The sequence below is a fragment of the Dendrobates tinctorius genome, unplaced genomic scaffold (assembly GCF_039654945.1).
Source record: "Dendrobates tinctorius isolate UK_male_01 unplaced genomic scaffold, ASM3965494v1 ptg000232l, whole genome shotgun sequence".
Lineage (NCBI taxonomy): Eukaryota > Metazoa > Chordata > Amphibia > Anura > Dendrobatidae > Dendrobates > Dendrobates tinctorius.
Window position 1 is genome coordinate 5,542,849 of NW_027361899.1, and position 121,896 is coordinate 5,664,744.

Sequence of the window (121,896 nt, forward strand, 5' to 3'; positions counted from 1 at the left end):
GATGCCATATACTGCTGGATATAAGGCATGGAATGAGGTATGACATGTATGATGGTGTATGAAACCCGTTAGATGCCATATACTGCTGGATATAAGGCATGGGATGAGGTATGACATGTATGATGGTGTATGAATCCCGTATGATGCCATATACTGCCTGATATAAGGCATGGGATGAGGTATGACATGTTGTATGAATCCCGTATGATGCCATATACTGCTTGATACAAGGCATGGGATGAGGTATGACATGTATGATGGTGTATGAATCCCGTTAGATGCCATATACTGCCTGACACAAGGCATGGGATGAGGTATGACATGTATGTTGTATGAATCCCGTATGATGCCATATACTGCCTGATACAAGGCATGGAATGAGGTATGACATGTATGATGGTGTATGAATCTCGTTAGATGCCATATACTGCCTGATACAAGGCATGGGATGAGGTATGACATGCATGATGGTGTATGAATCCCGTTAGATGCCATATACTGCTGGATATAAGGCATGGGATGAGGTATGACATGTATGATGGTGTATGAATCCCATAACACGCCATATACAAGGAATGGGATGAGGTATGAATCCCGTATGATGCCATATACTGCCTGATACAAGGCATGGGATGAGGTATGAATGCCATTAGACGCTCTATACTGCCTAGTAGGACAGGACTCTGTGGGGAACGTTCTGGAGGGCACAGCTCACTCCTGGGTGATAATTGATGGCCGGGCTGAGGAGCGGTGACCGGGGCCAGGCTTGTTGTCAGGACAATTGATTGCAGCAGGGAAGTGAATGGCAGCTCTCACTCATCATCCCGATGCAGCAATCACACAGGGCACAGGAGGCGGTGGAACCTCAGCTGTCAATCACACACCCAGCACCTCCTGTGCAGCCGCCGCAGCGGTGACTACCAAGATGAATTGTCTCTTCTTACCGCTGGTACCGGGGGCCAGAGCGCTGGAGCCGGTCTGGACCTGACGGTACGAGGCTGTACCTGCAGACAATGGGGGGCACTTGCCATGAGGATTAGACGGAGGTAAGAAGCGCCCCAGAGAAAGGACCTGGGTGGGGGACACTTGCACTTCATTCCCTCGAGAGGGCAGAGGGGCTCCCCTTGATCTTTATGAGGCCATTCACCCCGACTTCAAAGACAGCGGCTGTGGAAAAGGCTGGCGGGCACCGTAACGAGGTCATGGGAGCGATCGCTTCCTTAGGATTCATATAAATCAGAGGGTGATTAGAATCTCCACTGTGGATAATCTGAAGCTACGCACCACCGGGGGAGGTGTTCATCCTGAGCCCCCTGGTTCATGAATAGAATGACAGAACTATAATCACACTGGATAAGGGCAGAAAGAGGAGAGAAGAGGACAAGAAAATGGAGAGAAAGAGGAAAGTCGTGAGGAAGAAGCAGAGGAAGGGAAAAGAGGGAAAAAGACAAAAAAAGAGGATGAAATGGAGCACCGAAAAAGAGGAAAGACATGGGAAGAAGAAGCGGAGGAATGGAAAGATCAAGAGAAGGACAAAGGCCGAAGCTGAGGACTGAAAGAGGAACGAAGAGGAGGGAAGAAAGGGAAAGACATGGTAAGAAGAAGCGGAGAAATGAAAGAGGGAAAAAGGGGAAAGATCAAGTGAGGAAGAGAAAGGAAGCAAACCATGTAAAAGAGTAATGGCGGCCATTAGTGGCCATTCCCACTGCTGAGAACACGGACTCCTCGTGGGCGGACGGCTCCGGGCCGAGTTCTCCAGGATTTTAGGGCAGCCGTCCCTCATGCCGTCCCTCGCACCACGTCCTCGAGAACCAGGAGACGTGACGTATAAAGTCTTCTTTATAATGTAACACCAGATACACAATATAACTTACATCATATACAACCGCAATATAACACAAAGGAAAACTTCTGCTATACAAGGCCAATTATATACAAAGGAGACCCAACCCGGGCCCCTAACAGACACCCAGGGCCCTTGTGGGTGAACCGTTTCCATTAGAACAGCTGCTTGTACTTATCCTATGCTCATCCTGAGCCTCCAGGTTCATGGCTAGATTGCCAGGCTCATTCTGTCGTTCCCCACTTATAGTTTCACTGTCCCACTCTCCTGTAAGTGTTTTCATCCTGAGATTCATGTGCACAGTGATGCCCTCATTCTTTTGCAGTGCTGCGCGCCTCTATTCTGGAGGATCATGGCACATTGCTCATCCTGATCTCCTGGGTTCATGAAGAGTATTCCATGCCTGCCATATTCAGCTGCAAATCTGCTCATCCTGAGCCTTCTGGTTCATAAACATCATGTCCCTGCTGGTTGTCAGGGGAACGGGTGTCAGGGTGTTTCTGCCCCCACTCAAATCAATGGACATCCCATAGGATTAGAGACAGGTGATGACGCTCAGGTGTTTGGGAAAGCAGGATGATCACTTATGTAAGGGCCCCCAGCTGTTCCAAAAACAGACGTCTGTGAAAGGGCTGAAGTTGTAACCGTTTACCAAGTGACTACATCTGTTAGCTTTTTTTTACATTGTAGTGTACTGGATCAATGAGATGTGCCGCCCATCGCCCCCGGACCGATCTGTGTCCTGGGACGGCCTGCGCCTCAGCAGTTTGTATCCAGGATGGCGGTAATGGTGGCAGGCGGCGTACACAGCAGCAGAGCGCCAGTCCCGGCCCTGTGCCGCCCATCGCCCCCGGACCGATCTGTGTCCTGGGACGGCCTGCGCCTCAGCAGTTTGTATCCAGGATGGCGGTGATGGTGGCAGGCGGCGTACACAGCAGCAGAGCGCCAGTCCCGGCCCTGTGCCGCCCATCGCCCCCTGACCGATCTGTGTCCTGGGACGGCCTGCGCCTCAGCAGTTTGTATCCAGGATGGCGGTGATGGTGGCAGGCGGCGTACACAGCAGCAGAGCGCCAGTCCCGGACCTGTGCCGCCCATCGCCCCCGGACCGATCTGTGTCCTGGGACGACCTGCGCCTCAGCAGTTTGTATCCAGGATGGCGGCAGGCGGTGCACACAGAAGCAGAGCGCCAGTCCCGGACCTGTGCCTTCTAATCTGTGTCCTGAAACGGCAGTGTGTATCCAGGACGGCGGTCATGGTGGCAGGCAGTGCACACAGCAGCAGAGCCCCAGTCCCAGACGTGTGCCGCCCATCGCCCTCTGATCTGTGGCCTGGGACGGCCTGCGCCTCAGCAGTGTGTATCCAGGAGGCCGGTCACGGTAGCAGGTGGTGCACACTGCAGCAGAGCGCCAGTCCCAGACGTGTGCCACCCATCGGCCACCGATCTGCATCCCGATATGGCGGCAGGCGGTGCACACAGCAGCAGAGCGCCAGTCCCGGACCTGTGCTGGCCATCGCCCAGTGATCTACATCCTGGGATGGCAGTCACGGTGGCAGTCGGTGCACGCAGCAGCAGAGCGCCAGTCACAGACCTGTGCCGCCCATTGCTCGTCCACCGATCTGCATCCCGGAACGGCGGTCATGGTGGCAGGCAGTGCACACAGTCGCAGAGCGCCAGTCCTGGACTTGTGCATCCTCGTCTGCAGCATCTTTATCTCCTCTCCGCCATTTGCATTAAGTGCTCGGACACAGGTTTCTACTCCGGCGTTGAGCTGCTATTTTTATCTCTGTCCTCGCGGTGGGTGGTTTGTGTTCGGCGGCTTCCGTACGCAGCGGTGCTGATGGCTGGTAAAACAATCTGTGCGATAACTGGAGGGTGAGGGGGCGAGAGGAGCCACTCCGAAGAGTCTGACAACTTATGTGACACCGGGGGAAAAAAAAATAAAAAAATCAATAGAGAGGCAATCTGACTTCATGAGGCCAGAAGCTAATACAGCTCTCAATTAGCGGCGGTCCGCGGTGGCGGCAGCACTGAAATCTGCTCAATTACGGACTGACGTTCCTATGGACACAGTGCGAGGGGGGGACGGGCGCTAATAAGGGTCTTGATGAAGATTGAACAGCAATTTTGTCTCCCGGGAACCATTCAGATGCATCGGAGGTCCGCGGTGTCCTCGGGAATACAGATTGAGGGTTACGACGAGGTTACAAACGTGACGCCGCCATATGTCCGGTCGCTGAAGGTTCAGGGGGCTTGGCTGCGGCCACTCAGATTGACCCCCGCATGCAGAGAGTTGGCGCTGGATGCCCGCAGCGTTATCGACACCGTCTGCTCGCTCGATGCGCCCTCCTCACCCGGCTCCTCCTTGTGGCTGATGGTCGGCGCCGGACACTCGAAATGAACGCAGTGAAAAACCTAGAAACAGAAGCAAAAATGGGTTAAAAGGCCGAAGGAGACTGATCCCATTAAAGCCGAGTGACAACCAACATAACCAGTATTAGGAAGACCCCAGAGGTTGTCACCATCCAAGACTGCGTCGTGGAGGCATTGGGCCACCATCACTCCTGCCTCCCTTTTCCCCCAAACTATGGCCATCCTGATCGTGCCACTACGTGGTCACATCCACCGTGTTGTGCAACTCTGTCATCACCAACTACTGCGGACCCGTCCTGAAAACAGGTCACGAGTGTACGAGATCATACATCTCTACAATACAGGACTGCCCCTTTACTAGACAAGGGATGACAGGTGTAACCCTACCCCCTCGATGTCAGCGCGTCTGTGTGCTGCTGTAATGAAGGGACACTGTCAGGGGCCCACGGACACGTTCATACCGCTCCATGAAATGTTACAAGTGCGAAACGGTGCGATGGATCCCGCAGCAGAGGAGCCCCGCAGCAGAGGCTCGGCCATGGATCTCATGGGTAATAACGGTCTGAAAATGTGTTTAGTCTGGTGCTTAATAAAAGCAGAAATGTAAGGAAAAATCATCAAAACGAGCCATTAATGAGTGTCCGATGCATTCACGCTCCCGTCCCTATAAATGTGGGACCGTCGTCTGGAGTGGGGACTGGTAATTACTCGGCGTCACACATCTGGATATTATCATACAGATTGTCTGCCATAATGACTGCAATCTCCCGACCGCTTGGAGAATAATCACATGAATGGTCGTGTAAGTGACTCGCCATCCTCCGACACCAGGGCGCAGTGAGCGCCGCGCCGGCTGCATCTCAGGAATGTGACCTGTGGTGCCAGCGGCGCAGCGTCCGTACAGAGCTGACACTCACCATGGCTGCCACAGATCAGAGCCACGGTGCATCCTGCACACTGCCGGGCATCTCCCCTAATACAATGCAGGAGTACAGGAGCTTCGTTACTGCAATGCAAGAAATGTTGTGCATTCAGCTCTGGATGTGGCTAGAGCACCAGACAAGATATGCGTGCAGCTCTGGAGGGGGCTGCAGCAGCAGACAGGCTATGAGTGCAACTCTGGAGGTGGCTGGAGCATCAGAAAAGCTATGAGTGCAGCTCTGGAGGTGGCTGGAGCAGCAGACAAGCTATAAGTACAGCTCTGAGTCTAACTATACACAATGGACTTATTCTGCCCATTAGGGGCTACGATGGGATCTGAAAGTCTCACCTCGTTTGCTGTGTTGTGGGTCCCTACGATCCGGATGAAACATGTCGGCTGTCGGTCAAATGTGATGGTCTGCCATGACCTGAAACACCAAGCGGAAGGCGAGAGGTTAATGCTGCTCTACAGCTTATATGGAGCAGCTACATCCAATGTAGAGATCAAACATTATTACACAAGAAATTAAATCTCTGGAGCAGCGCTCACAATTCTGCTTCCTCCCTCAATGCTGCCCTCTGCTGGATCAGTGCTTGACCACACGACTGCATCAGTTTGAAGAATTACTCCCCCCACAGTGCAACGAATCACAGGCCGGACTGATAAGTGATCGCAGGTCATTAGAGACATCCGCTGCTTTAGAAGTGACTGGAGGATGAAACAAAGCACCCAGATATACACAGAGCTGATCTAACACTGTGTGACTGTAACCAAACCCTGAGAGGCCACGAGAGTGACAAAGGTCCCATTCACTGACAGCAACAGAGATCTTCAAAACACTCAACAAAATGTCAAAGTTGTGAATGAGGCTCAAGGATTATTTTAATCTCAAAGACGGGAGCGGCAGCAAGCGACGTCAAGCTCCCCCCGATAATATAATACTGCCACACTGTGACCGGCAGCAAGCGACGTCCAGCTACCCCCGATAATATAATACTGCCACACTGTGACCGGCAGCAAGCGACGTCCAGCTCCCCCCGATTATATAATACTGCCACACTGTGACCGGCAGCAAGCGACGTCCAGCTCCCCCCGATTATATAATATTGCCACACTGTGACTGGCAGCAAGTGACGTCCAGCTCCCCCCGATAATATAATACTGCCACACTGTGACCGGCAGCAAGCGACGTCCAGCTCCCCCCGATTATATAATACTGCCACACTGTGACCGGCAGCAAGCGACGTCCAGCTCCCCCGATAATATAATATTGCCACACTGTGACTGGCAGCAAGTGACGTCCAGCTCCCCCCGATTATATAATACTGCCACACTGTGACCGGCAGCAAGCGACGTCCAGCTCCCCCCGATTATATAATACTGCCACACTGTGACCGGCAGCAAGCGACGTCCAGCTCCCCCGATAATATAATATTGCCACACTGTGACTGGCAGCAAGTGACGTCCAGCTCCCCCCGATTATATAATACTGCCACACTGTGACCGGCAGCAAGCGACGTCCAGCTCCCCCCGATTATATAATACTGCCACACTGTGACCGGCAGCAAGCGACGTCCAGCTCCCCCGATAATATAATATTGCCACACTGTGACTGGCAGCAAGTGACGTCCAGCTCCCCCGATAATATAATACTGCCACACTGTGACCAGCAGAGAGCGACGTCAAGCTCCCCCCGATTATATAATACTGCCACACTGTGACCAGCAGCAAGCGACGTCCAGCTCCCCCGATAATATAACACTGCCACACTGTGACCGGCAGCAAGCGACGTCCAGCTATCCCCGATAATATAATACTGCCACACTGTGACCGGCAGCAAGCGACGTCCAGCTCCCCCGATAATATAATATTGCCACACTGTGACTGGCAGCAAGTGACGTCCAGCTCCCCCGATAATATAATACTGCCACACTGTGACCAGCAGAGAGCGACGTCAAGCTCCCCCCGATTATATAATACTGCCACACTGTGACCAGCAGAGAGAGACGTCCAGCTCCCCCGATAATATAACACTGCCACACTGTGACCGGCAGCAAGCGACGTCCAGCTATCCCCGATAATATAATACTGCCACACTGTCCAGCTCCCCTGATAATATAATACTGCCACACTGTGACCGGCAGCAAGCGACGTCCAGCTCCCCCCGATTATATAATACTGCCACACTGTGACCGGCAGTAAGCGACGTAAAGTTCCCCCCGATAATATAATACTGCCACACTGTCCAGCTCCCCCGATAATATAATACTGCCACACTGTCCAGCTCCCCCGATAATAAAATACTGCCACACTGTGACCGGCAGCAAGCGACGTCCAGCTCCCCCCGATTATATAATACTGCCACACTGTGACCGGCAGCAAGCGACGTCCAGCTCCCCCGATAATATAATACTGCCACACTGTGACTGGCAGCAAGTGACGTCCAGCTCCCCCGATAATATAATACTGCCACACTGTGACCAGCAGAGAGCGACGTCAAGCTCCCCCCGATTATATAATACTGCCACACTGTGACCAGCAGCAAGCGACGTCCAGCTCCCCCGATAATATAATACTGCCACACTGTGACCAGCAGAGAGAGACGTCCAGCTCCCCCCGATAATATAACACTGCCACACTGTGACCGGCAGCAAGCGACGTCCAGCTATCCCCGATAATATAATACTGCCACACTGTCCAGCTCCCCTGATAATATAATACTGCCACACTGTGACCGGCAGCAAGCGACGTCCAGCTCCCCCCGATTATATAATACTGCCACACTGTGACCGGCAGTAAGCGACGTAAAGTTCCCCCCGATAATATAATACTGCCACACTGTCCAGCTCCCCCGATAATATAATACTGCCACACTGTCCAGCTCCCCCGATAATAAAATACTGCCACACTGTGACCGGCAGCAAGCGACGTCCAGCTCCCCCCGATTATATAATACTGCCACACTGTGACCGGCAGCAAGCGACGTCCAGCTCCCCCGATAATATAATATTGCCACACTGTGACTGGCAGCAAGTGACGTCCAGCTCCCCCGATAATATAATACTGCCACATTGTGACCAGCAGAGAGCGACGTCAAGCTCCCCCTGATTATATAATACTGCCACACTGTGACCAGCAGCAAGCGACGTCCAGCTCCCCCGATAATATAATACTGCCACACTGTGACCAGCAGAGAGAGACGTCCAGCTCCCCCCGATAATATAATACTGCCATACTGTGACCGGCAGCAAACGACGTCAAGCTCCCCCAATAATATAATACTGCCACACTGTGACCGGCAGCAAGCGACGTCCAGCTCCCCCAATAATATAATACTGCCACACTGTGACAGCAGAGAGCGACGTCCAGCTCCCCCCGATAATATAATACTGCCACACTGTCCAGCTCCCCCCGAATAATATAATACTGCCACACTGTGACCGGCAGCAAGCGACGTCCAGCTCCCCCGATAATATAATACTGCCACACTGTGACCGGCAGCAAGTGACGTCCAGCTCCCCCGATAATATAATACTGTCACACTGTGACCAGCAGAGAGCGACGTCCAGCTCCCCCGATAATATAATACTGTCACACTGTGACCAGCAGAGAGCGACATCCAGCTCCCCCGATAATATTATGCTGCCACACTGTGACCAGCAGCAAGCGACATCCAGCTCCCCCGAAATTATAATGCTGCCAGACTGTGAACAGCAGAGAACAACATCCAGCTCCACATATAATATAATACTGCCACACTGTGACTGGCAGCGCACAACGTCCAGCTCCCCGATAATATAATACTGCCACACTGTGACCGGCAGCGAGCGACATCCGGCACCCCAGAAAACACAGTACTGCCACACTATGACTGGCAAGGAATATGGAGGAGAGGTGCCTCTGATGGCAAAGCTGAATGCACAAATAATTGAAGAATCTCTTTACTGACTGTAGTCAAAGTATCATGAAACGTCACAGATGAATCATAAATAAGAAAAGTGACATCATCCTGTACCCCAAGTGTCAGTATGATAGTAGTTATATTCTTGTACATAGGAAGCAGTATTATAGTAGTTATATTCTTGTACATAAGGACAGTAACATAATAGTTATATTCTTGTACATAGGGGGCAGTATTATAGTAGTTATATTCTTGTACATAGGAGCAGTATTATAGTAGTTATATTCTTGTACATAGGAGGCAGTATTATAGTAGTTATATTCTTGTACATAGAAGCAGTATTATAGTAGTTATATTCTTGTACATAGGAGCAGTATTATAGTAGCTATATTCTTGTACATAGGGAGCAGTATTATAGTAGTTATATTCTTGTACATAGGGAGCAGTATTATAGTAGTTATATTCTTGTACATAGGAGCAGTATTATAGTAGTTATATTCTTGTACATAGGGGCAGTTGTTATGAATGAGTCACCGTAGGAGGCAAAAGCAGAAATACAAGCTAAGTCCAGAAAACCAGAGAAGTTGGCAACTATCAGATTGCAGACCCCTGAACCTATCAATACAACTAGCAGTAGCCGTGGGGGGTTCCTACGATGCCCTAGACCCCTCGATCACAGCCGGAGAATTACATAGGCCTAAAGAAAGAAAGGGGAAATCTAAACTGCCCCAGAGCAGACCCCAAAGCAATAGGCAGCCCCCAACATATAATGACGGTGAAGCAAGATGAAAATACTAACACAGACAGAAAGATAGACTGAGCAAAGACGGGGCCCAAAACTACCTAGATAGGAAAGGACAGGAAGGCTGCTGTCTGCAATCTGCCAAAACCCTATCAAAGACATAAGCCAACAAGCTGATATGAAAAAGGCCCTGAAGCAGCTAGGCTTCAAAAACTAAATCAGCACTCAGGTATTTTCAGAAGACAGAGCTAAATGAATTCAGCACACCCCAGCAGGGAATGGCAGAAATCCAGAAAAACAAAGCAAAACAAAGTCAAAGCACCAAAGCAAAAGGCCGAGCAGCAAACTTAGCTTTAGAGGAGCAGGAATTCAGACTGGTCTCCAAGGATCCCACAGAGAAATCACCCGCAGGGCAGAAGGACGTCGGCAGCCTTATATCCAGTCAGTAACTCCACTCAGCCAGTCATCATCATCAGCCTCAGGTGTTTGATAATCAGGCTCACTACCTTTCTTTACCAGAAGAGGGAGTTCCTCGGGCCTCAGTAGTGAAGGGGAAAATGAACTCACAACAGTACCTCCCCCTTGAGGAGTGGTCACCGAACCCTCAACCACGCCACCAGGGCGATCAGGGTGAGCCCGATGAAAGGCACGCACCAATCTTTTGGCATGAATATCAGAGGCAGAGACCCAGGAATTATCCTCCTGACCATAACCCTTCCACTTAACCAAATACTGGAGTCTCCGTCTAGCCAGACGGGAATCCAGTACTTTCTTTACCTCATATTCCATGTTACCTTCAACCAATACAGGGTCTGGAGGTGCCACCCCCGGAACAACAGGTTCAACAAACCTCTTCAACAAAGATTTATGGAACACATTATGGATTTTAAATGTGACAGGAAGAGCCAAACGAAAAGAGACCAGATTAATAATCTCCACAATCTTGAAAGGTCCAATAAATCTAGGCTTAAACTTAGGAGAAGCCACCTTCATAGCAATATTTTTTGATGATAACCACACCATATCACCAACCTTAAACTGGGGACCAATGGTCCTATGTCGGTTGGAAAACCGCTGGGCCTTTTCCTGGGAGAGAGATAACTTATCCACCACTTGGTCCCAGATCTGGTGCATTCTCTCCACCACAGTGTCAACACCTGGGCAGGCAGAGGGCTCCACCTGCCCTGAAGAAAATCGAGGATGAAACCCAAAGTTACAAAAAAAAGGTGACATCAAAGTGGCAGAACTAGCTCTATTATTTAAAGCAAATTCGGCCAAGGGCAAAAATGAAACCCAATCATCCTGATCAGCAGAAATAAAACATCTAAAATATGACTCCAAGGTCTGGTTTGTTCTCTCTGTCTGCCCATTGGTCTGAGGGTGAAAAGCAGAGGAGAAGGACAACTGAATTCCCAGCCTGGAACAGAAAGTTCTCCAAAATCTAGACACAAACTGGACTCCTCTGTCAGATACAATGTTCTCAGGAATCCCGTGCAAACGAACCACCTGTTGTAAAAACAGGGGCACCAACTCAGAGGAAGACAGCAACTTAGGGAGTGGTACAAGATGAACCATCTTAGAGAACCTATCACAAATCACCCAAATAACAGTCATCCTCTGAGAGACAGGCATATCAGAGATGAAATCCATTGAAATATGGGTCCATGGCCTCTTGGGGACAGGCAAAGGCATCAACAACCCACTAGAGCGAGAACATGATTTAGACCGGGAGCACGTCCCACAGGACTGCACAAAATTCCTGACATCACGAGACAAGGAGGGCCACCAAAAAAACCGACTCACCAGATCTCAAGTACCAAAAATACCTGGATGACCAGCCAAAGCAGAGCAATGAACTTCAGACATCACTCTCTTCTTCCACTGGTCAGGAACATACAACTTTCCACTGGGACAACGCTCAGGTTTGTCCTCCTGGAACTCTTCCAGAGCACGTCTCAAATCGGGCGAGATGGCAGAAAGAACTACCCCTTCGCCTAAGATGGTAGCAGGCTTGGTCACCACAGGAGAATCAGCAAAGAAGCTCCTAGAGAGGGCGTCTGCCTTGACATTCTTTGTTCCAGGAAGAAAAGAAACCACAAAATCAAAACGTGTAAAAAACAAGGCCCACCTAGCCTGTCTAGGGTTCAAGCGCTTAGCCGACTCTAGTTAAATCAAATTCTTGTGGTCAGTGAGGACCACGACTTGATGCTTAGCTCCCTCCAACCAATGTCTCCACTCCTCAAATGCCCATTTCATGGCCAACAGTTCCCTATTCCCCACATCATAGTTACGTTCAGATGGAGAGAACTTTCGGGAAAAGAAAGCACAGGGATTCATTTTAGATGTTACAGGATCCTTTTGGGACAAAACAGCTCCTGCACCAATCTCAGAAGCATCCACCTCTACCTGGAATGGAAGTGAGACATCAGGTTGCCGCAAAACCGGGGCGGAGGTGAATCTTCGCTTCAGCTCCTGAAAGGAAGAAACAGCCTCCGGAGACCAATTTAACACATCAGCACCCTTTTTAGTCAAATCAGTCAATGGCTTGGCAATACTAGAAAATTTTGCTATAAATTTCCGATAAAAATTAGCAAAACCCAAAAACTTCTGGAGGGCCTTCAAAGAAGTGGGCTGAACCCAATCGTGAATGGCCTGTACCTTGGCCGGGTCCATTTCAATAGTTGACGGGGACAAAATAAATCCCAAAAAAGAAATCCTCTGTACTCCAAAAAGGCATTTAGATCCTTTGACATACAGGGAATTCTCCCTCAAGATCCGGAACACAGTCTGAATATGTTCCACATGAGTATCCCAATCCTTGGAGAAGATCAAAATACCATCCAGATAGATAATCAAAAATTTATCGACAAAATCTCGGAAAATATCGTTCATGAAGCACTGGAAGACAGAAGGGGCATTAGTGAGCCCAAAAGGCATCACCAGGTACTCAAAATGTCCCTCCGGAGTATTAAACGCCGTCTTCCATTCATCCCCATGCTTAATGCGAATAAGATTATACGCCCCCCTGAGGTCAAGCTTGGTAAACCAGCAAGCACCTCTAACTCTAGAGAATAGATCCGAAATCAGGGGTAACGGATACTGATATTTAACAGTAATTTTGTTGAGGGCACGATAATCAATACAAGGTCTTAATGATCCATCCTTTTTGGCTACAAAAACCCGGCACCTAAGGGTGACGAGGATGGTCTAATATGACCCTTCTCCAACGCCTCCTTAATATAGGATCGCATAGCCTCGTGCTCGGGTACAGATAAATTGAAGAGCCGACCCTTGGGAAATTTACACCCCGGGCTCAGTTCAATTGCACAGTCATAACTCCTATGAGGAGGCAGAGACGCAGACTCATTCTCACTAAATACATCATAAAAGTCCGCCAAATAATCAGGAACATCATGCGACTGAGGAGAGGTGGAAAACACCGGAGCCTCACTAAAGGCACACCGACAACCCCAACTCACCACAGACACAGATTTCCAATCCAAAACTGGATTATGAATCTGTAACCAGGGAAACTCCAGAACAATAGTATTCATGCAGATTATGCAACACCAAAAATCTGCAATTTTCTTGATGGTCTGGGGCGACCCGCATTACCACCTGGGTCCAAAACTGGGGTTTATTTTTAGCCAAAGGAGTAGCATCAATCCCCCTCAAAGGGATAGGCGTCTGCAGAGGTGTCATCGGAAATCCACAACGTTTAGCAAAATCCAAGTCCATTAGGTTTAGGGCTGCTCCCGAATCCACAAAAGCCTTGGCGGAAAATGTGGACAGGGAGCAGATCAGAGTAATAGCCAGAAGAAACTTAGGTTGAACATCACCCACAGAAAACGTGTGTGCAAAACGTTTCTCTCGTTTAGGACAGACAGAAATAATATGCGAGGCATCTCCACAGAAAAAACACAACTTATTACGACTTCTGAACTCCTGACGCTGCTCTCTGGAAAAAACTCTATCACATTGCATAGGTTCAGACATTTGTTCAACAGGTGGCAACACCTCTCGTGCAGCTTTGCGTTCGCGCAAACGCCGATCAACCTGAATGGCTAATGACATAGAATTGTCAAGACCAGAGGGAACAGGAAATCCCACCATAGTATCTTTTACGGCTTCTGACAAACCCTTCCGAAAGAGAGCAGCCAAGGCATTATCATTCCAGGTAGTAAGTACCGCCCACTTTCGGAATTTTTGACAGTACAATTCTGCAGAATCACGACCCTGGCTCAATGCCAGCAGGGTCTTTTCAGCCTGATCAATGGCATTAGGTTCGTCATACAACAACCCCAAAGCCTGAAAGAATGCGTTCACATTAGTCAGAATAGGATCATCTGGTTTCAAGGAAAACGCCCAATCCTGGGGATCGCCACGCAGCAAAGAGATGACAATTTTAACCTGCTGCGCGGAGCTCCCTGACGAGTTAGGCTTCAAGGCAAAAAATAATTTACAATTATTTTTGAAATTCAAAAATTTAGACCGATCCCCAAAAAATACGTCAGGTGTAGGAATCTTTGGTTCAGCAGCATGTGAATGAGCAAGGTAGGCGGAAATTCCCCGCACTTCCGCACCGAGCTGCTCCACACGATCAGACAATTGCTTTATCTCCATTGAGAGAAAAAAAAATAAAAAATTCCCCCTATGGCCTCAGAGATATAGAGGAAAAAATATACACACTTTTTTTTTTTTTTTTACAATTCTTTCCTGCTATTGAGTACCCTAGGATCTGCGGTATAGCGGGTGATTCTGTTATGAGCGAGTCACCGTAGGAGGCAAAAGCAGAAATACAAGCTAAGTCCAGAAAACCAGAGAAGTTGGCAACTATCAGATTGCAGACCCCTGAACCTATCAACACAACTAGCAGTAGCCGTGGGGGGTTCCTACGATGCTCTAGACCCCTCGATCACAGCCGGAGAATTACATAGGCCTAAAGAAAGAAAGGGGAAATCTAAACTGCCCCAGAGCAGACCTCAAAGCAATAGGCAGCCCCCAACATATAATGACGGTGAAGCAAGATGAAAATACTAACACAGACAGACAGATAGGCTGAGCAAAGACGGGGCCCAAAACTACCTAGATAGGAAAGGACAGGAAGGCTGCTGTCTGCAATCTGCCAAAACCCTATCAAAGACATAAGCCAACAAGCTGATATGAAAAAGGCCCTGAAGCAGCTAGGCTTCAAAAACTAAATCAGCACTCAGGTATTTTCAGAAGACAGAGCTAAATGAATTCAGCACACCCCAGCAGGGAATGGCAGAAATCCAGAAAAACAAAGCAAAACAAAGTCAAAGCACCAAAGTAAAAGGCCGAGCAGCAAACTTAGCTTTAGAGGAGCAGGAATTCAGACTGGTCTCCAAGGATCCCACAGAGAAATCACCCGCAGGGCAGAAGGGCGTCGGCAGCCTTATATCCAGTCAGTAACTCCACTCAGCCAGTCATCATCATCAGCCTCAGGTGTTTGATAATCAGGCTCACTACCTTTCTTTACCAGAAGAGGGAGTTCCTCGGGCCTCAGTAATGAAGGGGAAAATGAACTCACAACAGGCAGTATTATAGTAGATATATTCTTGTACATAGGGGCAGTATTATAGTAGATATATTCTTGTACATAGGGGGCAGTATTATAGTAAATATATTCTTGTACATAGGGGGCAGTATTATAGTAGTTATATTCTTGTACATAGGGGCAGTATTATAGCAGATATATTCTTGTACATAGGGAGCAGTATTATAGTAGTTATAATCTTGTACATAGGGGCAGTATTATAGTAGTTATATTCATGTACATAGGGGCAGTATTAGAGTAGTTATATTCTTGTATATAGGGGCAGTATTACAGTAGTTATATTCTTGTACATAGGGGCAGTATTATAGTAGTTATAATCTTGTACATAAGGGCAGTATTATAGTAGTTATATTTTGTACATAGGGGGAAGTATTATAGTAATTATATTCCTGTACATAGGGGAAGTATTATAGTAGTTATATTCTTGTACATAGGAGCAGTATTATAGTAGTTATATTCTTGTACATACGGGGCAGAATTATAGTAGCTAAATTCTTGTACATAGGGGCAGTATTATAGTAGTTATATTCTTGTACATAGGGGGCAGTATTATAGTAGTTATATTCATGTACATAGGGGCAGTATTAGAGTAGTTATATTCTTGTATATAGGGGCAGTATTACAGTAGTTATATTCTTGTACATAGGGGCAGTATTATAGTAGTTATATTCTTGTACATAGGAGCAGTATTATAGTAGTTATATTCTTGTACATAAGGACAGTAATATAGTAGTTATAATCTTGTACATAAGGGCAGTATTATAGTAGTTATATTCTTGTACATAGGAGCAGTATTATAGTAGTTATATTCTTGTACATAAGGACAGTAATATAGTAGTTATAATCTTGTACATAAGGGCAGTATTATAGTAGTTATATTCTTGTACATAGGAGCAGTATTATAGTAAATTCTTGTACATAGGGGCAGTATTATAGTAGTTATATTCTTGTACATAGGGGGCAGTATTATAGTAGTTATATTCTTATACATAGGAGCAGTATTATAGTAGTTATATTCTTGTACATAGGAGCAGTATTATAGTAGTTATATTCTTGTACATAGGGGGCAGTATTATTGTAGTAATATTCCTGTACATAGGAGCAGTATTATAGTAGTTATATTCTTGTATATAGGGGCAGTATTATAGTAGTTATATTCCTGTACATAGGAGCAGTATTATAGTAGTTATATTCATGTATATAGGGGCAGTATTATAGTAGTTATATTCTTGTACATAGGGGGCAGTATTATTGTAGTAATATTCCTGTACATAGGGGCAGTATTATAGTAGTTATATTCTTGTACATAAGAGCAGTATTATAGTAGTTATATTCTTGTACATAGGGGCAGTATTATAGTAGTTATATTCTTGTACATAGGAGCAGTATTATAGTAGTTATATTCTTGTACATGGGAGCAGTATTATAGTAGTTATATTCTTGTACATTGGAGGCAGTATTATAGTAGTTATATTCTTGTACATAGGGGCAGTATTATAGTAGTTATATTCTTGTACATAGGGGGCAGTATTATTGTAGCAATATTCCTGTACATAGGGGCAGTATTATAGTAGTTATATTCTTGTACATAGGAGCAGTATTATAGTAGTTATATTCTTGTACATAGGGGCAGTATTATAGTAGTTATATTCCTGTACATAGCGGCAGTATTATAGTAGTTATATTCTTGTACATAGGGGGCAGTATTATAGTAGTTATATTCTTGTATATAGGGGCAGTATTAGAGTAGTTATATTCTTGTACATAGGAGCAGTATTATAGTAGTTATATTCTTGTACATAGGGGGCAGTATTATAGTAGTTATATTCTTGTACATAGGGGCAGTATTATAGTAGTTATATTCCTGTACATAGCGGCAGTATTATAGTAGTTATATTCTTGTACATAGGGGCAGTATTATAGTAGTTATATTCTTGTACATAGGAGCAGTATTATAGTAGTAATATTCTTGTACATAGGGGGCAGTATTATAGTAGTTATATTCTTGTACATAGGGGCAGTATTATAGTAGTTATATTCTTGTACATAGGGGCAGTATTATAGTAGTTATATTCTTGTACATAGGAGCAGTATTATAGTAGTTATATTCTTGTACATAGGGGCAGTATTATAGTAGTTATATTCCTGTACATAGCGGCAGTATTATAGTAGTTATATTCTTGTACATAGGAGCAGTATTATAGTAGTTATATTCTTGTACATAGGGGCAGTATTATAGTAGTTATATTCCTGTACATAGCGGCAGTATTATAGTAGTTATATTCTTGTACATAGGAGCAGTATTATAGTAGTTATATTCTTGTACATAGGGGCAGTATTATAGTAGTTATATTCTTGTACATAGGGGCAGTATTATAGTAGTTATATTCCTGTACATAGCGGCAGTATTATAGTAGTTATATTCTTGTACATAGGAGCAGTATTATAGTAGTTATATTCTTGTACATAGGGGCAGTATTATAGTAGTTATATTCTTGTACATAGGGGCAGTATTATAGTAGTTATATTCTTGTACATAGGGGCAGTATTATAGTAGTTATATTCTTGTATATAGGGGCAGTATTAGAGTATGTCAGAATATGCTGGTAGCGTAATAGATTATGTAAGTGACAATCTTCAGAATATGAGCGTTTATAATTCAAGGTTTCGCTGTAAGACGCAGATACAAGTTTCAGGTAAACCAATTCCCTGGAGGAAAAATATTCCATTAAATGTAATAATTCTTCTCCAATACAACAGAAACCGACTGCCAAGTGCCGACTGTGTAACAGCGACCAAAGAAAGTGCGTCCTCATTACCGCATAATACCGGGGAGCGGAGAGGATTCTAAGACTCTGTCAGAAAATTTCAGCGGCTCTCGAGGATATTTGTGATAGGAGAGAGAACAATAGTAATAGAGATTGACTATGAGTAGCCGGCGGCGGTGGGTGAGAGCGGCGCGCTGTGCAGTAGACGCTCGCTGCTCTTCTGTACCATCCAGAAAAGAGATTCACACACAATGAGCCGCGAACAGACACCAAAATGCAAACAATCTCAGATCCAATATACAGCGGAGAACACAGGCTCAATATCCGGCGCGCCATTGTACTGTCACCCATGACACATCCACAGTTCGTAGCTGACACTCACAAAGACAAAACAACACAAAGCACTGTCATGACAGAGAAGCAATGCACAATGGGCCCCGCTCCTCCAACAATAAAGGGACACACTGTGCCACCATGAAAGCCACAATATCCACTGCATTATGTACCGGCTTATTACTAAATGTACTGAGCAGAGGAGTAATCCAGAGAAGAGCCAGAGAGAGGGGAAAAAGAATAGAGAACGACTAAAAGAGGATATCTATCCATTCATAAATAAAGCAAAATCGGCAGCTCAAAAATATACTGCCCCCTACTGTAATACCGTTCCTATGTAAAATAATATAACTACTATAATACTGCTCCTATGTACAAGAACATAACTACTATAATACTGCTCCCTATGTACAAGAATATAACTACTATAATACTGCCCCTATGTACAAGAATATAACTACTATAATACTGCCCCTATGTACAAGAATATAACTACTATAATACTGCCCCTATGTACAAGAATATAACTACTATAATACTGCTCCTATGTACAAGAATATAACTACTATAATACTGCTCCTATGTACAAGAATATAACTACTATAATACTGCTCCTATGTACAAGAACATAACTACTATAATACTGCTCCCTATGTACAAGAATATAACTACTATAATACTGCCCCTATGTACAAGAATATAACTACTATAATACTGCCCCTATGTACAAGAATATAACTACTATAATACTGCCCCTATGTACAAGAATATAACTACTATAATACTGCTCCTATGTACAAGAATATAACTACTATAATACTGCCCCTATGTACAAGAATATAACTACTATAATACTGCCCCTATGTACAAGAATATAACTACTATAATACTGCTCCTATGTACAAGAATATAACTACTATAATACTGCCCCTATGCACAAGAATATAACTACTATAATACTGCTCCTATGTACAAGAATATAACTACTATAATACTGCTCCTATGTACAAGAATATAACTACTATAATACTGCTCCTATGTACAAGAATATAACTACTATAATACTGCCCCTATGCACAAGAATATAACTACTATAATACTGCTCCTATGTACAAGAATATAACTACTATAATATTGCCCCTATGTACAAGAATATAACTACTATAATACTGCCCCTATGTACAAGAATATAACTACTATAATACTGCCCCTATATACAAGAATATAACTACTATAATACTGCTCCTATGTACAAGAATATAACTACTATAATACTGCTCCTATGTACAAGAATATAACTACTATAATACTGCCCCTATGTACAAGAATATAACTACTATAATACTGCTCCTATGTACAAGAATATAACTACTATAATACTGCCCCTATGTACAAGAATATAACTACTATAATACTGCCCCTATATACAAGAATATAACTACTATAATACTGCCCCTATGTACAAGAATATAACTACTATAATACTGCTCCTATGTACAAGAATATAACTACTATAATACTGCCCCTTATGTACAAGAATATAACTGCTATAATACTGCTCCTATGTACAAGAATATAACTGCTATAATACTGCCCCCATGTACAAGAATATAACTACTATAATACTGCTCCTATGTACAAGAATATAACTACTATAATACTGCCCCCATGTACAAGAATATAACTGCTATAATACTGCCCCCATGTACAAGAATATAACTACTATAATACTGCTCCTATGTACAAGAATATAACTACTATAATACTGCTCCTATGTACAAGAATATAACTACTGTAATACTGCCCCTATGTACAAGAATATAACTACTATAATACTGCCACTATGTACAAGAATATAACTACTATAATACTGCTCCTATGTACAAGAATATAACTACTATAATACTGACCCCTATGTACAAGAATATAACTACTATAATACTGCTCCTATGTACAAGAATATAACTACTATAATACTGCTCCTATGTACAAGAATATAACTACTATAATACTGCTCCTATGTACAAGAATATAACTACTATAATACTGCTCCTATGTACAAGAATATAACTACTATAATACTGCCACTATGTACAAGAATATAACTACTATAATACTGCTCCTATGTACAAGAATATAACTACTATAATACTGCTCCCTATGTACAAGAATATAACTACTATAATACTGCTCCCTATGTACAAGAATATAACTACTATAATACTGCTCCTATGTACAAGAATATAACTACTATAATACTGCCCCTATGTACAAGAATATAACTACTATAATACTGCTCCTATGTACAAGAATATAACTACTATAATACTGCCACTATGTACAAGAATATAACTACTATAATACTGCTCCTATGTACAAGAATATAACTACTATAATACTGACCCCTATGTACAAGAATATAACTACTATAATACTGCTCCTATGTACAAGAATATAACTACTATAATACTGCTCCTATGTACAAGAATATAACTACTATAATACTGCTCCTATGTACAAGAATATAACTACTATAATACTGCCCCTATGTACAAGAATATAACTACTATAATACTGCTCCTATGTACAAGAATATAACTACTATAATACTGCCCCTATGTACAAGAATATAACTACTATAATACTGCCCCTATGTACAAGAATATAACTACTATAATACTGCCCCTATGTACAAGAATATAACTACTATAATACTGCTCCTATGTACAAGAATATAACTACTATAATACTGCTCCTATGTACAAGAATATAACTACTATAATACTGCCCCTATGTACAAGAATATAACTACTATAATACTGCTCCCTATGTACAAGAATATAACTACCATAATACTGCTCCTATGTACAAGAATATAACTACTATAATACTGCCCCTATGTACAAGAATATAACTACTATAATACTGCTCCTATGTACAAGAATATAACTACTATAATACTGCTCCTATGTACAAGAATATAACTACTATAATACTGCTCCTATGTACAAGAATATAACTACTATAATACTGCTCCTATGTACAAGAATATAACTACTATAATACTGCCTCTATGTACAAGAATATAACTACTATAATACTGCCCCTATGTACAAGAATATAACTACTATAATACTGCCTCTATGTACAAGAATATAACTACTATAATACTGCCCCTATGTACAAGAATATAACTACTATAATACTGCTCCTATGTACAAGAATATAACTACTATAATACTGCCCCTATGTACAAGAATATAACTACTATAATACTGCTCCCTATGTACAAGAATATAACTACTATAATACTGCTCCCTATGTACAAGAATATAACTACCATAATACTGCTCCTATGTACAAGAATATAACTACTATAATACTGCTCCCTATGTACAAGAATATAACTACTATAATACTGCTCCTATGTACAAGAATATAACTACTATAATACTGCTCCTATGTACAAGAATATAACTACTATAATACTGCCCCTATGTACAAGAATATAACTACTATAATACTGCTCCCTATGTACAAGAATATAACTACCATAATACTGCTCCTATGTACAAGAATATAACTACTATAATACTGCTCCCTATGTACAAGAATATAACTACTATAATACTGCTCCTATGTACAAGAATATAACTACTATAATACTGCTCCTATGTACAAGAATATAACTACTATAATACTGCTCCTATGTACAAGAATATAACTACTATAATACTGCCCCTATGTACAAGAATATAACTACTATAATACTGCCCCCACGTAGAGTAATATATTATAGTAGATTATTGGATAAATATGACATATGACTCCCTTTACCCCGGACATTTCAGATACATTTATTGTATCTGCAGTGAGATAATGAAGTAATTAGACTTTATAATGAGGAATTCTTTATTTAGCAGCTGGATCGTGACGTTGTCTTTGGCTCAGTCTCCATCTCTCGCCATCTCGGGATGTGCAGTCGCTGACAATCACTTATCGTATGTGATCATTAATCACAGCATTTCCATATGTCACAAGGATCGGCCACGTCTCCCCTCAGTCCGGGCTCAGGGGGTTTTCCCCTCTGCTTCCCTTCCAGTACTCGCTGTTAGTAGACTAGAATAACCATCTTTACAGCCAGATCTGACAACGTGTGGCAGATGTCACAACAGTGGCGGCATTTTGTCCTGTAAGCGGCAGTACCTGCAGATTTGTGACTCCGCAGCTCTCCGGGACGGTGCCTTACAATGGAGGCTGTTACTTGCTACAAGGGACAGGTTACCAGACGAAATGGCCGGGTGTAATCACCGCATGCCGCAGCAGCCGGGTGTAATCACCGCAAGCCGGAGCGGCCGGGTGTAATCACCGCACGCCGGAGCAGCTGGGTGTAATCACCGCACGCCGGAGCAGCCGAGTGTAATCACCGCAAGCCGGAGCGGCCGAGTGTAATCACCGCAAGCCGGAGCGGCCGGGTGTAATCATCGCACGCCGGAGCTGCGGGGTGTAATCACTGCACGCCGGAGCAGCCGGGTGTAATCACTGCACGCCGGAGCAGCCGGGTGTAATCACTGCACGCCGGAGCAGTCGGGTGTAATCACTGCACGCCGGAGCAGCCGGGTGTAATCACCGCACGCCAGAGCAGCTGGGTGTAATCACCGCAAGCCGGAGCAGCCGGGTGTAATCACCGCAAGCCGGAGCAGCGGGGTGTAATCATCGCACGCCGGAGCAGCCGGGTGTAATCACCGCATGCCGGAGCGGCCAGAGTAATCACCGCATGCCGGAGCGGCCGGGTGTAATCACCGCAAGCCGGAGCAGCGGGGTGTAATCATCGCACGCCGGAGCAGCCGGGTGTAATCACCGCATGCCGGAGCGGCCAGAGTAATCACCGCATGCCGGAGCGGCCGGGTGTAACCACCGCATGCCGGAGCAGCGGGGTGTAATCACCGCATGCCGGAGCAGCAGGGTGTAATCACCGCATGCCGGAGCAGCGGGGTGTAATCACTGCCCGCCGGGTGTAATCACCGCACGCCGGGGCGGCCAGGTGTAATTACCGCACGCCGGAGCGGCCGGGTGTAATCACCGCACGCCGGGTGTAATCACCACACGCCGGGGCGGCCAGGTGTAATTACCGCACGCCGGAGCAGCCAGGTGTAATCACTGCACGCCGGGTGTAATCACCGCACGCCGGGGCGGCCAGGTGTAATTACCGCACGCCGGAGCGGCCGGGTGTAATCACCGCACGCCGGGTGTAATCACCGCACGCCGGGGCGGCCAGGTGTAATTACCGCACGCCGGAGCAGCCAGGTGTAATCACTGCACGCCGGGTGTAATCACCGCACGCCGGGGCGGCCAGGTGTAATTACCGCACGCCGGAGCGGCCGGGTGTAATCACCGCACGCCGGGTGTAATCACCACACGCCGGGGCGGCCAGGTGTAATTACCGCACGCCGGAGCAGCCAGGTGTAATCACTGCACGCCGGGTGTAATCACCGCACGCCGGGGCGGCCAGGTGTAATTACCGCACGCCGGAGCGGCCGGGTGTAATCACCGCACGCCGGGTGTAATCACCGCACGCCGGGGCGGCCAGGTGTAATTACCGCACGCCGGAGCAGCCAGGTGTAATCACTGCACGCCGGGTGTAATCACCGCACGCCGGGGCGGCCAGGTGTAATTACCGCACGCCGGAGCAGCCGGGTGTAATCACTGCACGCCGGGTGTAATCACCGCACGCCGGGGCGGCCAGGTGTAATCACCGCACGCCGGAGCGGCCAGAGTAATCACCGCACACCTCTGAATATTTACAGTTCAGACAGTTTGTTTTTATAACAGACATTAGCGGCGAAGGAGAAAAAAAATCTGCGTTTGCCCTTTAAGAAGAAGAAAAGGAAAAGACGTCTTAACTGTCATCACAGGTGAAGGCGAAGAATACATCTCTGCTCGACATTTAAAGGGATGACAGCGACATTGGCGCGGGTCACTAATTGGCTTCTATTAAGGAGTTAGAGAGCCGGTAATGAACGGCGTGACGGCTTCCGCGGCTGACGCAGGACAGGACGGGCTGTCCGGGAGAGAAGTGTTCACACCGGTGCTGGTTACAGTAGAGAGCCAAATAACATGTTTCCACGTCCGCCCGCGGCTTGACGAGCGGCCTAACTCTGTCATGGCAGCGTCAGCCGGAATCCATCACATCCGGTGTAACCTTTATCAGCTGGGGCTGGAATTAGACGCTGTCTAATAGGCGCTAAGTGCAGCCGGGGCACCGGGGCCAAGAGCGCTGAGAGGTACATGACACCTGTGAGAGCCGAACTGGGCGAAAAGGCCGAACGTGTCACCTGACAGCGCCACGGCCAACAGGACATGCTCCGAAAATCTAAAATCATCAGCAAATCGGACAGAGGCGATGAGGGGATGTTACTGCGCTGCTGGCGGCTGCTCGGAATCGAGACATGAGGATCACCGGACCCCAGGACTCTCAAAGGGTCGGATCCCCAACATGGAGCCCTACATACTGGGCATGAGCTGGGTGCGCCCCTTTAATTCAATGCGGTATATAAAAGCACAAACGTTTCCTGAACATAATAATGAAATGAAGAGTAATAATAACACAAAGATTAACCCCTTCTCATCTATATCTCTAAGTCAAGGAGCAGATGAGTATGTACGGAGTGGTTGCCAATGTATGGAGCGGGTGCGCATGTATGGAGCGGGTATGCATGTATTGCGCGGGTGCTATGTATGGCGCGGGTGCTATGTATGGAGCGGGTGCGCATGCATGGAGCGGGTATGCAAGTATGGAGCGGGTATGCAAGTATGGAGCGGGTATGCACGTATGGAGCGGGTATGCACGTATGGAGCGGGCTGAGGAGCCGTGTTAGCCCAACCTCAGATGGCCGTACTCCATGGTCTGTACACGAACAGCAATGCTGCCAGGACTGACCCATCCTGCACCTCCAGCCGTACCGGGACATATAAGGCTGGAAGTTCAGGTCCAGAGCCCTGGGGTCAGTTTTTATACAGACCACAGACACCTGCACAGCAGCTATCATGGCCATGATCCTAGGTTCAAGTTCAAAGGAACTAATAAATAAGAAAAAACTGCGCAGTAACCGAGCAATGCTGCCGTCCGTTCTGGGGGGAGACAACCGACAGCGGTAATGCGCAGTTTTGGAGGATTACCTGCAGGGAACCTTCTTGCGGTCGGCCACCATCGTCCACTGCTGCTGGTTTGTCGACACCTCGATGTAGTAGCTGTAACTTCGGTCGTCACAATCCCACAGTAACAATCTATGGAATAACGGTGGAGGCTGGTTAGTCAGTGTGTGGCCATATTACATAGTGTTCTTACGTGACACCATCACATTATATCAGATTCTCTCCTGTCCGCGGACGGCTGATCGGAGCCGTCTGAGTATTAGCTCTTGTGTTCACGGCGCCATCGCTGTAGGATCAGGATCAGCGTAGCAGCAGATGTGGACGGCGATGATTTCTGCAGCGCTCGGGAGCAGTGGACCCGATAATGCAAAGAGTTATCGGAAAGCGAGAAGAAATCAGTGATTCTGCTTGTAAACATTGGGGGATTTTCTGACAACCTATTCCCCTGGTTAAAGTGTATGGTGACAGATACTGTGGACTCCAGTACCTGCCCATATAACCGTCCCTGTCCCTACTCCGAGCACATCAGCATCTATGGAGGAGGATGGCCAGACATCAGGACTAAGAACCCCGGCTGTACCAGGTCAGGAGGGTGTGAGCTGCGCAGAAGTCCATGTAAAGCGCTGCCAGGACCTCAACACACATTACAGGACATGTACAACCCTGCCAGGACCTCAGCACATGTTATAGAACATGTACAGCCCTGCCAGGACCTCAGCACATGTTATAGGACATGTACAGCCCTGCCAGGACCTCAACACACATTACAGGACATGTACAACCCTGCCAGGACCTCAGCACACGTTATAGAACATGTACAGCCCTGCCAGGACCTCAGCACATGTTATAGGACATGTACAGCCCTGCCAGGACCTCAGCACACGTTATAGGACATGTACAGTCCTGCCAGGACCTCAGCACACGTCATAGGACATGTACAGCCCTGCCAGGACCTTAGCACACGTCATAAGACATGTAGAGCCCTGCCTGGACCTCAGCACACGTTATAGGACATGTACAGTCCTGCCAGGACCTCAGCACACGTCATAGGACATGTACAGCCCTGCCAGGACCTCGGCACACATCATAGGACATGTACAGCCCTGCCAGGACCTCAGCACACGTTATAGGACATGTACAGCCCTGCCAGGACCTCAGCACACGTCATAGGACATGTACAGCCCTGCCAGGACCTTAGCACACGTCATAAGACATGTAGAGCCCTGCCTGGACCTCAGCACACGTTATAGGACATGTACAGTCCTGCCAGGACCTCAGCACACGTCATAGGACATGTACAGCCCTGCCAGGACCTCAGCACACGTTATAGGACATGTACAGTCCTGCCAGGACCTCAGCACACGTCATAGGACATGTACAGCCCTGCCAGGACCTTAGCACACGTCATAAGACATGTAGAGCCCTGCCTGGACCTCAGCACACGTTATAGGACATGTACAGTCCTGCCAGGACCTCAGCACACGTCATAGGACATGTACAGCCCTGCCAGGACCTTGGCACACGTCATAGGACATGTACAGCCCTGCCAGGACCTTAGCACACGTTATAGGACATGGACAGCCCTGCCAGGACCTCAGCACACGTCATAAGACATGTACAGCCCTGCCAGGACCTTAGCACACGTCATAAGACATGTAGAGCCCTGCCAGGACCTCAGCACACGTCATAGGACATGTACAGCCCTGCCAGGACCTCAGCACACGTTATAGGACATGTACAGCCCTGCCAGGACCTCAGCACACGTTATAGGACATGTACAGTCCTGCCAGGACCTCAGCACACGTCATAGGACATGTACAGCCCTGCCAGGACCTCAGCACACTGCTGATACCTCCGACAAACACCTCCTGTAGCGCTGTCGCCTTTTATAGCCGTCCTACAAGTGGCAGCTCCTGCTACACCGGCGTCGTCTATTACACCATAATCTCCAACAAAACCGCTGCAGCCTAAAACACCACCACCTAATACCGTGTATACAGGTAGTCTCTACAATATTAATACATTAGTGCACGTCGTTATTCCCTTGTCCACCACTGCCCTCTCCAGTAATACTGGGACTCAACTCCGGACCACCTCATTTCCTTTCCCCCCGGATGTATGTAATGAGGCGGAGAGGTACCATCTGTGTACCCTTCCTCTGATCTCAGTGATGTGACCTCTCCCACCTGCAGTCTTCATGTCCCCGGTGATGATCCCCCTCCTCTGATGTCAGTCATGTGACCTCTCCCACCTGCGGTCCTCATGTCCCCGCCGTCCTGATAATGATCCTCCTCCTCTGATCTCAGTGATATGACCTCTCCCACCTGCGGTCCTGATGTCCCCGCCGCCCCGGTAATGATATGATAGGCTATGTGGATGTCATTTTGTGTATATTTCTATTTCACTTGTTTTCATAGTGTTTTTCTTGATGCCCTGTGGGTCTACAGCCTGACTGTCTCTTGATGACCCCCTGTAGTTCTTTAATCCCCAAGGCTCCTTTGTTCTCCTCTGGGAGGCCTGGAAACCGCCCCAACCTGTTTGACTACCCCTGGACACAAGGAAGGGGGTGGGGAGAACAGGAGCTGGTCAAGTCAGTTCCTGTTTGGAGAGGATCGTGTAAAGACTGCACTTCAGAGAGAAGGACCCATTTTTATCCTCTGGTGCTAGAGTTTTGGAATCTCGTCTCCCTGGACATTTTATCCTGTTACTGGACTACATTCTTGTTCTGGACTATTGTATCCTCAGTGTGGTGGATTGTTTATGGACCTTCTAATTCTGCCTGTAATAAAGGTCTTGGGATTGTTCACCCTTCCCTCGCTCTGTTGATTGTGTGGTATCGGAGAAGGACCCCGTGACACCGGTGATCATCCCCCTCCTCTGCCGTCAATGATGATACCTCTCCCACCTGCAGTCCTCATGTCCCCGCCGTCCCAGTGATGATCCCCTCCTCTGATCTCAGTGATGTGACCTCTCCCACCTGCGGTCCCCACGTCCCTGCCGTCCTGGTAATGATCCCCCTCCTCTGATATCAGTGATGTGACCTCTCCCACCTGTGGTGCTCATGTCTCGCCGTCCTGGTAATGATCCCTCTCCTCTGAAATCAGTGATGTGACCTCTCCCACCTGCTGTCCTCATGTCCCACCGCATCGGTGATCATCCCCCTCCTCTGCCGTCAATGATGAGACCTCTCCCACCTGCAGTCCTCATGTCCCCGCCGTCCCAGTGATGATCCCCCTCCTCTGATCTCAGTGATGTGACCTCTCCCACCTGCGGTCCCCATGTCCCTGCAGTCCTGGTAATGATCCCCCTCTTCTGATATCAGTGATGTGACCTCTCCCACCAGTGGTGCTCATGTCCCGCTGTCCTGGTAATGATCCCCCTCCTCTGAAATCAGTGATGTGACCTCTCCCACCTGCGGTCCTCATGTCCCGCCGCATCGGTGATGATCCCCCTCCTCTGCCGTCAATGATGTGACCTCTCCCACCTGCAGTCCTCATGTCCCCGCCGTCCCAGTGATGATCCCCCTCCTCTGATCTCAGTGATGTGACCTCTCCCACCTGCGGTCCCCATGTCCCTGCCGTCCTGGTAATGAACCCCCTCTTCTGATATCAGTGATGTGACCTCTCCCACCTGCGGTCCCCATGTCCCTGCCGTCCTGATAATGATCCTCTTCCTCTGATCTCAGCGATGTGACCTCTCCCACCTGCGGTCCTTATGTCCCCGTCATTCCCATTCACCAGTTGTTTCCAGCTCCTTCCATATTGTGATAAGGCATAAAGACGAGGACGGGAGAATATGTAAACTACATTCCAGCTAAATACTCTTGTCGATGAGATTCCTTTGATCATTGGATCGGCTGTACGGCATCAGATTCGGGTCTTTAAAGGAAATAATGGAGGAAGTGAAGCAGCAGATGCACAAAGCGCGGTCGGTTTCAAAAGTGGCGAGGACGCAGTTTCACATTGTATGATTAGAAGGAATCCGCTCGTCGCTGCCAAGTAGCATTAAAGCCACTTTGTAGAACGTTCCGTCCGGGCTCTGATCTCACATTAAAGCCAGCAGCTTGTCTCACCAGCACGGGGCCGCACCAGTAGCGGAGCCTCCCGCAGAACTCCAGAAACGCAGACCAGAAGCGAACACACTCCATATGTATCTACAATATTAATCTGTAAACTCGGGGCTACAGGAAGAAAGGCACAAATGCAACAAAACATATACGGTCGTAAAATGCTTACTTACATGAGAAAAGCGCAAAAATGAGTGACTTCTCTGCAAGTGCTAGGTTCAAAATGTGCAGTGAAGCTGTGTATCCAGCTCTGGGGTGAAATAAAACACTTACTACAGCAGCAGGGAATGGATTATTGAGCAGTACTGAGCAGTGTGGCTGTGAATCTAAGGTGAGATGAAACACTTACTATAAAGAAACAGCAGCATGACCAAAATTACACAGCAGTACCGCTGAGTATAATAAAGCATATTACAAAAAGTCTTTTACATCAAAATACACCCAATCCTGAAGCCTGATAAATGTGCGCCATACCAGACCGTTTTCTCTTCTTTCTGCCACCTCATAGCTGGTAAAAACGGTGCATATCCTTACTAATTTTGCATATTCCATAAATTAATGTATTAAACCAATGTGCCTCAATATTTTAGCCTGTAATCTGTTGGGGATACTAAAAAGATATCAATGGATTCATCATAGCTGCAGCAGCACTTAAGAATTTTTGAACAGGTCAAGGGGACCTCAGTCTCACAATGGACGCCTCCTTAAGGCTAGTTTCACATTAGCGTTTGGAGGCGCAGCGGACGCTCGCCATGAAGCTCCGCCCCCTGCCGCGCCTCCTCCGGTCAGCTCCGCCTATGGGCGCAAGCTGCTGCATGCGGCCTGCGTACCCTATCTTTAGCATTGGGTACGCAGGCCATGTGCAGGTATGCTTTTGCCGCCGCATACGTCCCATAGGCTGAGCTGACTGAAGGAGGCGCGGCAGGGGGCGGAGCTTCACGGCGAGCATCCGCTGCACCTCCAAACGCTAATGTGAAACCTGCTAAGACTATAGTGTCACCCTACGAGGAGTCCAAGATGAGTCTGTGGCACAGAGGAATACAGAATTAGCAGCTTTGGTGCCACCTGCACAGTCGCCTCCGATCCGAACCTCCGGGGTTGTGCATTTTAATGCAGTTAGAGCTGATCATTGTAGAAATGGCTGATGTGTTGCCTGCACCTCAAAATAATTTCCACAGACTTCAGAGGGCGGCATGGTCCTACTCCTTACGCCGTGCAAAAGTCACAACAGACGCCAGAGACTTTCACCATCTACTCCAATTCACAGATGCAGAGGGAGGTCCACCATTGTGCAAGATTGTATCTCTCCAAACATGACAGCACAATGGACCCCGGGGCCGACCAGTACATGACCAAATGTAGCAAAGAAGCACAAGTTACAAGAGTCATAGGTCTGGACAGTCAGTGACGTTTCCGGGTTCATGGCATCTTCTTACACTGTCTTGCAATTGTGAAAACATATCGAGCCCGGAGCACAACGCAACACCGCTCGATGCTCGCCGGGTGCAGGATGTTGTCCTCTCACATAACTTTAGTGTAGAACTTTGTGTTTTTTGCCGTTTTACTCTGTCTAAAGTGAGATGTGAAGGTCTGCGGGGAGCGACATGTTTCACCGTCGAACGAATTTATTCTGCGCAGGCTTCACCCCGGCCAAGATTCTGCCAGTTATCTCCATGAATATTCAGAAACTCACATTAGGCAGAAGGGCCAAGTGCTGCGGTGCGATCTCTAATCCTTCACAATATATTCAGAACAAGCGCAAATCTGGGGGGAATTGATGAGCGGATGGATGCAACTTCACTTACAAATAAACCCCCCCTTGGAAGATGCATATACTGGGGTGTGGGGGACCCAGAGCCCAGAACGTGTGTCTGCCTCCATATTTACTACATATATAGTAATATAAGAGGTTGTCACCCATTTTACTAAAGTTACTTTGTAAAGCTGGAAGAGTTGTTAAAGTTCTGTCCATGCAATTACTGGAAATCAGTAATATGAAGGGTATGCAACTCCACCAATGGAACCAAAACTATGCCCATGTTGTTATGGTCAATTAGGGATACAAGAAGTTCTCACTTTTTCACCCACATCACTAAAGTTACTGGGCAGAGATAATGAGTAGCACTAAAAAATGAGTAATATGAGAGGCTGTCACAGCCCCACCCATATTATTAAAGTTACTTAGCAAAGGTTAAAGAGTTATCAAACCCTGTATCATGCAATGAAATTTAATACTGAGTAATATAAAAGGTTTTCAGAGCCCCAACTATGTCAATAACTAATGGATCTTCAGCTCCGCCCATTTTGCTAGCATCAGTAATTAGGGATTCGAGATGCTGTCACTCTTCTGGCTAGAGGTATTAGTCACAGCCCTAACCATGTAATCAATAAACAGTAGTAGGTGCATCTGTCACAGCCCTACCCATATTATTTAAGATACTTAGTAGAGGTTAAAGCGTTATCAAACCTTGGCAAGTAATTAAATTGAATACATAGTAATGTGAAAGGTTTCCACAGACCCACCTATGTTACTAAAGTTACTTAGTAAAGATGGAAGAGCTATCCTAGGTAATAACGATAATTAGCAGTGATGTGACAGGTTAGGTCTCACTAATGTTTGTAAAATAACTTTGTAAAACTGGAAGAGTTGTGAGATCCCTGTGCTTTTAACTAGGGTTAATAAAAAATAATGAGAGATATTGTCTTACCTGTATTACTAAAGGTACTGAGAATAGCTAATGTTTAGTGAAAGCCCTGCCCATCTTATTAAAATTGATGAATGGAGAAAGAGCTGTCAATCCCAACTTATGACGTCCGTTTAGTAGTTATATAACAAGATATTTAGCCCCACAAAAAAAAAAAAAAGAAAAAAAAAAAAGTTTGTAATAACTTCGCCCATTTTATTAAAGTTACTTAGTATGGGTTAACGTGTTATCAAAGCCTTGCACATGTAATTAGACTTAAGTTTTAATACTAAATAATATTAAAGGTTTTCACAACTCCAATGTTACTAAAGTCCCACCCTTGCTATTAGTGTCAATAAGTAATGGTAAGAGGTCACACCCATTTTGTTAAAGTTACTTAGTAGAGTTTTAAGAGTTGTCTAAGCTCTGAGTTTTCATTAGGTGAAAAAAAAAAAAACTAGTACCAAGACAGGTAGTTACATTTACGCGCATGTTATTAAAGTCACTGAGTAGAGAGTGAAGGTTTTTAAAGCACTGTCCATGTAATGCCAGTCAATACTGAGAAACATCAGATGATGTCACACCCACTACACTCAAGTTACTTAGTACTGAGTTAAAAACTTAGCTAATAACAGTGATAGGTGTAGTTATTACAGCCCTGTTATTGTTACTAGGAGCAAAAGGAATTCATGTGAGGTTGTTATATCCCCCCAACGTTGTTAGTATTAGTGGGTGGTCTGTAGAGGTGAATGGGGGAGGAAGGGGCTAGTCACAACAACACCCATATTAGAAAAAAAATGTGAAACATCACTATGTCTGACAATCTGGCACTACTTCAGCATGGATCTATTATTGATAGCAGATAGGATGGGTAGACTGTCATTTACTGCATAAACATAATGAGAAACAAATAAATAAAAATACTAGAGAAAATAACAAACAATAAAATAAAATGAGATAATTGATTTTTGCATCTTGATCTTGTCGGACTGCGGTCTCCAGAGGCGTCACTTTATACAATCGGCTCCATGTCTCCGGGGCGGGCAGGGGACGTCTATACAATTATGTAACAAGCCAGGAGGTGCTGAAGCAGAACCTTTCCATATGCATCAGGATGGAGCAGAGCCGAGCGCCCCCGCACACCCTCATTTTACACCGTGGCACCATCTCTGGCCTGCCTAATGAGACCGCCAATTAATGCCAATTACAATGACCGTAGCCACAGAGCACAGGAGCCTACAGGGGGATGAGAGGAGGAGAGCGCCATAGACCCGGGGTAACGACATGACAACCCCCTGACACTCAGGGCACAAAGAGCCAGCAAGTTACTGATCCCCAGACACATACACCGTGACTCCAGCCACACATTACTAGACACTACTGAGCTCTAAACCTGTAGTAGATGTAACCAGCAGTCCCATGTAACAACAGTGACACCAGAGTACAAAGAATGTAGTAATATCTGTGGTATTACACAGGACTGCAGGGAACATCTACTAAATTATCTGTACTCAGTCACCTGCAGTCCTATGTAAGACTACTGAGTACAGATAATGTAGTGGATGTCACCTGCAGTCCTATGTAACACCACAAATAACACAGTGATAACTCTGAGTAAAGATAATGGAGATGTCACCTGCAGTCCTATGTAACACCACGGATAACAGTGATAATGGAGTACAGATAATGTAGCAGATGTTGCCTGCAGTCCTATGTAACACCACATAACAGTGACAACTGAGTACAGATAATGTAGCAGATGTTGCCTGCAGTCCTATGTAACACCACATAACACAGTGACAACTGAGTACAGATAATGTAGCAGATGTTGCCTGCAGTCCTATGTAACACCACAGATAACACAGTGATAACTGAGTACAGATAATGTAGTAGATGTCACCTGCAGTCCCATGTAATGCCACAGATAACACAGCGATAACTGAGTACAGATAATGTAGATGTCACCTGCAGTCCCATGTAACGCCACATAACAGTGATAGCTCTGAGTACAAATAATGTAGCAGATGTTGCCCGAAGTCCTATGTAACACCACAGATCACACAGTGATAACTCTCTGAGTACAGATAATGTAGTAATGTCACCTGCAGTCCCATGTAACACCATAGATAACACAGCGATAGCTCTGAGTTCAGATAATGGAGTAGATGTCACCTGCAGTCCCATGTAACACCAGAGATAACACAGCGATAGCTCTGAGTACAGATAATGTAGTAATGTCACCTGCAGTCCCATGTAACACCATAGATAACACAGCAATAGCTCTGAGTTCAGATAATGGAGTAGATGTCACCTGCAGTCCCATGTAACACCACAGATAACACAGCGATAGCTCTGAGTACAGATAATGTAGTAATGTCACCTGCAGTCCCATGTAACACCAGAGATAACACAGCGATAGCTCTGAGTACAGATAATGGAGTAGATGTCACCTGCAGTCCTATGTAACGCCACAGGTAACACCCTGATAGCTGAGTACAGGTAGGTAGTGAACACTCCGCTCTGCCACATCCGGTGCCGCCGCCCTGGATTCCTTGCGGTGCGGTCTCCGGGGTTGGTGTCGCTCTCCGCCATTATCTGCAGGAAGCCGGAACGTTCCACACCGCTGAGCTATAAAGCACCAGTGTGATATAAATCCCGCTATTTACATTCATTACTATCGCACTTTTATCACCGGGATTCACGGAGACGGAGCAGCGTTTTATGCGGCCACTTATCCCGCGGAGAAGCTTTCTCTAAGTGTTTGATGTCCGCCGGCCGCTCAGCTGCGGATAATGGACACGTCCGCCACTAAATCTCAGGAAAAGGGGATTTTAGAAATGCCGTGACCGTCCCGGGTGCAGCGGCGGCAGATGTGAGCGGCGGCAGATGTGAGCGGCGGCAGATGTGAGCGGCGGCCTGCAGTCACGTGACCAGCGGCCATCACTATCACAGGCCGGGGATTATAACACTATTGCGGTATACGGGGTGCAGTCACTAGGTTATAATTACTGGTTATTACTGTCGGGTAGTGATTATAGAAAAGCTCTATATTATATCACCACCATACGGTGCATTAACCCCTTCCTGCTGGAGACAATTTGCATTTTTGCGCCTTTGGTAATTTTCTCGTTTCCAGGAGCCATAACGTAACGTAGACGTCCGAGGCCTCGCGCTCTCCGGGACGAGCTGGCGTTACAGATGACACCGCTCACTTTAATGTACTGACAAATGGAAAAAAAATTTAGCAAGCGGTGAAAAAAAAAACAAAAAACGTTCATTCCGCCATTGTTTTTTTATTTTGCTTTTTTTTTGGTGGTAAAAATGCCTTGGAACGCGATACTCCAGGTCGGGAGGATGACGGTGATACTTGTGACTCTCGCATCGTTTATTTTCCCACTTCTTGCTTGGAGCGGGGGGCCGATGATTCTTTCCTGCCGCTTTGGGGTACATATGACTGTTTATAGCATTTCTTGCGGAGTTGCAGCGATTCCTGTGTTTCACTTTTAGTTTTGTTTTTAACTAAAGTCATTTACTGCTTAATATTTTTATCTTATGGTTATTTTTATGTGAATTATTAATGGGGTAAAAAAGAGGCTTCAGTCTATAGATACTGTATAGATACTCTTAAATATATGTTTTTTTAGCCTTTTCTTATACTTTTTTTTTAATACATTTTTAAACCTGTTGAATCTGTGATCGTCAAGTCCATGAGACCAACACTGCAGCCCATCGGCAGCCTGCGATCGGGTCACGGAGCCACAAGGAATGGCGTGCACCCGAGACCGCGCATCTTAAATGCCGCTAGCAGTGATTTAAACCAGCATTTATTGGGTTAAGCATCAGCGGTTGAAGCGATGTACACAGGTCCATGCACCTGCGACCGACATGATGGACAAGTACCCCAAATGTCAGGAAGTGGTTACCGAACCCCCATCACATATATCACACCACACAGCAGGCTTTATATTATTAGTCTATAGTTGTAGAGATGCTCTGCAGTCCTGTGACTATAGCAGCAGACGGCGGTGAGATGCTCTGCAGTCCTGTGACTATAGCAGCAGATGGCGGTGAGATGCTCTGCAGTCCTGTGACTATAGCAGCAGATGGCGGTGAAATGCTCTGCAGCCCTGTTACTATAGCAGCAGACGGCGGTGAGATGCTCTGCAGTCCTGTGACTATAGCAGCAGATGGCGGAGAGATGCTCTGCAGACCTGTGACTATAGCAGCAGACGGCGGTGAAATGCTCTGCGGTCCTGTGACTATAGCAGCAGACGGCGGTGAGATGCTCTGCAGCCCTGTTACTATAGCAGCAGACGGCGGCGGTGAGATGCTCTGCAGCCCTGTGACTACAGCAGCAGACAGAGCGATGTTCTGCAGTCCTGTGACTATAGCAGCAGATGGCGGTGAGATGCTCTGCAGTCCTGTGACTATAGCAGCAGACGGCGGTGAGATGCTCTGCAGTCCTGTGACTATAGCAGCAGACGGCGGTGAGATTCTCTGCTGTCCTGTTACTATAGCAGCAGATGGCGGTGAGATGCTCTGCAGCCCTGTGACTATAGCAGCAGAGGGCGGAGAGATGCTCTGCAGCCCTGTTACTATAGCAACAGACGGCGGTGAGATGCTCTGCACTCCTGTGACTATAGCAGCAGATGGCAGAGAGATGCTCTGCAGACCTGTGACTATAGCAGCAGACGGCGGTGAAATGCTCTGCGGTCCTGTGACTATAGCAGCAGACGGCGGTGAGATGCTCTGCAGCCCTGTTACTATAGCAGCAGACGGCGGTGAGATGCTCTGCAGCCCTGTGACTACAGCAGCAGACAGAGCGATGTTCTGCAGTCCTGTGACTATAGCAGCAGACAGAGCGATGCTCTGCAGACATTACCTGATGGAGCCGATCATGTACGGCTGCGCCAGCTGCACGATGATGGCTCCGCTCCCCAGCTGGTGGCAGGTGTACCCCGAGTCCCAGTCGTAGTTCTTTGTGTCGCCGTTCAGCAGAGCGTTGCGGCTGCGGCTCACGCCCTCGATGACGCTGGCACATTCAGAGATGGTGGCGACGTTCTCACTGGGCACTAGAAGACACAGAAGCCGAAACGCATTATGTAGGGAAGGCCCACATCACCATGAGAGCGCCCCCTGTGGCCACTGCTGGAATGCTACACTGTAGCAGCTGCTGCTCATCTCCATGACAACCATTGTCCACATTCCATCCATTGTCCAGAGCTCTGCTGACTCCAGCTTTGCTGCACTGTCTATTGGAGTCTGATGTAGTCAGAAATTCGCCCCCTGCTTCATCACACGCTGCTGCTCCTCTTTGCTCCAATGCTTTAGTCTAAGGGGCATCCAACCCTTGGCTTTATATACAATGCAGACCCTACGTGCATATAGGAGACCCCAATTATTTCTTACCCATCAGACCTCGCTCCAGAATGAAGCTCTTGTGGGTGAACATGCACTCGAAGGCCACCAGATGGAAGACTTTATTGACGGTGTTGTGGGTGCCCACGATCCGGACGTATCTGAAAGACATGGGGGGGAGACGACATTAGAGAGGGGCCGACAATGGCGCTCGTATTACCCCGATACCACATTGTGTCCTCTATATCTGCCAAAATCAGTGAGACGGCACGGGAAGGGTTAAACGTCACATTTCTGAATGCAGCTTTGGATGCGACTGGAGAGCAGTGAAAACGATAGTAATACATATTTATAATGAGGTGAAATGAGCAGATCCAGGAGCTGCAGAGCAGAAATCTCCCAGCGCCCCCTGCTTGCTCAGTGTCTGTGCATCGTCTGTGCTGGTGATTTACATTCTGGGAAGTGTCATGTTCATACCTGTTTCCACTTGGGTGAAACTAAGTGCCCCCCGTATTACAGGAGCTAAGTGCCCCCCCGTATTACAGGAGCTAAGTGCCCCCCGTATTACAGGAGCTAAGTGCCCCCCGTATTACAGGAGCTAAGTGCCCCCCGTATTACAGGAGCTAAGTGCCCCCCGTATTACAGGAGCTAAGTGCCCCCCGTATTACAGGAGCTAAGTGCCCCCCGTATTACAGGAGCTAAGTGCCCCCCGTATTACAGGAGCTAAGTGCCCCCCGTATTACAGGAGCTAAGTGCCCCCCGTATTACAGGAGCGATCAGGGGGATCCTGCAGCACGAGATGAGTAAGGGGTCACCTTGGCCGCCCTATGAAGAGAGGCAGCGCATCACTCCGCTGTCCCAGCTCTGCTCCACCTGCGCACGTCTCCTCTAATAAACCCAAGACGACGCTTTAAATTAATCCGAAGGAGAGCAATTGACCAGACTGCGCCTCAATATGTGGCACCGGAGAGGAAGGTGACCCCCGGGGACGGAGATCTCAAAGAGGTGGAGATGGAAAGTGACAGGACAAGGCGTCGCTCCCTCCTCTCCCTTCACCGTCCCTCCATTCTGTCCACCCCTTCTCTCCCCCAGACCCCCCGATCCTATGCTATCCCCCCAGTGGGGCGGAGGGGGTCCTGACACCGAGTCCGAGCTCACTCGAGTCCCATGGGGCATTTGGCAGCATCTTCCGTGGCGTTATCGTGACTCTGCTACAGAACTTCTTGGATTCTGACTTTAATAGAAATAGTAAAATAGTAGAGGTGGTTTTTCCCATTGCTGGAGGCTCCGAGTATTGTGGGGGATTTTTCCCCCTATTTTACCAATCATCACCAACAGGGACAACAAAAGAAACAGACCCCAAACCACACAGAGCGATGAATGGTCTCAATTAAAAACCATAAAAAATGGCTGAAATTCAAAATGTCCAAAAAGAAAATAAACCGGAATCCTGGGAGCAGCCGGAGCTCGATGAGCTGTGCGATAACTCACAGATGGCAGCGATTCCTGAGGCCGCGGACGTATCTCATCCAGCGCGGCCCTTCACCTCCGCTATATACCGCGGTGCCGGAGACCTTGAGCGAGTGACCCGACAACGCGGGAGGAACATAAACAGCGGAGGAAACGGCTTCATCATCACCGACCTGTACGGTAGGGGTCGCGCCAAACATGTCACCGGCCCGGAGTATCAAATGTGACCCCCAGAAATAACGCTCCTCCTGCCAAAGCCTGTGAGGCCAATTCTTCATCGCATCTGTTCCTGGGAAAGCTGGGTGATGAGCTGCACGTCTGCTGCGGCCACAAGGGGTGTGTATGGGCCGCCCCCGCGTCTGCTGGGGGTCATCACCCCGCGCTCACACTCAGTGATACATTGTTACCACTGATGCAGAAATAAGTCAGTTTACCATTCAGAAGTCTGGAAAAGCTGAGCTGCGAAAATGAGCCAGGACTTCACTGACAGGGCTTTGTCGCAGAAGTGTTATTATGGGGCGGTAATAACGGTTATAACAGCCGGCAGGCACTGCGCTTTCCCAGACTCCCGATTGTCCCGTGTTTTCTACTTTCCATCACTAGGCAGACCAATCGTTCAGGAGCCCAGGAAAGCGGTGTACTATCCCTCTTACTTCTGTCACCCAGCTTTCCCAGGAGCAGATTCCCAGCAGACGAGGACGACTCAAGGACTTGCACGAGTCTTGAGAAATCCTCAGAAGCTACAAGTAGCTGCAGCCGGCACAGGTGACGGAGAATTACAGGTGAAAATGAGAACTAATGCGGCGGAGCGTATGTCGGCGTCACCATTAGAATAAATTCATCTTCCGCCGCTCCCTGTACAATAATATGCTCAGAATTCACTAAGGATAAAGACAAAACATCGGAGAATGATCCCACCCGGTGCGCCGGAGCGACAGCGCCTCCAAGTGGTGGCAGCGGGGCATAACGAGTGTCGGCTCTGCCATCAATAATGGAATGCAGGCCGCGTCCTCGGATGGGACGTGTTTTAGCACTTCACCAGGCAGCGGTGTAACATTTATTATTGAACAGTACGGAATGTTCCAGTAAAATCCCCCCCCCCCCCCGCGTGACGCTGATTACTACCCTGCTCCGGCCCCCCACGGTGACAGTAACATGCGATTCATCCGACTGTCACTCACAACCATGACTACCAGGTGATAATTACAGCGCAGGCGCGGCCCCCCGATCATTCCAGCCCGATACACTAAATACATACAGACTCCCAGGGAAGCATGTCCCCAGAGGAGCAAACACCAACTACAGACCCCCAGGGGAGCACCCCCCCCCCCCAACTACAGACCCCGGGGGAGCACCCCCCAACTACAGACCTCCAGGGGAGCACCCCCCAACTACAGACCCCAGTGGGGAGCACCCCCCAACTACAGACCCCCAGGGGAGCAAACCCCAACTACAGACCCCCAGGGGAGCAAACTCCAACTACAGACCCCCAGGGGGAGCACCCCCCAACTACAGACCTCCGGGGGAGCACCCGCCAACTACAGACCTCCGGGGGAGCACCCCCCAACTACAGACCCCCGGGGGAGCACCCCCCAACTACAGACCCCCGGGGGAGCACCCCCCAACTACAGACCCCCGGGGGAGCACCCCCCAACTACAGACCCCCGGGGGAGCACCCCCCAACTACAGACCTCCGGGGGAGCACCCCCCAACTACAGACCTCCGGGGGAGCACCCCCCAACTACAGACCTCCGGGGGAGCACCCCCCAACTACAGACCCCCAGGGAAGCATCCACAACTACAGGATCCCCAGGGGAGCACACCCCAACCACAGACCCCAGGGGAGCACCCACCAAATAAAGACCCCAAGAGAGCACCCACCAACTACAGACCCCAGGGGAGCACCCACAATTACAAACCCCCAGGGGAGTACACCACTACTACAGCCCCCCAGGGGAGTACACCCCAACTACAGCCCCCCAGTGGAGCAGCCCCCAATACAGACCAAAAGCCAGAAACTCAAAATATAAACCAAAGAGAAGCTCTAAATACAGACCCCAGACGCCCTGAACACACATTCCTGACAAGCAAACCTATAAACAGACCACAGGCGAGACCCTTATATACACACCTCAGGTGTGCACCCCTATATGCAGACCCCAGACCAGCACCCCTATATACAAACCACAGAATCCCTAAACTCAGATCCCAGACAAGCACCCCTATATACAGAACCCATAACAGCACCATAAATATAAACCACAGAGGAGAAGCCTAAATACAGACCCCAGAATACACACCCCAGGCAAGCACCTTTATGTACAGACCCCCCACCAGACCTGAACCCTTAACATACATCCAGAACCATTCCCTCTAAATACAAAGTAATATAATCCCACAGTCCAGAGATCATCCTACAGTTATATATAGTTTGTTCCAGTGCTGGACTCACATTTCACAGTTATATTGCTCAGAACTGCTTTATAAAACTCTCCTAGGCTTTATTTCACCCTGGATCTGGATTCACAGCTACAATGCTCAGTACTGTTGAAACATGTCCAACAGTCATTTTTTTGCTTTCTAGTTAGTATTATCACACTCCTGGTCGACAGCTACACTGCTCAGTGCTGCTGTATAATGATGTCAGGAAATATGACAAGTGTTCTGGGCTTTTAGGGGGGGGGGTACACTGGCAGTAACGGACAGAATGTTAAAAGTGTATTTCTAGCCTGAGACTGGGAATAGTCATATCGCCCTCACTGCAGCATACCTAGTAGCCAGTACAGAGCAGGTCGGCCGTTCTGGCGACTACATATTCTAGGCATAGTTCCCTGACTGACCTGAGGGTCAGGGGGTGCCAGAGACCTGCAAGTTCCAAACCAGAACTGGAAAGTGGGATATAATAAATCCCCTGATGAACTGGGGGCAACCAAACACCCCCAGTTCCTGTCAAATGTTCTCCATACTGCTACTTCTAATTAGTGGTTAATTTCACATCAGAGCTGAACTCACAGCTACACTCCTTCTGTGACTACTCTAATAACAGGACTTGTGAGACTAATGTGCAAGTGGGAGAGGTCTGATGAGACTCTTAGAGTAACAGGGGGCTTCTGTCAGGACTGCTGCAGAGACTAATGGGGAAGGAAAAGCAAAAGATGAGCAATCAACAAACATCTCTTGATGATAATAATCAGGGTGCACACCCTCCAATACGGCATACAGTCCCACCCGGCCACCCTGGGGTGCAACCCCCCCATCCACCCCTGGGAGCAGTCTGCTCGGCCACCCCTGGGAGCAGCACCGCCCAGCTACCCTTGGGTGCAGTCTGCCCAGCTACCCCTGGGTGTAGTCTGCCCGGCCACCTCTGGGTGCAGTCTGCCCGGCCACCCCTGGGTGCAGGGTGATATGGCTAAATAAAACTATAGGAAAAGTCAGTTCAAATTTTGTAAGAATCAGTATTAGAAAAGTTCCCAGATAAGTTTCCATTGGAAACCACATCCTTATTCTGATGATTTTTGGTGCCCCCCGGATTCACGTCGATAGAGAAGATGGCTCGGCCACGTTCTAATACTATTACAATCTGCCAGATTCTGGGATAATATCTCCCTACTTCATCACAGTGACTGCTGGACGTGCGTCGGGGTCCCTGTTCCTGCCCCTCCCCCGGCCTCCAGCAGAATAATCACATTGTCCCGGGATACAGATTAGTTGTGAGACTAATAATATCAGTTGTGATGAGACCGTAACCGGCGCAGTGTGCGTCCGAGCCAATTACACTTCATACTACACGTTGCATCCTTCCAACGATGGCAGAAACTACAGGACACGAGATGACAGAATGGTCGGCCAACGGCTCCAGCCGGATAATGACAGCTTCAAGGGCCGGTGCAGACCAATGGCGAGATCGCCAACGTGCTGCCACGTAATGGAAACAGATGTGTCCTTCACTGAAGACGCGACCAGCTGCGAATCCCCAAACCCTGCGCTCGGCGGGAGCCGCACACCTCAAAGGCAAAGGAATCCGCTCAGTATTCCCGACACTGACCGCTCCAAACACAGCACAAGCTGCAGCACACACACCACATTTGGTATGGCAGCACCGCCGCGCAGGAATAACAGCGCAGCACATGCAGTACAGCGTACAGGAGACACTAGACGCTGCGCCCCAGTGTGCTCTCCATGAGCTCCCGAGGGACCCGACTGTGCTCCAAAAACTGCGCGACAAAACGGAGGCAACGTATATTCTACAGAAAGCAAATGAGATCGAGAAGTATAAACTCCGTGCAGTGCAGAGACCAAGACACAGCACTATGTGCATACACTGACCCTGATTTACATGCTGTATTATACGCCAGAGCTGCACTCACTATTCTGCTGGTGCAGTCACTGTGTACATACATTACATTACTGAACCTGAGTTACATCCTGTATTATACTCCAGAGTTGCACTCACTATTCTGCTGGTGCAGTCACTGTGTACATACATTACATTACTGATCCTGAGTTACATCCTGTATTACACTCCAGAGCTGCACTCACTATTCTGCTGGTGCAGTCACTATGTACATATATTACAGATCCTGGGTTACATACTGTATTATACTCCAGAGCTGCACTCACTATTCTGCTGGTGCAGTCACTATGTACATACATTACATTACTGATCCTGAGTTACATCCTGTATTATACTCCAGAGCTGCACTCACTATTCTGCTGGTGCAGTCACTGTGTACATACATTACATTACTGATCCTGAGTTACATCCTGTATTACACTCCAGAGCTGCACTCACTATTCTGCTGGTGCAGTCACTGTGTACATACATTACATTACTGATCCTGAGTTACATCCTGTATTATACCCCAGAGCTGCACTCACTATTCTGCTGGTGCAGTCACTGTGTACATACAGTGGGGCAAAAAAGTATTTAGTCAGTCAGCAATAGTGCAAGTTCCACCACTTAAAAAGATGAGAGGCGTCTGTAATTTACATCATAGGTAGACCTCAACTATGGGAGACAAACTGAGAAAAAAAATCCAGAAAATCACATTGTCTGTTTTTTTTTCATTTTATTTGCATATTATGGTGGAAAATAAGTATTTGGTCAGAAACAAGCAATCAAGATTTCTGGCTCTCACAGACCTGTAACTTCTTCTTTAAGAGTCTCCTCTTTCCTCCACTCATTACCTGTAGTAATGGCACCTGTTTAAACTTGTTATCAGTATAAAAAGACACCTGTGCACACCCTCAAACAGTCTGACTCCAAACTCCACTATGGTGAAGACCAAAGAGCTGTCAAAGGACACCAGAAACAAAATTGTAGCCCTGCACCAGGCTGGGAAGACTGAATCTGCAATAGCCAACCAGCTTGGAGTGAAGAAATCAACTGTGGGAGCAATAATTAGAAAATGGAAGACATACAAGACCACTGATAATCTCCCTCGATCTGGTGCTCCACGCAAAATCCCACCCTGTGGGGTCAGAATGATCACAAGAACGGTGAGCAAAAATCCCAGAACCACGCGGGGGGACCTAGTGAATGAACTGCAGAGAGCTGGGACCAATGTAACAAGGCCTACCATAAGTGACACACTACGCCACCATGGACTCAGATCCTGCAGTGCCAGACGTGTCCCACTGCTTAAGCCTGTACATGTCCGGGCCCGTCTGAAGTTTGCTAGAGAGCATTTGGATGATCCAGAGGAGTTTTGGGAGAATGTCCTATGGTCTGATGAAACCAAACTGGAACTGTTTGGTAGAAACACAACTTGTCGTGTTTGGAGGAAAAAGAATACTGAGTTGCATCCATCAAACACCATACCTACTGTAAAGCATGGTGGTGGAAACATCATGCTTTGGGGCTGTTGCTCTGCAAAGGGGCCAGGACGACTGATCCGGGTACATGAAAGAATGAATGGGGCCATGTATCGTGAGATTTTGAGTGCAAACCTCCTTCCATCAGCAAGGGCATTGAAGGTGAAACGTGGCTGGGTCTTTCAACATGACAATGATCCAAAGCACACCGCCAGGGCAACGAAGGAGTGGCTTCGTAAGAAGCATTTCAAGGTCCTGGAGTGGCCTAGCCAGTCTCCAGATCTCAACCCTATAGAAAACCTTTGGAGGGAGTTGAAAGTCCGTGTTGCCAAGCGAAAAGCCAAAAACATCACTGCTCTAGAGGAGATCTGCATGGAGGAATGGGCCAACATACCAACAACAGTGTGTGGCAACCTTGTGAAGACTTACAGAAAACGTTTGACCTCTGTCATTGCCAACAAAGGATATATCACAAAGTATTGAGATGAAATTTTGTTTCTGACCAAATACTTATTTTCCACCATAATATGCAAATAAAATGAAAAAAAAAACAGAATGTGATTTTCTGGATTTTTTTTTCTCAGTTTGTCTCCCATAGTTGAGGTCTACCTAAGATGTAAATTACAGACGCCTCTCATCTTTTTAAGTGGTGGAACTTGTACTATTGCTGACTGACTAAATACTTTTTTGCCCCACTGTACATTACATTACTGATCCTGAGTTACCTCCTGTATTATACCCCAGAGCTGCACTCACTATTCTGCTGGTGCAGTCACTGTGTACATACATTACATTACTGATCCTGAGTTACCTCCTGTATTATACCCCAGAGCTGCACTCACGATTCTGCTGGTGCAGTCGCTGTGTACATACATTACATTACTGATCCTGAGTTACCTCCTGTATTATACCCCAGAGCTGCACTCACTATTCTGCTGGTGCAGTCGCTGTGCACATACATTACATTACTGATCCTGAGTTACATCCTGTATTATACTCCATAGTTGCACTCACTATTCTGCTGGTGCAGTCACTGTGTACATACATTACATTACTGATCCTGAGTTACATCCTGTATTATACTCCAGAGCTGCACTCACTATTCTGCTGGTGCAGTCACTGTGTACATACATTACTGATCCTGAGTTACCTCCTGTATTATACCCCAGAGCTGCACTCACTATTCTGCTGGTGCAGTCACCGTGTACATACATTACATTACTGATCCTGAGTTACATCCTGTATTATGCTCCAGAGCTGCACTCACTATTCTGCTGGTGCAGTCACTGTGTACAGACATTACATTACTGATCCTGAGTTACATCCTGTATTATACCCCAGAGCTGCGCTCACTATTCTGCTGGTGCAGTCTCTGTGTACACGGTGTATATATCAGAGTTCTGCGGACCCCCCTGGTGATTTCTCGGGGGTGATGCGCCTTCTTTCGTCCTGCAGTGAGGATGCAGCTGTTTGTTCATCATCAAATCTTAACAAAATCACTTTTCTCCTACAAATAAATGGGATGTAATTCATCGGATCCGGGGCCCGGGGTGCAGCGACATGTGGGCGTGCGGCCGGTGCCCGTCGATCTCCGGGAGTTTATGGCCGCTCAGTAAATGTTATCTGAGCTGGAGATATTCTGTCACCGTCCCGATATCCATCCAGATGAGCCGGTGATGGCGGGAGCGCCGGCCGTCTCACTGATGATGGATATTGGTGGAGCGCAGACCTTGGATAAGGATGAAATAGAGACCGCCGCCCGGTGTTTTATGTCCGTCACCTGTGAACAAGGAGCCGCCGCAGCGCATAGATTATCATAACGGCCGCGTCGCTGAGGAAGCCTGACACCAAAATGGATGAGGGTCTATTAAGAGACAGGAGAGGACTCGTGCCGTGGAAGATGGAGAGAGACGCCTCCGCTGCAGCGCTCTCCGCGCCAGTCAGGTCACAGACAAACCTTAACGGGGAACTTCAGCCAAAATCAGAAGCGGTCTGGTATGAACGCCAACATAGCACTGACTGCTACATTGTAACAGATTGTGACAGTCTGACAACCGTCTTCCCACATCAGCCCTAAGGTGTCAGACTCCAGCCTTTTGCGTTATTTCCCGGACTGTGGCAGGCACACGGATCTGTGACCATTACACTCCGCCCTCATCAAACCCACTCGCCCACCCTGTACCTGAGCCAAGATGGAAGACCATGAAGCCGCGCGGCCCTTAGAGTATTGTGAGGGACCAAGTAAATGTCTCTCCCCTCCTGAAATGTGCCCCACACCCTTGGGATTCCACAGGATCATTGTTTGATTTTAATCAAAACGCCAACACAAGGGTGTGAACTCTTCTGCCGCTACAGCAAAACTGAATCCTTTTGTCTTACTCAAGCACATGGAGACCTCGTGGCACAACAAGTCACAGCAAGGCTCTGAGGCATTGAATCTGGAAAATGACCAATATCATCTCTGAGACTAGCCAAGGAAATAATCCGAATTGGCATTCCTTCTCCAACACGCCCATGCCCAGCAGCCACGTGTAGCACGCTGTGTTATTGAGTTATAAAGCATAGCTAATAGGAATTACATACAGTAGGCATATTTAGTCCCTATGCGCAGATAAAATCCAGCGGAACCCAGTGGCGTCACCACTCACGCATTCAGAGCTTCAGGCGGAAAGTTATGGGTCATCCATGATTGTGGACCCAAAATCATATTCTCAGACATGGGAGGGAGGGAGGCAGCCCAGCCCAGGGGTGGCAGCTGAATGTGGGAGGGATCAGCCTAGGAGATATAAGGCAGCCCCTCATTTTGGACTGCGCCATTCGGCTTGGAGTTCTGAGTACAGTACATAGCTGCGCCATCCGGCCTGGAGCCCTGCGTACAGTACAGAGCTGCGCCATCCGGCCTGGAGCCCTGCGTACAGTACAGAGCTGCGCCATCCGGCCTGGAGCCCTGCGTACAGTACAGAGCTGCGCCATCCGGCCTGGAGCCCTGCGTACAGTACAGAGCTGCGCCATCCGGCCTGGAGCCCTGCGTACAGTACAGAGCTGTGCTGTCTGGCTCAGAGCGCTGCGTACACCAGGCAGGAGCCCGAGTAGAGGCCCCATTTGCTCTTATACTGATGACCTACCCAGAGGCCATCAATAGACCTGCACATCCCCTATGAGACAGAGGACACAACAGACACTATCCCCATCACTTTCAGAGTTGTCCCAGACTGCCATCCACACCACTGTCAGAGCCTCCACAGACGGCATAGAAAGCATTCCCATCACTTCGACAGTCAGTGCAGAGCGCATCCACACATGGCGCAGAGCGCGCCCTCGTCACCTCCACATACACCACAAAGTCTCCACAACACCTCCCATAAATCGGCTCAGAGCGCCTCCACGACACGGTCACAAACATGGCAGAAAGCCTCCCGGTCCCCTCCACAGATTATCCCCATCGCCTCCATAGATGGCACGTCGCCTCCACACACGGCACAGAGCGTCCCCGTCGCCTCCACACACGGCACACAGCGTCCCCGTCAACCTCACACACGGCACAGAGCGTCCCCGTCAACCTCACACACGGCACAGAGCGTCCCCGTCGCCTCCATAATCGCAGCAGGAAGCCTCCATATCGCCCCCACAACTAGTGCAGAGCGTCCTCGCAGCCTCAGCAGTCGGCGCCGTCTACAATCCAGCGTTATTTACTTCTGCGTCCGATATTAAAAGTCATTTTTATAACCCGGTGGTAATTATAAACTTTCCGTTTGTTTCTTCGCTGACTCGGCGCCGTTTCTTCGAAGACATTTCCCAATACAAACTGTTCTGTCTCCTACAGGAATAATTGGGACTTAATTGCTGCGGCAAACGGCTTTGATGGAGAGCGCAGATCAGTCTCACTCTGTTCTGCGGCTCTGGAGCACCGGAGGGAAGGAAAACCAGGGCTGAAATCTGGAGAAGCGATTAGACGAGGAGGGAACGTGGTTACAGTGCGATCAGCGGGTCTCGTGTGTGATCCCTGACCGGCGAGCGGGGGAGGAGCGAATATCAGACACTACGCTCAGCTCAAAGTGGGGGGTAAACGTTTGAAAGTGTGAGTGTTATCTGTCAAGACTGAAGAGGCGAGCACCGGCGTCCCTGGTGGCCTGAGGTACTGAAAGGGTGAATGATGAGCCGTCTGCAGTCTGAGGAAGGAAATGAGCTAAAATATGCTGTATGGGCGGGTTCAGGTCTGCATCCCTGGTGGACTAGGGTATCAAAGGAATTATGGCAGCAAGTTTTTGCTTTGTAATCTGAGAGCAGCATGACTTAAGGGCAGAGATCCTGATTCCAGTAATGTGTCATTTACGGAGCTTTTTGCATTATTTTCAATAAAATCAGAGATGATCACTACAGGACGAGGGGTCTCCTGCCATAAAGTTCTCCTCCTGTGTAACCCCATATCCTCATCTGATTGGCAACTTCCTGTGTACACTGGCAGAAAGCTGCCAAGCAGTGCTGTGGGCGGGGTTATTGTAATGTAAAATGTCTGTAAGGTATGACTTCTAGAAATCTCCCATTTCACTCTGATGAGAAAATCCGCCTGTCATAGTTGCAGCATCCCCCCTCCTTAACAGCTCTGTGTCCACATTGGTAATAGGACACTTCCTCTATAAGCATTTGGCCTATCTCCACAGAAAGGAATGTTAATTAGTTAAGGGAAAGGATTCCTTTGTCCTGGCCACGAGGCTGGATGCAAGTATATGAGAAACATTAAAAAAAGCCTAGCGTGCACTTTGCTCGAGCCAGAGATATAATAATCACATTTCTGTAATCTGAGTGGACCCAGCTTTGCTACGGTAGCTCTTGCGAAGTTCTCGGACTTCCAGAAACTGAGATATGGATTGCTCCCAAATGGAGAGTCTTAATTATGGCATGTGTGGTGTTGTTTTATTGGGTTTGATAAACTACAACCAACTAGACCCTCCGTGAGTTTATACGAGCTTTTCTCGTCTAGATATAGTTAGTATAAGTTTTTAGTTGAATTGCAAGCCATAGAGTAGGGGGGTTGAACCTCACCAGACCGCCCCTTTCGTGATGTAACAGACCCAAAGGGATAAGGTATTCCCTCCCAAAATTCATTCAGTTTGAGCTGCAGATGCCATGCTAGAAAGATCTGCCGATGTCTTGGGATGTCTGACTGCGGCCCATCCCCCGAGCCACATGGGATGCCTAATACCAACTAAGCAACTGTAAGTGTAATTTCTGTCTTTTCATCCATGTTATTTTCATATTTGCATTGTACATATTTAATGTCTCAATTTATAACAATTTTTATTGGTATAATCACTGCCCACATTTTGGGAATAAATGATAAAATCTATTAGTTTGTCTCCATGCTCTAAGAAACGAATTATGCGCCTTTTTTAGATAATCGCTACTAATTTGGGGGCTTGCCACGGACCCTCTTAATTAATTGTTTGATTAAGTGAATCGTGGCTGGTGGCAGCGTGGTGTGTTCGGTTGGTTGGGCTAGCTGGCAGTACGGAAGGGTCTTACATGCTGAATGAGAGGCTGCGGCCACAGCATTGATAATTCCCTTACTGCCGGAGTCTAATTGCCCGGGCACAACAAGCAGCCCATCCGGCGACTAATTATCCTAGGTGCAGTTCCCTGACTGACTTGAGGGTAAGGGGGGCGCCGGAGAGCTGCGAGTTCCAAAGTGGAAGTGAGAAAGTGGGATATACATAAATCCCCGCAGTTCTTGGAAGGTTGTTAGCAGTGGTGGGGCATCCAAAATACCCCCCCTGCGGTAAATTGTTAGAGCAAGATTAGCTTGCTGTATATTTTTGTCACATAGTGCCGGTGGTGGGATAACTAAGATAAGCCCCCACTGTGCCTGTGATAGCTGTGTGCCGGCAGTGCATCGTGTCCCTCCGTCCGCTGACATACCGGAGTCAGTGGTGGGATCGTGACATATTGGTGGCAGGGTGCTGTGCTGTCGTTCATCACAATTTGGTGGCAGCGGCGTGCCTTCGTCATCACAGTTATACACAAAGCTGCCAGTGTTGTGGGTGGGGCTATTCACAGAAAGATGTCAGTGGGTGGGTGGGGTTATACACAAAGATGTCAGTGTGTGGGTGGGGTTATACACAAAGCTGCCAATCAGTGCTGTGGGCAGGGCTATACACAGAAAGATGTCAGTGTGTGGGCAGGGTTATACAGATCTGCAGAAGAGAAAACTTTAATTGAATCAAAATGACAGAAAGCAGCCCAATAAGTGACATATCACTGGAATCAGAGTCTCTGCACCTATATTATGCTGTTCTCAAGTTATATACTGAAAAGTAAATTTCAAAAACTGACCATCACATCCAAGCATAAACATTGTGTGAACAGGTGCTTAACCTAGAGTCACCAACTCATATACATTCAAGCAAAAAAAGAAGCACACTGTAGCGCCATAACATGCAAATATGAAAAATGAATTGCATTACTGCATTAGAAATATGAAAAAATTGAGAAAATTTAGCGTATAAAATGGCCAAGTTATGTGTACCTGGAAGCCACGTTAAGGCATTTCTCGTTTTCCAGGTCCCTGTCTATGCCAATCCTCACTAAGACTGTAGTCTCCATCTGAATGGGAACCTATGAAAAATCCTCTGTTTAGACTGAAGTCTATATCTCTGTGGAGTCTAAACAGAGGATTTTTCATAGGTTCCCTATTCAGTAGAAAGCACGTGTATGCTCACCCTCTATATTCAGTATAAAGCTCGTGTATGCTCACCCTCTATATTCAGTATAAAGCATGTGTATGCTCACCCTCTATATTCAGTATAAAGCTTGTGTATGCTCACCCTCTATATTCAGTATAAAGCATGTGTATGCTCACCCTCTATATTCAGTATAAAGCTCGTGTATGCTCACCCTCTATATTCAGTATAAAGCATGTGTATGCTCACCCTCTATATTCAGTATAAAGCTTGTGTATGCTCACCCTCTATATTCAGTATAAAGCACGTGTATGCTCACCCTCTATATTCAGTATAAAGCACGTGTATGCTCACCCTCTATATTCAGTATAAAGCTCGTGTATGCTCACCCTCTATATTCAGTATAAAGCACGTGTATGCTCACCCTCTATATTCAGTATAAAGCTCGTGTATGCTCACCCTCTATATTCAGTATAAAGCTCGTGTATGCTCACCCTCTATATTCAGTATAAAGCTTGTGTATGCTCACCCTCTATATTCAGTATAAAGCACGTGTATGCTCACCCTCTATATTCAGTATAAAGCACGTGTATGCTCACCCTCTATATTCAGTATAAAGCTCGTGTATGCTCACCCTCTATATTCAGTATAAAGCACGTGTATGCTCACCCTCTATATTCAGTATAAAGCTCGTGTATGCTCACCCTCTATATTCAGTATAAAGCACGTGTATGCTCACCCTCTATATTCAGTATAAAGCACGTGTATGCTCACCCTCTATATTCAGTATAAAGCACGTGCACATGCTCACCCTATACTCAGTATAAAGCATGTATGTATGCTCACCCTCTATATTCAGTATAAAGCACGTGTGTATGCTCATCCTATATTCAGCATAAAGCACTTGCGCATGCTCACCCTCTATATTCAGTATAATGCATGTGTGTATTCTTACATTCTGTAATCAGTAGACAGCACGTGTGTATGCTCACCCTCCATATTCAGTATAAACACTGCGTATGCTCACCCTATATTCAGTATAAACACTGCGTATGCTCACCCTATATTCAGTATAAAGCATGTGTGTATGCTCAACTGTCTAATTGTGATTCACCCACATAGAAAGAGCGCAACGAATCAGCGCATCCTGTAGAAGAGACGCTGCAGGACAGAACCCAGCGGCAGCTATTTTCCTTCTGAATGAAACCCATTTGAGGATTCATGAAAACGACCAATTATCGTTCCTAATTTGGGACATAAAAGATCATCATGGGAATAATCCTGTAGCATCTGCATTTGACTACAGTGTTGTGGATTATTTGTTCCCTGGTGGTCTAGGGGAATGAAGGGTACGGCTGTGCTGATTATCACAGCTTTCATTTATGACCTTCCTGGTCGTGCACTTTGCTCGTAACAAAACGTTTGCGCCGTCATTCATGTGCAGTCATCTCCTACAGTGCCGATCCCTACAATCGGAGGCGATCGCTCTGCCAGACAAAAGCAAACAATGGTCTGAGAAAGCCAGGTGGGAGAGAATGCCAATAAATCCTGCACACTAGTTTGCTACATTTCAGATTGCATCTCCATTAAAGTAGTTGCTTCATCAGACTTGTGCGCCATAGGGGTGTGTTCACACGGTGCGGTTTTTGCTGCGGTTTTTCCACAGAGAAACCACAGCTCTTGGCAGAAACCGCAGTGTGAAATATTCCTGCGGATTCCTATTCTTTGTTCAGCGGATTTGATGGAGAGAGAGAGAGATTTTTGTATGTCCCGGAACGGAATGCAGCTGCGGTTCCGCAAAAAAGTAGTGACATGCTGCCGAAAATAAACCACAGCGAATCTGCGCAGAATTTTCCGCAGCATGTGCACAGCGGATTTGGTTTTCCATAGGTTTACATGGTACTGTAAACCGCATGGAAACTGCTGCGGATCCGCAGGACTAAATCCGCTGCGGATCTGCAGCAAAAACCGCAACGTGTGCACACACCCTAAATGTCTGATAGATGCAGCTCCAAGATCCCCGTTCAAGTTGCGCAGCATTTGTGGCCGTGTACGTGGCAGCACCTACACCCGACGCTCGCTCCATTAACTTATACGGGGTTCCCAAAATAAAGCCAAGCTCACACGCGCTCAGTTACGTCCCTTCTCTGCAAAGCCTGGGAACTTCTATACATTTTCATAATTAAGCAGGGGCGGATGTAGCACAGGCGGAAACCCCGCCCAGGAGTAAGTCACTAACTGATCATGCAGCATGAATGGTGCCAGAGTTGTCCATTAAAAACAACTAATTGCAGGTGCTCAGAACACAAGATCTACGTTGTGGGAAATACGACCGATCGGGCTCATCCTAATCAGCGAGCGCTGTCTGACGCTTCCACAGTCGGTGTGTCAGGCATTGCAATGTCTCCCCTCCTCCCTCCATCACCGGCTGCGACGTCTGGAAGCTTTATCTTCATATCCAGATAGGAGGTGATAAAACCCCGACTCCTCGCCTGTGCCGCCCGCTGATTTTAAGAGTCTTTTGAGCTCCACGGACGGAGAGTTTAATCGAAAACTGCAAAGCTAACGAAAACAAGCGTGCAATATTTCTCTGCCGAGACGTCGCCGGTGAATCTGTCCCTCGCGTGCAGTGCCAGATTACTTATCCAGAAGGAGCAGGAAGGCAAAAGCAAAAAAAATCCAAAAACAAACAAAAAACCCAAACACAAAATACAAATACAGGCCTCAAACTGCAACTTTAACCCCAGAGAACTGGATGAATATTGCCCGACGCCGTGCTAGGATTTGGTATACAGCCCCAGCATACGCTGAAATAAAAAAAAGAATAAAGTATCGACTATTAAAAATAAAAATTCTCAAAAATTACATTCTAAATCATGGCCACGTTGTTAAGATTCACTTACATGTAAGTGCTGTGCGACCGAATCGGAGAACGTAAGCGCTGTGCGACCGAATCGGAGAACGTAAGCGCTGTGCGACCGAATCAGAGAACATAAGCGCTGTGCGACCGAATCGGAGAACGTAAGTGCTGTGCGACCGAATCGGAGAACATAAGCGCTGTGCGACCGAATCAGAGAACATAAGCGCTGTGCGACCGAATCGGAGAACGTAAGTGTTGTGCGACCGAATCAGAGAACGTAGCGCTGTGCGACGGAATCAGAGAACGTAAGCGCTGTGCGACGGAATCAGAGAACGTAAGTGCTGTGTGACGGAATCAGATAACGTAAGTGCTGTGCGACCGAATCAGAGAACGTAGCGCTGTGCGACGGAATCAAAGAACGTAAGCGCTGTGCGACTGAATCGGAGAACGTAAGTGCTGTGTGACGGAATCAGAGAACGTAAGTGCTGTGCGACCGAATCAGAGAACATAAGTGCTGTGCGACGGAATCGGAGAACGTAAGTGCTGTGCGACCGAATCGGAGAACGCAAGTGCTGTGCGACCAAATAGGAGAACGTAAGTGCTTTGCGACCGAATCGGAGAACGTAAGTGCTGTGCGACCGAATCGGAGAACGTAAGCGCTGTGCGACCGAATCAGAGAACATAAGCGCTGTGCGACCGAATCGGAGAACGTAAGCGCTGTGCGACCAAATAGGAGAACGTAAGCGCTGTGCGACCGAATCAGAGAACATAAGCGCTGTGCGACCGAATCAGAGAACATAAGCGCTGTGCGACCGAATCGGAGAACGTAAGTGTTGTGCGACCGAATCAGAGAACGTAGCGCTGTGCGACGGAATCAGAGAACGTAAGCGCTGTGCGACGGAATCAGAGAACGTAAGTGCTGTGTGACGGAATCAGATAACGTAAGTGCTGTGCGACCGAATCAGAGAACGTAGCGCTGTGCGACGGAATCAGAGAACGTAAGCGCTGTGCGACTGAATCGGAGAACGTAAGTGCTGTGTGACGGAATCAGAGAACGTAAGTGCTGTGCGACCGAATCAGAGAACATAAGTGCTGTGCGACGGAATCGGAGAACGTAAGTGCTGTGCGACCGAATCGGAGAACGCAAGTGCTGTGCGACCAAATAGGAGAACGTAAGCGCTGTGCGACCGAATCAGAGAACATAAGCGCTGTGCGACCGAATCGGAGAACGTAAGCGCTGTGCGACCAAATAGGAGAACGTAAGTGCTGTGCCACCGAATCGGAGAACGTAAGCGCTGTGCGACGGAATCGGAGAACGGAAGCGCGGTGGAACGGAATCAGAGAACGTTAAGTGTTGTGCGACCAAATAGGAGAACATAAGTGCTGTGTTTCTGCCACGTCACATTACAAAGTTATTGTATTTCAAAGGTCATGTGATAAGATTATAGAGGGGGGCGCTGTTGTATAGGTGTCTATGGAAAGTAGGTTTCTACACTGTGTGCAGAATTATTAGGCAAATGAGTATTTTGATCACATCATCCTTTTTACACATGTTGTCCTACTCCAAGCTGTATAGGCTTTAAAGCCAACTGCCAATTATGTAAATGAGGTGATTTGCATCTCTGTAGTGAGGAGGGGTGTGGTCTAATGACATCAACACCCTATATAAGGTGTGCTTAATTATTAGGCAACTTCCTTTCCTTTGGCAAAATGGGTCAGAAGAAAGATTTGACGGACTCTGAAAAGTCAAAAATTGTGAGATGTCTTGCAGAGCGATGCAGACGTCTAGAAATTGCCAAAGTTTTGAAGCGTGATCACCGAACAATCAAGCGTTTCATGGCAAATATTCAAAAGGGTCACAAGAAGCGTGCTGATAAAAAAAGGCGCAAAATAACTGCCCATGAATTGAGGAAAATCAAGCGTGAAGCTGCCAAGATGCCATTTGCCACCAATTTTGCCGTATTTCAGAGCTGCAACGTTACTGGAGTATCAAAAAGCACAAGGCGTGCCATACTCAGGGACATGGCCAAGGTAAGGAAGGCTGGAAAACGACCACCTCTGAACAAGAAACATAAGAAAACGTCAAGACTGGGCCAAGAAATATCTTCAGACTGATTTTTCTAAGGTTTCATGGACTGATGAAATGAGAGCGACTCTTGATGGGCCAGATGGATGGGCCCGAGCCTGGATCAGTAAAGGGCAGAGAGCTCCACTCCGACTCAGACGCCAGCAAGGTGGAGGTGGGGCACTGGTATGGGCTGGTATCATCAAAGATGAACTTGTGGGACCTTTTCGGGTTGAGGATGGAGTGAAGCTCAACTCCCAGACCTACTGCCAGTCTCTGGAAGACACCTCCTTCAAGCAGTGGAACAGGAAGAAGTCGGTATCGTTCAAGAAAAACATGATTTTCATGCAGGACAATGCTCCATCACATGAATCCAAATACTCCACAGTGTGGCTGGCCAGTAAAGGTCTAAAAGAAGAAAAAATAATGACATGGCCCCCTTGTTCCCCTGATCTGAACCCCATAGAGAACCTGTGGTCCCTCCTAAAATGTGAGATCAACAGGGAGGGAATACAGTACACCTCTGGGGACAGATCTACAGGGAGGGAATACAGTACACCTCTGGGGACAGTGTCTGGGAGGCTGTGGTGGCTGCGGCACATCGCAATGTGGATCGTAAACAGATCAAGGAACTGACAGAATCTATGGACGGAAGGAAGGTGAGTGTCATCGGAAAGAAAGGTGAAAGCTATATTGGGCACTGATTTTTGTTTTTTTGAATGTCAGAAATGTTTATTTCTAAATTTTGTGTTGTTCTATTGGTTTACCTGGTGAAAATAAACACGTGAGATGGGTATATATTTGGTTTTTATTAAGTTGCCTAATAATTCTGCACTGTAATAATAACCTGAAAAAACAGATATCCTCCTAAGATAGCCAAATCTAAAAAAAAAACCACTCCAACTTCCAAAAATATTAAGCTTTGATATCTATGAGTCTTTCGGGTTGATTGAGAACATAGCTGTTGTTCAATAATAACAAGAATCCTCTCAAATACAACTTGCCTAATAATTCTGCACGGAGTGTAAAGCGGTGGTAAGAAGTGGTACTGCAGGTGAGGGATGTAACTCAACATTAAAATAGGACTTAACCTCCGATAAGGTCTGTGACCTCATTAATATCGGTCAGATGTATTTTATAGCATTGTATATTGATATTACAGAGATTTTCATAAGATGGGGCATAACTCCTTTAAATCATTTAATTTTCCTGAAAAATGTTTTTATTGGATGCATAAGGACTGTGACGTGACAGAATGAGATAGAAACTACATTACAGTCAGGGGGCGTTGTGGCGCTGGTGTGTTTGGGAAATAACTGCCCCAAGTGGTGAAAATTGGTACTGCAATTAAATTTAAATGGCAATAAGATAGGAATCCTAATAATATCAGTTCACCCGGGGTGACCTATCCTCCCTAAATATTACAAAAGTACCAATAAATAAAATTATCTGATTGAAAAAAAAAAAGTGCCTACAAATATCACTACATATAGATTTATCTCTCTAATGAAAATCTTAGCAGTCCCAGGATTATTTTTTACCTATATAAAATTAAGGGGGGCGCTGTTGCACTGTGGTTTCTGTAGAAAATCGCCTCAAGCAGTGGTGAAAAGTGGTACTGCAAGTCAGAGAAAAAAGTTATAATAAAATCGCTTCAAAAGTGAAATTCACAGAAATGCAAGACCCTCGATTAAACCAGTTAGAGGAGGTCCGCATCATCACAGAATTTAATCTAGAAACTTTCCAAAAAGTCGTCAGTCTCTCAAAATATCGCATCATTGGGCGATTAGATATTCGCTTCCTGGATGAAAGGGAAGATCAAGTTTTAATAAGTTCAGTTCCATGAAGCTGCGAGCGGCGGTAACTGTCGGAGACTTATCTCTGCTGCTGATCGCGGTTATTTCCTCGCCGGCCTGCGCCGCTCCGCGCTGATATGTCCATCACTCAGCGTTCTGACTCCGCGATTAATTGTAGAAAACATGGCAGCAAATGATTCTATTAGAAGCTGCAGAAATAACTGCGATCGTTCAAGAGCAAATTTAATGGACTTGTCTATCTACCCGGGGAGAAGACGCGGTAATTAGTTTGCAATCAGAGCGGTGTAGTAATTATGCGAAGTCCGGGACGTTCCGAGCTCAACGTCATCATTATGGGCTGGGAAAGTGATAGCAACAGGTTTTAAAACAAAATAAAAAATAAATAAAAAAAGTTAAATATAATATTAAATTCAATTAATTCTGAGTTTTGTTTTCTTTTAAATCTGCCAAAAACATTGTCACTTCTTGAGTATTTGAGGAAATGTTTGCATTCACTGACAGCAAGCAGAGATCAGGAGAAAGGCGAGGAAATTATCAAAAAGTCCTACTAAAGTTCATAACGAGACGTGGATGGGGCAGCAGGTATGCAGCCATGGGGTAGTCAGATACGAGGATCATCCCTCATTGATTCTTCCTCCTCCGGGACTATTGTCCCATATCATTTTCTATAGAATATTCCAGTCCGCACTTCTGGTGTCACGATAGGCTGAGCGGAGCGACTACGTGTCGAGTGTTGCAGTCTCTCGCTGTTCTTTCCCTCGCAGGGATGGATTGAAGTAGTAATCTATATTCAATTCTCAAATATCACCAAGGGTGTAAATGCAAGAAATTGCACAAGAGGTGACCGGGGGCAAAATATACACAGACGTGAATTAGGTTGGAGAATGCAGATCCCTAAGCCAAGAATGAGAGGTTTGCCATCAGTAGGAAGAGCACAGAAGTGGTCAGCCTTAATCGGATAGTCTCACGTTTACAAATCATCAATCTATGGAATAGGTAATCGAATGATCAGGTGGACCTACCTGTCAGAACACCACAGACCAGCAAATTCTCACCTAACCTATGGCCCGGTAATTACAACTAAACATCGGCATAACGCTTTAAATTAGGTGGAAACTTTGTGAAATGAACATTTTCTTGATTGTTCATGTTCTTTCTAAAAACCCAAAATATGCAGCACTCATAAGAGTCTTCATAAATGCCCTCCATTTTGCTACTATAAAGACTAATTCCTGCACATAGCTGTCTGCATTACTGCTGTAGAATCTGTGTAACCTCCTGTACACGACTGGCTGTGCTGTAGAATCTGTATAACTCCTGTACATAGCTGGCTGTGCTGCTGTAGAATCTGTATAACTCCTGTGCATAGCTGGCTGTGCTGCTGTAGAATCTGCATAACTCGTGTACACGACTGGCTGTGCTGTAGAATCTGTATAACTCCTGTGCATAGCTGGCTGTGCTGCTGTAGAATCAGTATAACTCCTGTACATAGCTGGCTGTGCTGCTGTAGAATCTGTATAACTCCTGTACATAGCTGGCTGTGCTGTAGAATCTGCATAACTCGTGTACACGACTGGCTGTGCTGTAGAATCTGTATAACTCCTGTACATAGCTTGCTGTGCTGTTGTAGAATCTGTATAACTCCCGTACATAGCTGGCTGTGCTGCTGTAGAATCTGTATAACTCCTGTACATAGCTGGCTGTGCTGCTGTAGAATCTGTATAACTCCTGTGCATAGCTGGCTGTGCTGCTGTAGAATCAGTATAACTCCTGTACATAGCTGGCTGTGCTGCTGTAGAATCTGTATAACTCCTGTACATAGCTGGCTGTGCTGTAGAATCTGCATAACTCGTGTACACGACTGGCTGTGCTGTAGAATCTGTATAACTCCTGTACATAGCTTGCTGTGCTGCTGTAGAATCTGTATAACTCCTGTACATAGCTGGCTGTGCTGTAGAATCTGCATAACTCGTGTACACGACTGGCTGTGCTGTAGAATCTGTATAACTCCTGTACATAGCTTGCTGTGCTGTTGTAGAATCTGTATAACTCCTGTACATAGCTGGCTGTGCTGCTGTAGAATCTGTATAACTCCTGTACATAGCTGGCTATGCTACTGTAGAATCTGTATAAATCCTGTGCATAGCTGGCTGTGCTGCTGTAGAATCAGTATAACTCCTGTACATAGCTGGCTGTGCTGCTGTAGAATCTGTATAACTCCTGTACATAGCTGGCTGTGCTGTAGAATCTGCATAACTCGTGTACACGACTGGCTGTGCTGTAGAATCTGTATAACTCCTGTACATAGCTTGCTGTGCTGTTGTAGAATCTGTATAACTCCCGTACATAGCTGGCTGTGCTGCTGTAGAATCTGTATAACTCCTGTACATAGCTGGCTATGCTACTGTAGAATCTGTATAAATCCTGTACATAGCTGGCTGTGCTGTTGTAGAATCTGTATAACTCCTGTACATAGCTGGCTATGCTGCTGTAGAATCTGTATAACTCCTGTACATAGCTGGCTATACTGCTGTAGAATCTGTATAACTCCCGTACATAGCTGGCTGTGCTGTTGTAGAATCTGTATAACTCCTGTACATAGCTGGCTATGCTGCTGTAGAATCTGTATAACTCCTGTACATAGATGGCTGTGCTGCTGTAGAATCTGCATAACTCCTGTACATGACTGGCTGTGCTGTAGAATCTGTATAACTCCTGTACATAGCTGTCTATGCTGCTATAGAATCTGTATAACTCCTGTACATAGCTGGCTGTGCTGCTGTAGAATCTGCATAACTTGTGTACACGACTGGCTGTGCTGTAGAATCTGTATAACTCCTGTACATAGCTGGCTGTGCTGCTGTAGAATCTGTATAACTCCTGTACATAACTGGCTATACTGCTGTAGAATCTGTATAACTCCTGTACATAGCTGGCTGTGCTGCTGTAGAATCTGCATAACTCGTGTACATAGCTGGCTGTGCTGCTGTAGAATCTGTATAACTCCTGTACATAGCTGGCTATACTGCTGTAGAATCTGTATAACCCCTGTACATAGCTGGCTGTGCTGCTGTAGAATCTGTATAACTCCTGTACATAGCTGGCTATACTGCTGTAGAATCTGTATAACCCCTGTACATAGCTGGCTGTGCTGCTGTAGAATCTGTATAACTCCTGTACATAGCTGGCTGTGCTGCTGTAGAATCTGTATAACTCCTGTACATAGCTGGCTGTGCTGCTGTAGAATCTGCATAACTCGTGTACATGACTGGCTGTGCTGTAGAATCTGTATAACTCCTGTACATAGCTGGCTGTGCTGCTGTAGAATCTGTATAACTCCTGTACATAGCTGGCTATGCTGCTGTAGAATCTGTATAACTCCCGTACATAACTGGCTGTGCTGCTGTAGAATCTGTATAACTCCTGTACATAGCTGGCTACGCTGCTGTAGAATTTATATAACTCCTGTATATAGCTGGCTATACTGCTGTAGAATCTGTATAACTCCTGTACATAGCTGGCTGTGCTGCTGTAGAATCTGCATAACTCGTGTACACGACTGGCTGTGCTGTAGAATCTGTATAACTCCTGTACATAGCTGGCTATGCTGCTGTAGAATCAGTATAACTCCTGTACATAGCTGGCTGTGCTGCTGTAGAATCAGTATAACTCCTGTACATAGCTGGCTTTGCTGCTGTAGAATCTGCATAACTTGTGTACATAGCTGGCTGTGCTGCCGCAGAATCTGTATAACATCTGTACATAGCTGGTTGTGCTTCTGTACAATCTGTACAATTCCTGTACATAGCTGGCTGTGCTGCAGAGTCTGTGTAATTCAAGCAGATAGCTGATGTAGAATCTGTACATGTGCTGATGTTGGGTCTGGGTAATTCATGCACATAGCCGATTGTGCTTACCCCTACTAGTCATGTAATGCTTCATACGCAGTTGGGATCTGCTTCTCCAATATTAGCTGATCCCAGGAGTCTCAATGAACTCTGATATCAGTCTCCACTTTTAATAAATATGCAATTCCCCTTTAAATGAATCTTCAACAAACATTTGCCATAAAGCAATAGTACAATAAGGTGCACATAAACGCAGAGTTGGGTTTTGCGGCAATTTTCTGAAATTTTGGTAAATCAATGCAAAAAAAAAAAATGCACGAGGCTTAGCGGAGCAGCTGATCATGACGTAATGCATCCGTCACTAAATTATACACAGAATCAGGCCACCAGGAGCTCAGGAGTTAATAGCCAGGTCACACAACACACTGCCCTCCACCTGCGCCAATATGGCCGCTAATGAGAGCAACCTCGCTGCCGAGCTGCACTGCTCCCCGCGGGCTCCGGAGCTGCAGAGCTTCCCGCTAATTAATGATGAAAACTTGCAAAGCTGGAAACTTTCAAGGTGGACGAGGTAGTAAAATACGTCTCCGGTTATTCCGCAGCCATGTTTGGGAGGCCATTAATAAAGCTGCGGCGGCGGCCGGCACCTGACTCATCTCAGTGGTTTCAGCTGGCGCAGCGATTTCCCAGGGACGAAGGGCAGTATCTCTGGCTGAGGCGACAGCGGCGGAAACCTGCAGACGCGACTCCCGCATGTGTGACCACTAGTGAGGAGAGAGCATGCTCGTTACTCGGGTCTTCCTGAGCATGCTCGGGTGTTCTCCGAGTATTTTGGCGTAGTCGGAGATTTAGTTTCTGTCGCAGTAGCTGCATGATTTGTGGCTGCTAGACAGGCTGAATACAGGTGAGGAATCCCCACATGTATTCAGGCTGTCTAGCAGTCGCAAATCATGCAGCCGCTGTGACAGACACTAAATCTCCGACTACGCCAAAATACTCGGAGTACATCCGAGCATACTCACTGCTCACTAGTGACCACTGCTCATGTGTGACATGTCCCAGAGCAGCTGTGAGTGCGAAGCCTGCAGCATCAGTATATGAGCAAATGTCTTACATTATATGTCTTACTCCAGTCACCTCGAGAGCTGCAGCAATAATTCTGATGGCTTCCAGTTTGGTACCCAGAGTTGCAGAACATTGGACCTCACTGCTGCCCCCTGCTGGTAGAAAGCAGCACAACACCCACCAGTCACATGGCAGGTCTGCTGGCGCCTTGTACCAGCTCTGCTATATTCCCTTTGCTGATCTTCTATTATCTCTCAGGTTGTGGCTCTTGCACTCCTTGCTGCCTCTGTTACAACCGGTATAAAGCACAGTTCACATTCAGAACCCAGGACACTTTCTGCTTCTTCGCTGTTATCTCTCAGGTTGTGGCTCTTGCACTCCCTGGCCTCTCAGGTTGTGGCTCTTGCACTCCCGGCTGCCTCTCAGGTTGTGGCTCTTGCACTCCCGGCTGCCTCTCAGGTTGTGACTCTTGCACTCCCTGCTGCCTCTCAGGTTGTGGCTCTTGCACTCCCTGCTGCCTCTCAGGTTGTGGCTCTTGCACTCCCGGCTGCCTCTCAGGTTGCGGCTCTTGCACTCCCGGCTGCCTCTCAGGTTGCGGCTCTTGCACTCCCTGCTGCCTCTCAGGTTGCGGCTCTTGCACTCTCTGCTGCCTCTCAGGTTGTGGCTCTTGCACTCCCTGCTGCCTCTCAGGTTGCGGCTCTTGCACTCCCGGCTGCCTCTCAGGTTGTGGCTCTTGCACTCCCTGCTGCCTCTCAGGTTGTGGCTCTTGCACTCCCTGCTGCCTCTCAGGTTGTGACTCTTGCACTCCCGGCTGCCTCTCAGGTTGCGGCTCTTGCACTCCCTGCTGCCTCTCAGGTTGTGGCTCTTGCACTCCCTGCTGCCTCTCAGGTTGCGGCTCTTGCACTCCCTGCTGCCTCTCAGGTTGCGGCTCTTGCACTCCCGGCTGCCTCTCAGGTTGTGGCTCTTGCACTCCCGGCTGCCTCTCAGGTTGTGGCTCTTGCACTCCCTGCTGCCTCTCAGGTTGTGACTCTTGCACTCCCGGCTGCCTCTCAGGTTGCGGCTCTTGCACTCCCTGCTGCCTCTCAGGTTGTGGCTCTTGCACTCCCTGCTGCCTCTCAGGTTGCGGCTCTTGCACTCCCTGCTGCCTCTCAGGTTGTGACTCTTGCACTCCCTGCTGCCTCTCAGGTTGTGACTCTTGCACTCCCGGCTGCCTCTCAGGTTGCGGCTCTTGCACTCCCTGCTGCCTCTCAGGTTGTGGCTCTTGCACTCCCTGCTGCCTCTCAGGTTGCGGCTCTTGCACTCCCGGCTGCCTCTCAGGTTGCGGCTCTTGCACTCCCTGCTGCCTCTCAGGTTGTGGCTCTTGCACTCCCTGCTGCCTCTCAGGTTGTGGCTCTTGCACTCCCGGCTGCCTCTCAGGTTGCGGCTCTTGCACTCCCTGCTGCCTCTCAGGTTGCGGCTCTTGCACTCCCTGCTGCCTCTCAGGTTGCGGCTCTTGCACTCCCTGCTGCCTCTCAGGTTGCGGCTCTTGCACTCCCTGCTGCCTCTCAGGTTGTGGCTCTTGCACTCCCTGCTGCCTCTCAGGCTGTGACTCTTGCACTCCCGGCTGCCTCTCAGGTTGCGGCTCTTGCACTCCCTGCTGCCTCTCAGGTTGTGGCTCTTGCACTCCCTGCTGCCTCTCAGGTTGTGGCTCTTGCACTCCCTGCTGCCTCTCAGGTTGCGGCTCTGGCACTCCCTGCTGCCTCTGAGGTTGTGGCTCTGGCACTCCCTGCTGCCTCTCAGGTTGTGGCTCTTGCACTCCCTGCTGCCTCTCAGGTTGTGTCTCTTGCACTCCCTGCTGCCTCTGTTACATCCGGTATAAAGCGCAGTTCACATTCAGAACCCAGGACACTTCTGCGTCTTTGCTGTCAGCTCTCAGGCTCCTCTTAGGCTTTCTGAGGGTTTCCTGCACAGCGCCCCCTATTGGTCAGCCTTGGTACAGAATTAGTTTAGAACTTGTTCTTGGTCATAGATCCCAGTCCTCGCACAAGTCGCATCCAAAGCTGCAGACACAATTCTGCATTTTTTCTTACAGCTCTCAGGACCGCACAGGAGCTGTCTATCCTGAGATTTTACTATTACGCCCCCATAATATTTACTGGAATTCAAACTGCGGCCCCTCATCACTCCGCAGCGGTGCAGCATTACACAGAACGGGGCTCGTCTTGCAGCATTGGGGTCCTGGCTTTATACAGCGGGTATGGAAAGTATTCAGACCCCTTTACATTTTTCACTCTTTGTTTCATTGCAGCCATTTGGTAAATTCAGAAAAGTTCATTTTTTCTCATTAATGTGCACTCTGCACCCCATCTTGACTGAAAAAAACAGAAATGTAGAAAGAATACCCAGAATGCAACAGGAGGGGGCGCACTCATTCAGAACATTATAAAAATGAATACACATTTATATAAAAACCCGGAGATTACTAAATAACAATTACACGTATCTCTCTGCCTCACACTCCAGTCACATCCAGAGCTGCAATCCCTACCGTTATACTCCAGTCACATCCAGAGCTGCAATCACTAGTCTTATACTCCAGTCACATCCAGAGCTGCGTTCACTAGTCTTGTACTCCACTCACAACTAGAACTGCATTCACTAGTACTATACTCCAGTCACAACCAGAGCTGCAGTCACAATTTTATGGTTACTGTGACGGCACAAGCTCTTTTCTGCGCTCTGCTGCATTGCATTTTGGGGCGTCTGTTGATAAGTCGTCAGACTATGGAGTGCAGTATGTGGTGTGAATAGTGCATCTGCAATGATACAATACAGCACAACATACTCTCTACAGAACCGACCCAGAAAGGGCCAGTGAGGAGATGTGCAGCACAATACTTCACAGGAAGCTGCAGCTCTGGTTGTGACTAGAGTCAACTCAAGATAAAAACTTCAGCAAAAGAGGGGAGCGAGCACGCTCAGCCAAGAGGCCACCACTGCAGAGGAGTCAACAGGACGGGAGAGCTTACAGGAAGCCAGAACAATGGTGAATGCAGCTCCGGCTGTCACTGGAGTACAGGAATAGTGCATGTAGCTGCTCTGGATGTGATAGGAGTATAGAACTAGTGAATGCAGCTCTGGCTATCACTGGAGTATAGGAATAGTGCATGCAGCTGCTCTGGATGTGACAGGAGTACAGACCTATTGAATGCAGCTCTGGCTGTCACTGGAGTACAGGAATAGTGCATGTAGCTGATCTGGATGTGACAGGAGTATAGAACTAGTGAATGAAGCTCTGGCTGTCACTGGAGTACAGGAATAGTGCATGTAGCTGCTCTGGATGTGACAGGAGTACAGACCTAGTGAATGCAGCTCTGGCTGTCACTGGAGTACAGGAATAGTGCATATAGCTGCTCTGGATGTGACAGGAGTACAGACCTAGTGAATGCAGCTCTGGCTGTCACTGGAGTACAGGAATAGTGCATGTAGCTGCTTTGGATGTGACAGGAGTACAGACCTAGTGAATGCAGCTCTGGCTGTCACTGGAGTATAGGAATAGTGCATGCAGCTGCTCTGGATGTGACAGGAGTACAACAGACCTAGTGAATGCAGCTCTGGCTGTCACTGGAGTACAGGAATAGTGCATGTAGCTGCTCTGGATGTGACAGGAGTACAGACCTAGTGAATGCAGCTCTGGCTGTCACTGGAGAACAGGAATAGTGCATGTAGCTGCTCTGGATGTGACAGGAGTACAGACCTAGTGAATGCAGCTCTGGCTGTCACTGGAGTACAGGAATAGTGCATGTAGCTGCTCTGGATGTGACAGGAGTATAGAACTAGTGAATAAAGCTCTGGCTGTCACTGGAGTACAGGAATAGTGCATGTAGCTGCTCTGAATGTGACAGGAGTACTGACCTAGTGAATGCAGCTCTGGCTGTCACTGGAGTACAGGAATAGTACAAGTAGCTGCTCTGGATGTGAAAGGAGTATAGAACTAGTGAATGAAGCTCTGGCTGTCACTGGAGTACAGGAATAATGCATGCAGCTGCTCTGGATGTGAGTGGAGAATAAAAAAGTGAATGCTGCAGTAGATATGACCGGACTACTAAAATAAAGTGAATGCAGCTTTGCATGTGTCTGGAGCAGTAAGCGGCAGTAACCGCAGCTCTGGATGAATTCTCGGCCCTGAAGTGCTCAGACCGAGTAATACCCAGGGCGGCTCCGTCGTCCCAGAGGGTCCGGACCCGATGGTCACAGCGCGGAGCACTGAAGCATCCGTATTAGTACTGAGGTCTCGGCCCCCACTGTGACTCCACCGCCAGCACAGACCCCACCGGGTGCATCCATAACACTGACAACCTCTAGGAGGCAGTATTGTGCTCTGCTCAGTTATCACCTCCCTCCCCTACTAACACGGCTCCATCCGTAGCCCCCCGCCCTGCCGCGGTCTGTGCAGCATTATTTCCGCAGTTACTGCGCCGCGGACATCATCTCATCGGGGCTTTCGCTCCTGAAGAGTCTAATGAGTCTTAAAACGACGGACACCGCAGAGTAATGGGTGTAATAAAGCCGCGTCTGTGCAGACTCCTCGCGGCATCGCTGCCTCCCGCTATCTCTGCGCCCAGCGCCGTCCTGCAGGTGGAGGGGGATTAGCTCCTGCGAGGAGGGAAGCCACAGATTCGCCATCATTTTCGCACAAATGAAGAAGTCAACGACAATCAGCATCCCCATGTAAGAGCGGCCCGGGGGTTTAGTGAGTGGCGGGTTTTCGTGCTGATATGAAGTCGGTTATTGCAGCCGTCAGGTCAGGTTTTGTTAGTGCACTGTGGTGTAATACATCACTTACTGCCACCGCGCCGGCTCCACTCTGCTCAACCATGAAAATGCACTGCCTTCCTCCGCCTGAAACATTGCTGAATATTTCCAGTGTGAAATCTCCGGATAATTCTGCAGTCAGGTGGAAGCAGATGATGGCGGATCATGCATCATCTGGCGCTGCATAGCAACGATGGGGGTGATGATAGCAGAGAAGGAAACCGAGCCGAGACCCCGGGCTCCAGGGACGGCGCATTCACCGTCTGGTGTCTTATAGGACATCCAGGGGCGAGTGGTCAGCCTCCTCCTGATGGTACCTGCCTTCCTGTGTGATATGGCGGGGTGAGTAGACCCTCGGTGCAACCGGCAGCAAAAGAGCATGGCCAGTGGCCAAAGAGGCACTCATGTCATAACAGGTGGCCAAAAATACACACGGGGCACCGCCCAGCGCCAAAAGGTGCACACGGGGCACCGCCGAGCGCCAAAAGGTGCACACGGGGCACCGCCGAGCGCCAAAAGGTGCACACGGGGCACCGCCGAGCGCCAAAAGGTGCACACGGGGCACCGCCGAGGGCCAAAGGTGCACACGGGGCACTACTGACAAACCAAAGACGCACATGAGGCACCGCCAACAGCCAAAGATGCACACACGGCACAACTACACTGTGTTCCAAATTATTATGCAAAAAATATTTCCTCCTATTTTCTGTAAATTACTTATATGAATTGCCGTCATTGTTATTTTCCAGTCATCTAATATTCTAGTATAATTGCAATGTTTTTTAACAAACTGCCTATGAAAACAGTATATTTTTAAAAATAAACACTCAAAATGCATGTTCCAAATTATTATGCACAGCAGAGTTTTCAACCTTTTTATTTTGAAAAAAAAATGGTGAATTGTGAAGTTATAAGCATCATCAGCTTGTTACAAAATGAAATCAAACAGTTTTCAAGTCCAATCTTTCTTCTGGGTGATGTGACATTTGCACATAGGAGCCTTGTTGGAAAGAAGCTTCTGAACTCTCTCGTCCATTGAGTTTGTCAGTTTTTGGATGGTTTGTGCTCACTTGTTTTGCCTGTGGACAGAATCTCCTCCCAGAGCTGTTGCTTAGATGTGAGCTGCCTCCCACCATCATAGACACTCCTTGTGATGATGCTCCAGAGGTTCTCAGTGGGGTTGAGGTCAGGGGAAGATGGTGGCCACACCATAAGTTTGTCCTCTTTTATGCCCATAGCAGCCAGAGATGCAGATGTGTTATTTGCAGCATGAGACGGTGCATTATCAGGCATGAAAAGGATCTTGCTGCAGAAAGCACGGTTCTTCCTCTTGGACCATGGCAGGAAGTGCTGTTTTAGAAACTCCACATAGATTATGGAGTTCATCTTTACCCCTTCAGGGACCCTAAAGGGCCCGACAATCTCTCTCCATGATTCCAGCCCAAAACATTACTCCACCTCCTCCTTGTTGGCGCCTTAGCCGTGTTTTCATGGGGTGTCCATCAACCAGCCATCCTCCACTCCATCCATCCGGACCATCGAGCGTTGCACGGCACTCATCAGTCTTCATGTCCCGTTTGGCCACTGGAGCCGTTTCTGCTTGTGTGCAGTGGATAGAGGTGGTGGACAGGACGGCTTACGCCCAGCTGCAAACCTCTGAAGGACCCTGCATCTTGTTGTTCGCGGGACGTTGGAGGCACCAGCAGCTTCAAAAACTTGTCTGCTGCTATGACAAGGCATTTTTGCAGCTGCTTTTTTAACCTGACGCAATTGCCTGTTGGAAAGAGTCCTCAATTTTTCCTTATCAGCACGCACACGTGTGTGCTGGGAATCAGCGACATACTTCTTGATTGTGCGATGATCAAGATGAAGTGTCTTGGCAATGTTGATTGTAGTCATGCCTTCACCTAAATACTCCACAATTTGTTGCTTCTCAGCAGCCGACACATCCTTTTTCTTTCCCATTTTGGGAATGTGGAACAGCCTTCTTCAGTAGTCTCGCCTTTATTTGGACACACCGGCCAAACTAATCTGCACAGGTATCTGCAATTGCTTTCAGTGATATAAAGAGCCCTGACACCCATCAACAGCAATGAGTGTAAGGCCTCTTTCACACTTCAGTTTTTTGCATCAGTTATAATCCGCCAAAAAGGCGGACAAGCAGATCCGTTCTCAACTGATGTGAATGGATGGCACAGGATCCATTTTCAGACGGATCCTGAAAATGAAGAAATTTAAAGGAATCGCTGGCGAGAGAGAGAGAGAGAGAGAGAGAGAGAGAGATATGTTTGTCCGGCACCCAGAAAGAAATTCGGGTTAAATCAGTGTTTGCAGGATCCGCCAGAGAAAAAAACGTTACAAGCTCCGTTTTGAAATTTGTGAGGATGGTGACGGACAGCAACTTTTGGCGGATCCTCACAAAAAACGGATGCAACGGACAGCAATCCGTCACAATCCGCCATTAATGCAAGTCAATGGGAAAAAAACGGATCCTCTAAAAAAATTTGAGGATCCGTTTTTTTTCAAAACCTGGCGGATTGTGACTGATTGTAAAAAACGGAAGTGTGAAAGAGGCCTAAATGACAAACAAAAAAACTCTAACCTTATCACTCCTAAACTCTTTTTGCATAATAATTTGGAACACAGTTTAGTAGGCAAAAAAAAATCACATAAAGCATGCACGGCGGGCGTCCAAAGATGCACACACGGAACGACCAGCAGCGAAACATTGCACACGGCACTAAAGGTGGCAGAAAATACATATAATACAACTTTAAAAAAATGCACACAGTGCAACTAGCAGAAGATGCACACACGGCACAACCAGCGGCCAGAGATACACATGGTACATCGTACATCCCCTGCCGCGAGCCTCGCACTTCGCGGACTTCTCGCGCTGTAAGAACTTTTCTGATATTGCAGTTGTTCCTTATTTCCAGCCTCGCTGCGGTTTCTCAATCATCCTGTATATCAGTGACGATGTCACATTGTCACGTTGGCTGTTTATTCAATTTTGAGCGCTTTTGTATGATGGGAAAGCTTGATGAATTTATCGGTGCAGGAGGCACAGGCTGGAAGGAGAGCGCTGAGCACACGAAATTACAGCTGGTTATGTCTTGTGATGATGTGCCAGGAAGAAGCGGCTCATCATCCCCGCACATTACAGGAGGCACGGACGCAGCTAAGATACTGCACCGGGAGGGCACAACGCCACCGGGGGGCGCTGCACACGAGGGGCACAAACATGTACCATGGCGTCAATGAACAGAACAGAGCCAGAATACACCGGGCAGAGATAAAGCCCCCAGCTGTGCTGCCCGAGCACCACGTGTGCCCACCACACAATAATCCGTATAGGGGGCAGAGCTCAGCGCTGCTAACACAGGTATCATCCCATAACAGCCATAACGTTACAGGATATACAGTGGCATGTAAAAGTTTCTGCACCCCTGTGAGGAACGGCCGGACCGCTGCCACCAAATTGCGACGGACAGCGGACCCTGTGCCACCAATAGGTCACGATCCCACCACCAACACGGGTTTGTCAGCGGTCGGAGGGACGCAACGCACTGCCGGCGCACAGCTATGACAGGCACAGTGGGGGCTTATCTTAGATATCCCACCACCGTCACCACGTGACAAAAATACAGAAAGCTAATCTTGCTCTAACAATTTATCTCAGGGGGGTATTTTGGATGCCCCACCACTGCTAACAACCTTCCAAGAACTGCGGGGATTTATGTATATCCCACTTTCTCCGTTCCACTTTGGAACTCGCAGCTCTCCGGCGCCCCCCCTTACCTACGGGTTAGTCAGGGAACTGCACCTAGGGTAATTAGTCGCCGGACGGGCTGCTTGTTGTGCACGGGCAACTAGACTACTGCAGTAAGGTAATTATCAATGCTGTGGCCGCAGCCCCTCATTCAGCATGTAAGACCCGTCCGTACTGCCAGCTAGCCTCGCCAGCCGCGCACACCACGCTGCCACCAGATCCTGGTTTCTCCACTTAAGTTATAGACTTAATGGAGGGGTTCGAAGCCAACCCGAACAGTAGCGTAATTATCTAAAAAAGGCGCATAGTTGTTTCCTAGAGCATGGAGACAGAGCTAATAGATTTTATAATTTATTCCCAAAAGAATGCGGGCAGTGATTACACAGATAAAAGTTGCTATAAAGTTGAGACATTACATATGTACAAATACAAAAAGTGGATGAAAGAACAGAAAGTAACACTCACATGTGTGTAGTTGGTATTAGGCAGACCATGTGGCTGGGGGAGGGGCGCTTAACCAAACGTCCCCACTCACTGGCACGTCACTCTGGCAGGAGGTCTCCAGCTGAACTGACTGGAATTTGGTAGGGAATACCTATAGCCTAGGGTCTGAGACCTCACGAAATGGGCGGTCTAGTGAGGTCCAACCCCCCTTCTCTCTCAGTTATAACTTAACTAAAAAGGTTATGATAACCATATCTTAACGGGAGAAGCTCGTATGAACTCACCAAGGGTATCATGTTTCCCAGTGTAACGAACCCAACAAGAAAACATCAAGAATGCACTAGATAGGACACTCCATTTGGGAGAAATCCATATCTCAATTTCTGGAAGTCCGAGAATCGTGAAACTTAGGGGTTTAGAAAGCTGGCTTCGTGCCCTTTGAAGAAATGTGAGTTTCATATCTCTGTCACAAGCGAAGTGCGCGCTAGGCTGCTTTTAATATTTCCTATACCTGTATTCAAGTTCATGGTTTCAGAACAAAGCAATGCTTTCCCTTGCAGGGGGGAAGGCTGCGAGAGGAAATGGACGGTTTCATGTTACCAGCAAGCACAGAGCTGATAAGTTGCAGCTACATGACAGGCTCGTCTCCTCAGTGTGTAGCAATGGGAGATTTCTAGAAGGTTCTAGAAACATCATACTTTACTTTAACATACAAATCTTACAGACATTTTAAATTACAACCCCTGGTCAAAATTACTGTTATTGTGAACAGTTAAGCAAGTTGAGGATGGAATGATCTATAAAAGGGCTAAAGCTACAGGGGACACATTTTCTTTGTATTTTAGGCAAAAATATCTATTCTATTATTTCTAAACACTGTTTTCCGGTGATTCCTTTGTATCTCCGTTCATACTGCACTCACACACACAATACACCATTTGAAAAGTAAACTTGCCCCCTTCAGCAAGAAAAGAGCCAAACAAACCACACATCCACAATTTGATCACAAAATACAGTTTAAAACATTCATTTTCATAAACCTGCAGTAAGGAAAAATGACCTTCAGGTGGCAGCACACTACCACAAAGCTGCTTACAGACATCACAAACAAATCCAAACATTTGCCTTGGGGTCTTTCCAGCTTGCTGAACTGCTTGCCCAGCCTATTTCAGGCACATTGGAGGATTGCACATTTCACTGCAGGTGAGGCACATATGCAAACACATTTGTATACATGCACTGCTTTTTTGCTGATTACTTCGCCCCACACACACAAATGATACACCATTTGAAAGGTAAACTTGCTCCTTTCAGCAAGAAAAGAGCCAAACAAACCACACAGTCACGATTTTATCACTAAATACAGTTTAAACATTCATTTTCATAAACCTGCAGAAAGACACAATGACCTGCAGGTGGCGCCTCAACCGGAAGACATTTTTTGGCTTCTACTTATCAAACAAATTTATTGTATTACCAATCTACATATATAAAATACCTGTCTGTGTTCATCAGCTCATGAAATACATTTACATTTCACCAGCTTGCTTTTTCTGAAATTGCCTGCGCCACCGAAGACCAATGTGCGAAAGTTTTGTATGAGCCAAGCTAATATATATATTAGTCATTTTTTATATTTTAAAACTTACAAAATAGAGAACGGGCCAAAGTAAAGGTTTGGGCACCCTTGGAGATTTGTGTGCTCAGATAGCTTTGAGCAAGGTGTGAGACCTTAATTAGCCTGTTAGGGTTATGACTTGTTCACTATCATCGTTAGGTAAGGTCAGGTGATGCAAATTTCCCAGCTTTATAAAAGCCCAACCTCCTCTAACCTTGCAACAAAAAACAGCAGCCATGGGATCTTCTAAGCAGCTGCCTAGAACTCTCAAAATGAAAATGGTAGAGGCCCACAAAGCAGGAGGAGGGTATGAAGATAACAAAGTGTTTTCAAGTTGCCTTTTCCTCAGTTTGAATGCAGTTAAGAAATGGCAGTTACCAGGAACAGTGGAGGTCAAGATAAGGTCTGGAAGACCAAGCAAAATGTCAGTGAGAGCTGCTCGTAGGATTACTTGAGAGGCAAATCACAACACCCCCTTGACTACAAAAAACCTTCAGAAAGATTTGTCAGGCTCTGGAGCTGTGGTACATTGTCCTACTGTTCAGAGACAACTGCACAAGTATGGCCTTCATGGAAGAATCGCCAGAAGAAAACCTCTCCTGCGTCCTTCACCATAAAACTCAGCATCAGAAGTATGCAAAAGAACATCTAAACAAGCCTGATGCATTTTGGAAACAAGTCCTGTGGACCGGTTAAAATAGATCTCTGTGGCCACATACAAAGATATGTGTGAAAAAAAAAAAGGGCTCAGAATTTCAGGAAAAGAACATATCGCTAATCATTAAGCCTGATGGTGGATCAATCATGCTTTGGGGTTGTGTTGCAGCCAACGGCACGGGGAACATTTCACGAGTAGAGGGAAGAATGGATTCAATGAAATGTAAACAAATTCTTGAAGCAAACATAACACCATCTGTTAGAAAGCTCAAGGTGAAAAGAGGAACAGGATGACTGCTACAAATGGAGAATGATCCTAAACACACAATAGACCTCAAAAGACGCAAGATGAAGGCTTTACAATGGCCCTCACAGTCCAATGATCTGAACATCATTGAAAATCTGTGGCGAGACCTCAAAATAGCAGAGGAAGCAAGACGAACCAGGAATCTCACAGAACTGGAGGAATTCTCCAAGGAAGAATGGAGGAAAATCCCTCAAACAAGAATAGGAAAACTCTAGTCTGGCTACAAAAAGTGTTTGCAAGCTGTGATACTTTCAAAAGGGGAGACACTATGCACTAACCAAGCAGGGTGCCCAAACTTTTGCATTGATCCGATTTTTCCTTATGTAATTTTTAAAATGTAAAAGATGAAAATATACTTTTTTTTTGCCTAAAATACAGTAAATGTGTCATCTGTAACTTTAGCCCCTTTAGAGATCCTTTAACCTTCAACTTGTTTAACTGTTCACAACAGTAATTTAGACCAGGGGTGCACAAACTTTTACATGACACTAATTCTAGCTGCGAGCAGACACCAATAGTGGAACCAGCTCAATTTTGTCTTACTGAAGGCAAAATTACAAATTAACTTGAAAATTTATAAATCTGTATACAGGGAGCTCCCCCTAGTGGTGGCTGCAGACAGGATCTTATGCATCTCTGTATACAGGAAGCTCCCCCTAGTGGTGACTGCAAACAGGATCTTATGTATCCCTGTATACAGGGGGCTCCCCCTAATGGTGGCTGCAGACAGGATCTTATGTTCCGTATCTCTGTATACAGGGAGCTCCCCTATTGGTGGCTGCAGACAGGATCTTATCATGTATCTCTGTATACAGGGAGCTCTCTCTAGTGGTGGCTGCAGACAGGATCTTATCATGTATCCCTGTATACAGGGAGCTCCCCCTAGTGGTGGCTGCAGACAGGATCTTATCATGTATCTGTATACAGGGAGCTCCCCCTAGTGGTGGCTGCAGACAGGATCTTATCATGTATCTCTGTATACAGGGAGCTCCCCCTAGTGGTGGCTGCAGACAGGATCTTATCATGTATCTCTGTATACAGGGAGCTCCCCCTAGTGGTGGCTGCAGACAGGATCTTATCATGTATCTGTATACAGGGAGCTCCCCCTAGTGGTGGCTGCAGACAGGATCTTATCATGTATCTCTGTATACAGGGAGCTCCCCCTAGTGGTGGCTGCAGACAGGATCTTATCATGTATCTCTGTATACAGGGAGCTCTCCCTTGTTGTGGCTGCAGACAGGATCTTATCATGTATCTCTGTATACAGGGAGCTCCCCCTAGTGGTGACTGCAGACAGGATCTTATGTATTTCTGTATACAGGGAGCTCCCCCTAGTGGTGGCTGCAGACAGAATCGTATCATATGTCTATGTATGCAAGCAGCGGTCCCTCTACAGGGCTGCAGGGTCGTCTATTAAATTAAGTACCTTGCAAAGGTAATTGGTGTTGATCACCAATTTACTACAAAAGAATATAACATGTGTCCTTGTAAAAATTCACCCTTGATGAATGGGAAAAAAGACGTCACATTGAAATTCTGCAAGTAGGAGCAAGACTTCAAACCCGTACCTGTTTAGCAATTTGTGACCCTTTGTCTTACTTATTTTGTATTCTGAATATATGGTAGTGAATCTTCTTTTTTGCCCTGGGTGAGATGCAACTAAACAAGTCTGTGCACCATGGGGGGCAGCCTACTGTGCAGCATATAATACAAGTCTGTTCACCCTGGAGAGGCAGCCTACTGTGCAGCATATAACACAAGTCTGCGCACCATGTGGAGGCAGCCTACTGTGCAGCATATAATACAAGTCTGTGCACCATGGAGAGGCAGCCTACTGTGCAGCATATAATACAAGTCTTTTCACCCTGAAGAGGCAGCCTACTGTGCAGCATATAATACAAGTCTGTGCACCATGGAGAGGAAGCCTACTGTGCAGCATATAATACAAGTCTGTTCACCATGGGGAGGCAGCCTTCTCTGCAGCATATAACACAAGTCTGCGCACCATGTGGAGGTAGTTCCCAGTACAGGACACAGAGCTCCTGGAGATGTAAGCTATGCAAGTTACTACCCACACATGAAGTAATGGATACAATACTGTACGTGGGGCACACAGTCCCCAGAGATGGCGGCAGGTAGCAGTATCCCCCTATGTGGATGCTTCGCGGTGGACGATCGCCCTGCTGAGGTTTTTTTTACAACGCACGCTATTACTCCCAGCGTCAGGGGGAGCGGTGGGGGAGGGGACCTCGGACTCTGTGTCAATGTCATTTTTATTAAAAATTGGTGCCGAATAAAGAAACAAGCAGCGAGAAAATAAAGAGCGGCACATTGTCTAATCCCGGGCACCACAGGGGGCAGCGCACAAGCAATCCGAGCTTCACGCCTCAATAATGGGGTAGGAAACAAGCTGTTTGGGGGAGAGGAAGCGGTGGAGCATGGATGGTACCGAGCACCAGCACAAGGGGGCATCTGCGACGGGCGGATGAGCAAGAGCCGCTCATAGGAACCATCATTTACTGACAGTCAGAAACAACTATCACCAAATTAGCAAATCGCTCGTTAGTCGGGTGAAATACTTTATGAGGCTGTTTATGTGTCATCACTGTCAGCAGCACATCATCCTGTGTAACCAGCGTGTGCTGCCGAGAACAAGGAAACTTCACGCGCACAGAGCGATTACTGATCATTCCCTGCACACAGAAGTACAGTCGGACCCCTAAACAGGCCATTAAATGATCGCCCACCGACATGCAGGGAACCAATCCACAAGCATGTAACAGGCGCAGTCGCCGAGTCTAAGAGCAGAGTTACCGAGAGGGAGGGAGGAAGGAAGGAAGGAAGAGGAAGAGGAGCCCCGAGAGGGAGGGAGGGAGCAAGAGACAGAGGAGCCCCGAGAGGGAGGGAGGAAGAAAGGGACAGAGGAGCCCCGAGAGGGAGGAAGGAAGAGACAGAGGAGCCCCGAGAGGGAGGAAGGAAGAAAGGGACAGAGGAGCCCCGAGAGGGAGGGAGGAAGAGACAGAGGAGCCCCGAGAGGGAGGAAGGAAGGGACAGAGGAGCCCCGAGAGGGAGGAAGGAAGGGACAGAGGAGCCCCGAGAGGGAGGAAGGAAGGGACAGAGGAGCCCCGAGAGGGAGGAAGGAAGGGACAGAGGAGCCCCGAGAGGGAGGAAGGAAGGGACAGAGGAGCCCCGAGAGGGAGGAAGGAAGGGACAGAGGAGCCCCGAGAGGGAGGAAGGAAGGGACAGAGGAGCCCCGAGAGGGAGGAAGGAAGGGACAGAGGAGCCCCGAGAGGGAGGAAGGAAGGGACAGAGGAGCCCCGAGAGGGAGGAAGGAAGGGACAGAGGAGCCCCGAGAGGGAGGAAGGAAGGGACAGAGGAGCCCCGAGAGGGAGGAAGGAAGGGACAGAGGAGCCCCGAGAGGGAGGAAGGAAGGGACAGAGGAGCCCCGAGAGGGAGGAAGGAAGGGACAGAGGAGCCCCGAGAGGGAGGAAGGAAGGGACAGAGGAGCCCCGAGAGGGAGGAAGGAAGGGACAGAGGAGCCCCGAGAGGGAGGAAGGAAGGGACAGAGGAGCCCCGAGAGGGAGGAAGGAAGGGACAGAGGAGCCCCGAGAGGGAGGAAGGAAGGGACAGAGGAGCCCCGAGAGGGAGGAAGGAAGGGACAGAGGAGCCCCGAGAGGGAGGAAGGAAGGGACAGAGGAGCCCCGAGAGGGAGGAAGGAAGGGACAGAGGAGCCCCGAGAGGGAGGAAGGAAGGGACAGAGGAGCCCCGAGAGGGAGGAAGGAAGGGACAGAGGAGCCCCGAGAGGGAGGAAGGAAGGGACAGAGGAGCCCCGAGAGGGAGGAAGGAAGGGACAGAGGAGCCCCGAGAGGGAGGAAGGAAGGGACAGAGGAGCCCCGAGAGGGAGGAAGGAAGGGACAGAGGAGCCCCGAGAGGGAGGAAGGAAGGGACAGAGGAGCCCCGAGAGGGAGGAAGGAAGGGACAGAGGAGCCCCGAGAGGGAGGAAGGAAGGGACAGAGGAGCCCCGAGAGGGAGGAAGGAAGGGACAGAGGAGCCCCGAGAGGGAGGAAGGAAGGGACAGAGGAGCCCCGAGAGGGAGGAAGGAAGGGACAGAGGAGCCCCGAGAGGGAGGAAGGAAGGGACAGAGGAGCCCCGAGAGGGAGGAAGGAAGGGACAGAGGAGCCCCGAGAGGGAGGAAGGAAGGGACAGAGGAGCCCCGAGAGGGAGGGAGGAAGGGACAGAGGAGCCCCGAGAGGGAGGGAGGAAGGGACAGAGGAGCCCCAAGAGGGAGGAAGGAAGGGACAGAGGAGCCCCAAGAGGGAGGAAGGAAGGGACAGAGGAGCCCCAAGAGGGAGGAAGGAAGGGACAGAGGAGCCCCAAGAGGGAGGGAGGAAGGGACAGAGGAGCCCCAAGAGGGAGGAAGGAAGGGACAGAGGAGCCCCAAGAGGGAGGAAGGAAGGGACAGAGGAGCCCCAAGAGGGAGGAAGGAAGGGACAGAGGAGCCCCAAGAGGGAGGAAGGAAGGGACAGAGGAGCCCCAAGAGGGAGGAAGGAAGGGACAGAGGAGCCCCAAGAGGGAGGAAGGAAGGGACAGAGGAGCCCCAAGAGGGAGGAAGGAAGGGACAGAGGAGCCCCAAGAGGGAGGAAGGAAGGGACAGAGGAGCCCCAAGAGGGAGGAAGGAAGGGACAGAGGAGCCCCGAGAGGGAGGAAGGAAGGGACAGAGGAGCCCCGAGAGGGAGGAAGGAAGGGACAGAGGAGCCCCGAGAGGGAGGGAGGAAGGGACAGAGGAGCCCCGAGAGGGAGGGAGGAAGGGACAGAGGAGCCCCAAGAGGGAGGAAGGAAGGGACAGAGGAGCCCCAAGAGGGAGGAAGGGACAGAGGAGCCCCAAGAGGGAGGGAGGAAGGGACAGAGGAGCCCCAAGAGGGAGGAAGGAAGGGACAGAGGAGCCCCAAGAGGGAGGAAGGAAGGGACAGAGGAGCCCCAAGAGGGAGGAAGGAAGGGACAGAGGAGCCCCAAGAGGGAGGAAGGAAGGGACAGAGGAGCCCCAAGAGGGAGGAAGGAAGGGACAGAGGAGCCCCAAGAGGGAGGAAGGAAGGGACAGAGGAGCCCCAAGAGGGAGGAAGGAAGGGACAATGCTAGGAACCATATGTACACAGCGATGACTATGCAGGTAGGGAGTGGGGAGAGCATATTATCAGGGTGCACACCGGAGGTCACAGTGACTTGCCTGAACAGAAGATTCCTGAATGCAGCGCCCACAGAAGGGAGGATGAGGTATGTACAGTATTTATGATGGAGTGCAGGGCAAAGGCGCGGGATTCCGGGGCCGTAACTGGCGCTGATGGGAGGAATTAAGTATTACAATGAGGACAGGGGCAGGGATTTTTCACACGCCTGGAAGAAATCATTAGCATAAAGACAAAATATAACATTTCTCCACAACAAGTCCGTTAACATGAAGCAGACAGGTAGGACTAATGTAACATTTCTATCACCTGTATGCCCATATTAAAAGGTCATACACGTACTGGGTGGGGGGGTGACAGATTCCCTTTAAATAAATATATTGAAGATCCAGTTCTATAACTAATCTAGCCTTAAAGTGCCAACTCTCAGTTTTAATATAAGGGGATTCCTGATTGGAGGAAGGGTTTAGGAATTGCAGCTATTTAATATGGAGATGCCGCTTTTTATAAGGGACCAAAAGTAATTAAGACAATTATATCAAAAGCTCATTAATAGGCGGTATGGGCTTTTCCCTCATTCATTCATCATCAGTTAAGCAGGTAAAAGGCCTGAAGTGGATTCCAGGTGCGGCATCTATATTTAGAAGCTGTTGGTATGAACCCACAACATGCGGTGAAAGGAACTTTCAATGGAAGAGAAACAGACCATCATTAGGCTGAAAAAAGAAGAAATTCATCAGAGTGATAGCAAAAATGTTAGGAGCGGCCAAAACAACATCTTAGGAACTCAAAAAAGCCTGGACGTCCACTGAAGAGAGCTGTGGTGGATGATCGCAAAATCGTTCCCATGGTGAAGGAAAACTTCACAACATCCACCCAAGTGAAGACTCTCTGGGAAGTCAGTGTCTCAGTGTCTAAGGTTACCATATGAAGAGAAGACTTCAGGAGAGCAAATACTGAGGGTTCACCACACGGTGCAAACCATTAATCATCAAGAAAACATAAAAGTCAGATCACTTTGCCAAAACAAAAAGCATCTAAAGCTGCCCAGTTCTGGAAAAGCAGAGCTAAGATCAACCTGTACCAGAATGATGGGAAGAAAAAAGCCTGGAGCAGCTCCTGATCCTCAGCAAGTCACGTGTAACACATGGTGAAGGCGGTGTGATGGCGCGGGCGTGCATGGCTGCCAATGGCATTGGGTCACTAGTGGTTATTGATGATGTGACTGAAGACAGACGTAGCCGGATGAATCCTGCGTGTGCAGGGCGAGACTTTATGCTCAGATTCACCCAAATGCAGCAAAGTCGAAAACAAAACTAAGAAAGAAAGAGCCACAAACAAGCGAGAAATGAAGTCACTGCAGTTAAGATGACAAAGCCTCACACTGGTGGAGACCAACGATGGTGACGTCCATGGCCTCCAGACTTCAGGCCATCATTACTACAAAGCCTCACACCAGAGAACACCAGCGATGGTGATGTCCATACAAAGCCTCACACCGGAGAACACCAGCGATGGTGATGTCCATACAAAGCCTCACACCGGAGAACACCAGCGATGGTGATGTCCATACAAAGCCTCACACCAGAGAACACCAGCGATGGTGATGTCCATACAAAGCCTCACACCGGAGAACACCAGCGATGGTGATGTCCATACAAAGCCTCACACCGGAGGACACCAGCGATGGTGATGTCCATACAAAGCCTCACACCGGAGAACACCAGCGATGGTGATGTCCATACAAAGCCTCACACCGGAGGACACCAGCGATGGTGATGTCCATACAAAGCCTCACACCGGAGAACACCAGCGATGGTGATGTCCATACAAAGCCTCACACCGGAGAACACCAGCGATGGTGATGTCCATACAAAGCCTCACACCGGAGGACACCAGCGATGGTGATGTCCATACAAAGCCTCACACCGGAGAACACCAGCGATCGTGATGTCCATACAAAGCCTCACACCAGAGAACACCAGCGATGGTGATGTCCATACAAAGCCTCACACCGGAGAACACCAGCGATGGTGATGTCCATACAAAGCCTCACACCGGAGAACACCAGCGATGGTGATGTCCATACAAAGCCTCACACCGGAGAACACCAGCGATGGTGATGTCCATACAAAGCCTCACACCGGAGGACACCAGCGATGGTGATGTCCATACAAAGCCTCACACCGGAGAACACCAGCGATGGTGATGTCCATACAAAGCCTCACACCGGAGAACACCAGCGATGGTGATGTCCATACAAAGCCTCACACCGGAGAACACCAGCGATGGTGATGTCCATACAAAGCCTCACACCGGAGGACACCAGCGATGGTGATGTCCATACAAAGCCTCACACCGGAGAACACCAGCGATGGTGATGTCCATACAAAGCCTCACACCGGAGAACACCAGCGATGGTGATGTCCATACAAAGCCTCACACCGGAGAACACCAGCGATGGTGATGTCCATACAAAGCCTCACACCGGAGAACACCAGCGATGGTGATGTCCATACAAAGCCTCACACCGGAGGACACCAGCGATGGTGATGTCCATACAAAGTCTCACACCAGAGAACACCAGCGATGGTGATGTCCATACAAAGCCTCACACCGGAGAACACCAGCGATGGTGATGTCCATACAAAGCCTCACACCGGAGAACACCAGCGATGGTGATGTCCATACAAAGCCTCACACCGGAGAACACCAGCGATGGTGATGTCCATACAAAGCCTCACACCGGAGAACACCAGCGATGGTGATGTCCATACAAAGCCTCACACCGGAGGACACCAGCGATGGTGATGTCCATACAAAGCCTCACACCGGAGAACACCAGCGATGGTGATGTCCATACAAAGCCTCACACCGGAGAACACCAGCGATGGTGATGTCCATACAAAGCCTCACACCGGAGAACACCAGCGATGGTGATGTCCATACAAAGCCTCACACCGGAGGACACCAGCGATGGTGATGTCCATACAAAGCCTCACACCGGAGGACACCAGCGATGGTGATGTCCATACAAAGTCTCACACCAGAGAACACCAGCGATGGTGATGTCCATACAAAGTCTCACACCAGAGAACACCAGCGATGGTGATGTCCATACAAAGCCTCACACCGGAGAACACCAGCGATGGTGATGTCCATACAAAGCCTCACACCGGAGAACACCAGCGATGGTGATGTCCATACAAAGCCTCACACCGGAGAACACCAGCGATGGTGATGTCCATACAAAGCCTCACACCGGAGGACACCAGCGATGGTGATGTCCATACAAAGTCTCACACCAGAGAACACCAGCGATGGTGATGTCCATACAAAGCCTCACACCGGAGGACACCAGCGATGGTGATGTCCATACAAAGCCTCACACCGGAGAACACCAGCGATGGTGATTGGTGACGGCATGGCCTCCAGACTTCAGGCAGTCATTGCTACAAAGGATCCTCTACAAAGGGTTAAACATGGACATTTTATGATAAAGTTAATTTCTCCAATTACTTTTGATTCCCTGACATGAGAAGATTTTGTAGGAAAACGGCTGCAATTCCTGAAAGTTTCAAAGGAGATTTTTCTTCATCCCCTTTAATTAAACCTGAAAAAGTCTCCACTTCAATTGTATCTCAGTTGTTTCATTTTACAGCCAACATAGCGACCTGCAGAGCTGAAATCACAGTCACTGTATATGGACAATGCATCTTGGATTCTTTACTCGCGCAGCACATCCTGAGAGCGCCGTGTGCCCATTCCCATCACTGTATATGGGTCATATATGAGACCATATAGCGACCGCGGTCTCCGCGGACTGAAGGTCGGGAATCGCAGCCTCGCAGCTGCCGCAGGTTTACAATTCACCACTTAAGTCTTTTGAGACTCGGCTATCAGCATAAGTGATGAACGATCGCAGGGCAGATTAATGAATCTCGCAGTTTTCCTGTTTTTGTTGCGGATCCTCCCGCCATAGTGATCAGCGGGGATCATACATGGCGGGAGCTACTGGTCACACACTGCCATCAAGTGGTCAATGGCTGCAAACACCGCGGAAACCAAAAAACGAGATAGAAAGTTAAATCCTAAAATTTTCCATACACAGTGTGTGATCGTTCCCAGCACTGGACATCCTGGGAGCTCCAAATCCAGAGCAGGGATCCATTTGCCCCTTACCTAACCTGGGTACGAGGTCTGCAGCATACACAGTCACAAAAGATAAGCGCCTGCATCCTGAGAGCCAGCAGGAGGGCAGCAAGCCCTGGAGGCAGCAGGACACTGGGCGCTCCGGCCCATCACGGGGAACATGGGGACCACATATTCCATGCAGCTCTGGATGTGATTAGAGGATACAATAGTAAGTTTCCCATAAATCTTCTGGGGCCGCGGGCTTCCATCCATCACTGATAGGCGGTGTCCGCGGAGAGGGATAATTCCTCGTATAATGAAATCCTGAGAGCCGCGCGGCCTGCACGTATCTCACTATGGTTAATTAAAAATAATATCTACAGCGCGGCTGATAATTAAAGAGCCGTCTCCCATGGACGCCCCTGATACAGAGAAGGCAGAGGCGAGGACCGCGCCGATACAGAGATCATACACGGGGATCTGGGGGCAAAAGAGCAGCATCGGGGGAGACGGGGAAGACAGTGGGGGGAAGTGGGGATTGGGACCACCAACCACCACCAGGGGGAGTGAGTGAGCGACACTGGGAGACTAACGCCATCAGGTATGGGGAAAGAAACAAACGCCACCAGGTATGATGGGGGGGGGGCAACAAACGCCACCAGGTATGATGGGGGGGGCAACAAACGCCACCAGGTATGATGGGGGGGCAACAAACGCCACCAGGTATGATGGGGGGGGCAACAAACGCCACCAGGTATGATGTGGGGGCAACAAACGCCACCAGGTATGATGGGGGGGGCAACAAACGCCACCAGGTATGATGGGGGGGCAACAAACGCCACCAGGTATGATGGGGGGGCAACAAACGCCACCAGGTATGATGGGGGGGCAACAAACGCCACCAGGTATGATGGGGGAGGCAACAAACGCCACCAGGTATGATGGGGGGGCAACAAACGCCACCAGGTATGATGGGGGGGCAACAAACGCCACCAGGTATGATGGGGGGGCAACAAACGCCACCAGGTATGATGGGGGGGCAACAAACGCCACCAGGTATGATGGGGGGGCAACAAACGCCACCAGGTATGATGGGGGGGGCAACAAACGCCACCAGGTATGATGGGGGGGGCAACAAACGCCACCAGGTATGATGGGGGAGGCAACAAACGCCACCAGGTATGATGGGGGAGGCAACAAACGCCACCAGGTATGATGGGGGAGGCAACAAACGCCACCAGGTATGATGGGGGAGGCAACAAACGCCACCAGGTATGATGGGGGGTCAACAAACGCCACCAGGTATGATGGGGGGGGGGCAACAAACGCCACCAGGTATGATGGGGGGGGCAACAAACGCCACCAGGTATGATGGGGGGGGGCAACAAACGCCACCAGGTATGATGGGGGGGGCAACAAACGCCACCAGGTATGATGGGGGGGGGCAACAAACGCCACCAGGTATGATGGGGGGGGGCAACAAACGCCACCAGGTATGATGGGGGGGGGCAACAAACGCCACCAGGTATGATGGGGGGGGCAACAAACGCCACCAGGTATGATGGGGGGGCAACAAACGCCACCAGGTATGATGGGGGGGCAACAAACGGCACCAGGTATGATGGGGGGGGCAACAAACGGCACCAGGTATGGGGAAAGAAACAAACGCCACCAGGTATGGGGAAAGAAACACGCCACCAGGTATGGGGAAAGAAACAAACGCCACCAGGTATGGGGAAAGAAACAAACGCCACCAGGTATGGGGAAAGAAACACGCCACCAGGTATGGGGAAAGAAACAAACGCCACCAGGTATGGGGAAAGAAACAAACGCCACCAGGTATGGGGGGGTGGGGGTGTGAAAAAAAAGCTTTTAAAACAATAAAAACCAAAAACCGCTGAGGGTGGGAAAAAACACCCATGATAGGATGAAAACGAAGCGCAGCGGACCCCGACATGATAACCCCCCCCCCGGCTTTTAATCAACATTATGTCTGAATTCTTCACCATTTATGCCGTCAGTGAACAGATACATTGTTCAATGCGTCTCACAGTGGTGAATGGTGGAGCGTCAGAGGCACAGAGACAGGTATCCCGCCAGCAACTCACATACCAGGAGAGGTTCTGCAATTTTTGAATTTAATCTCCCATTTAAAAAAAGGTGAAGATCATTTGGTTTCTCCTTTCACATCTATGTGGGAGACCCTAGCGGTGCCGACACTGCAGGGGCCACGGGGTCAATAATATGGACACCGAATTGCAGAATGCCAGCTGCAGATTCCCGTGTGCCCCCCATCGGGCTGCTCAACCCAAGGCCCTTCATCACCAGGCCCCCCATCGGGCTGCTCAACCCAAGGCCCTTCATCACCAGGCCCCCCATCGGGCTGCTCAACCCAAGGCCCTTCATCACCAGGCCCCTCAGCGGGCTGCTCAACCCAAGGCCCTTCATCACCAGGCCCCCTCAGCGGGCTGCTCAACCCAAGGCCCTTCATCACCAGGCCCCTCAGCGGGCTGCTCAACCCAAGGCCCTTCATCACCAGGCCCCCTCAGCGGGCTGCTCAACCCAAGGCCCTTCATCACCAGGCCCCTCAGCGGGCTGCTCAAACCAAGGCCCTTCATCACAGGCCCCTCAGCAGGCCGCCTCTGGCCCCTCATCACCAGGCTCCTCATCTCTGGGCCGCTGATCCCCAGCCCACCTCTGGGCCCCTCATTCCTGGCCCCTCCGCGGGCCGCCTCTGGCTGCTCATCCCCGGGCCACCTCTGGCCGCTCATCCCCGGCCCGCCTCTCACTAGATTCTTCACCCTGGAGCTCAGTGGCACTTCTGCAGACAAGAATCTATGGAAACCTCTGTAGGACTCCTGGGACTTGCAGTTCTTCAGTATGAGGATGCCAGCGGCCGCCCTGCGATCCGGCGAGGCTGCTGTATCCGCTATCACTGTGGGAGAAGCGTCTCAGGTTAATACTCTCACAGACAAGTGGAGAGAAAAGCGGCTTAACCGCGCGACGGCCGCTAACAGCGAGGTCAGAGGATTAGATGTAAATCCGACCGGGGAGAGGGGCACAAGGCGAGAATCAGGCTCCATAAATTAGGGGTCCGCACCTACAATATGAGAGCTTGTCATGAGTTCTGCCCCAGGGAGGGTGGACAGCACTGGAATAACCCCGGCCGCACCACAAGCCTCACTGCGTCACTGCCACTTTAAATCCTCAAACTGTTACATTGTAGAAAGTGGCGAGATGTAAAGGAGAAAAAACAAAAATCTCTGGTGGATTCTACAGCATTTCCACATTTCACCACACATCCGTTATCCTCCAGTCACATCCAAAGCTGCTGGTTAACAGTGAGCAGCTCTAACGGCTGTCCATCAGAAACTGCAGTCGCCTCCAGAGCTGCGGTCACACATGGTATCCACTTTTGGGCTGCGGGTCCTGGCATGTTTCTTCTGCTTCCTGCAGCACATTGCACAGCAGGGGAGTCAAGAAAAAGCTGCCAGATCAAGGTAGCAAGAAAAAAAATGCAGCTTTAGATGTGACTAGTGTCAACAGAACTACTACCCTGAGATCCTGACGTGTCGAAGGCTTCTGCACTGCACCGCCAGAGATTAAGTGTTTCCTCCATCACTGTGTCAGGTACAAGGACTACAACTCCCACCAGAGCAGAGCGAAACCAGCAACAGCCAAATATGAAGTGTGAACCCAGCAGCTCTGGATGTGAGTGGAGTACAATTAAAACACCAACAGGGGGGCAGCAGAGATATGGGAAATCATACAACACAGAGTTAAAAAAAAAAAAAAGCTACTGTAAATTATGGATGCAGCTTGAGATGCAAATGGAGTATGATGTAGTCTGTAAGTACCATGAGCCCACAAGGAGATGGAATACATAACAGCCATCAGTATAGTGGCTGCAGCTCCGGCAGGGACTGGAGTATAACAGAGCTTTTACTCTGCGCTGTCCGACTTGGCTGACGGAGCAGGATTACACTGCAGCGGGCGTTACCTGCTGACAGCGGCTTAGAAGCGGTGATGTCCAGGGAGCGGCGGCGTTACACCGCGTTTAATGTGACAACGCAAACGACCTGAATTCAGCAGAAAATACCCAACGATCTGACGGCCCCTAATGAGGTCCCCGGGGCCCCGATAAGAAACGGGCCAGAAATAAAGAGGAGCACTCACAAAAAACACAGAATTACCTGAACCGACCCAAGAAATGCTGGAAAACAGAAAGAGAGAAATAAAAATATACAGCAGCAAGTAATCCCAGGATCTCAGAACCGCTGGCCGAGCGTCTGGTGTTCTGCTGCGCAAGTCCCAACGCGGCCGTCAGCAAAGCACTAACCAAGAAGCCGGAGAAACAACGATCTCCTGCTCCAAAAGCACAGCAAACTCCACCAGCAGAATAGTGAGCGCAGCTCTGGGGTGTAATACAGGATGTAACTCAGGGTCAGTAATGTAATATATGTACACAGTGACTGCACCAGCAGAATAGTGAGTGCAGCTCTGGAGTATAATACAGGATATAACTCAGGATCAGTAATATAATATATGTACACAGTGATTGCACCAGCAGAATAGTGAGTGCAGCTCTGGAGTATAATACAGGATGTAACTCAGGATCAGTAATGTAATGTATGTACACAGTGAGTGCACCAGCAGAATAGTGAGTGCAGCTCTGGGGTATAATACAGGATGTAACTCCGGATCAGTAATGTAATGTATGTACACAGTGACTGCACCAGCAGAATAGTGAGTGCAGCTCTGGGGTATAATACAGGATGTAACTCCGGATCAGTAATGTAATGTATGTACACAGTGACTGCACCAGCAGAATAGTGAGTGCAGCTCTGGAGTATAATACAGGATGTAACTCAGGATCAGTAATATAATATATGTACACAGTGATTGCACCAGCAGAATAGTGAGTGCAGCTCTGGAGTATAATACAGGATGTAACTCAGGATCAGTAATGTAATGTATGTACACAGTGAGTGCACCAGCAGAATAGTGAGTGCAGCTCTGGGGTATAATACAGGATGTAACTCCGGATCAGTAATGTAATGTATGTACACAGTGACTGCACCAGCAGAATAGTGAGTGCAGCTCTGGGGTATAATACAGGATGTAACTCCGGATCAGTAATGTAATGTATGTACACAGTGACTGCACCAGCAGAATAGTGAGTGCAGCTCTGGGGTATAATACAGGATGTAACTCAGGATCAGTAATGTAATGTATGTACACAGTGAGTGCACCAGCAGAATAGTGAGTGCAGCTCTGGGGTATAATACAGGATGTAACTCCGGATCAGTAATGTAATGTATGTACACAGTGACTGCACCAGCAGAATAGTGAGTGCAGCTCTGGGGTATAATACAGGATGTAACTCCGGATCAGTAATGTAATGTATGTACACAGTGACTGCACCAGCAGAATAGTGAGTGCAGCTCTGGAGTATAATACAGGATAAGTAATATAATGTATATACTCAGTGTATGGAGAAATGGTTCTGATTCATTATAGCAGGGGTCCCCAACCTTTCTTACCTTGAGAGCCACATTGCAGATAAAGACAGTCAAAGCCAATTTACTAGTAGAAACCGCGGAATTTTCCGCAGCATGTGCACAGCGGATTTTGCTTTCCATAGGTTTACAACTTTACATGGTACTGTACACTGCATGGAAAACTGCTGCGGATCCGCAGGGCCAAATCCGCAACGTGTGCACACACCCCAGGATAGTCACTCATTTAAAGGGAACCTGTCACCCCCCCCCCAGGGCCTATTAAGGTAAAAGAGCCACCTTCAGCAGCACTAAGGCTGCATTCTGTGAAGGTGGCTGTTATGTTGGCTCAGTGGTTAGCACTGCAGCCTTGCGAGGCTGGGAATCTGGCGCCTGCGCAGCGAGTCTCTCTCCGCCTGTCCTCATCTCCCTCCGCCTCTTTCCGACGTATTACAGGTGCAGAGATCTGCACTAGACAGGCAACAGATTCAGCCCCGTAGGAGGGAGATGGGGCCAGCCGCAGAGAGACGTACTACGCAGGCGCCAGATTCCCAGCCCCGCGGTGTGACTACATCATAACACATTGCGGGACGGGATCTGGGGCCTCCGCTACACGCAGGCGCGATCTCCGTACATCAGTGGATGCAAGTTCCAGGGCAGCACGCACGGCGCATGCCCAAAAAATGATTGCACAGCGCTGGCGCCGGTGACGAGACACAGAGGAGGCGGCACCCGTGGGACTGAGGGGGATGATGGACGTATGCGAGGCGCTTGAGTCAGGGGGAGAAAACATACCTCCCTGGCTCAATACAGGTATGGCGGGAAATTTATAAAAGTCATTATTTCTGGGGTAATAGGGACAAAGAACATAAGAGCCACCTTCACAGAATGCAGCCTTAGTGCTGCTGAAGGCGGCTCTTTTACCTTAGTAAGCCCGAGGGGGTGACAGGTTCCTTTAAAATGCTTGTGCAGACACTTAACAAAAACTTAAGGTATTTACTTCAGTGATCCTGTTCCAACACTTACTCTGTCTTTCCCCAGTATCAGTGACAGCAATCAGTGACTGCATTCACGCCTGCGGCGCGGATCACTGTGCTCTATAGAAGCCGCAGTAACCAAAGTCTTGCGAGATTTGTCAAGTCTAGCGAAACTTTGTGCGACTTCAATAGAGCACAGTGACCCGCACGCCACTGCGCAGGCGTGAATGCAGTCACTGAATGACATACAAATGAGGGGCCGCAAATTACAGGCGGCGGGGCAGGTATTACAGACAGCGGGGCGGCTCCCTTTCCTGTGACCGTCAGTGAGCTACATGTCAGGAGCAGGCGGAGGGGTGGGTATTACAGACAGCGGGGCGGCTCCCTTTCCTGTGACCGTCGGTGAGCCACGTCAGGAGCAGGCGGCGGGGTGGGTATTACAGGCGGCAGGGCGGGTATTACAGACAGCGGGGTGGCTCCCTTTCCTGTGACCGTCGGTGAGCCACATGTAAGGAGCAGGCTGCAGGGTGTGTATTACAGGTGGCGGGGCGGCTCCCTTTCCTGTGAGCGTCAGTGAGCTACATGTCAGGAGCAGGCGGAGGGGTGGGTATTACAGACAGCGGGGCGGCTCCCTTTCCTGTGACCGTCGGTGAGCCACGTCAGGAGCAGGCGGCGGAGTGGGTACTACAGGCGGCAGGGCGGGTATTACAAACAGCGGGGTGGCTCCCTTTCCTGTGACCGTTGGTGAGCCACATGTCAGGAGCAGGTGGCGGGTCGGGTATTACAGGTGGCGGGCGGCTCCCTTTCCTGTGACCGTCAGTGAGCCACATGTCAGGAGCAAGCGGTGGGGTGGGTATTACAGGCGACAGGGCGGGTATTACAGACAGCGGGGCGGCTCCCTTTCCTGTGACTGTCAGTGAGCCACGTCAGGAGCAGGCGGCGGGCGGCTCCCTGGGGACTTCTTTCTTGTGACCGTCAGCGAGCCACATGTGGCTCGCGAGCTACAGGTTGGGGACCCCTGCATTATAGAATGGCATTGTAAACCAGTTTTAACCTCTTCATGTGTTTAAAATGCTTTTTTTTTCCTCCCCTTCTTCCAAGAGCCATAACTTTTTTTTATTGTTCCACCAATATAGCCGTATGACGGCTTCTTTTTTTCAGGACATGTTTTACTTTTGAATGACACCAGTATTTCTCTCATGTGGTACACTGGAAAGCGGGGAAAAAATTCTGTGTGGAAAGTGCAAAAAATAAAAGGTGCAATTCGACAATATTTTTCTTCATTAACAAGTTCTTTATCCAGTAAATCTGACCTGGCAGTATGAATCTGCAGATCAGTGCGAGTACGCAGATATGAAACGTATAGTTTTTTGTTTCTTACTTGGGAAATTTTTAAGAAAATTTCTTTTGTTGCCATTTTCCAAGATCAGTGACTGCTTCGTTTTTCAGGATCTGGGGTCGGGGGATGGAGCAGTTTTGTGCCCTGAGCTGACGTTGTTATTGATACCATTCTGGGGTAGATGATGTTTTGATCGTCCCTAAATGCATTTTATTGGAATATTGCGGCGGTAAGAAAAAAAAAAAAAAAAAAGACGTAATTCTGGAGTTTTGATTTTGTTTCTCTTTACGTTGTTTACTGATTGAATTAATATATTTTATATTTTGACAGATTTTTCTTTTTTGACTCGCTTATATAGCGCCATTAATTCCACAGGGATTCACAGACATCATCAGATTGGGCGATACCAAAATTTGTGTTTGCTTTTTTTGTTTTATTTTTAATGATGCGAGGAGGGCGATTTTAACTTGTAGTTGTTATTTTTTTCATATTTTTTAAACCTTTATTTTCACTTTTTATTGTATTCTGGATTCCCCACAGGGGACATGAAGCTGCGATCGCCGGATCGCTTGTGCTACACAGTGTCGGGCTATGGTACCGCTATGCATAGAGAAAATCACAGCCCCCAGCTGTCATGGCTACCCATCAGCACCCCGCGATCACGAGCCAGGAATGATGTGCCCCGCCGGCCAAAAATCTTACTTCATTTTGGCTCATTTCCCCTAACTTTGTGGACATTTCTAAGTGATTTATGTCAGAATGAAAAGTCTGATGCATCGGCCCCTGTGTGTGTGAACGTGGGCTACATGGACAGGCCCAGGAGAGCCGGACAAACCTGCACACCCGAGCCGGGAAATAGAGCTTCTGCCAGGAGCGACAGTAGAACCGAGAGTGGTCCGTGACCCGGATCCAGTCCAGTTCATCCATGGAGACCTCGATGTAGTAGGAGTACGACCTGCGGACAACACACGGCCAGTCACAGCGCTGCCATCTGGGCAGAAACCAAATCCCAGGACATTTATCTCATCCTCGTGCTCCACTACACATGGCGGTGGGGCGTCCCATCTACTGTCCTCCTCGTGTGTCAGTCGTCACAATTTTGGAGAGTAAAGCCACAAAGAGCGATCACTAGCTGCGCTCATCCACATCGAGGATAAGCAACAGTGAAGTATTAGGGAACTGCACTGCAAGCAATTGTCTAAGGCTATGTGCACACGCTGCAGGATTCACCTGTGGGTTTTTCCGCACGGATCCACAGGTAAAACCGCAGGTAAAGTGACCTGTGGATTTGCCTGCAGTTTTCCCCTGCGGTTTGACACCGGGACAATGGAACAGGTGCCAAACTGCTGCGGAATCCGCAGAAGGAATTGACATGCTGCGGTTTGTAGACCGCAGCAAAACCGCGCGGAAAAAAATGCAGCGTGGGCACGGCGGTTTTGAAAACCCATAGGATAACATGGTACTGTACCATGTCTGCAGAACTGCTGCGGATCCGCAGGGCCAAAAACGGAATCCGCAGCGTGTGCACATACCCTAATATTCTGCAGGTCTGCAGTTCCCACACCGACATTAGTGACAGCTGCTGACAATCAGAGGGAGCACTGACGGGCAGATTAGTGACAGCTGCTGACAATCAGAGGGGGCACTGTCGGGCAGAGGGACGTACCGGCTGTCCCGATCCCAGAGGAGGAGGCGGATGTGGTTGATGATGGACGGCTGCCCCAGCTTCACTTCCAAACCGGAGCGACAGTCGTCCTCGATTGGGTGCCGAGAAAATCCGTGATCTAAGTCGTAGTTCTGAGTGTCGCCGTCCAGCAGGGCTGACTTCAGTTCCCCCTTCACCACCTGCGCTCCGTACTTCATGGTAGCAATGTTCTCCTCCGGGACTGGAGGAGGGGACAAGAAATAGGCATCAGAAAAGGCACAGAATACACGACAAGTTAGGGGGCTAGTGGAAAATCCACAGTCCTGTTATACTTTAAGGGGGCTGCCTGTATGCGTGGGACCACCATTATCCACTCAAAACCTATTCATACTCTGGTCACACCCAGAGCTGCGCTCACACCCTGGACGCTATTCTTACTGCGCTCGCCATTTGTTCAGGCCATATGATGCAGTGCTTCTTGGCTTAAGAAAAGACTGAATTATAAGTGCTGCTCTGGGTGTGACAATTCTAGATACGTGGTTGGAGTATTAAATGTGTGAATGCAGCTCTAAGGCTTCGGACTGCACTTACATTGTGTACACAGCTTGAAACCCCAAAATTGGACGGGGCCGGAGCGTTAGAGCAGGGGCCGGAGCGTTAGAGCAGGGGCCGGAGCGTTAGAGCAGGGGCCGGAGCGTTAGAGCAGGGGCCGGAGCGTTAGAGCAGGGGCCGGAGCGTTAGAGCAGGGGCCGGAGCGTTAGAGCAGGGGCCGGAGCGTTAGAGCAGGGGCCGGAGCGTTAGAGCAGGGGCCGGAGCGTTAGAGCAGGGGCCGGAGCGTTAGAGCAGGGGCCGGAGCGTTAGAGCAGGGGCCGGAGCGTTAGAGCAGGGGCCGGAGCGTTAGAGCAGGGGCCGGAGCGTTAGAGCAGGGGCCGGAGCGTTAGAGCAGGGGCCGGAGCGTTAGAGCAGGGGCCGGAGCGTTAGAGCAGGGGCCGGAGCGTTAGAGCAGGGGCCGGAGCGTTAGAGCAGGGGCCCGGCTCCGGACGGGGCCGCAGTATAACGCGTGTACTAGGATTGTGTGGCGCTCTGCACTGTGATGACGCTCTGGCGGCAGCCTCCTATCAGCAGAGCGTACTTAGCATCCCGCGGTAGTTCAGGTCCATGTCTCGGCTCTCTGATCGCACTTTTATGGCGTCCAGGATGGAGTCGGGGGTGAGCAGTGCAGACGGTCGGACCACATTCAGCAGCTCGGTGAGGCTCATGAGTGGAAGGCGCACAGCGGCCATGATCTCCGAGTGATTCTCCTTTGTGTTGTGTCTGCACCAGCGCATCAGAGACTGGAAAATGTCCTTCTCCTGGGCAGCGAACGAGTCTCTCCGCACAATATCAAGGAGCGCAGCCTGTGAACAGAGAGGACAGAGTGATTACAGGGGGCACACAAGGGGCTCACATCATACTGCAGTATACAGAGCGACTACAGGGGGCACACATCATACAGCACCTGTGTACAGAGTGATTACAGGAGGCACACAAGGGGCTCACATCATACTGCACCTGTATACAGAGCGACTACAGGGGGCACACATCATACAGCACCTGTGTACAGAGTGATTACAGGGGGCACACATCATACCGCACATGTATACAGAGCGACTACAGGGGGCACACAAGGGGCTCACATCATACTGCACCTGTATAAAGAGCGACTACAGGGGGCACACATCATACAGCACCTGTGTACAGAGTGATTACAGGGGGCACACAAGGGGCTAACATCATACTGCACCAGTATACAGAGCGACTACAGGGGGCACACATCATACCGCACCTGTATACAGAGTGAATACAGGGGGCACACAAGGGGCTCACATCATACCGCACCTGTATACAGAGTAAATACAGGGGGTACACAAGGGGCTCACATCATACCGCACCTGTGTACAGAGCGACTACAGGGGGCTCATATCATACAGCACCTGTGTACAGAGTGATTACAGGGGGCACACATTATACCGCAAGAATATACAGAGTGACTACAGGGGGCACACAAGGGGCTCACATCATACTGCACCTGTGTACAGAGCGACTACAGGAGGCACACAAGGGGCTCACATCATACCGCACCTGTGTACAGAGCGACTACAGGAGGCACACAAGGGGCTCACATCATACCGCACCTGTGTACAGAGCGACTACAGGGGGCACACAAGGGGCTCACATCATACTGCACCTGTGTACAGAGCGACTACAGGGGGCACACAAGGGGCTCACATCATACTGCACCTGTGTACAGAGCGACTACAGGAGGCACACAAGGGGCTCACATCATACTGCACCTGTGTACAGAGCGACTACAGGGGGCACACAAGGGGCTCACATCATACTGCACCTGTGTACAGAGCGACTACAGGGGGCTCACATCATAATGCACCTGTGTACAGAGCGACTACAGGAGGCACACAAGGGGCTCACATCATACTGCACCTGTGTACAGAGCGACTACAGGGGGCACACAAGGGGCTCACATCATACTGCACCTGTGTACAGAGCGACTACAGGAGGCACACAAGGGGCTCACATCATACTGCACCTGTGTACAGAGCGACTACAGGGGGCACACAAGGGGCTCACATCATACAGCACCTGTATACAGAGTAAATACAGGGGGAACACAAGGGGCTCACATCATACCGCACCTGTGTACAGAGCGACTACAGGGGGCTCACATCATACAGCACCTGTGTACAGAGTGATTACAGGGGGCACACAAGGGGCTCACATCATACCGCACCTGAATACAGAGTGAATACAGGGGGCACACAAGGGGCTCACATCATACCGCACCTGTATACAGAGTAAATACAGGGGGCACACAAGGGGCTCACATCATACCGCACCTGTGTACAGAGCGACTACAGGGGGCTCACATCATACAGCACCTGTGTACAGAGTGATTACAGGGGGCACACATTACACCGCAAGAATATACAGAGTGACTACAGGGGGCACACAAGGGGCTCACATCATACTGCACCTGTGTACAGAGCGACTACAGGAGGCACACAAGGGGCTCACATCATACCGCACCTGTGTACAGAGCGAATACAGGAGGCACACAAGGGGCTCACATCATACTGCACCTGTGTACAGAGTGATTACAGGGGGCACACAAGGGGCTCACATCATACTGCACCTGTGTACAGAGCGACTACAGGAGGCACACAAGGGGCTCACATCATACCGCACCTGTGTACAGAGCGAATACAGGAGGCACACAAGGGGCTCACATCATACTGCACCTGTGTACAGAGTGATTACAGGGGGCACACAAGGGGCTCACATCATACTGCACCTGTGTACAGAGCGACTACAGGAGGCACACAAGGGGCTCACATCATACCGCACCTGTGTACAGAGCGAATACAGGAGGCACACAAGGGGCTCACATCATACTGCACCTGTGTACAGAGTGATTACAGGGGGCACACAAGGGGCTCACATCATACTGCACCTGTGTACAGAGTGACTACAGGGGGCACACAAGGGGCTCACATCATACCGCACCTGTGTACAGAGCGACTACAGGAGGCACACAAGGGGCTCACATCATACTGCACCTGTGTACAGAGCGACTACAGGGGGCACACAAGGGGCTCACATCATACCGCACCTGTATACAGAGTAAATACAGGGGGAACACAAGGGGCTCACATCATACCGCACCTGTGTACAGAGCGACTACAGGGGGCTCACATCATACAGCACCTGTGTACAGAGTGATTACAGGGGGCACACAAGGGGCTCACATCATACCGCACCTGTATACAGAGTGAATACAGGGGGCACACAAGGGGCTCACATCATACCGCACCTGTATACAGAGTAAATACAGGGGGCACACAAGGGGCTCACATCATACCGCACCTGTGTACAGAGCGACTACAGGGGGCTCACACCATACAGCACCTGTGTACAGAGCGACTACAGGGGGCTCACATCATACAGCACCTGTGTACAGAGTGATACAGGGGGCACACATTATACCGCAAGAATATACAGAGTGACTACAGGGGGCACACAAGGGGCTCACATCATACTGCACCTGTGTACAGAGCGACTACAGGAGGCTCACATCATACAGCACCTGTGTACAGAGTGATTACAGGGGGCACACATTATACCGCAAGAATATACAGAGTGACTACAGGGGGCACACAAGGGGCTCACATCATACTGCACCTGTGTACAGAGCGACTACAGGGGGCTCACATCATACAGCACCTGTGTACAGAGTGATTACAGGGGGCACACATTATACCGCAAGAATATACAGAGTGACTACAGGGGGCACACAAGGGGCTCACATCATACCGCACCTGTGTACAGAGCGAATACAGGAGGCACACAAGGGGCTCACATCATACTGCACCTGTGTACAGAGCGCCTACAGGGGGCACACAAGGGGCTCACATCATACCGCACCTGTATACAGAGTAAATACAGGGGGAACACAAGGGGCTCACATCATACCGCACCTGTGTACAGAGCGACTACAGGGGGCTCACATCATACAGCACCTGTGTACAGAGTGATTACAGGGGGCACACAAGGGGCTCACATCATACCGCAACTGTATACAGAGTGAATACAGGGGGCACACAAGGGGCTCACATCATACCGCACCTGTATACAGAGTAAATACAGGGGGCACACAAGGGGCTCACATCATACTGCACCTGTGTACAGAGCGACTACAGGAGGCACACAAGGGGCTCACATCATACCGCACCTGTGTACAGAGCGAATACAGGAGGCACACAAGGGGCTCACATCATACTGCACCTGTGTACAGAGCGACTACAGGGGGCACACAAGGGGCTCACATCATACCGCACCTGTATACAGAGTAAATACAGGGGGAACACAAGGGGCTCACATCATACCGCACCTGTGTACAGAGCGACTACAGGGGGCTCACATCATACAGCACCTGTGTACAGAGTGATTACAGGGGGCACACAAGGGGCTCACATCATACCGCACCTGTATACAGAGTGAATACAGGGGGCACACAAGGGGCTCACATCATACCGCACCTGTATACAGAGTAAATACAGGGGGCACACAAGGGGCTCACATCATACCGCACCTGTGTACAGAGCGACTACAGGGGGCTCACATCATACAGCACCTGTGTACAGAGTGATTACAGGGGGCACACATTATACCGCAAGAATATACAGAGTGACTACAGGGGGCACACATCATACTGCACCTGTGTACAGAGCGACTACAGGAGGCACACAAGGGGCTCACATCATACCGCACCTGTGTACAGAGCGAATACAGGAGGCACACAAGGGGCTCACATCATACTGCACCTGTGTACAGAGCGACTACAAGGGGCTCACATCATACCGCACCTGTGTACAGAGCGAATACAGGAGGCTCACAAGGGGCTCACATCATACTGCACCTGTGTACAGAGCGACTACAGGGGGCACACAAGGGGCTCACATCATACCGCACCTGTGTACAGAGCAACTACAGGAGGCACACAAGGGGCTCACATCATACTGCACCTGTGTACAGAGTGACTACAGGGGGCTCACAAGGGGCTCACATCATACTGCACCTGTGTACAGAGCGACTACAGGGGGCACACAAGGGGCTCACATCATACCGCACCTGTGTACAGAGCAACTACAGGAGGCACACAAGGGGCTCACATCATACTGCACCTGTGTACAGAGCGACTACAGGGGGCACACAAGGGGCTCACATCATACTGCACCTGTGTACAGAGCGACTACAGGGGGCTCACATCATACTGCACCTGTGTACAGAGCGACTACAGGGGGCTCACAAGGGGCTCACATCATACTGCACCTGTGTACAGAGCGACTACAGGGGGATCACAAGGGGCTCACATCATACTGCACCTGTGTACAGAGCGACTACAGGGGGCTCACATCATACTGCACCTGTGTACAGAGCGACTACAGGGGGCTCACAAGGGGCTCACATCATACTGCACCTGTGTACAGAGCGACTACAGGGGGCTCACAAGGGGCTCACATCATACTGCACCTGTGTACAGAGCGACTACAGGGGGCTCACAAGGGGCTTACATCATACCGCACCTGTGTACAGAGCAACTACAGGAGGCACACAAGGGGCTCACATCATACTGCACCTGTGTACAGAGCGACTACAGGGGGCACACAAGGGGCTCACATCATACTGCACCTGTGTACAGAGCGACTACAGGGGGCTCACAAGGGGCTCACATCATACTGCACCTGTGTACAGAGCGACTACAGGGGGCTCACAAGGGGCTCACATCATACTGCACCTGTGTACAGAGCGAATACAGGAGGCACACAAGGGGCTCACATCATACCGCACCTGTGTACAGAGCGAATACAGGAGGCACACAAGGGGCTCACATCATACCGCACCTGTGTACAGAGCGACTACAGGGGGCACACAAGGGGCTCACATCATACTGCACCTGTGTACAGAGCGACTACAGGGGGCACACAAGGGGCTCACATCATACTGCACCTGTGTAAAGAGCGACTACAGGAGGCACACAAGGGGCTCACATCATACTGCACCTGTGTAAAGAGCGACTACAGGAGGCTCACAAGGGGCTCACATCATACTGCACCTGTGTACAGAGCGACTACAGGGGGCACACAAGGGGCTCACATCATACTGCACCTGTGTACAGAGCGACTACAGGGGGCACACAAGGGGCTCACATCATACTGCACCTGTGTACAGAGCGACTACAGGAGGCTCACAAGGGGCTCACATCATACTGCACCTGTGTACAGAGCGACTACAGGGGGCTCACAAGGGGCTCACATCATACTGCACCTGTGTACAGAGCGACTACAGGGGGCTCACAAGGGGCTCACATCATACTGCACCTGTGTACAGAGCGAATACAGGAGGCACACAAGGGGCTCACATCATACCGCACCTGTGTACAGAGCGAATACAGGAGGCACACAAGGGGCTCACATCATACCGCACCTGTGTACAGAGCGACTACAGGGGGCACACAAGGGGCTCACATCATACTGCACCTGTGTACAGAGCGACTACAGGGGGCACACAAGGGGCTCACATCATACTGCACCTGTGTAAAGAGCGACTACAGGAGGCACACAAGGGGCTCACATCATACTGCACCTGTGTAAAGAGCGACTACAGGAGGCTCACAAGGGGCTCACATCATACTGCACCTGTGTACAGAGCGACTACAGGGGGCACACAAGGGGCTCACATCATACTGCACCTGTGTACAGAGCGACTACAGGGGGCACACAAGGGGCTCACATCATACTGCACCTGTGTACAGAGCGACTACAGGAGGCTCACAAGGGGCTCACATCATACCGCACCTGTGTACAGAGCGACTACAGGGGGCTCACATCATACTGCACCTGTGTACAGAGCGACTACAGGAGGCTCACATCATACCGTACCTGTGTACAGAGCGACTACAGGGGGCTCACATCATACCGTACCTGTATACAGAGTAAATACAGGGGGCACACAAGGGGCTCACATCATACCGCACCTGTATACAGAGTAAATACAGGGGGCACACAAGGGGCTCACATCATACCGCACCTGTGTACAGAGCGACTACAGGGGGCTCACATCATACAGCACCTGTGTACAGAGTGATTACAGGGGGCACACATTATACCGCAAGAATATACAGAGTGACTACAGGGGGCACACAAGGGGCTCACATCATACTGCACCTGTGTACAGAGCGACTACAGGAGGCACACAAGGGGCTCACATCATACCGCACCTGTGTACAGAGCGACTACAGGGGGCACACAAGGGGCTCACATCATACTGCACCTGTGTACAGAGCGAATACAGGAGGCACACAAGGGGCTCACATCATACCGCACCTGTGTACAGAGCGAGTACAGGAGGCACACAAGGGGCTCACATCATACTGCACCTGTGTACAGAGCGAATACAGGAGGCACACAAGGGGCGCACATCATACCGCACCTGTGTACAGAGCGACTACAGGGGGCACACAAGGGGCTCACATCATACTGCACCTGTGTACAGAGCGAATACAGGAGGCACACAAGGGGCTCACATCATACCGCACCTGTGTACAGAGCGAATACAGGAGGCACACAAGGGGCTCACATCATACTGCACCTGTGTACAGAGCGACTACAGGGGGCACACAAGGGGCTCACATCATACTGCACCTGTGTACAGAGCGACTACAGGGGGCACACAAGGGGATCACATCATACTGCACCTGTGTAAAGAGCGACTACAGGAGGCACACAAGGGGCTCACATCATACTGCACCTGTGTACAGAGCGACTACAGGGGGCACACAAGGGGCTCACATCATACTGCACCTGTGTACAGAGCGACTACAGGAGGCTCACATCATACCGTACCTGTGTACAGAGCGACTACAGGGGGCTCACATCATACCGTACCTGTATACAGAGTAAATACAGGGGGCACACAAGGGGCTCACATCATACCGCACCTGTATACAGAGTAAATACAGGGGGCACACAAGGGGCTCACATCATACCGCACCTGTGTACAGAGCGACTACAGGGGGCTCACATCATACAGCACCTGTGTACAGAGTGATTACAGGGGGCACACATTATACCGCAAGAATATACAGAGTGACTACAGGGGGCACACAAGGGGCTCACATCATACTGCACCTGTGTACAGAGCGACTACAGGAGGCACACAAGGGGCTCACATCATACCGCACCTGTGTACAGAGCGACTACAGGGGGCACACAAGGGGCTCACATCATACTGCACCTGTGTACAGAGCGACTACAGGGGGCACACAAGGGGCTCACATCATACTGCACCTGTGTACAGAGCGACTACAGGGGGCTCACATCATACTGCACCTGTGTACAGAGCGACTACAGGAGGCTCACATCATACCGCACCTGTGTACAGAGCGACTACAGGAGGCTCACATCATACCGCACCTGTGTACAGAGCGACTACAGGAGGCACACAAGGGGCTCACATCATACTGCACCTGTGTACAGAGCGACTACAGGAGGCTCACAAGGGGCTCACATCATACCGCACCTGTGTACAGAGCGACTACAGGGGGCTCACATCATACTGCACCTGTGTACAGAGCGACTACAGGAGGCTCACATCATACCGCACCTGTGTACAGAGCGACTACAGGGGGCACACAAGGGGCTCACATCATACCGCACCTGTATACAGAGCGACTACAGGGGGCACACAAGGGGCTCACATCATACCGCACCTGTGCACAGAGCGACTACAGGAGGCACACAAGGGGCTCACATCATACCGCACCTGTATACAGAGCGACTACAGGGGGCACACAAGGGGCTCACATCATACCGCACCTGTGTACAGAGCGACTACAGGAGGCTCACAAGGGGCTCACATCATACCGCACCTGTGTACAGAGCGACTACAGGGGGCTCACATCATACTGCACCTGTGTACAGAGCGACTACAGGAGGCTCACATCATACCGCACCTGTGTACAGAGCGACTACAGGGGGCACACAAGGGGCTCACATCATACCGCACCTGTATACAGAGCGGCTACAGGGGGCTCACATCATACCGTACCTGTGTACAGAGCGACTACAGGGGGCTCACATCATACAGCACATGTATACAGAGCGGCTACAGGGGGCTCACATCATACAGCACCTGTATACAGAGCGACTACAGGGGGCTCACATCATACAGCACCTGTATACAGAGCGACTACAGGGGGCTCACATCATACAGCACATGTATACAGAGCGGCTACAGGGGGCTCACATCATACCGCACCTGTGTACAGAGCGACTACAGGGGGCTCACATCATACTGCACCTGTATACAGAGCGACTACAGGGGGCTCACATCATACTGCACCTGTGTACAGAGCGACTACAGGAGGCTCACATCATACTGCACCTGTGTACAGAGTAAATACAGGGGGCACACAAGGGGCTCACATGATACCGCACCTCTATACAGAGTAAATACAGGGGGCACACAAGGGGCTCACATCATACCGCACCTGTGTACAGAGCGACTACAGGGGGCACACATCATACAGCACCTGTATACAGAGCGACTACAAGGGGCTCACATCATACAGCACCTGTATACAGAGCGACTACAGGGGGCTCACATCATACTGCACCTGTATACAGAGCGACTACAGGGGGCACACATCATACAGCACCTGTATACAGAGCGACTACAAGGGGCTCACATCATACAGCACCTGTATACAGAGCGACTACAGGGGGCTCACATCATACCGCACCTGTATACAGAGCGACTACAGGGGGCTCACATCATACTGCACCTGTATACAGAGTGACTACAGGGGGCTCACATCATACCGCACCTGTATACAGAGCGACTACAGGGGGCTCACATCATACCGCACCTGTGCACAGAGTGACTACAGGAGGCACACAAGGGGCTCACATCATACCGCACCTGTGTACAGAGCAACTACAGGGGGCACACATTATACCGCACCAATATACAGAGTGACTACAGGGGGCACACAAGGGGCTCACATCATACCGCACCTGTGTACAGAGTGACTACAGGGGGGCTCACATCATAGCGAACCTGTATACAGAGCGACTACAGGGGGCACACATCATACCGCACCTGTGTACAGAGTGACTACAGGGGGCACACAAGGGGCTCACATCATACTGCACCTGTGTACAGAGCGACTACAGGGGGCTCACATCATACCGTACCTGTATACAGAGTGACTACAGGAGGCACACAAGGGGCTCACATCATACCGCACTTGTGTACAGAGCGACTACAAGGGGCTCACATCATACCGCACCTGTGTACAGAGCAACTACAGGGGGCTCACATCATACTGCACCTGTGTACAGAGTGACTACAGGGGGCATACAAGGGGCTCAAATCATACTGCACCTGTATACGGAGCGACTACAGGGGGCACACAAGGGGCTCACATCATACCGCACCTGTGTACAGAGCGACTACAGGGGGCTCACATCATACCGCACCTGTATACAGAGCGACTACAGGGGGCTCACATCATACCGCACCTGTGTACAGAGCGACTACAGGGGGCTCACATCATACCGCACCTGTATACAGAGCGACTACAGGGGGCACACAAGGGGCGCACATCATACTGCACCTGTGTACAGAGCGACTACAAGGGGCTCACATCATACCGCACCTGTGTACAGAGCAACTACAGGGGGCTCACATCATACTGCACCTGTGTACAGAGTGACTACAGGGGGCTCACATCATACTGCACCTGTGTACAGAGTGACTACAGGGGGCATACAAGGGGCTCAAATCATACCGCACCTGTATACGGAGCGACTACAGGGGGCACACAAGGGGCTCACATCATACCGCACCTGTGTACAGAGCGACTACAGGGGGCTCACATCATACCGCACCTGTATACAGAGCGACTACAGGGGGCTCACATCATACCGCACCTGTATACAGAGCGACTACAGGGGGCTCACATCATACCGCACCTGTGTACAGAGCGACTACAGGGGGCTCACATCATACCGCACCTGTATACAGAGCGACTACAGGGGGCACACAAGGGGCTCACATCATACTGCACCTGTGTACAGAGCGACTACAGGGGGCTCACATCATACCACACCTGTGTACAGAGCAACTACAAGGGGCTCACATCATACCGCACTGTATACAGAGCGACTACAGGGGGCTCACATCATACCGCACCTGTGTACAGAGCGACTACAGGGGGCTCACATCATACCGCACCTGTATACAGAGCGACTACAGGGGGCACACAAGGGGCACACATCATACTGCACCTGTGTACAGAGCGACTACAGGGGGCTCACATCATACCACACCTGTGTACAGAGCGACTACAGGGGGCTCACATCATACCGCACCTGTATACAGAGCGACTACAGGGGGCTCACATCATACCGCACCTGTATACAGAGCGACTACAGGGGGCTCACATCATACCGCACCTGTGTACAGAGCGACTACAGGGGGCTCACATCATACCGCACCTGTATACAGAGCGACTACAGGGGGCACACAAGGGGCGCACATCATACTGCACCTGTGTACAGAGCGACTACAAGGGGCTCACATCATACCGCACCTGTGTACAGAGCAACTACAGGGGGCTCACATCATACTGCACCTGTGTACAGAGTGACTACAGGGGGCATACAAGGGGCTCAAATCATACCGCACCTGTATACGGAGCGACTACAGGGGGCACACAAGGGGCTCACATCATACCGCACCTGTGTACAGAGCGACTACAGGGGGCTCACATCATACCGCACCTGTATACAGAGCGACTACAGGGGGCTCACATCATACCGCACCTGTATACAGAGCGACTACAGGGGGCTCACATCATACCGCACCTGTGTACAGAGCGACTACAGGGGGCTCACATCATACCGCACCTGTATACAGAGCGACTACAGGGGGCACACAAGGGGCTCACATCATACTGCACCTGTGTACAGAGCGACTACAGGGGGCTCACATCATACAGCACCTGTGTACAGAGTGATTACAGGGGGCACACATTATACCGCAAGAATATACAGAGTGACTACAGGGGGCACACAAGGGGCTCACATCATACTGCACCTGTGTACAGAGCGACTACAGGAGGCTCACAAGGGGCTCACATCATACCGCACCTGTGTACAGAGCGACTACAGGGGGCTCACATCATACTGCACCTGTGTACAGAGCGACTACAGGAGGCTCACATCATACCGCACCTGTGTACAGAGCGACTACAGGGGGCACACAAGGGGCTCACATCATACCGCACCTGTATACAGAGCGACTACAGGGGGCACACAAGGGGCTCACATCATACCGCACCTGTGCACAGAGCGACTACAGGGGGCACACAAGGGGCTCACATCATACCGCACCTGTGCACAGAGCGACTACAGGAGGCACACAAGGGGCTCACATCATACCGCACCTGTATACAGAGCGGCTACAGGGGGCTCACATCATACCGTACCTGTGTACAGAGCGACTACAGGGGGCTCACATCATACAGCACATGTATACAGAGCGGCTACAGGGGGCTCACATCATACAGCACCTGTATACAGAGCGACTACAGGGGGCTCACATCATACAGCACCTGTATACAGAGCGACTACAGGGGGCTCACATCATACAGCACATGTATACAGAGCGGCTACAGGGGGCTCACATCATACCGCACCTGTGTACAGAGCGACTACAGGGGGCTCACATCATACTGCACCTGTATACAGAGCGACTACAGGGGGCTCACATCATACTGCACCTGTGTACAGAGCGACTACAGGAGGCTCACATCATACTGCACCTGTGTACAGAGTAAATACAGGGGGCACACAAGGGGCTCACATGATACCGCACCTCTATACAGAGTAAATACAGGGGGCACACAAGGGGCTCACATCATACCGCACCTGTGTACAGAGCGACTACAGGGGGCACACATCATACAGCACCTGTATACAGAGCGACTACAAGGGGCTCACATCATACAGCACCTGTATACAGAGCGACTACAGGGGGCTCACATCATACTGCACCTGTATACAGAGCGACTACAGGGGGCACACATCATACAGCACCTGTATACAGAGCGACTACAAGGGGCTCACATCATACAGCACCTGTATACAGAGCGACTACAGGGGGCTCACATCATACCGCACCTGTATACAGAGCGACTACAGGGGGCTCACATCATACTGCACCTGTATACAGAGTGACTACAGGGGGCTCACATCATACCGCACCTGTATACAGAGCGACTACAGGGGGCTCACATCATACTGCACCTGTGTACAGAGCGACTACAGGGGGCTCACATCATACCGCACCTGTGCACAGAGTGACTACAGGAGGCACACAAGGGGCTCACATCATACCGCACCTGTGTACAGAGCAACTACAGGGGGCACACATTATACCGCACCAATATACAGAGTGACTACAGGGGGCACACAAGGGGCTCACATCATACCGCACCTGTGTACAGAGTGACTACAGGGGGGCTCACATCATAGCGAACCTGTATACAGAGCGACTACAGGGGGCACACATCATACCGCACCTGTGTACAGAGTGACTACAGGGGGCACACAAGGGGCTCACATCATACTGCACCTGTGTACAGAGCGACTACAGGGGGCTCACATCATACCGTACCTGTATACAGAGTGACTACAGGAGGCACACAAGGGGCTCACATCATACCGCACTTGTGTACAGAGCGACTACAAGGGGCTCACATCATACCGCACCTGTGTACAGAGCAACTACAGGGGGCTCACATCATACTGCACCTGTGTACAGAGTGACTACAGGGGGCATACAAGGGGCTCAAATCATACTGCACCTGTGTACAGAGCGACTACAGGGGGCTCACATCATACCACACCTGTGTACAGAGCGACTACAGGGGGCTCACATCATACCGCACCTGTATACAGAGCGACTACAGGGGGCTCACATCATACCGCACCTGTATACAGAGCGACTACAGGGGGCTCACATCATACCGCACCTGTGTACAGAGCGACTACAGGGGGCTCACATCATACCGCACCTGTATACAGAGCGACTACAGGGGGCACACAAGGGGCGCACATCATACTGCACCTGTGTACAGAGCGACTACAAGGGGCTCACATCATACCGCACCTGTGTACAGAGCAACTACAGGGGGCTCACATCATACTGCACCTGTGTACAGAGTGACTACAGGGGGCATACAAGGGGCTCAAATCATACCGCACCTGTATACGGAGCGACTACAGGGGGCACACAAGGGGCTCACATCATACCGCACCTGTGTACAGAGCGACTACAGGGGGCTCACATCATACCGCACCTGTATACAGAGCGACTACAGGGGGCTCACATCATACCGCACCTGTATACAGAGCGACTACAGGGGGCTCACATCATACCGCACCTGTGTACAGAGCGACTACAGGGGGCTCACATCATACCGCACCTGTATACAGAGCGACTACAGGGGGCACACAAGGGGCTCACATCATACTGCACCTGTGTACAGAGCGACTACAGGGGGCTCACATCATACCACACCTGTGTACAGAGCAACTACAAGGGGCTCACATCATACCGCACTGTATACAGAGCGACTACAGGGGGCTCACATCATACCGCACCTGTGTACAGAGCGACTACAGGGGGCTCACATCATACCGCACCTGTATACAGAGCGACTACAGGGGGCACACAAGGGGCGCACATCATACTGCACCTGTGTACAGAGCGACTACAGGGGGCTCACATCATACCACACCTGTTTACAGAGCAACTACAGGGGGCTCACATCATACCGCACTTTTATACAGAGTGACTACAGGGGGGACACAAGGGGCTCACATCATATCGCACCTGTGCACAGAGCGGGTAGAGCGACTACAGGGGGTGCACAAGGGAAGCACCAACAGTCAAAGTGGAAGCCCTGCATACAATCTAGACCCTGCGCAGTGATGTGCACTATCAGGGGTCCGCACCTTGGACAGGGTCAGGAAGCCGTCACTGGCGAGGACGTCCTGCGCGTTTCGGTCCATGAACACACAGCAGGTGGAGCAGAGCTTGGACAGCGAGTAGAGGCTGGCCACGTCGTAGATCATGCACACGTTCTGGATCTTCAGGATGGTGCACAGGTACTCAGACGTGGAGTCCTCCAGCTCGGGGAAGCCATACTTGTGCGCGAGGCTCAGGAAGTCCAGCAGCACCTCCTCCCGCTCGTCCCGCAGGCTCGCCCGGCCCGTGTACATGTACTTCATCAGCATGGAGAAGGCCTCGGGGCTGGTGTCCTGCAGGGTGATCTCTGCCTCCGGGCGAGACTCCCGCATCCCTCCGTATAACAGCGCCCTGTGTAGTGTGACACACATGAGTATATGGACAGAGAGCAGCCCCCGAATACACACCCCGCACTCCCACACACCATACAACCTGCCCCACACCCCGCACACTCCACCCTACATGCCACCTAGCATGCCGTACACACCACGCCCTGCACCCCGTACTCCACACCCAGCCCTGTACCCCGTACACCAGGGCTGTGGAGTCGGAGTCGTGGAGTCGGAGTCGGTGCTCATTTTGGTGGAGTCGGAGTTGGTATAAAATGTACCGACTCCGACTCCTAAAATATATAATAAATTGGGTACAGTAATTCAATGCAGGATGTGCTGAATATTTTTTCATAGGAGTTTGGGAAAGTTATGAAATGTCCTATAAATGGCTGTTATATTCCTGATCTAAGGCTACATTCACACACAGCGTTTTTCCTGAGTTTTTTGAGGATACGTTTTTCAGCTGCAAAAGCTGATCATCTTTTTAAAAAACTGCATCACCTGAAAGGTTTTTGAGCTCATAGATAATGTTTTCAATAGCAAAAGCAGATTAGAAATCTGCTCTATCTATCCATTTATCCATATCTGTGTCCATATCATATCTGTACCAAAAAGAATGAAAGCCGGGTAGTACACCAATATATATTCTGTTCTATCTAAATATCTTGATTATTGGATCATAAAAATGATTAAATGTCTGAGGTTCACATTGTACTACAATAAATTTTTCACTTAAATATAAGCAATATGTGTGGGAGTCGGAGTCGTGGAGTCGGAGTCGGTGTAAGGGAAATTGAGGAGTCGGAGTCGCAGGTTTGGCTTACCGACTCCACAGCCCTGCCGTACACCCCACACTACATCCCGCCATGCATCCCGTACACCCCACCCTACACCCTCGTATGCGTCATCCTACACCCGCACCCCCCACCCTACATGCCACCTTGCACGCCGTACACCCCGTATACACCACGCCCTGTACCCTGTACTCCCTACGCCCCCTGCACCCCACGCCACCCAGTACACCCCACGCTACATCCCGCCCTGCATCCCGTACGCGTCATCCTACACCCGCACCCCCCACCCTACATGCCACCTTGCACGCCGTACACACCACTCCCTGTACTCCCCCTGCACCTCGTGCCCTGCACCCCACGCCACCCATTACACCCCACACTACATCCCGCCCTGCATCCCGTACGCGTCATCCTACACCCGCACCCTCCACCCTACATGCCACCTTGCACGCCGTACACCCCGTATACACCACGCCCTGCACCCTGTACTCCACACCCCGCCCTGTACCCCGTATACACCACACTACATCCCACCCCGTACACCCCACTACATCCCGCCCTGCATCCCGTACACCCCACCCTAACACCCCGTACGCCTCATCCTACATCCCACCTTGCACGCCGTACACCCAGTATACACCATGCCCTGCATCCCGTACACCCCACACCCCGCCCTGCACCCCACGCCGTCTGCAGCCATCACATATAGTTTATGGATCAAGTATTGTTCTCTTCTTGTGGTCAGTGAACAAGAACTAACACCAGCACCATTCCCCTCCCGTTACCACAGCTGAGGAATTGGTACAATGTTTCAGTTGATAAATAAAAATCCAGACTGATGAGGAAAGATTCCAGCATCTGACAACAAGCAGAGATCCTGCACAACGGAGATGGCGATGAAGCTTTCTACCTGAAGTACTGGCAGCGGGCGGCGAGGATGACTCTGTGCGCAGGAAACCGCATCTTGTCCACCACGAAGGTGACGTCGCTGTACTCCTCGCCGCTGATCAGGGTGCCCACATGCTCCGACAGGATGTGCACATGATCGATCTCTCCCACGGCCGTGTACGGACGCAGCGGGTGGCTGTTACTCATCCTGGAGCCCAACTGCAGCCCTGGAAAAAAGGATGGATGGGTGAGGAGGGGAAGACCGGGAGACGGGCAAGGCGAGGGCAGGGTGAGGGCAAGACAAGGGTGAGACGGGCGAGGCCTGCACCATGGCCAAGAAGGGGAAACGGAGACCTGATGGTGAAGCCTACACCAGAGACGAGAAGAGGCAGGCGTCATGACGAGCGCGAAGCCTAGTGAGGAAAAAAATATAACACACACGGGGGGGAGAGGAGGATATATCACACACGGGGGGGGGAGAGGAGGATATATCACACACGGGGGGGAGAGGAGGATATATCACACACGGGGGGGAGAGGAGGATATATCACACACTGGGGGGGGAGAGGAGGATATATCACACACTGGGGGGGGAGAGGAGGATATATCACACACTGGGGGGGGAGAGGAGGATATATCACACACTGGGGGGGGGAGAGGAGGATATATCACACACGGGGGGGAGAGGAGGATATATCACACACGGGGGGGAGAGGAGGATATATCACACACGGGGGGGAGAGGAGGATATATCACACACGGGGGGGGAGAGGAGGATATATCACACACGGGGGGGGAGAGGAGGATATATCACACACGGGGGGGGAGAGGAGGATATATCACACACGGGGGGGAGAGGAGGATATATCACACACGGGGGGGAGAGGAGGATATATCACACACGGGGGGGAGAGGAGGATATATCACACACAGGGGGGAGAGGAGGATATATCACACACGGGGGGGAGAGGAGGATATATCACACACTGGGGGGGGAGAGGAGGATATATCACACACGGGGGGGAGAGGAGGATATATCACACACGGGGGGGGGGGGAGAGGAGGATATATCACACACGGGGGGGGGGAGAGGAGGATATATCACACACGGGGGGGAGAGGAGGATATATCACACACGGGGGGGAGAGGAGGATATATCACACACGGGGGGGGAGGAGGATATATCACACACTGGGGGGGGAGGAGGATATATCACACACGGGGGGGAGAGGAGGATATATCACACACGGGGGGGGAGAGGAGGATATATCACACACGGGGGGGAAGAGGAGGATATATCACACACGGGGGGGAAGAGGAGGATATATCACACACGGGGGGGAAGAGGAGGATATATCACACACGGGGGGAGAGGAGGATATATCACACACGGGGGGGAGAGGAGGATATATCACACACGGGGGGGAGAGGAGGATATATCACACACGGGGGGGAGAGGAGGATATATCACACACGGGGGGGGGAGAGGAGGATATATCACACGGGGGGGGAGGAGGATATATCACACACGGGGGGGAGAGGAGGATATATCACACACTGGGGGGAGAGGAGGATATATCACACACGGGGGGAGAGGAGGATATATCACACACGGGGGGGAGAGGAGGATATATCACACACGGGGGTGAGAGGAGGATATATCACACACGGGGGTGAGAGGAGGATATATCACACACGCGGGGGAGAGGAGGATATATATCACACGGGGGAGAGGAGGATATATATCACACGGGGGGGAGGAGGATATATATCACACGGGGGAGAGGAGGATATATCATACATGGGAGGGCGGGAGGATATATCACACACATGGGAGGGGGGGAGGATATATCACACACGCGGGGGAGGGGAGGATATATCACACGGGGGGGGGAGAGGAGGATATATCACACACAGGGGGGAGAGGAGGATATATCACACACGGGGGGGAGAGGAGGATATATCACACACGGGGGGAGAGGAGGATATATCACACACGGGGGGAGAGGAGGATATATCACACTCGGGGGAGAGGAGGATATATCACACACGGGGGAGAGGAGGATATATCACACACGGGGGAGAGGAGGATATATCACACATGGGGGAGAGGAGGATATATCACACACGGGGGGGGGAGAGGAGGATATATCACACACGGGGGGGGGAGAGGAGGATATATCACACGGGGGGGAGAGGAGGATATATCACACACGGGGGGGAGAGGAGGATATATCACACACGGGGGGGAGAGGAGGATATATCACACACGGGGGGGAGAGGAGGATATATCACACACGGGGGGGAGAGGAGGATATATCACACACGGGGGGGAGAGGAGGATATATCACACACGGGGGGGGAGAGGAGGATATATCACACACGGGGGGGAGAGGAGGATATATCACACACGGGGGGGGAGAGGAGGATATATCACACACGGGGGGGGAGAGGAGGATATATCACACACGGGGGGGAGAGGAGGATATATCACACACGGGGGGAGAGGAGGATATATCACACACGGGGGGTGAGGAGGATATATCACACGGGGGGGAGAGGAGGATATATCACACGGGGGGAGAGGAGGATATATCACTCTCGGGGGGAGAGGAGGATATATCACTCTCGGGGGGGAGAGGAGGATATATCACACTCGGGGGGGAGAGGAGGATATATCACACTCGGGGGAGAGGAGGATATATCACACTCGGGGGAGAGGAGGATATATCACACACGGGGGGGGAGGAGGATATATCACACACGGGGGGAGAGGAGGATATATCACACGGGGGGGAGTGAGGATATATCACACACGGGGGGGGGAGTGAGGATATATCACACACGGGGGGAGAGGAGGATATATCACACACGGGGGGAGAGGAGGATATATCACACACGGGGGGAGAGGAGGATATATCACACACGGGGGGAGAGGAGGATATATCACACACGGGGGTGAGAGGAGGATATATCACACACGGGGGTGAGAGGAGGATATATCACACACGCGGGGGAGAGGAGGATATATATCACACGGGGGAGAGGAGGATATATATCACACGGGGGAGAGGAGGATATATCACACACGGGGGTGAGAGGAGGATATATCACACACGCGGGGGAGAGGAGGATATATATCACACGGGGGAGAGGAGGATATATATCACACGGGGGGGAGGAGGATATATATCACACGGGGGAGAGGAGGATATATATCACACGGGGGAGAGGAGGATATATCACACACATGGGAGGGGGGGAGGATATATCACACACGCGGGGGAGAGGAGGATATATCACACACGGGGGGGGAGGATATATCACACGGGGGGGGAGGAGGATATATCACACACGGGGGGGAGAGGAGGATATATCACACACGGGGGGGAGAGGAGGATATATCACACACGGGGGGGAGAGGAGGATATATCACACACGGGGGGGAGAGGAGGATATATCACACACGGGGGGAGAGGAGGATATATCACACTCGGGGGGAGAGGAGGATATATCACACTCGGGGGAGAGGAGGATATATCACACACGGGGGAGAGGAGGATATATCACACACGGGGGGGGGAGAGGAGGATATATCACACACGGGGGGGGGAGAGGAGGATATATCACACACGGGGGGGAGAGGAGGATATATCACACACGGGGGGGGGAGGAGGATATATCACACACGGGGGGGGAGAGGAGGATATATCACACACGGGGGGGGAGAGGAGGATATATCACACACGGGGGGGGAGAGGAGGATATATCACACACGGGGGGGGGAGAGGAGGATATATCACACACGGGGGGGAGAGGAGGATATATCACACACGGGGGGGAGAGGAGGATATATCACACACGGGGGGTGAGGAGGATATATCACACGGGGGGGAGAGGAGGATATATCACACGGGGGGAGAGGAGGATATATCACACTCGGGGGAGAGGAGGATATATCACACTCGGGGGAGAGGAGGATATATCACACTCGGGGGAGAGGAGGATATATCACACACGGGGGGGGAGGAGGATATATCACACACGGGGGGAGAGGAGGATATATCACACGGGGGGGGAGTGAGGATATATCACACACGGGGGGGGGGAGTGAGGATATATCACACACGGGGGGAGAGGAGGATATATCACACACGGGGGGAGAGGAGGATATATCACACACGGGGGGAGAGGAGGATATATCACACACGGGGGGAGAGGAGGATATATCACACACGGGGGGAGAGGAGGATATATCACACACGGGGGGAGAGGAGGATATATCACACACGGGGGGAGAGGAGGATATATCACACTCGGGGGAGAGGAGGATATATCACACACGGGGGGGAGAGGAGGATATATCACACACGGGGGGAGAGGAGGATATATCACACACGGGGGGGGAGGAGGATATATCACACACGGGGGGGGAGGAGGATATATCACACACGCGGGGGAGAGGAGGATATATCACACAGGGGGAGTGAGGAGGATATATCACACACAGGGGGAGTGAGGAGGATATATCACACACGGGGGGAGTGAGGAGGATATATCACACACGGGGGGAGTGAGGAGGATATATCACACACGGGGGGAGTGAGGAGGATATATCACACACGGGGGGAGTGAGGAGGATATATCACACACGGGGGGGGGAGTGAGGAGGATATATCACACACGGGGGGGGAGTGAGGAGGATATATCACACACGGGGGGGAGTGAGGATATATCAAACACTGGGGGGAGTGAGGAGGATATATCACACACGGGGGGGAGTGAGGAGGATATATCACACACGGGGGGAGTGAGGAGGATATATCACACACGGGGGGGGAGAGGAGGATATATCACACACGGGGGGGAGAGGAGGATATATCACACACGGGGGGGAGAGGAGGATATATCACACACGGGGGGGAGAGGAGGATATATCACACACGGGGGGAGAGGAGGATATATCACACACGGGGGGGAGAGGAGGATATATCACACACGGGGGGGAGAGGAGGATATATCACACACGGGGGGGAGAGGAGGATATATCACACACGGGGGGGAGAGGAGGATATATCACACACGGGGGGAGAGGAGGATATATTACACACGGGGGAGAGGAGGATATATCACACACGGGGGGGAGAGGAGGATATATCACACACGGGGGGGAAAGGAGAATATATCACACACGGGGGGGAGAGGAGGATATATCACACACGGGGGGAGGAGGATATATCACACACGGGGGGGAGAGGAGGATATATCACACACGGGGGGAGAGGAGGATATATCACACACGGGGGGGAGAGGAGGATGTATCACACACGGGGGGGGAGAGGAGGATATATCACACACGCGGGGGACAGGAGGATATATATCACAAGGGTGAGAGGAGGATATATATCACACGGGGGGGAGAAGGATATATATCACATGGGGGAGAGGAGGATATATCACACACGGGGGGGAGAGGAGGATATATCACACACGGGGGGGAGAGGAGGATATATCACACACGGGGGGAGAGGAGGATATATTACACACGGGGGAGAGGAGGATATATCACACACGGGGGGGAGAGGAGGATATATCACACACGGGGGGGAAAGGAGAATATATCACACACGGGGGGGAGAGGAGGATATATCACACACGGGGGGAGGAGGATATATCACACACGGGGGGGAGAGGAGGATATATCACACACGGGGGGAGAGGAGGATATATCACACACGGGGGGGAGAGGAGGATGTATCACACACGGGGGGGGAGAGGAGGATATATCACACACGCGGGGGACAGGAGGATATATATCACAAGGGTGAGAGGAGGATATATATCACACGGGGGGGAGAAGGATATATATCACATGGGGGAGAGGAGGATATATCATACATGGGAGGGCGGGAGGATATATCACACACGGGGGAGAGGATATATCACACACGGGGGGGGGGAGGATATATCACACACGGGGGGGGGAGGATATATCACACACGGGGGGGGGAGGATATATCACACACGGGGGGGAGGAGGATATATCACACACGGGGGAGAGGAGGATATATCACACACGGGGGGGGGAGGAGGATATATCACACACGGGGGGGGGGGAGAGGAGGATATATCATACACGGGGGGGAGAGGAGGATATATCACACACGGGGGGGAGAGGATATATCACACACGGGGGGAGAGGAGGATATATCACACACGGGGGGGAGAGGAGGATATATCACACACGGGGGGGGAGAGGATATATCACACACGGGGGGGAGAGGATATATCACACACGGGGGGGAGAGGAGGATATATCACACATGGGGGGGAGAGGAGGATATATCACATGGGGGAGAGAGGAGGATATATCACACACGGGGGGGAGAGGAGGATATATCACACACGGGGGGGGAGAGGAGGATATATCACACACGGGGGGGGAGAGGAGGATATATCACACACGGGGGGGGGGAGAGGAGGATATATCACACACGGGGGGGGAAGAGGAGGATATATCACACATGGGGGGGGAGAGGAGGATATATCACACATGGGGGGGAGAGGAGGATATATCACACACGGGGGGGGAGAGGAGGATATATCACACACGGGGGGGAGAGGAGGATATATCACACACGGGGGAGAGGAGGATATATCACACATGGGGGGGAGAGGAGGATATATCACACATGGGGGAGAGGAGGATATATCACACATGGGGGGAGAGGATATATCACACATGGGGGGGGAGAGGAGGATATATCACACATGGGGGGGAGAGGATATATCACACATGGGGGGGGAAGGATATATCACACATGGGGGGGAGAGGAGGATATATCACACGAGGGAGAGGAGGATATATCACACACGGGGGGGGAGGATATATCACACATGGGGGGGAGAGGAGGATATATCACACACGGGGGGGAGAGGAGGATATATCACACACGGGGGGGGGGGAGTGAGGATATATCACACTCGGGGGAGAGGAGGATATATCACACATGGGGGGGAGAGGAGGATATATCACACACGGGAGGAGGATATATCACACACGGGGGGAGAGGAGGATTTATCACACACGGGGGGAGAGGAGGATTTATCACACACGGGGGGGGAGAGGAGGATTTATCACACACGGGGGGAGAGGAGGATATATCACACATGGGGGGGGAGGATATATCACACTCGGGGGAGAGGAGGATATATCACACACGGGGGGAGAGGAGGATATATCACACATGGGGGGGAGAGGAGGATATATCACACATGGGGGAGAGGAGGATATATCACACATGGGGGAGAGGAGGATATATCACACTCGGGGGAGAGGAGGATATATCACACATGGGGGGAGAGGAGGATATATCACACATGGGGGGGAGAGGAGGATATATCACACACGGGGGGTGAGGAGGATATATCACACATGGGGGGAGAGGAGGATTTATCACACATGGGGGGGAGGAGGATATATCACACACGGGGGAGAGGAGGATATATCACACACGGGGGGGGGGAGGAGGATATATCACACACGGGGGGGGGGGAGGAGGATATATCACACACGGGGGGAGAGGAGGATTTATCACACACGGGGGAGAGGAGGATATATCACACACGGGGGAGAGGAGGATATATCACACACGGGGGACAGGAGGATATATCACACACGGGGGGGAGGAGGATATATCACACACGGGGGAGAGGAGGAGGATATATCACACACGGGGGGGAGAGGAGGATATATCACACACGGGGGGAGAGGAGGATATATCACACTCGGGGGGGGAGAGGAGGATATATCACACACGGGGGGGGGAGAGGAGGATATATCACACACGGGGGGGGAGAGGAGGATATATCACACATGGGGGGGAGAGGAGGATATATCACACATGGGGGGGAGAGGAGGATATATCACACATGGGGGGGAGAGGAGGATATATCACACACGGGGGGGGGGAGGAGGATATATCACACACGGGGGGGAGAGGAGGATATATCACACACGGGGGGGAGAGGAGGATATATCACACACGGGGGGAGAGGAGGATATATCACACTCGGGGGAGAGGAGGATATATCACACATGGGGGGGGAGAGGAGGATATATCACACATGGGGGGGAGAGGAGGATATATCACACATGGGGGGGGAGAGGATATATCACACGAGGGAGAGGAGGATATATCACACACGGGGGGGAGGATATATCACACATGGGGGGGAGAGGAGGATATATCACACACGGGGGGGGGGGAGTGAGGATATATCACACACGGGGGGGGAGAGTGAGGATATATCACACTCGGGGGAGAGGAGGATATATCACACATGGGGGGGAGAGGAGGATATATCACACACGGGGGGAGAGGAGGATATATCACACACGGGGGGAGAGGAGGATATATCACACATGGGGGGGAGAGGAGGATATATCACACACGGGGGAGAGGAGGATATATCACACACGGGGGGAGAGGAGGATTTATCACACACGGGGGGAGAGGAGGATTTATCACACACGGGGGGAGAGGAGGATATATCACACATGGGGGGGGAGGATATATCACACTCGGGGGAGAGGAGGATATATCACACACGGGGGGAGAGGAGGATATATCACACATGGGGGGGAGAGGAGGATATATCACACATGGGGGAGAGGAGGATATATCACACATGGGGGGGAGGATATATCACACTCGGGGGAGAGGAGGATATATCACACATGGGGGGGAGAGGAGGATATATCACACATGGGGGGGAGAGGAGGATATATCACACACGGGGGGAGAGGAGGATATATCACACACGGGGGGAGAGGAGGATTTATCACACACGGGGGGAGAGGAGGATATATCACACATGGGGGGGGAGGATATATCACACTCGGGGGAGAGGAGGATATATCACACACGGGGGGAGAGGAGGATATATCACACATGGGGGGAGAGGAGGATATATCACACATGGGGGAGAGGAGGATATATCACACATGGGGGGGAGGATATATCACACTCGGGGGAGAGGAGGATATATCACACATGGGGGGGGAAGGAGGATATATCACACATGGGGGGGAGAGGAGGATATATCACACATGGGGGGGAGAGGAGGATATATCACACACGGGGGGAGGAGGATATATCACACACGGGGGGAGAGGAGGATATATCACACACGGGGGGAGAGGAGGATTTATCACACATGGGGGGGGAGGATATATCACACATGGGGGGGAGGATATATCACACTCGGGGGAGAGGAGGATATATCACACATGGGGGGGGAAGGAGGATATATCACACATGGGGGGGAGAGGAGGATATATCACACATGGGGGGGGAGAGGAGGATATATCACACACGGGGGAGAGGAGGATATATCACACACGGGGGGAGGAGGATATATCACACACGGGGGGAGAGGAGGATATATCACACATGGGGGGGAGAGGAGGATATATCACACATGGGGGGGAGAGGAGGATATATCACACATGGGGGGGAGAGGAGGATATATCACACACGGGGGGAGGAGGATATATCACACACGGGGGGAGAGGAGGATATATCACACATGGGGGGGAGAGGAGGATATATCACACATGGGGGGGAGAGGAGGATATATCACACATGGGGGGGAGAGGAGGATATATCACACATGGGGGGGGAAGGAGGATATATCACACATGGGGGGGAGAGGAGGATATATCACACACGGGGGGAGGAGGATATATCACACACGGGGGGAGAGGAGGATATATCACACACGGGGGGAGAGGAGGATATATCACACACGGGGGGAGAGGAGGATTTATCACACATGGGGGGGGAGGATATATCACACACAGCACATATCAGGGCGTATAACACGCCGCGCTATACGCGGGCCCTTGTACAGACACGCAGCGGCTGCAGGCCGCGTCACGCCCGGTGCCGGAGGCCGCACTGACTGTGGGGGATGTGACTCCGGGGCCACACATCACACAGACATACAGAGGTGTCACTCACCGGCCGCACTGACAGCTCCTTCCTGCGCCTCAGACGGCCACGCCCACCCAACGTCTACGTGCACCCTGACGTCAGACGCTCCTGTGCGGGCGGCCATGTTTACTCCTGGCACGTCCTGCCTCACACGATCCGCAGAGCGGCATTGTCTGATCACATTTCCTGCCACAGCCGCACTGTGGACCTCGCTAAACACGTGACCAGTTGTCAAAGGTATCATGTGACCCAAACAGCCAGGTCACGTGATCACAGAGAAGTAGCCAGGAAGTTTCTTACCCCCTTAAAGGGGCAGTCCACTACTCAGCGGATGCGGTCACCAACGGGCGGTGAATGTAAAGGGTTATTGACAAGAGGAAATGTGAGGACTGAGCGGTGACTGACAGGTGACTGAGAGCTGACTGACAGGTGATGAGAGCTGACTGACAGGTGATGAGAGCTGACTGACAGGTGACTGACAGGTGATGAGAGCTGACTGACAGGTGACTGACAGGTGATGAGAGC

The 121,896-nt window shown here is 49.8% G+C and overlaps 1 protein-coding gene across 2 annotated transcripts; it reads right to left on the minus strand.

Annotated features, from left to right (window-relative positions):
* Positions 1–1,821: 1,821 nt before the first annotated feature.
* On the minus strand, positions 1,822–121,582 carry BTBD9 (BTB domain containing 9). 2 transcript variants are annotated; one of them, XM_073556276.1, is made up of 12 exons: positions 121,399–121,582; positions 111,396–111,600; positions 109,347–109,710; positions 94,838–95,102; positions 93,727–93,946; positions 92,896–93,015; positions 37,773–37,882; positions 37,246–37,435; positions 25,638–25,745; positions 5,485–5,563; positions 3,042–4,256; positions 1,822–2,925 (listed from the first exon to the last, which is right to left on the minus strand). In XM_073556276.1, exons 1-11 carry the CDS (start codon positions 121,493–121,495, stop codon positions 4,086–4,088), a joined length of 1,929 nt encoding a protein of 642 aa, XP_073412377.1. In that variant the 5' UTR covers positions 121,496–121,582; the 3' UTR covers positions 1,822–2,925; positions 3,042–4,085. The 2 variants fall into 2 exon arrangements, with proteins under 2 accessions (XP_073412377.1, XP_073412378.1); XM_073556277.1 differs by lacking the exon at positions 121,399–121,582 and adding an exon at positions 121,237–121,370.
* Positions 121,583–121,896: the final 314 nt, after the last annotated feature.

Bases quoted from the DNA above. Each gene is read 5' to 3' on its own strand.
- BTBD9 (XM_073556276.1), bottom strand. From the start codon at position 121,495: ATGGCCGCCCGCACAGGAGCGTCTGACGTCAGGGTGCACGTAGACGTT. The intron at 111,601-121,398 runs GTGAGTGACACC...CCTTTTTTCCAG, and splicing joins AGGAGCTGTCAGTGCGGCCG to GGCTGCAGTTGGGCTCCAGG. The intron at 25,746-37,245 runs GTAATGTCTGCA...GTTATTCCATAG, and splicing joins TACATGATCGGCTCCATCAG to ATTGTTACTGTGGGATTGTG.